Here is a 128,242-nt window from a genome sequence, read left to right as displayed (position 1 = left end):
AGGGGGTGCTCGGATGGGAGCGTGATGTGGAAGCAGAGGGGGGAATGTGGTGAGAGGGGTGGGAGACGCCCGCATTCTACCTACAGTCTTCTCATCCCATCCCCGCCCTGGACCTGGAGTTCTCCATCCTGTTTGGGCTAGGTGGGGTTGGCAGGGTTGCACGGCACCGTATACTACCTTCAATAACTGTAGTGAATGGGGCTGCAAGAGCTGCTCCGGATTAGCTCTGAGTCACCAAGAGGGTAAAGCACCCCGACCCGTTCTGGCGCACGGTGGGGGCTCAGCATGTGGGGGCCATCGCCACGATGACCTGGTGCCTAGGGTGCCAGCCTCCAGGTATTGTGACTCTGCAAGAGACCACCCATGGGTGCAAGGAGGAACCCAGCCTCGCCACTGACTCCTCCACCCGTTTACACCCTCTCTGAGGCCAGTTCCTTGTTGGAACAGACAGGTGAAAGTTGTGAGAAATTAATGAGAGCTTGTCAGTGAGAAGAGGTTGCAAACAGCTGTGCTTGGCACAGGTGAGCGCTGTGAGTCAGTGGGTGGAGGGCTGAGTCCAACCCCACGTTTGTTTCTTACTGCTGGGTGCCCCCCCCCTTTTTTTAAGATTTATTTATTTATCCGAGAGGGGGCGGGCAAAGGGGAGAGAGACAATCCCAAGCAGACAATCCCAAGCAGACTCCCTGTTGAACGTGAGTGATCTCTTGATGCCGGCTGGATCTCACCACGGATGAGATCATGACTCATGAGCTCACCGCCTGAGATGAAATCAAAAGCTGGAAGTTTCGCGGAGGCTTACGGACTGAGCCCCCCAGGCACCCCTGCTGGGAGCCTTTAGGCAGGTTTCCTTTCTGTCTTTCCAGTAGTCCCCAGGGGGAACTGTTTCCTCCTCCCTGGTCTCCTGGCTTCAGCCCCCTCCCTCCGAAGACAGATCCTGTTAGAATCCAAGTCAGATCCTGTAACTGAATCCTGCTCAGAACTCAGAGCAGAAGTGGCTCCACCTCAGAGCACAGCTCTGAGTCCTTACAAGGTCCTGTAAGGACCAGCAGGATCTGCCCCCTCCCACTTTCACCTCCCTAACCTCATGGCCCCCCACTCTCTGCCTCCCCAACTCTACTCCAGCCACACTCATCTCTTGTCCTTCCCCAAATATGCCAAACTCACTTCTACCTCAAGGCCTTCGCACTTGATATTCCCTCTGTCTAGAACGATCTTCTCTCAGAGACTTGCAGAGCTGGCTCTTTCCATCATATCCCTCATCCCTCTGTCCCTGTTCAACTGTCACCTCCTCCGAGAAGCTCTCCGTGACCACATGGTCTAAAGTGGTCACACCATCATTCTCTATTGCTTTAACCTGTTTGGTTGGTTTTTTTTTTCTTGACAATACTTAACATTCCTGCTACGATGTTAAAGATTCATGTGTTTGCCTGTTTAATGTTGGCTGTCAAGGCGGCTGGATGACCCTCATGTGTCCTCTGGATTCTAGAACATCAAGAGGGAAAAGGAGTTTCCTGAACCTCTTGTTTATTTATCCAGCTTATCCGCCTACAAAGCCAACAATCCCAAAAAGGCGACAGAACAAGCCTGTAGGGTTTTCTCCAAATTTGGGGAGCACGATGGGACGGCCTTCTGGCAGTGGGGTTCACAGCCCAGCCTGACCCATGCTAGACTGTGTGACTCTGAGCAGTCTGTTCCACCTCCCTGAGCCGTGGTGCCTCACCAGTGGAGTTGAGCAAATGGCCTAATCCCGGGGACACGCCTTGGATGCCGGATACACTGGGGAGCGTTAGTGAAAGTTACTGTTGTCAGCACTGTTTCGGTTCAGCCTCTCACCGTATATGTGGTCAGGGCTAGGTCTCAGTTTTTTCATCTGAAAAATGGGAAGAATAGTTCCTTCCTCACAGGTCCATTGAGAGGACTGGATTAAATGATGAGAGAATGAAATCACCCTGCATGGGGCCTGGTATACAGTTTGTGCTCAATAAATGTTAGTTCTCCCATCGCACATCCCAGGCTTGAGTGTAAACCAGCAGGACCCCAATTCAAATCACTCCCAAATAACATGTCTCTCCTCCCTGCTCAATCTAGGGACAACCGTCCCCCTGCAAGGAAGGAGACCAGCTGCTCCTACCTCAGTAAGAGAAGAATGCGTTGGGGCCCCTGGCCTCTACCCTCGCTAATGGAATCTGATTTTGTTCAGGAAGGGGGCACATGGTTAGGGAAGTGGCCCCGCCTTCTTCCCATTGGTCTGAGCCAACCAGGGATACCCCTCTTTGCTAGGCATTGGTCCTGGAGCGGCCATGTGGCTGCCTTCTGGACCTCTGCTGGGGGCTTCTTTGAGACTTTTTCCTCCCTGTTTGGCTCCTCTTCTCTGGGGGCCATTATGTGAGGACGTGATGGTGGGGTGTCATGAGGGGAGGCCAGGAAAATTGCAGAGCCCCAAGCCCGAGCTAAAGGATAACCACCCCAGGAACCACCTATCTCCAGCCTTTTGTTTAAGGATTAATCCAATGTCTGTGTTGCCAAGGACACCAGGAGTCAGATTTTTCTCTTACGTGCAGCCGAAAACATTTCTAGCTAAGACGACCTTCCAGTCATGGCTGCCATGAGGACCCTGTGAGCTGAATGCATCCCCAAAGCACCTCTCGCAGTACCGGCCCACGTGAGCTTTTGAGAGTGTCACTTCATCTTAGTTTTCTCACTTTTATTACAGGTCAGGCTTGCTAACTTGAGTTAGCTAATAGGGTATCCTCTCCACGGGGGGCCTAACTCTCTAGTTACAGCATCTTCCAGAACGGGCAGGCTCGGGCAAGAAGCAGAGATTCCAAACTCCTCTGACGCACGAGGCCTGACAGGGCCCTGCTGACGGCTGGTATGGCCTCAGGACTGAAGATGAGGGAAAACTTCCTCAATGGCCCCAGCTGCAGCCTGTGGCAGAAGGGCTGGGACGCACAAGGCTTGAGGGCTACGTGCAAATCCCAACACTGTCAATCGCTTGCCATACAACCCTAAGAAAACCACTTCATCTCTTTGAGCCTCAACTACTTTATCTGTATAATGGGCTGGTAGTAGTGATGGCAGGGAGTCACCCAGCACGGTTCCAACCCTAGCGTCCAAGCCTTCATCTGGGAAGTGAAGCCCACATGTCAGGTGGAGTCTCAGGAAATTCCCTTTCCCTCCACCTCTCCCAGGGGCTGCCACCCAGTGACAAGCATCCACATGTTCCCCTGTAGGAGTCTTGTTGTGTCCAGATGTCCACTGTCCAGTAGAGACAAGACATCTCGGCAACTCTCTGGTTCCACCCAACCTCCGCTCTCTTATCTGGCTCCAACAGGGTCATGAGGACAATGTCAAGACCCAACTCCAGAAAATGGGGGACTCTGCTGGGAAAGGACAGCTTTCCTCCCACACCCCTGCTTTCTTTCTAGAGACCAGATCCTGTTCATGTCTGCATCCCAAAGACCACAAACAAATTATGTTTGGAAAGGAAAATATTATGTGTGTTGCCTTCTTCAAAGCTAAAATCCAGCCTCATCAGAGAAGGCCAGTTTTAAATATTTTTGTAATTATGGCTCTAGCTTTAGTTGGTAATTTAGGGCATTCAAAATACTTTTTCATATTATCTTGTCTAATCCCCCACAAGACCCTGTAAAGTGGGTACTATTCGTATTCCCAGTTTGCAAATGGTGAAACCAAGCCCAGAGAGACTCAGTAAGTTACCCAAGGTCACACAGCACTTCTTTTGCTAGGCTATCGCATAGGGATTTGATGTCTTCTTAGGACAGGCTAATTTCCCCATGTGGTGTGAACACACCCTGGGTTTTGCTACCTCCACACCTTTATTCATGCTGTTTATCTGCCTGGAAGACCTCTCTCTTCCTTTTAGTTTATCCAAATCTGTTATGGGAAGGAGTGTTAGTCCAGGTCCTCTGAGATAGTCAAGATGGGATGAAATATCCAAGAGATTTATTGGAGGAAAATGCCAGGGTTGGGGGGAAGGGGTAGTGAGGAGGAAGCCAGAGGAGGATGGGAGAGAGGAAGGAAGGAAGATTGGGTGGTTGTAGACTGCAGTGCCATTCTAAGAAAGTTCTGTAAGTCTGACAAAAAGTCCTTGTGCCCCTGGAGGAGCCCTTGTCTCCTGGGAATGGGCCTGCCTCCCTGCCTCCCTCACTCATGAACTGGGAGCAGCCCCTGGGAAGTGTGGTCTTGGCTCAACTGTTAGGATGAATCCATGGTCCATCTGTCAGTTAGGCTCCACACAGGAGACCTGACAGGTGCATTTCATGGCTGCTGAGGTAAGGAAGTACATCTGCTCACTAAAACAAGAACCAAAAAAAAAAAAATTTTAATAATAATAATAAGCTGACTATATACGCTTCCATAGGCACGGATCATATCAGTGCGAGAATACATTCTTCCATTTTAGACACTGGGCCAGGTTGAGAGGTGGGGAGATGGGGGAAGGAGAGACCCAAGCTGCAAAGTTTCTGCTGTTTTCATGCTGCTAAAGAGAGGGTGGCAAAGTCAAGTCTGGAAGCGGGTCTGGTAAATGAATGAGGTGTGCTTGTCGTATCAGAGAGCGATAGGGAGGGGTGGAGGCAGGGGAAACGGGAGAGCCCTGCCCCATCCAGAAGGAAGCTGTCTCTACTCGGTTGAGCCCACCATAGCCATGTAGAACTACGTACCCAGTGTGGCCAGGTCTTCCGACTCAAGAGAAGCCAGAAATAACAACTTGCATTGTTTTAAAACACCACAGAGTCCAACAACACACGCCTGCCCCCTGATCCTGGCCCCGGAGCTCAGCTGTGCCGTCAAAGGCCAGGGGCTGAGCCATTTGGGGCATGCAAAATAGATCTGGAGTTGGGATGTGGAACTCAACTGCTCTGTAGAATCAAAGAAGGATCGTGGAGTGTTAGAGGGAAGCCCTGAGAGCAAGGAAGTGAAGGCCAGGCTGACATGAGGGCAGGCTGGGAAAATCTGCCAAGTGAAATTCCCTGTGGAATTCGGAGGGGCCACACATCACTGCAATTGGAGGTATGTCATGCTGAGTATTTATACGTTTGCTGTGTTGGGCTGAGGAATAGCAACACACACACACACATGCACACACACATACACACACATGTACATACACACACACACACATGCACACACACTCACTCGTCACCCCCAGTCACCCAAAACTGTTCAGGAATCATCTACGACACACACGGGGTGACCCAATTCATCCTGGTTTGTCCAGACTTCCCTGGTTTTTGTTCTGAGAGCACCGCATCCCAGGAAAGCCCTCAGTCCCGGACAGCCAGGAAGGTGGGTCACACCATCAACACACATCTGTAGTATGTGAGTGGGCGACACTGGTGGAGATGGGTTCAGAGCTGTGGCAGCCATCTTGGACCCTGAGGAGCGTCGTCGCTAAGCCCCACAGCTAACTGACCACCCTGGAACTGTCCTGTGCTAGGTTAGACCGTGGTGTCCAGTTCTTCCACTTTCCCTGTATTGGAATTAGACATTCGCACCACATGCCTGCAGTGCCTCCCGCTGTGGGCAGAGAATATCTCCCTGACCAGTGATGGTGACTCGGGCGTGTGACGTGCTCTTACCAGCAGGAGGTGAGGAAGTAATGGCGGCGTGCCGGATCCGAGTACAGATTTTAAGAGGAATTGTGTATTTCCATTGATCTTCTTGGTTTCTGCCATTAGTCGTGACACAGAGAAACCTAAGCTCAATCTGAAGCCTGAAGCAGAGATTTCTCAGCAGACCTATGAGTAAGAAAAATGAAGTTTGTTATTCTAAATCAGGGAGACTCTGAGGTTTTTGTTACCAGCAAAAACTGACGAATACATGCCTTATCTCTGAACTTTTCCGTGTCAATTTCGTTCCATGTCATTTGTATCAGTTGCATACAGAACAGGCTGTTCTTTTGTGCTTGAAATCCTGGTTTTCTCATCTGTGCGAGGGGATAATGACAGGGCCTCCTTCCCAGGGTGGATGGAAGGATTCAAGAACATCGTGTGTCTGGCACATACAGTAAGCACTTAATAATATTAAGGGATGAAGCGTAATTCTTTCGGCACACGCTTGCTGAGTATTTCTTTGCCAGCACTGTGTAAGCCTCTTTATCGAGAATTTTCGAGGAAGTAGGAAAGAAGGCAAACCTTCCGTATTTGGTCATTTCCGTACAGGAGTAGAAAAAACATGTCTGGGTAGGAGGCAGAGGAGGGCTGGAGGAAATGATCTGTTTTCTGACATCCAGGCCTTGCTGCTGATTGCTATATGATGGGGGCACATCTATGGGTTAGGAGATTGGAGGTTCTCTAATGAACAAGGTTTTCAGCTGCCATGAAGCTATTCTCCAGCATCCTCCCCCAGGAGAGCCAGGATTATGCAGGGAATGTAGTCGGCAAAGAGCCCAGAGGCTGGGGGCAGCTATCCGGACACTAGCAGGCTGAGCTGGGCGGCCTTCTGTGCAGCTTTCTCGGGCTCATTCCCAGGCTGGGATATGATGCTCAGGAGGGGTCTCGTCCTGCCCTCCGGGCTATCTGCCAGAGAGGAAAGGTGTTGGAGGAGAGGGGGCTACAGCAAGCCTCCCCTCCTTTGATTCCCCCTGGAGGGGGGTACAGGCAGCCCCATGGCTCCCAACCAGCTGCCTTGGCACTTTGGAGTGGAAAATCTGATGCCACCAGACCTCAGTCTCCTCCACTCCTCGCTGTCCTGCCTGAGTGCAAGCCTGATGTGGAGAACAAGGAGAAAAGAGACTCATGTGGATTCAATCTGCAGACAGACTCCAAGTGCTGGCCCTCCTGCCACCCTGCAGCACCCTGAGAGCCTTCCAGAACCTCTGCTTTCTCATGTAGAAACATGGGGACAGCAATCATCACTGTTTGGTTATGTCTCAGAGTAGCTGAAGAGGACCCACTAAGATACAGGGGGTAGGAAAAGTGGCCACATACGGCAACATTTTCCCTTTCTCCTTCTTGAAATTATACCAAAGCATCAGGGAGAGTTAAAAAAAAAAATGCCTCACAAACTCCATTTTTAGCAAAACCAGGAGAAGGATATAATCCATAAACTTCATAGTGTATGTGAAGTTTTCCAAAAGCAGCTTTAAAATAGGGCAGAAGCCACACAGGATGTAGTGAGTGGGCTCAGTGGAAGCAAATCTCAGAGAGCAAGAGCAAAAATACTTTCTGGGGATGAGCACTTTCCCCGAGGTAGAAAGCTACCCTCCTTACTCACAAAAATGAGCGTAGGACCCGGGGTGAGTCGCGTTGGCAGAATCTGGTCTGGTTCAGAGAAACAGGAGAACAGAGAATTACAGAGAGAAAGACGTTTACGGGAAGCAGCCTGTCTCTCTGGCGGGAGAGGGGAGAACCGTTCCGTTAGGAAGCCAGGCAGCAATTCTTCTTCCCCACACCCACGGGAACAAGCAGCAAACAGGGGACCCAGGAAAAGCAAGCCCTTCCAATATTAAAAAATAAATGGAGAAGCCTCGGTACAAAGATATTATAATAAACCCTGTAGAAAAGAGCATTAAACTCTACCAACAGATGGAAAAGGTTTACACAAAGAAGATGGAAATTGCATCCAAATAATTTTGACATGAATCAAAACTAACGGAGCAATTACGTCTATGAAGGATAACAATAAAGCAGAAATAATGGAAGAACTCAGAAGGAAGAAGAAGGTAATGACGAAGGTAATGATGATGAACCGACGGAGCTCAGGAAAGAAGTAGAAGGAAAAAAAATCGCAGAAAGTGAGACCAACTTGGAAGGAACATGAAGAACAGACCTTCTGGAAAATACAGTGAGGAACACAGACAATAGAAACGAGGAAAGAGGGGGAGAAAATGACATGGAAGAGAGCGGTAGAAAGAAAATGCTAGGAAAAGGAGACAAGATAGTGGAGTGCCGACGTGTGCATGATTGGAACCTACAAAGAAGAAATAGAAAATAATAGAGCAGAACAGACACTTACAGATATAATTCAAGAAAACTTGAAATGAAAGAAGGCTTGAATCTACACGATAGGAGGTGACATTCTGTGCCAGGGAAAAATGATCCAGAGTGAACGACACGAAGCCACGTGCCAGTAATTATTATACATTAAAGATAAAGAAAGAATCCTTTGGACAACTGGGCAAAAAAAACGAATGGTGTCATTTGCAATACCTGGGAGTCGGAGCGTACAATTCAAAACTGATCTATCAAGGGATTGAACAGTAAGTACAGAAGTAAACGATAAAAATTCTTGCCTAAAATCAGGGAATGGAGGGAAAAGGAGGAAGGAAGGAGAAAATGCAATTTAATAAAAGGGAACTAAGAGACACTGTCTAAAGAAATAAGGGACTGTGGCTAGCATATGTTATATGCACAAAGCGAGCCATTAGAAAAAGACTCCAAACTTCACTAAGTATTGGAAGAAGTACCTGTAAAAAACAAAACAAATTTTGGAGAAGCAGACTTCACAGTGAAAGACTTTTAATCCCTCCCCCCCAACAAAACTCTCCAAATGACAGAATTAAGGGACACCTGGCTGGCTCAGTCAGTGGAGCCTGAGACTCTTGATTTCCAGGATGTGAGTTCAAGCCCCATGCTGGGCATAGAGGTGACTTAAAAAATAAAATAAAACAAAAAGTTTAATGAAAAGGAATTACAGAAGAAAACAAACTGAAGGAAAGCAAAAGTAATTAATATGGATACAGCAGGAATCCATCTTTATCACATTGAAGAGGTAAATATCTATTTCTGTTTTAATGAGTAACGGGGAGAAAAGAAGAGTAATAAATAAATCCCCAAAGCTGGTTCTTTTAATGATGGCAGAGAGGGGGCATCAACAGTGAAACGGATAAACCGCTGGTTAACACAATCCAGAGAAAACGAAGACAGTGCGAGTGTGTCTAATACGAAACGAGAAGGGGAGAATTAGCCACAGAAAGAGAGAAAATTAGAAGGATCACAAGGGTCTACTTTGATGAAAACTGAAAATCTGGATGAAAAGAAGAATTCTCCAGGAAAATATAATTTACCATATTTGGCTTTGGAACAGAAGAAAACACAGACCGATTCCCATAGAAATGCTCTCAGGAACACACAGACCACATGAAGATCTCGTTAAAATTGACATTCTCGTCCTGGGGTTTTGCCTGAGACCCTCAATTCCGTAAAGCATCTCCCAGATGCTGCTGCTGTGTCTGGATGACCTTTCTAAAGGTCGTGGGAGAAATAGATCTGCAGCCCCGTCACCAAAAAAAACCTAACTTAGGTAGCCTCACAGGGAAATCGTCTGAAACTTTTAAAGAGTAAACCATTCTAAGGTGTTTAAGTTGTTTTGGAGCATAGGCAAAGAAAAAAAATTGAAATTATTTTTACAAAGCAAGTGTGAGGTTGGTATTGAAGCCTTGGCTGGCACAAAGAAAGTAACAACTTCCACTTGTAAGTGTCCATGCAAAAATTCTAAGTAACATGTTAGCAAACAGAACCGGAAGCACAATAAAAGAAGAATATATCATGTGGCACCTGGCTGGCTCAGTCAGGAGAGCATGTGACCCTTGATCTCAAGGTTGTGAGTTCAAGCCCCATGTGGGGTGCAGAGATTGCTTAAAAATAAAATCTAGGGGAAAAAAAAAAGAACACATCAGCACCAAGTGGGTTTTATTCTAGGAATACAAAGCTAGTTTAATATTGGGAAATCTGTTAACGTAATTTTTTAAAGATTTATTTATTTATGAGAGAAAGAGAGAGAGACAGAGCGCGCTCATGGGCTGGGGAGGGGTAGAGGGAAAGGAAGAGAGAGAATTCTCAAGCAGAGAGGGACACGGGGCTGGATCCCAGAACTCTGAGATCATGACCTGAGCCAAAGTCAAAAGTCAGCCACTTAACCAACTGAGCCACTCAAGCGCCCCTGTGAATGTAATTTATGGTATTTATAGATTTGAGGAGAATAGCCATGATTCTTTTTAGGTGCTAAAAAGGCATTTGGGAAAGTTCAACAACCATTCTTGCTGAAAACACACACACACACACACACACACACACACACACACACACGCGCGCGCATTCAATAAATAAGAATCCATAGGTACCCAGTAAAGTAGAAATAGGTATTTGCCTCTTTAACATGATAAAATATATCTAAGTACATCATGCTTATTGGAGAAATCCTAGGGGTGTGTCCACTAAAGGACCAAGACAAAAATGTCCATTTTCACTACTATAATTTAACATAGAACTGGATATTTAAGATAGCACCAGTCAGTGCCAAATTAGATGGCAAAGGCGTTACAGAGACATAAAAACTGAACAGGAGGAGGTAAAATTGCCAATATCATGCATATGAAATGATCCCGTCTGTAGGAAACCCAGGATGACGCAGGAGGATGGCAAGATACAAAATTAGACGCATCGATCAATAGCTTCCCTGTGTTCAAACGATCGAGTGCAAGGTCTATTGAAATAAAATTTCCCACTTATGGTAACAAAATCAAGATTGAATACCTAGGAATAAACGTAACAAAAGATACGTAAGACCTCCGCGAAGAAAACTTGAAATCACTACCAAAGGGCACACCAAAACACCTTGAACAAATGTATCGATTACACATTTCAAATACTTGAACAAAGGTAGACCATAATTTTGGATGGCAAGTTTCGTCCTTAAAGCAGTGTCTGTTTTCCTTAAATTAATTTATAATTTCAATGTTATCACAGTAAAATACCAACAGCTTTTTTAACCAGATGAGCTATTTTAAAAATTAATCATGCAAAAAATTAAACAAGCAAAAATATCCAAGAGATCTCTGGAAGAGAGGAGCAATAAGGGGGGAGGAGCTCTATCCAATATTAAACCATATTATAGTCTTAATAAATTAAAGCATTGTGGTACTGGTGCATATTAACAGACAGATTAATGGAACAAAACCAGAAATAGATCCAAATCCACTCAGGAATTTAGTATATGACAAAGTTAACGTGACAGGTTGTGTTTCCTAAAAACAGCCACGACGGTATTTCTGGTCACACAAACTCTTCTAGACCTTACCCCTCCCTTGAACCTGGGCAGACCCTCGTGACCGCCTTAATTAATAAAGTACAGTGCAAGTGATACTATTTAGCCCTGGATGCCAGGTCATAAAGACAATGCAGCCTCCGCCTGGCTTTCTCCCTCTATATGGAGATGCTTGCCCTTAGACCCCAGCCACCAGGTTGTGAGGAAGCCTGGGGCACCTGGAGAGGCACGTGCGGAGACGTATCAAGGTCCCCAAATCTCAGTCCCAGCTGAACTCTCAGCCAGCAACCAGCACCAACTTGCCAGCTGTGTCAGTGAGTCATCTTGGTGGACCCAGCCCAGTTGATATTAAGCAAAGCACAGTCTTCCCTACTGACCCCTACTCAAATTGAAGATCCATTAAAAAAATAATTTCCATTACCACTTTTGAGGTAATTTTTATGCAGCCATAGATAACCAGGACAGTTAACATCTCAAATCAGTGGTGAGTCATTCTATAAATGGTGTTGGGTAACTGAGTCGTGTTCAGGAATAAATTCATGAGAGATGCATACTTCACCCCTACCCTGAAATAAAAGGCAATTGCATCAAAACCTTTAACATACTAGGGTAAGACATGAAAGAACATCTTGTGTATCATGGGAAATGCCTTTCTAGCCAAAAGAGAAAAGATTGACAAATTTGGCCACACAAAGATAAAAAACGGTGTCTGACCGAAGTTATTGTAACAAATTACAAACTGGGAAAAAATATTCACAACAGACAAAAAAAAAAATCGATGCCCTGTAATATATACCATATTTTATAATATATAAAGAGCTCCCAGAAATCATTAAGAAGAAGACCAGTGTTTTGATCACATCTTGTTGGTTGATAAACCTCCTAAAGGTTTAGTGGCTTTAAATAACAGCTATTTCTCATAACTCACGACTCTCTGGGTTGGCTGGGGTTCCGCTGGATGGTTCCTCTGCTGGTCCTGCTTGGGGTCTGTCATACAATTTCAGTGATGTGGTGGCTGGCTTGCTAGGGCTGGATGGCCACCATATGGTCTCTTTCTTCATGTGGGTCCATCATAAGTGATGTGCAGAAATGAAATGAAAAGTGGTGACTATAGGGGCACCTGGGGGGCTCAGTCAGTTAAGCGTCTGCCTTCAGCTCAGGTCATGATCTTGGGGTCCTGGAATTAAGGGTCATGCTTAGCAGGGAATCTGCTTCTCCCTCTGCTCCTTCTCCCCACTCGTTCTCTCTCTCTCCCCCCCCCCATCAATAAATAAATGAAATCTAAAAAAAAGTGGTGCAGGTATAAACTATGAAATGCGAGGAGTATGTATGATATGATAGGAACTTATTTCCTCACAAAGAAATAGGTAGGCAAACCCATGTAGTTATACGCGTTCACTTCCAGACTTGTTGCGTAGACATGGTCTGGAAGAAAAGACCATCTATGTGCCCAATAGAAACTCTGAGTGAAAGATGAGTATTATTGTTGTTTTGTTTCCCCACATTTTTTATGTTTTCTGCAAGGAATTAGTACTATTAGTAAATAATAAAGGTTTTTAAAAATTGTTTTAAAATTTTAAAGAGTTAACTTCCGCACTTTGTGTATTATAAACTACTATGTACTTTCTGATTTTTGTATTATAATTATTTCTGGGTTTCTCAACTTTGGGCTCTAAAATGGGTTGGGAAATGAGATAGCCCCCCCCCCCACACACACACAGAAGTTTGTTAGGGGTAGATTTTCTTTCCAGAACCTTCAGAGAAGCTGTCTAATCATAACAAAGTCCTTAGAAATTGTGAAATCTTATAGTTTCCAAACTACTCCTTGGGGGCTTCTGGAACCTCTGGGGAGGGAGGGAGGGTTGGGCAGCTACACAGGTGGGGCAATGACTCGTCAGCCCCACTTCCGTAGGCATCAGCTCCTAGGTCTGTTCTACATTCACATAAGATCTCATCTGAAAAAAAAAAAAAATCCACCAATTTTTTAAAAATCAGGAAGCCTTTGGGTGGCTGTTCAGCCACACCTGGGGTCCACAGCTCCAAATTCTGATGCCTGGGCCATCACATAGCCTGATGTATATGGTTCTGCTTCCACAGAGGTTCTGTAAGTGTAAGCTTGAGCTCCAGAACCAGGCTGAGTAGACTCAAAGCCTGGGACCTCCACTTAAATGCTGTGTGGCCCCAGGCAATTTCTTTACCTCTCTGTGCTTCAGTTCCCCATGTATCAGATGGGGATGGTCATAGAACCTACATCACAGGGTGGTTGGGAGGATGAAAGAGTTAGTATCTGGAAGTATTGGAAACATTAGATAAATGTAGCCTGGTAAGCATACTTATCACAGCCTTCCGACCTTCCTCCATTAAAAAAAGAAAAAAAAAAAAAACACAGAAGAGGAATAAAGGGTGATCCATAGCTATTTCCCTCACTTTGGTGAAGGAAGATGTCTCCTTCCTTGGTGATCAGAAGGATTTCTGAGCTGGTGGGGTACTGGGGCCATGTGTTTTCTTCTCCTGAAAAAAGCCTGTCTGAGCATGAAATGAACACATAGGGAAGCAGAGCCAAGAGATGGGGAAAAACGGATTTCTTTAGGCATAATCTGAACCTCTGGATCAAGCCATGCCTGAAGCTGGGACACTCCTGCTACGGGAACAATTAAATTCTCTTTTTTGCTTATACCGTTCTGGGTTGGGTTTCTGTCACTTGCAATCACAAAAAACTCTCCATTCTGAGGACTGAATAAAATAAGAATAGCACCTGAAAGTATCTGTTCCATAGCTGGTGCTCAAGACAGGGTGTTAGAAACAGCCCAGGGTCACACAGCGAGGAAGAGGTAAAACCAGGAATCTCATTCTGACCCCAAGGCCCAAGAATAAAATCTATATGCCAGTGCCTCGACAATTCCTCGTGTTTTGGTGGCACTTTACAGTTTACTCTGGTGCATATGATGTGGCCGTCACACCAACTGTAGAAGTGACAGCTGTCACCCTGGCATCAGGCAGAGTTCTTGGGTGCCAAGCAGCAGAAGCCAACCTTGGCTAATTTAGGCAAAAAAGGAGAAAGGCGGGTAAGGGAAGGAGAAGTTGACCAGCTGGGATTTGGAAAGGACACTAACAGGTCAGCTCCAGGGACACAGGAAGCAGAAGCCAGGGTTGTGGGGGGTAGGAACCAAAGGGCCAGGTCTTCAGGGCACCAAATGTTCCCCATCTTAGCATTAGTTTCTCCTTTCCCCTTAGTGCCTCTTCTCCCAAGAGAGAATCTGATTGGCTGAGTTTGGGTCATGTGACATCCACGTGACCCTGATGGACAGCCAAAAAAGGTAGGAGGAGTAGATCCCCCAAAGAGGACCAAACAGTGGGGTGGGAAGGTGGGATGTTAGGCAGGGATGACTTCATGCCCACTTTACAGATGAGGAAAGGGAAGCCCAGAGAGGGACAGCAATGAGCAAGGCCACAGAGCCCTGGGATGCTGGGGTCTGGGCTCTGACCAGAGACCCTTTGCTTTCCTTCCCCTGCCCGGCTCCAGGCTGTCAGGGGAACAAAGGGGCATTGTGCTCCTGGCAGGAATGAATGGCTGGCTCCTGGGGCTGTGCCTGACCCAGACGAGGCCTCCTGGGCACAGGAAACCACCTCAGACTGAGCTGTATTCAGGGGGCTAAGCCTCCTTTGCTTTCTCCTGCAGTGAACAGACCCCTCTTCAAATCCAGCCTTGTCCCTCAGCTCTAGCCCTGTGTTTTTTAAGAGAAGCCAGGGAGGTGTGTGTGTGTGGGGGGGAGACTTATTTTTTCAAGATGCAAAATAGTTCATGGATCAGACAAAATTTGTGCAGGTTGGAGGCAGCCTAAGAATGGCCCACATGAAAGTTCTGGAATGTTCCTTTGTGCTCACAAAAATTAAGTCCCCACTAAGAGGGCTTACACTGCGAGGGTTACGCTAGGTTGCAAATGTCCTTACTTTGAATTTGGATATGCAAAGAAACTAGGCTTTTATACCCTCCTTAGAGGTTGTCTAGTGCAACGAGTAGGAGTGAGGGACAATACGGAGCCAGAGGACCCGGGTTCAAATCCCAGCTCTGCTACTTACTGTGTGACCTCAGAGTCACTTAACCTCTCTGGGCCTCAGTTTCCTTTCGGGGACACATGTAACCAGAGTCTGGCATAGAGTAAGTACCACAAAGGTTCTGCTTGGGTCCTTAGCCTGATCTTGTCATGAGTCTTCATGTGGGAAAAAATATAAAATCTTCAGCCAGGCCAATCATTTAAACCATTTGTCCAGGTAAGACAGGTTTCGCTTGGCTGCCTAGGGGCAAGTGTGGTTGTTTAGTTTTCTTTCCTCCCTGCTTCTCTCCACGATGGCATCTGCCTGCACCCTGCCGTGATCACAGGGAGACTGAACTCCCAGGAGAAAAGCGGAGGCTCCTGAGTGCCATTTAGTGAGGATCCCCTCGGCCTTAAGCAGGCATGGTGTGTGAGGTCCTCAAATCCTCATAACACCACCTCCCCCACCTCCCTCCGCCCCCAGCGGGAGGACTCAAGACTCTCTTAACCAGGGTTGGGAGCTTGCGAGCAATGGAGGTGGCGTGAGACTCCAGAATGTTGGACTCCAAAGCCCAGCTTTCCTCTGCTCCCATCAACTGTGTTCCCGTTCCAAGTAAGGGGACAAGATTCCAAAGCTCCTGTGCTCCCACTGGCCCATGTCACTTGATCCTGAAGGAAACCCTCTCTAGCTTACTGACAGAGTGTTCGGAGTGAGAGCCATTTGTCTACATATAATAGTCGACATGCTTTTGGTTGTAGCGGATAGAAACTCAACTCATACTGGCTTAAGCAAAATAGTAGTAGTAGTAGTAGTAGTAGTAGTAATAATAATAATAATAATAATAATAATAATAATAATAATTTCTTGGCCCAAGCAGGGGTGGGACCCTGGCTTTGGGGGTCTGGGGAAAAACAGCTTCAGGTACAGCACGATCCAAGTGCTCCAAGGAGGTTGTCAGAATTCCTTCCCCTCCGTCTCTCAGCTCGGCTTTTCTCTGTGCCGGCCTCCCCTCAGGCAGCCCCTCCCTGTGTGGTGTGAAGGTGGCCATTGGCGGCATGCCGGGCTGCTAGGGAATCCTAGCTGACAGCCCGGCGTCCTGCCCGCTCAGAAACCACAGGAGAAGGAGGGTCTTTTTGTCAGCAGTCCTGGTGAAAGTCTGGGGCTACCTCAGCCTGGACTTATTAGTCAGATGCAAATCCCCGTAGCCGGATGGGACGCTCAGGTTGGCCAGGCCTGGCTCTCCGGCCCACTTCCTGAGCTGGAGGTGGGGACTGGGGTAGTTTCACTGCCTTGATGCCCTAGTGAGTGGCCTCCCTAGACCTGAGCCCTTTGCAATGTGACCTAACTCCACATGCTTGAATCCGGGGTGACCGTGAGACTAGCTCAGGCGAGTGGAACAGAAATAAGGTGCTTCTAGGGGCGCCTGGGTGGCTCAGTCGTTAAGCGTCTGCCTTCGGCTCAGGGCGTGATCTCAGCGTTCTGGGATCGAGCCCCACATCGGGCTCCTCTGCTGGGAGCCTGCTTCTTCCTCTCCCACTCCCCCTGCTCGTGTTCCCTCTCTCGCTGGCTGTCAAATAAATAAATAAAATCTTAAAAAAAAAAAAGATATAAGGTGCTTCTAGAACGTTGAGCACTGGAAGGCGGCCAAGGTTTAAACGCTGGTTTGGCCACTTATTAGCTGTATTCGTTTCCTATGGCCGCTGTGAGAAATGACCACAAACTTGGTGACTTAGGACAACAGAAACTTACTGACTCGGTTGTGGAGGGCAGAGGGTCAACATCAGCTTCACCAGGGGAAACCAAGGCGCTCCCTCCAGAGGCTCTAGGGGAAATCATCCCTCGCACCTTCCGGCTGCTGGCGGCTGCTGGCATCCCCTTGCCTGTGAACACATCACCACAGTCTCTGCCTCTGTCTGCCCATCACCTTCTCCTCTGCTGTGTGTCTGTCGACGCTCCCCCTTCATGACCCCTGTGGTGGCACTGAGAGCCCAGCTGGATAACCAGGCTCATCTCCTTAATTTAGTCACATCTGCAACGACTTTACCATATACGGTAACACTCACGGGTGCCAGGGATTGTCACCCGATATCTTGGAGGTCCCCCATTTAGCTCACTCCACTAGCTGTGTGACCTCGGGCAAGTGTCTTAACCTCACTGTGCCTCAGTTTCCTACTGTCAAATGACAGCAGCTACCTCAGTGGGCTATAATGAGGATTAAATCAAGTCAGCACAGAAAGCGCTTGAAAGGGTGACCAGCACACGATAAGAGCTTTGTGTTAGCTTCTAATCCACTCGAGAGTCTTAGGCCGTGGCTAGAATTCCCTCAAGGACAGTTCCCTTCTCTGTCCTGTTCGCCACTGTCTTCCCAGCACCTGCCACAGAGATTTACACATAGTAGGTACTCAGAAAATATATAATGCATGCATGCTGCTGGCTGGCTGTGTGGCTTTAGGGAACTTGGTTTCCCTCTCTGGGCCTCAGATTGCTCCTTCTGCCATGAAGAGCTGCTGGCGGGGGAAAGTACTTTTCTCTGTCTGGAAGGGTGTGTCCCTGTTAGGGGCGAAGGGCTCCAGGATCAGGGGCTGGCCACAGCTGCTTTTTCTCTGAGTCACCAGATTTCTCAACTTAAGGCCAAATGTCTAAATATTATGAGCAAGTAGGTTGGAGATAAGGTGGGGAAACACTGATTTGGCCAAAGCAACTTCAGCCAAGGCTCTGGGGCCAGACTTCCCAGTAACATGACTTAGTGCTCAGCACCTGCCAGGAAAGCAGGCTGCCGACCTGCAACCGAGTGGGGCAGCCCGGATGTCTGCCTCTGGTGGTTAGAATCTGCTCTGGACCCACTGTTCCCACAGCCAGTATCTAGTCAAATCCTCGTGGCTTAAGCGGAGAAGCAGAGGCCCCCAACAAGTGAAGGTATGTCCAAAGTTACACTGTGTGACTGCTGCTGGATGGGGCTAAGCCCCAGAAGTCCCCTCTCCCAGCCCAGCACCTGCAGGAACCCCCCCAGGCACAGGGAGAGGGAAGGCGGCAGGCAGGGCTACAGCCTGTGCAAATGCCCAGGGGTGAGAGGCAGGGCACAAACTCAAAAACTCAGGTGAATGAGAAAAAGAGGGCCCAGAACTTGAGACTCAGTTCTGGGGGAAAACGGAATCACTGATGGTTTTAAGAAGAGTAACAACAGGATCCGAGAGTCTTTTTCCGAGCGTGGCGCAGAGACCGTCAGCATCAGAATCACCGAGAGCGGGGGTGGAGAGGAGATTGTCACAGTTCAGATCCCTAGCTCCACACTAGATGGGTTCACTATTCCAACAGACCAGGCCTCTCCCTGCGGTGACCCTGAAGCTCACCCGCTGTGCTTTCGTGAGTACAGAGAGGCTGGGTACCATCCCAGTGAAAAGAGCAGAACTCAGCCGAACCGGGTTTCAAATCCCAGCTCTGTCATTTACTTGTTGCGTGACCCTGGCCCAGTTATTACACTGAGCCTCAGTCTGCCCTCCTCTAAAATGGAGACAATCTTAGTATTGGCCTCCTAGTTGTTCTAAGAATGAAGTAACATAATGCACACAAGGGCTCAGTGCAGATCTAGAACATTTTTAGTGCTCAGAACACGCTGTTTCTGAGGGACTCGCAGCAGGGGGGTGTGGAGGAGGTGACAGAGTGAGGACAGGCATGGAGGCGGACAGCCCAGTGAGGAGCCAGCTGCGGGAGCCCGGGTGAGAGGCCTGTGGCTGGGATGTGGAAATGGGGCGGACAGGTGCCCTCTGCACTGTGAAAGGTGCCCCCAGGCGTGGTGCTAGGAGATGGTCTGAGGCTGGAGAGAGAAGGACGAGGTCAACAGAGAGGATAATAATATTAACTGCATTCACAGCCAGCCACTGGACGTTTAGCACGTGCCCGACCCTGTATCAGCAGCTCGGTGAACTTGATCCCATGGCAACCCTACGATGTGGAGATCACCTTATCCAAGGGTTTCTCAGCCTCAACACTGTTGACGTTGGCACTGGATAATTCTTTGTTGTGTGCGGCTGTCCTGCATGCCACAGTCAGCATCATCCCTGGCCTCTGCCCACTAGAGGCCAATAGCTACTCCCACCCCCCGACCCCCACCACCCCGCCGAGCTGCGACAACCAAAAACGTCTCCAGACTCTGCCCAATGTTTCCCAGGGGGCAAAATCACCCCAGTTAAAAAGCACTGGCTTTATCCTTATTTTATTTCATTTTTTTAAAAGATTTTATTTATTTACTTGAGAGAGCGTGAGAGCAAGAGAGAGCACAGAGGGAGAGGGAGAAGCAGACTCCCCGCTGAGCAGGGAACCCCACACGGGACTCGATCCCAGGACCCTGAGACCATGACCTGAGCCGAAGGCAAATACTTAACTGACTGAAAAACCGAGGCGCCCCTTTTATCCTCATTTTACAAGGAAGAAATGAGAGGCTCAAAGAACCAAAGTACCTTACCATCTCCCTTCTAGGAAGCAGTGCATTTCAAACTCAGGTCTGGCTCAGAGCCCCGGATGTTAACTTCTGCTGTGAACGAGGTCAGATCTTTCCATGGCAGGCCCGGATTGTCTGTACAAGGAGCTGGGGGCCAGCGGTCGAGCTGCCTTGACCTGGATTGTATGTTCATTGGGGTGGCTTTGGGAGGGGTGATGGACATTGTGGGGGAGCCAGACTCAAGCCCCCGCCCCCCCAGCTTCCTCTAGGTGCTGCCAGTCGCCTTGGATGGTGGGGCTGAGGGAGGTGCGTGTGGAGGGCAGGCAGGCAGGAGCAAAATGGGGCCGTGGGTTCAGCCGCGCCGGAACCCCACTGCCAGGAGCCTCCCCAGAACGTTCTCCAAGATCTTCAGGCTAAATATTTATGCTGCGAACTCTGTTTTCCTTCCTGTGTGGACAGATGGAGGCTCACAGATGGGTCCAGTTGATGTGGGGAGACAGAATGCAGAGAAACGGGAAAGGTTGAGGCTGGGGGCCAGAGGTCAGAGGTCAGGAGAGAGTCTTTGGAGGCCGGGAATAAACGTCTATCCCCTCAGCTTGACATCCAGAGCCTTCCAGGGCCGGGCCCAGAGCCAACACAGTCACCTCCCTCAGGGAGGAGTGGAATTTGAATGTGTTTTTGTTTTCTTAAGAGATGTGGGCTAAAATGATATGTTTCTTTTGCCCAGTCTTGATCTTTTTAAGCATGGGAGTTGGAGGTGAGGGGACAATTAAGTCAAAAAGTCTTGCCCAGAGAAGAAACCACTCTTCTAGACCCAAAAATACTTTTGTTTATACAGACAGCTGCTAGAAAAGGCCTGCCTCTGAGCCCGTAAAGAAGGTGGATTTACAATGAGGGGCCTCCGCGTGAGCCAAGCGTCAGAGCGAGGCCCTGACGGCCGCGTGGCTCGGCTCCCATCTGCAAGGACGGGCCCCGACGGGTTCTTCTCCCCGCGATGGACAACGATAAGGCCGTTGTGCTGTCACTCTTACTGCCGACTGCGGTTCAGGTGTCGAAGGGTCACCTCTGACCTCCGGGCTGGGATGACCCCCAGGGCCTGCAGATCTCAGTGGGAGGATTGCACACCGCGTGACCCGTGTCGGTAGGAAATGCCTTCGTGAGAGACGCACAGGCCTCTTAGCTACCCCCCGGAACGCCGAACGACACCGCCAGCATGTGTGGGCACGTACGCACGCGTGGCCCGCGGTGGCCTTCTCTTTCCTTCTTTGTTCTTCCATCACGGTGAAAACGTCCACAGGTGTCTGAGAGATGTGAAAGCGGAGAAGAGCAGCACTTCACCCCCCTCCCCTCTTGGAGGATAATAACGTCTCTCTGGATGTTTCTAGACGGACCAGTTCTTCATCTTCAATGTGCATCCAAAACACCTGGGTGTTTTGCTTGTGAAAAGCAAATTCTGACTCCGCAGATCTGGGGTGGGGCCCGAGGTTCTGCTTGTCCAAGACACTCCCGGGTGTAGGGATCGCCTTCAGAGCAGCCTGGCCTTAGCACGAAGCCGTTGCCGGAGGCGGCCCTCCTCGCCGTTGGCCAAGGCCACCATGCATGCCTCTGCCTCTGCACCTTTGCTCCTGCCGTCCCTGCCACCTGGCATGCCCTCCCCCTCCCCAAAGCCTCTCTGTGGGCTCCTTGCCTCCTCAGGCAGGGTACCTTCTCCAGCGGGGGTTTGCTCCACGTGCAGACTGAGGGACTGTCTGAGCCAGAAGGGTCTAGGGGATAATCTTGTTCATCTCCCTTCAGGGTTCCCAGGGGCTTTTGTCGCAAGAGCTAAAATCCCTGCTCAGTCTGGCTGAAGCAAATAATAATAATAATAACAATAACAACAACAATAATAATATTAATAGCTTGTGTAAATGAACACCCCAAACTATTTATTGAAGCAAAGTTTGTGATAATCAAAAATTGCAAGCAATCCACGTGCCACTACGGAGGGACTGGCCGGGTAAACTATCGCTGCCTCACACCCTGGAATGTCGTGTTGCTACTAAAAAGGATGGGGGAGGTTCGCCTACGCCGACCTGAAGAATCTCCAACACTTACTACTAAGAGAGAAAAGCAACCCCAGAAGGATACATACGATATGATACCACTCCTTTAAAAACACACCAGAAAGATCTCTGGATTTCCTACAAGCGCACCATTCCGTGGCTGCACAGACTGAGGCAGGGTCTCCCGGCCTCAGCACTGTTGACATTTGGGGCAGGATCAGCCTCTGCCGTGGGGACTGTTCTGTGCTTTGTAGAATGTGCTGGGGCGCCTGGGGGGCTCAGTCCGTGAAGCATCCCACTCTTGATTTCAGCTCACGTCATGATCTCAGGGTCGTGATCTCAGGGTCATGAGGTCAAGCCCCATGTTGGGCTCCGCATTCAGCAGAGATTCTCTCTCTCTCTCTCTCCCTCTGCCCCTCCCCCTGCTCTCTCTCTTTCTCAAATAAATAAATCTTAAAAAAAAAAAATAAGTTTAGCAGCGCCACCCCTGGCCTCTATCCGTTAGATGATGGTGGCCCCACTCTGCTGGTTGCAACAACAAAAATGTCACCAGACATTGCCGGCTGAGCCCTGGGGACAAAATCACCGTGTTTTAGAAGCAGTGGAATAAGATCTGGAGGAACCGTTTCCAAGAGAGAAGAGCTGTTACCTCTGGGACCGACTAAGGACGGGGATGGGGGCAGAGCATTTTCATTCGTTACGGATTCATTCATCCACCTGTTTCGTACATACTTGTTAACAACCTACTGTGTGCCAGAGAGTGTGCAAGGCACTAGGGATGCAGCAGGGAAGAGAGCAAAACAAAACAAAACAATGCCTGCCTTTGTGAGTCTGACATTCTTGTAGGAGAGACAGACAAGGAACAAATGAGTAAGACGTCCCTACAGAAGATGGTGCTAACGGCTTGGGAGACAAATTAGGCAGGGAAGGGGCAGGAGAGGGCCCAGGCCGAGGTGGGGACGTCACAGGCTCAGGATAATGTTTGAATTTCTCAGAAGAAGGATTTCCACGTCTTGAGTGGTTTAAAATTCTTGAAAGACTGGCCGGGCCTGGCTCCCTGCAGCTGTGACAGCCTGCAAGGGGTTGGACTCTGGTGCCTGGGAAGCAGCTGGCCCCAGCCCTTCCATCCTTCCCCAAATCCTCCCGACTTCTGACAGTAAACTCAACAGTACCCTAGCTGTATATAAAGGACAGCAGGCAGGCCGGCCGTACGCATGGAGCCCTCATGGGGCCATAAAGATAATATTAGTGGCTCCTGGAGCCCTGGATATCTGGTCCCTGTTACCCCCTCTGACTTCATCTCCCACTTTCCCCTCGACTCACTAGGATCCAGCCATGCTAACTTTCCTTGACTGTTCAAGCTCGGCCCTGCCTCTGGGCCTTTGCACTTGCTGTTCCTACTGCCTCAACTGCCTTCCCCGTGACCTCCCCACGACCTGCTGGTTCTTGTTCACCAGGTCTTGACTCCGCTGTCATCTCCCCAGAGAGGCCTTCTCTGACCCCCCCCCCAGCCAGAGGAGGCCCCTTTTCCAAATCTCTACACACGCCCCTCTTCCCAGGCTTGTTGCCTTCGTTGGACTTGTTACCTGATGACGTGATTCTGTTTGATTATTTGCTGGATTTTTATTGTTTGTATTTCCCACTAGAATGTCTGCCCCATAAGAAAAGAATCTTATATCTTGATAAGGCACACAGACAAGTACCTGGTACATAGTAGGTATCTAATAAATGCTCATCGAACATATGAGTGAATGAATGAATGAACCAATAAGAGTCATCGCAAGGATGACGACCGCCTACCAGAGGCTGAGTCAACCTCTCTCCATTAACTCCGGGTTCTTCTTGTTGCTGTTTTGCTGTTTTGCTGCACCTGTGTATTCTCCGTACCATTATTGCTGAGCATTGTTCTTTAGATCAATTTCTTTATTTAAAGAAACTTACAGAAAGGAATCTGTTTTGTTTTGTTTTTCTTTTTTTTAGATTTATTTATTTATTTGCAAGAGAGAGAGAGAGAGCATGTGAGCTGGGGGAGGGACAGAGAGGGAGAATCCCAAGCGTACCCTCCACTGAGCACGGAGCCTGACGTGGGGCTTGATCTCACGAGCCTGAGATCGTGACCCGAGCTGAAATCAAGCCGCCCAGGTGCCCCTGTGTAGAGGAATCTCGACGATAACACCATATAGGGAGACTCACCATATACTTTCTCTAAATAGCAGGAAAACTACACAAGTAAGTTCCATGGAGACGCAACAACATTATCTGATGGCGGACACTGATGCTGACGCAGGTGCTAAGCCCGGGGCTGCTCTGTTTTGTTACAAAGGAGATTGGCAGACACCAGACAGACATTGGAGACACGTTGGCTCTAACCTGACACATTCTCCCGGCCACAGTCAGCAGGATTAAAGGAGAACTGAAATCACGGTGACGCTCTCTTTGCACGACTTACCATCACGTAGAGTCAAATCCACAGATGGCCTAAAGTCAGCCCAGGTACCACTGTGGTGCTACCCGAACGTCAGGGCACATCGTGTTATTGCGCATAACTGACACTCACGCGGGCATGTCGCACAGCCAGCAGGTGGTAAAGCCAGGGTTCGAACCACTCGATTCACATCCCAAGTTCTTTCCCTATTCTATAGAAAACATGGCCTCTGATCTAAAATGGACTATTTGATTTCTGACCCCTGAGTTGGGCAGGTCCCCTCTCCCCTGGCATAGGACTAAGAAGGGCTGCCAACAGTAACTTCGAGGTGGTAAGAACTTAGGATCTGGAGGTGCCCAGCCCTGCTGTGAACCTGGTTCTTTCCCTTCCAGCTGCGGGGCCAAGAGCCAGGCCACTTCTGCTCCACAAGCCTCCACTTTCCCACCCCTACCTGGAAGCATGATCACTTCCCCCTGAAACCCTAGGATCCAGCCTTGCTAACTTTCCTTCTGCTCCTTGAATATTCAAGCTCAGGCCTGCCACCGGGCCTTTGCTCTTGCTGTTCCTATTGCCTCGAGTGCCATCCCCTCCACAAACCTCAGCTTTCCCACCCTACATGGAAGCATGATCAGTACCTGCCTCTAGGCTTCTTGGGAGTGGGACGTTCAGTTCTAGACTCGTGCCCAGTTCGTTAGTGAAACACGGGCACCGATGAGGGGGCTGCCACGAGGGTGTTTTGTCGATGTGATTGACATCTACAGTCCTGGACTACATGTAAAGGAGATTATGCCGGACCATCTGGGTGGCCCTGATCTCATCAGTTGAAAGACCTTAAGAGCAGAATGACGTTTCCTTAAGAAGGAAGAAATTCCACCTGTGGACAGGAGTATCTGTATCTGCTGCTGCCTAAATCTCTAGCTGGCTCTTCCTAGTGGTGTGCACAGATTTGGACTCGCCTAACCAGACTCCCACCATGTAAGCCAAGTCCTTACAATCAGTCTCTTTCCCCACCTCTCTCCTGGATCTGCTTCTTTGACGGAACCTTGACTGATTCGGGAAGCACGAATAAGATAATACTTAGAGGGTCTAACACATAGTAAATGTTCAAGAAATACTAGCATCGTTATGCTTGCTTATTCTGACCATCTTCCCTCATCTAAAAGAGCAGATCTCGTTGAGGCCATTCTGAGACCACGGGACATGGCTGAAAAGGCACTGACCTGGGAGTCAGAGGACATGGGCTCAGGCTTAGAGCCTCCCCCATCCCTTCCTGGCAGGGACCTCCTCTGAGCTTCAACGTCCTCCTCTTGCAGAATGACAAGAAGCTCACCTCCCACGGGCTTGCTGTGGTCTGATGCCGCCCCGACCGTATACGACCCGGAACACGAGACGTACTTGAGGAAGCCTCGTGGGCCTCCACACATGGTTATGAACTCCGCATCTCACAGGCACAAACGCATTGTGCTAGGCATCGTGGGGAATTATAATCCACATGGAAGCCAGGGCATCACATGGCCCATCTCTGAACACAGACACACCCTCTCCCTGGAGAAGCTTACATGTGAGGAGGCCAGCAGGGGGGAAGGTGGAGTTGACCTGGGTAACTCGGAGGTTTGGATCATGACCGAGTAATTTTCCTTCAAGATCAGGGTTCTCAGGATTACGTTCTAACCACCCAGCCAGCCACCCCCCCAGCCACCTGCCCATTCATCCAACATTCATCGAGGGCCCACTGCGTGCCTGCAAGTTGCAGATGAGGGATGGAATAGGGACTAGACAGGCCTCTCTTGGCCGCAAACTTCCCTCGTTCCTGCTTCTACCCTTTCCTTCCAGGGAAAATCCTTCTCCTGGGACACCCACAGACTAGGACATCCAGGGACTAGGAGGAGCTCAGAGGGCATCTTTCTGCAGAGCTCCAGGCCCCTCCCACCATGTGGAAAAAGTGAAAACCTGCGGTTTCCCTCCAGGGACTGAGGCCAGGCCTCCTGGGGCTGGGGCTGGGCCCCTGGAGCGTTCACAAATGGCTGGTGGTGAACACATTTCCCCTGAGAGCTTTCCAGTGGGAGCGGGGAGACGTGGGGGCGGGAGGGGTAGACAGGAGTCAGGCAGGGGCACTTGTGTCACCAGATTGGGGGTAGGGGAGATCGAGGCTGCCAGACACACAGAGAGAAAGAGATGGAGAGACAGAGAGAGAAAGACAGACTCAAAAGGATAGACAGACATTGAAACAGAGGTGGGAGAGGGGAGACAGAGGAGGGGAGAGGAAGGAGAGGTGAGCCTCTGTGGACTGTGGGGCGGGTGCACTGGATCCTGTCCCTCCTGGTCTCAGGACTCCCAGGACCCCCACGGCCCTCAGGGCAAGCCTGACCTCCCCTCACCCCAGCTTGTGCCTTGGCCCCTCCCAGACCCCCTCCCACCCCACTTCCTTCCCACTCCAGCAGCTCGCTGACCAGGCCACCATCTCTCCCTGGCCCCAGGACTTTGCCCAGGCTGTGCCCTCTGCCTGGACCTCCCCCTCCACCTCTCCCCCCTGCTTCTCTTCCTCCCCCAGGAAGCCCACCTTCAAGCTCTCTCCAGGGGCAGGTTCCTCCCCCCACCACTAGTTCCCACAGCCCCTGGGCTTTCTTCCCCCATCCCGACGTTGGCTTCTCTGCGTGGGGATTAGCTGTGCCCCTATTTATCTCCAGAGGACAGGCTCCACGTCCATGCTGTCCCCTGCTATGCCTCAGGGTGAGGCCCACCGCGGAGGTGTCCGGCCTGTGGTCAATATGCAATAAATTTTGGCCAACCGTCAATTGGTCAGTCCACTGGGGCTCAGAGGCAGCCCCCACCAGTGACTCCGCGACCCTGGCAAACCACGTCCCCCCCACTGAGCTTCCCCCCCCCCCCCAGCTGGAAACGGGCATTGTAAGGCTTAGCTCTTAGGTCCTACACGTGTTAACACTCACAGACTAGCTTTTGTTTTTTGGGTTTTGGTTTTTGTTTTTAGATTTGATTTATTTATTTGAGAGAGAGAAAGCACAAGCCGGGGGGCAGGGGGGAGAGGCAGGCTGAGGGAGAGGGAGAAGCAGGCTCCCTGCTGAGCAGAGAGCCCAGTGCTGGGCTCGATCCCAAGACCCCAGGCTCATGACTGAGCCAAAGGCAGACACTTCACCAACTGAGCCACCCAGGAGCCCCATGGACTAACTTTTGGATGAATGAATGAACTCAGAGCTGGAGGGGCCATGCGAGTCCAGGGCTGGGAACTCAGTCACCCCGACATCGCAGACGAAGAGTCAGAAATGGCCAAGCGGGCTGGGTGGGGACTGTGGTTGCCAGTACTCAGCTCCGATCGCCAGCTGCCAGACCTTCCAATTTCTCAAGAGCAGCCTTACAAATACAGCTTGACGAGAAGTTTCCCAACTTTTAAGTGGTGACGACGGATGTAAAACACTTAGACACATCTGCGAGCAGGATGGAGCAGCAGGCAGTGGGTTTGAGACTCAATAACTGACCACTGCGGCACAGATGTGGAGACTGAGGCCCAGGGAGGGGGAGCCGCCCACCCCAGGTCACGGAGTACAGGAATTGGAGGGAGCACAGCCATCTTTCTCCCCAGGCCTCAGCCCAGCTGCCCGAGCTCAGGGCACAGGCTGGCCTGCTCGGCCACCATCCCAAGGGAGGCAGTGCAGCCTTCTGTACCCAGGCCTGGCAGTTCCAGGACGAGAGGGAGGGTATAATAGCTCTGCCCACCCCACCTAGACTGGGCCGTATCAGGCACTGAGATCCAGAGAATAATGCTAAGCAACGGGCTGGCCTAAGTAGCAAGAGGTGGAGTGGGGTGGGGGTGGACACGTTCCTTCCTCACGTCAGCAGCCCGGGCAGAGCTGGGAAAGGGACGGATCTTGGTTCAATTCCTGCATGGAGAAGCATGCTCTGCTCCTGAGACTGGGACCCCCGGCCCAGCACCACCCTTACAGATCTTGTTGAGTGACTCTTGTGTGCCAGGCCCCTCTCACCGGAGCTCATTTGACCCCCACAACCTCCCTGACCTCCCTCTCTCCATCTCCCCCACCTCTGCCCCAGTCACAGTGGCTGTCCAGACACGCGCCCACCTCAGGGCCTTTGCACTTGCCTTTCCCTCCACGTGGTACACTTCCCCGCCATTATCCATATGGCTCAGGTCCTCACCTCCTTCAGGCCTCTGTTAAATGTGACCTTCTCAGTGAGGCCTTCCCAGCCTGTTCACCCTGTTTAAAATCACAAACCAAGCCAACATCCCCATCCCTCATCTGGCTTTATTTTCCCCACAGCACTTCTCACCACCTCATCTATTACATGTTACACTTGTTTATTTGTGTATTCGTTTCCTTACTGCCGCTGTAACAAATCCCTACCACTTGGCAGCTTACAGCAATGCAAGTTTCTTATCTCATAGTTGTGGAGATCGGAAGCTCAAGCTGGGTCTCATTAGGTGAAACTCAAGGGGCAGGGCTGAGTTTCTTCTGGAGACGCAAAGACAGAATCTGCTTCTGTTCCTTGTCAGCGGCTACAGGCCACCCGCCTTCCTTGGTTCCATCCTCCACCTTCAAGACCAGCAGCGGCCAGTCTGGTCTCTCTTGTGCTACGTCCCTCTGGCTCTGACCCTCCTGCCTCCCTCTTGCACTTAGAAGGACCCTTGGGATTCCACTGGGCCCACTGGACAGTCCAGGATCATCTCCCCGGCTCAAGGTCCGTCGATTTGCATCCTTGATTCTCCCCCCACCCCCCGCCATGTAACCTCGCATATTCGCAGGTTCTAGGGATTAGGATGTGGACATTGTGGGGCGGGGCTTCACATTATTCTGCCTATCACACACACACACACACACACGCACACACACACATACACACACAGCTCCAGGAATGCAGATTATCGTCCATCTGGTCTACTACTAAGCCCAGTGCCGGTGCTTAGTGGGTGCTCAGCAACTATTTAGCTGGCTGGGTGGGTGGGTGATACTCTGGTGCCTCCAAAGGAAAGGGAGGCACGAGGTGATCCGTGCCCCAAATCACCCCTATCTGACGCACATGGAGACCTTGACTCGGAAAGACCCAGCATGCCACAGGCTGGGGAGCTGTGACTTAGCCCCTGGCCTCGCTACAACAGCCAGAGTGTGCCCACGCCCTCACGCTGTGCCCATAAAGACAGGGTGGACGTGGGTGGCCTCACTGCCTTATCGCTTAGCTCTGCCCATTCCAGGAAGGAACTGAGATGCTTGTCCTCTGACAGCCCATGGGCTGTGTGTGAGAGCCCCAGGGAGAAGGCCTGAGGTCTGGACAGCTCAGAGAGGGGAGATTCCTGGCCCTGAGCCCACCCTCCAAGGGCCCCTACAACCCTCAAGCACTTTCCTCCCAAGGCTGTACGAGGCCACGCATGCAGGCCGCTGCCAGGGCCCGGCCTGCCCATCTGGGGGCTGCAGCAGCAGGTCGGGTGGGGTGGGGGCAGCAGGACCCAGCATTACTCATGCAGTGGGTGGACCTCGCTCCCTCCCAGCTCTGCGTATCTTTCCGACTCCAGAGGAGACAGGCTCAGGCCCAGATTTGCTCATGACTGAAAAATGTTCTGCCCCAAAGGATGTGAACAAATGGCCTGCTGGGAAACAAATCAGAAATAAACGTCTTTTCGGCACAGTGAGAGATGTTCAGCCGCGTACGGCAACACGCAGACATTGTGGAAGCAGAATGTTGAGTGAAAGAGGTAGGAAACAGAAGGAGAACCTGTCTGTAATTAAAAACACTTATGCATAAAACACTGCTACTTGTGGGGCGCCCGGCTGGCTCAGTTGGTTAAGGATCCGACTCTTGGTTTCGGCTCAGGTCATGATCTCAGGGTCGGGAGATCGAGCCCCACGTCTGGCTCTGTGCTGGGCGGGGGCGGGGGGGAGTCTGCTTGAGATTCTCCCTCTCCCTCTGCCCCTCCTCCTGCTTGTGTTCTCTCTCTCTCCCAAATAAATTAAAAAAAAAAAAATACAACTGCTTGTTTTACAAAAACACATATACAGCCAGGATCATGGGCCTGGGCATCAAGGATGAAGAGAAAAATAAACTAAAATTAAATTAAATTAAATAATTAAATTAAATTAAATTAAAAACAGTGGAGCACAGACCAATAATGGCAGGTTTAACTCAACAACTAAAAGGTGCCTGTTTCACTCTCAATTTAAAAACCAAGCTTTAGACTGAGATACCTGCTTTCCCCTGTAGAGTAACAAAAAATCCATTAGTTCATAACACACAGTGCCGCCAAGCTTCCGGGGAAACAGGCACCCTCACACGCTGGTGGGGGACTAACCTGGTCCAACCTCTCCGAAGTGCAATTTGATCCTATGGATCTAAAGGCAAAACGCAGGAATCCGTCGTAAGATCTGATTTCAGGGATTTTTCGCACAGATCTTCTCACACGCATGCACGACGGTATCAAGGAGAAGGACAAAGACTCTACCATTGCTTGGAAACAGCAAAAAGCTGGAAATAACATAACGGTCCAACAGCAAGGGAATGACTAAGTGGCACACAGGCCAGCCCGCGGTGGAGCACTACGCAGCTGGGAAAAGGGAGGACGGCAGCACAGACGTGCCAGATGAAGAAGATCGGGAAGACTCGTCCAGTGAGAACGAGCAAGATGTAAGACACCGGGTCTGCCATGCTTCTGTTTGCGGAACCGAAGAGCATCTGTGGTCATGTGGACCGGCATCGTACACTTTCTCTGCGAGAGCCCACAAGACCCCGGGCTCGGGGTTGCTGTGGGGGGGAGCCCGCAGAACCACGGGTCGGGGTGGGAAGACTTCATCCTCACTGCGTACCTTTTTGTGCCACCTGAATTGTTTACCACTTATGTGTCTTGCCAAGGTTTTGAGCAGAATTTAAAAAAATAGAAAAGCAAACTAAATTCTCCCCAAAACTTAATGAAATGCAAATAACATGAAACCAGTTATCTCTCACCCTATCCCGGAAACCACTACTATTAACAGCTTTCCAGATCTCGTAAATGATCTGAAATGTTGGCATGCATCTGTGCTGTTTGAACTTGAAGGACGGGCTGCATGACCCGAAATTATGCATAAAGCCTTTCTCTGGTTAAGTCAGAACGAGCAGGAAGGTTGTTGTAGCTGCAAAAGTGAGCGGAGACGGAGGCCTGGACAAAGAGGGGGCAGCTTTCGGGAGACAAGCATCAGGCACAGGCAGGTGCAGGCAGAAGGGAAGGTGTGCCACAGGCTCCCCGTCCAAGTCCACACTGGGTGTGTATGTCTGTGCTGGTCAGGGTGGGGCTGAGTGCAGGGGCCCTGGATAGGGGCCCAGACAGGGGAGACTGGAGTCCAGGTCAGAAACTCTGTAATGGGGGTCCTGGGGGCACCAGGAAGGGGTACAAGAGTCCTGGATATTAGAGTCTGGGACCCTCAAGGTTAGAGCAAGACTAATGCGTAACGTACTCAGTTACTCCAGACTGCTGTGAAGTCTGGAGGCAGACGGTGCTGATAGTAATATCACCAATAACAATAATAATAACAGTGGCCCACACTTTGTAGTGCTAACTAAAAGCCAAGTGCTTTAACACCCACAACCATTCCCTAGATAGGTGTTGTCATCCCCATTTCACAGATGAGAACACAGAGGCACAGAAAGGTAAAGCAATTCACCTAAGGTCACACAGCTTGGGCGACATGGACACCACTCAGGGCATACCACCAAGTAAAAAGGAGGTCCCCTTCCCCCCAGAGTCCCAAATCCAACCTTCCTCACTCCCTCTCCCTCTCCTGGCCACCACAGCACAGACAACTGCAACAGCCCCAGCCGAGGCCACCCTGCTTCTGCGCTCACCACCCCCTACAGTCCCTTCTCAACCCAGCAGCCAGAGAGATGGTTCTGAAGTTCACATCTCATCATCCCTTGGCCTGGTCTCTGGCAGGGCCAGGGAGGGATTCAGGTGAGGCAAATTTCAGGGCACATAATGTCAGGAGACCCTGGCTCTCAGGTGAGACCCTGAGCCTGCCTGGCCCTGATGGCGATGGCCCCTATAGTTCTCACCTGAGGCTTCTCACAGGCCCTGGGCCCGGACCTGCTGTGGCTCCCTATGGCCGTCTAGAAATGTCCAAAGTCCTGAGCAGGACCCCCAAACCTGCTGGCCGTCCATCTCTACTCCCCCGCTCCTCCCCTTCCCCAGCCCAGCCCGCTATGCCCAGATCGCCCACGTTCTTCCCACCTCTGGGCCTTTGCTCAGGCTGTCCCGCCCACCCAACTCCACCTTTCCCCTGACAAAATACTGTTCAGTGACCAAGTGTTCCTCACTTGACACCTCCCCCTGAAGCCCCACTGGCTTCCTCCGCTTTGATCCCAAACTTCTCAGGTGCATGGATCCTCCATGGCCCCCGTGGGGTCTGCTCCTTGGGGACCTTCCAAAGCATGAGTGCCATATCCCTCTGGACTCTCTCTGCCTCCCTCACCTGCACAGGGTCTGCTCGGAGCAGCTCAGTCACCGCAGCAGGAACAGACCCACAATTGACTCTCTCTCCCAGCAGAAGGGACTTCAATTCGGGCTGGGGATGGAGGTCAGGACAAAGTCGGGAGAGGTTTCTGTGTCCCTGCAGTCGTTGTCAGGCCGGTACGCCCCCTGCCTGTGCCCTCTCCCCTCCATCACTTGGCCCTGGGCTCTTTCTGAATCCTTCTCACTGACAGAAGCATCAGGAAGGAAGGAGCGGGCTTCCAAGGTTGGGCTGGGGAACCCCTGCATACCTTCTGCTGCTGGCATCCCTCCCCCAGGCTCCCTGAGAAGCTGCTGTGCTGGGTGGGGGATGGGGTAGAGAGAAGGTGGGGGGTGGCTCTCTGTACCTCACCTGGATTCATGGGCACTCCCCAGTGCGGAACACGCCCCAGTGTCCCCTGCTGTCTCTTGACCCAGGCATGAGGCCAGCAGCGCTCATAAACTCACGCAGCCTCTTCCTATTCACCTAAAAAAGTCCAGGAAAGATGCTCGTTTTGGCTTGGGTCCTTTTGCAGGTGTTGCCAATTGCTCCGGCGACAGGATGCGGAGTTCTGATTGGCCAGGCCTGGGTCACGTGCCCGTCTGTGGCCCTAGGGCTGGACGTCACCCATCAACCTGGATCCCCTTTCCTTGCCTTGTTGTAAATTAAAAGTCAAAGCAAATGAAGACAGGCCCCAGGCTGTATCAGGGGTGCTTTTCCCGATCTAGAGCTCAACGTCCCCAGTTGGACGTGCTTTTTCTTTCTAATTCCCCTTTCACTGAGACTGAGGCTCTTCAAGGTTCCCCGATCAGGATTCTTGGTTCCAATTCCCTAAAGCTCAGTCTCCCCTCTCTGCAGGGGATAGGACAATAAAGCCCCCAAGTTATGATTAATTACAAAGGGAAATAGTAAATTACAGGAACACTTCTGCTCAGCTTAGCAAGAGATCAATGTGAACATCACCGGTAAATGATAGTGATAATAAGCAGTAATTGTTAATAATCAGCAGTATCCTGTGCTTCCTGATAAGGTGTAGCTAGAAAGTACAACATCCCTTCTGTGGCTCTAACAAAAGAACCCAACTTGAGTCTGTACAACGGGAAACACCCGGCTGACCCCAAAAGGAGGGACATTCTACAAACTGACCTGTACTCCTCAGAATATCAGGTCAAGAACGGAATCTGTCCGATTCAGAGACTGGAGAGACTTGATGGCCGCATTCGATCCCGGATTGAGAAAAAAATTGCTATGAAAGACTTTACTGGGAAAATTGGCAAAACGTTTACAGATTTTAGATCGTATCTGTGTTAAAACTGAGCTCTGTGGTTGCACGAGAGAATGTCGTGACTCTCAGGAAATGCCCTCGGATATCATGACACCTCAGGAAGGAGAGAGAGAAGGAATGATTGAACGCACGAACACCTGGTAAATCCAGGTAGAGGGTTTTTAGCTTCATCGTCCTATCCTTGCAACTTACTTCAGACTTCAAAATCTCTTCAAAGGTTCCTAGGATCCCTCCCATGGCATTAGCTCGGGCTGCAGTTTTCCACTCTTCTTTGCTTGAACCCCTGAAGACTTCCCTTAAAATCTGTGTCGTCCCTTTATGGGGCTGCTTTATCCAGAACCCCTCGGTGCCCTGGCAGGAAGGTTTCCCAGCTCTCTGTCCTGTCCCAAGCTCAGCCTCTGGGCTCCCTGAAGGCCGGGCGTGTCTCTCTCTTGCTGCTGTAGCCGGGGGCGGGGGGGGGGGGGCACAGACTCCAGGCTCTGCAGATACCTGCTGAATGAATAAACAAGCCACGGGGATTATAGGCTGGGTTCAAGTTGTCCCTCTATGCTCAGCCACGGAAAACCTCTTTACTCAGATGAGCCTCCCCTTCTCCATCTGCACGGATGATATTTCTGAGCGTTTTTTTTTTTTATCTTTTTTCTTTTTAAAAATAAAACCCAGGTACAGAAAACCACGTGGCACTAAAAGATACCTTACTAACTTCGGTAAACAAACAAACAAACAAAGAAACAACAACAACCCCCCCCCCCACTTTCTTGAATAGAACTCAGCCAGCCCCGCAGCAGCCCCAGCAGGAACCCGGTCCCCAGCCCCTCCCCGCTCCCAGCATAAGCACTACCCGGACTTCCCGGGCCATCACTTCTGTTTCTTTCTTGTCTTCTCACCTCCACGGGGGTCTCTAGATAGGACACTTTGTCTTGCCCGTTTTTTCTAAAAACTCCATTTCTTTAAGGCTCTTTCCCTTTCTGTTTCCTGCTCTGTCTGTTGCTCGTTCTTGCCATCTGTCTGCTGCAGACCCTGCACCCTCTGACCTGCAGATTCCCCTGCAGCGAGCGGGGTGGGGGGGTGGGGGGGCTATGGCACGTGTGTGGGGGGGGGTGTTCCACATGGTCTAGCTTTGGCCTTTCCTGCAAAATGGCAGCAGCATCTGGAGGCCTGAGCCGGGTATTTGCCAGGAATGAGGATGTGTGGGGGAGTGCCTGGCTGGGATGGGCAGCCCCCAAACACAGGAGCCCAGACTATTTGGGCTGCTCACGTGGGCTGACCGCACCTCTGCCGGGGGGGAGGGCGGGGGGGCGGGAAGGCATCCATCTCAAGAGCCCCCACCGCAGTCCTGCCCACCCCACCTCACCAGGCCCATCCCAGTGGGAGCTGGTGGCGGAATGGCCCATAATTTCAGCTGTTTGTCTTCCCTAAAATTATTTCTCATCTGGAAATGGTTTCCAGACCCTTCCCAGGAAAGAGTTAGTGGTACAGGGAACATTTTTCTATTAAAAACAAAAAACAGCCTGACGACCGAATGCTGAGTCTCTGCAGCTCGGGCTCTGGAGAGGCCTGGCTGAGCACCAGCTGTATACCCTGCCTTGGGGGGCTCTGCCAGGGAGAAGCAGAAGGTGAGAGGGACAGTCAGGGCTCTGTTGCCAGGAATCCCTCCCACCCCAACCTGGGCATGAACACGGGGTCTGTGGATGCAGGGCCTTGAGCGCCAGAAAGAGCTGAGGAGAAGCAGCTGGCCTGGGGTGGAGTGGCTTGCTCAGGCTGCTGGGAGGCTCGAGGACTCTGGATTGTTCCAGGTAATATAAGGCACCAGGTCACGGAGAGGCAGTTTTCCTACAGGGATTCTCTCGCAGCTGCTCTGAGCATCTCAAGGGGAAAAGCACCCTTGCGGCTGGCATGTCCCTCGTCACCTGGCTAACTCTCTCTCTTGTGTCCCTTTTAACGAAGCCCCAACAGGGCTCTGCTTCCTGGCCGGGCCAGCAGGAGGATCTGGCAAGAATGTAATGGCATTGTTTAGCTCTTATTGTATTTATTTCCACCACTATCTTCGACTGGTGATAAATGACATAGGTTTTCCATGTCTGCTAATGATACATAGTGTCCTTTGTACAGAAACAAATTCAGCTTAAAAAAAAAAAAAAAGGTGGGTGGGGAGTCCATTTAAAATCTACATTAGGGAAGGCAGAGCGCAGTTAGCCCAAAGCTCAGAGTCCACCAGAGGTTGGGAGGCTCGGGTGCGGTGGTTGGGTGGGCAGACTCCAGAGCCCAAGGGCCTGGGCTTAAATCCTTGTCATCTGGGCAAGCTGCTCCCATCTCCCTGAGCCTCAGCTTCCCCATCTGTAGAAAGGGGGATGCTGCTCGTCCTTTGAGGTTCACGCAGGAGGGGGAGGGCCATTTTCAGGGACACCCCGCCTCCCCCAGCCCCCCACGTCCTGGGTCTGACCCCAGGCATCTGCCCCTGCCTCTCGGTCTCAGAGAACTCAGCCCCACTATCCCTCTAACCTCGTCTTGCCTTCCTCCCATCTTTTTATGCCATTTTTACAGACTCGGTTATTGGGGTTCCTGGAATCATTTTGTAGGCCCTGTCACCTCAGCCTGGAGTGTCCTACGACTTCCACACAGGGAAGGATGCCCAGAGGCTGGTTCCCAGCTCTCTGACATTTCCTGATTCCCTGATATGGAGGGTCCGTGAATGTTCTAAACAAATGATTGTGCTCTGCTGTACTCCACCCTCGTGGGCGCCTCCCTCCCCCCCTCCCTCCCTTCCGCCAGCCCCTCCTCCGAGGAGACCATGCAAACGTCTAACACAATCATGGCATATATCCAACCAGAGGCGGGAGATCTGCCTCCCTACACCCAACATGCAGCGTGGAAGAGCATTGCCTCTGGCGAGTGACCCCACGAGCCCAGCCTCAGTCGGCCCCTCTGAATAATGGGGCAATAACAGTACCCACCTCATTCCGGTTGTCCTGAAGACTAAGTGGGTTCATATAGGCAGGAAGCCCTTACCACAGCCCCTTGGAGAGCATAAGCGCTTGACGCAGAGCAGGAGAAATCTGCTGGTAGGACAGAGCCTTTGAGACCAGGGCCTGGACTAGCGTCAGGCAAGTGAAGTGCCAAGGGTGCAAAGGTTAAGGAGGCGCTCACTCCGGGTCAGTGCTGGTCCTGGGAGCCACAGTCGTCCCAGGTCGCCGCTCGCCCCCTGGCGGCCACTCTGCAGAATGACAGCCCTTCCTTCTGCTCCCAAGGGTCTCTGACCTTCAACCCCAGAGCTGGCTGGAAGGAGGGCACTCACCAGCTTGGAGGGACAGAGCCTGCCTCTGTCCTGTGGGAGCCTCGGTTTCTTCACCCAGAAACTAGGAGAGCCTGCCTCACAGTGCATGACAAATCTTCCCACAGCTCCAGTATTTAATGAGTACCTACTGTGTGCTGTGGAGTAAAGAGACATGAGTCTTTGGGCGCTTAGGGCGTGGAAGAGAAGGAGGAAGAAGTCCGGGAATGGTGACTGAAGTAAGGCACGGTCCTTGTTGAGCACGCACTCGGTGCCACACGCGGTTCTCAACACTTGTGGATACTCTCAGAAGACAATGAGATGGGGACTATTTTTATTCCTGTTCGGGAGCTGAGGCCCAGAGGGGTTAAGCAGCTTATCCAAGGTGGCACAGCCTCAGTGGTGGAAGCAAGACTAGAACCACAAATTTCTGTGCGAGGCTGGAGTGGGGGGTACGAGGATCCATCCATTCAGGACATGTTTGTTGAGCACCTGCTGTTGCCGGGGCCAGTGCTGGATGCTGCGGGGAGCGACCCCCGGATACCAGAACCCTGGAGGGATCTCACTTCTACTTCTTGGCTCCTCCCCAGGCTGCTGCATTGTCCCGTGAGACCACCAGGTGGCGCCAGCGCACAGCGGGCCGGCCCGTCCCTCCCAACTAGCCTCGTTTGTAGGGGATCCCTCTGTGGTGGGAGCTGTCCTGGGCGCTGTAGGTCCTATAGCAGCATCTCTGGCTTCCACTCAGTCGAGGTCAGCAGCATGTGCCCTTCTCCCCAGGGTGACAACCTAAACCGTCTTCAGACATTGCCAAGTATCCCCTGGAGGGAAAAGTGGCTCCGGACGGTCAGAGCCGCAGCCTTGGTCCCCGCTCCACTTCATTCACTTAGTGCGTGTCCTCCGCGTGGGACTCGAAGCCCAGAGGACCCACTGCTGGCAGAGGTCACGCCCAGACGGAGCTGGCCCCCAGGTGCGGGTTAAGCATTCAAGGCAGCGGAACACCAAGGGTCAAGTTCATGCCCCGTCCCCTCCATAGGGGAGAGGAGCCCTGGGTTCAGTCCAGGTGTTGCCAGTTATTAGCTGTGTGACTTTGGGCAAGTCATAGTAGGTCCCTGAATTTCCCCATAGGTAGAATGAAGTAGGAGTCCATTTTGGAGCCAGGCCCCATGCTGGGGTCTGGGATCCCGCCACAGGGAGCCCACCGTCCCCCTGCAGGAGCTCGCAGGCTTGGACGTGGCGCGGTGTCTGCAGCGTGCATGCTGCACGTGCCGACACGCTCCCCAACACTCCCGGACGCTTCCCTGCTCCATCACCTGCCATCCTATTATACTCCCTTCTCTGGTGTATCCTCGGCTTCCGTGTCAACACGTGAGTTCCCTGAGGGCAGAGGTTTTTTGGTGAAGTTGTTCACCTCTGTATTTCCGGGGCCAGGACTACAGTAGGGGCTCCATTTGGTTGGATGAATAAATTCCCTTCTTCCATTTTTGCCCCATCTAGTCCATTCTCAACAAGGCAGCTTAGGGGAGCCTGCGGAAACCCACCTCAGGTCATGTCCCTTGGAACTCTTCTCAGAGGAAAAGGCAATGTTCTCCCTATAGCCTGTACAGGCCCTGTCTGATCTACCCCTGCCCCTACCGATCTCATCTCCCTGACCTCATCTCCCACTACCCTCCTCTCAGTCACTCTGCACCAGACACGCTGGCCTCCTTACTGCACCTCACACACATCGGCATACTCCTGCCTCAGGACCTTTGCACTTGCTGTTCCTTCTGTCTGGAAGGAAGTTTCCCCCAGATATTGACATGGCTCCTTCCTTTCATCCAGGTCTCTGCTCAAATGTCACTGCCTCAGAGGGGTCCCCTGCCCAGATGCTTTCTAGCCATCATCTGATTATTTTTACAATACATATCATTAGCAGAAAGGATTTTGTTAGACTGATAACTTCTTTATTGTTAGTTCCCCTACACACACACACACACACACACACACACACACACACAAGACAAACCCCTTTCCTCTTGGGGCTCATAATAGTGAGCCAGATGGTCAGGAGGGGCCTCTTCAAAATGGTAGCATTTGAGTTGTGACTTGAAGGATGAGAAGGGATCGGTCATGGGAGAAACTGAGTGAAGGTCTTTTCTTTCTTTCTTTCTTTTTTTTTTTTTTTTTTAAGATTTTATTTATTTATTTGACAGAGAGTGAGACAGTGAGAGAGGGAACACAAGCAGGGGGAGTGGGAGAGGAAGAAGCAGGCTCCCAGCAGAGGAGCCTGATGTGGGGCTCGATCCCACGCCCTGAGCCGAAGGCAGATGCTTAACGACTGAGCCACCCAGGCACCCTGAGTGAAGGTCTTTTCTGACAGAGGGGCTAGCAAGTGCAAAGGTCCAGGGGCTGCTCAACTCTGCCTGTCTAGGCAAGCCCTGCTCATCTGGGTGGTGGTTTCCCAGGCCATGCCCAGCGGCTGGCTGAGAGCCCTGAAGTCATCAGGAAGCTGTAGAGTGTTGTTGGGGGCTGGGCCAGACCTGGCCACACAAAGGCCCATTGACAATCAGACAGGAAGGGACCGAGGTGGCCCAAGAAGTGGTTCCTTCTTGCCAGCTCCCAGGAAGCTCTGGCTGGAACAATTGAAAGCCTGGATCTTCTCAGTAGACTCCTGTTTCCCAGGGTAGGGGAGAGAGATGCGGGTACTTGGGCATGCAGGGCAGGTGTGCGAGGGCTCTGAGGTCCCACAGCTTCGTTCTAAACCCAGTCCCGCCCCTGACTAGCTGAGTTGTCCTTGGCCACATCATCTTACTCTCTGAGCTTCAGCTCACCCCTAAGACGGGGTGAAAAAACAGGACCAACCCTACAAGGAAGGTGGAGGCCATGTATGAGAGCAGCGTGAACCAGATGTGACCCGGCAGGTGCTTGATAGCAGGTGGCCGGCCGTGGTGCCTGCCGTGGTGGTCAGCTGCGGGGGCCGGCTATGATGTCAGTTTTGGGGAGGCTCTGGCAGTACTAAGCTTGAAGACCAGCAGGGGATCATGGTTTGGGTTTCTGGTTCAGACAAACCTGGGTTTGGCTCAGGTTTCCTGCTTTCTGGCTGGAGGCAGGTGGGATCTCCCCAGGCCATGCCTCAGTTTCCCCATCTGTAAGGCAGGGATAACAGGAGCCGTACAGGGGAAGATGACTGTAAAGTAGCCGGCTTGTCTGACAGGCTGGGGGCCCAGTCCGATGACCGAGAACGGAGAAGGTGTCAAGGCGCGCTAGAACCGGGAGGGGAAGGAGGATGTGAGCAGGGCCTCGAGGCAGGTGGGCGACCACTGCACATTCGTGTGAACACATTGACAAGCTCGACCACAGGTTAGGGTGGTTGAGCACGTCTCAGGCTGGGGGAGCGGCAAGAGCAGAGACCCTGGGAATGGAAAGCCACACGGGCAGAGACCGTGGCCACGGGCGCATCTTGAGAGATCCTGCTAGAAAAGCTGGCTGGCCCCAGGTTGGGGACAGCAGACCTGGAATGTGGACTTGGGTCTGGGGCGATAAGGAGGCTTGGAAGGCTTGGGAATCGAGGGTCACGCCATCGTGCCCTTGAGTGTTGGCACAGCGAGGACACTGCACCCACAGCTTCATCCCCAGCACCCAGCTCGGGCCTCCCGCACAGCTGGTGCTCGGGGAGCCAGTTCTGAATGAATGGGAGCGTGAGAAACCGGCCACAGACAGCTGGGCCTTCTCTGGCCCGTCTCCACCCACACAGCGCCGGGGGACTTAGAAAGAGCTAGATTCGAAGAGCCTTATGTATTTGCATCTACGATGTCTGAGGCACTGGCACGAGCCAGGAACGAAGCCAACGGAGCCCCAGCATTCGTAGAGCTCGCATTTCAGTGACGGGGAGGGACAGGGAAACCAACAAAGAGGATTCTTTCAGGTAGTGTTCTGTGCCACGGAGGAAGCGGGGTGGGGGTGTGAGGGAGCAAGGAGGGGGCTCTGAGGAATCACTGAGCGAAGGGCATACCAGGCAGCGGGACGGGCACAGGCCAAGGTCCTGAGGTGCGAATGGGCTCAGTGAGATGGAGGAGCAGTGAGGAGGCCAGGGAGGCCGGGGCAGAGAAAACCAGAGGAGAGGCGCCCAGGCCCTGCAAGGCCTGTGGGGTGAGGAGACAGGAGGGCACTTCTGGAGGGTTTTGAGAATGGCTTGATCTTATTTGCATTTAAAATCCTCCTTTCCAAGGCCTCAATCATTGTTATCCCCATTTTACAGATGAGAAAGCTGAGGCTCCAGGGTTTTATGAATGTATCTTAGGCGCCACAGCTACTAAGAGGCAGAGCTGGGGGCCAACTCCAGCCTGCCTCTGGGGTCTGAGGGCTGGAAGGGATTGAAAGCTGCCTGCTGGACCCAACACAGGTCTCCTGCGTCATCGGGCTGGGCCTGGAGCTCATCTCTAGCAGCCAGGAAGTGCTCTGCGGAGGTGCCCCTCACCATGCCCCCAGGGGCTGCCCCAGGCTGCATCCACACCCTTTTACTCTCTGGGCAGTTCCAGTCACCCAGCCACTGGGCTGAATGCCTTGCGGGAGTCTGAATACAGCTGCCATCTGATCTGCCCTCCTCCTTTTGCTGTGTGGCTTTGGGTAAGCGCCCCACCCTCTCTGGGCCTGCTACGCGGTGCCTGCTGCCTGGCCCTACCCCAGTGCACAGTGCCCCTCCCTTTGTCCTCGGAGTCCCGGCCCACAGCTGCTACCGGTACCAGGCTGAGGGCAGAAGAGCGGACGGATAAAGGCCCAAATGCCTGTGGGCGCAGCAGAGGCTCAGGCCCCAGCCAGATAACAGGACCCGAGAGGAGGGAGACCCTGTGCCACAAGCTGGCCTCCGCGTCCCTCCCGCCCCTCCCACGGCAGGTTTCTGGGTAGCGGTGTCCGCACTGCCTGACCCACTTCTCACTCTACCCCCTCCCCAGTGCCCTCCAACCAGGTTTCCACCCTCTGTGCCACCAAATGGCTCTTGATGTCACAATTCTTGCTGCCAAGTCCAAGTGTGGCACCCTGCGCATGGTCGCCTCTCAGCAACGTTCTTGCTGAGCTCTGTCTTTGCATGCTGCACCACTGCCGCCCCCCCCCCCCCCCCGTCGCCACCAGTCCCTGTCCTGGGTGACCTCCCCCATTCCCCTGCTTTAAATAAGTGTGTGTGTGTGTGTGTGTGTGTGTGTGTGTGTGTGTGTGTGTGTAATAATCTCAGATTCCCATCAGCATCCTGACCTCTCTCCTGGCTCTGGCCTTGAGACATCCTAAAAACACGTCTTGATTTCCCCAAACACATATCCCCCCAACCCCACCCAGAACCTCCAGTCTTTTCTTTTACTTCTGTCCAGCTCCAACACCCTGGTCCAAGCCACCACCATGCTCGCCTGTGGCCTCCGGGCTGGTTTCTCTGCTGCCACATTTGCTCCCAACGGAGCCAAACATGTCACTCCTCTACTGGAACTTTGCAGTGGCCTCTGGCTGCTCTCCCCAAAACTCCAAAGTTCTCACCATGGCCTACAAGACCCTACCTTGGCCTCCTCCCCGCCCTCCTATTTCCATCAGACTGGCTTCCTTTCACTTTCTCCAGCAAGCAAATTCTTTCCTGCCTCAGGGCCTTTGCATTTTGCCCTTCCTCATCCTGTAACTCTCTTCCCTGTTCTCTTCACACCTGCCTTGTTTCTTTTAAACGTAACCTTCCTAGAGGTCTCCTCGCTGGCCATCCAATAACCGAAGGAGCCTGACCCTGTCCCTGGTCACTCTCAACGCCATCACCCTGTTCACTTCCCTCATAGCTCTTAGCACATCTGGAACCCACTAACTTACTTTTGTATTATCTCCCTACCCCTCCTCCCCAGAATGTTGGCTCCATGACGGCAGGATTTAGTCTGTCTTGTTCACCGCCAGAGACGGAAACCAGGAATGCAGCTCGGCGTCTGGCCCCATAGTAGACGCTCAATAAATACGTTGGCCGCCAGGATGGCTGCATGGCTGGCTGGCTAGGCAACCAGATAAATGAACTTCAACTCTACCTTTCATCGTGCCACTCTCCCACTCAAGAACCTTCCTTGGCTCCCCACTGCCTATAGAATATTGTGCCTTCAAAGCTTTCTGAACTGGTCCCAAATAGGATGGTGACTGCACCCGCAGCAGATAAACTAATCATTCATGCTAAACCATTAGGAAGTGAGCCAATTAGCCGTCTGCCTCCCCTGACCCAGCCAGGGATCATTTGAGAGCAGGGTCTCGGTCATCTCCACCTCTGTGTCTCAGCACGGAGCCCCTGGTCAGCAACGTCAGAGAGGTCTGATGAATAAATACAGGAATTAGTGACTGGCTGAGTGAGCAAGCGAAAGCAGCCCCCCGTGACCCGAGTGGCCAGCAAGTGGGAAGACTCAGAAGCAGAAGCGTCAGACCCAGACAGCTGACCTTTTCAAATTTAGAAGATGGGAGTCATTTCGCTGTTTCAGGTGAGTGCTCCCGGTCAGGGTTTCAAAGTGTATCAAGCTGGAAAGTGTGCTGACAGGGAAACTTTGAAGCCGGCCAGAAATGAGGCTGTGTCTCTCGGGAGGGGATGATTTGAATAACGACCCGATCCTCCAATTAGAAGAGCCCTGTGGTGACAGTAAAAACTCACTCCCACGCGATTTCAGCGAAAGCCGCAAAGACCCACAGCATCAGGAGAGAAGGTTCTCGGGGCTTCTAGAAGGTCTTGCCGGACCACTTCTGGGCTTTGCGTCCCTCAGAGCCTTTCAGACTGGACTCTCTTGTTCCTCAGGTGGGATGGGAGCCTGGCGGTGATGGAGGTGAGGTGGGGCCCTCCTCTGAGTCACCAGCTCGGGAGCGTGGACCTGCCCCCACAGAGCGGCCCAGCCTATTTTTATGGCTTCTCGAATCAGTCCCTGTGTTTGACCGGGTTCACTGGAAAGCAGACTCAGCGATGGCTTTGCACGTAGGCCATTTGTCGGGGCTTCACCGGCGACAGAGTGAGGGCAGCGACATGGGGCCAAGGGAGACATTGGGCGGGCATGTGGCCACAACAGAGGCCGCAGCGGAGCTTTGAAGCGGGGACGGCTCTTCTGAGTTGCCCCTCATCAAGGCAAGGGGACAGGGTCTTCCGACTGCCGTGTCAACCAGACATTGGTTGTGGATGCCCCTGCGGAGGGGGCGTGGCTGCAGGCTGAGCGAGGCCTGGAGTCGGTGGACTTGGTCCTCCACTGGGAGCTGGGTGGCCTGCCACAGCGTCCACTGTGGTCCACTTCTCTGCACCTTCACCACCTGGAGCCAACCACCTGCCACCTGGACAGCTGTCGTAGGCTCCCCACTGGTGTCTTAGCCCCCGCTCTTGACCCTCCACCAACACCGAGCCCGTCACCAGTGACCTAAAGCCAGAGGAGCTCTCCCGGTGCACACATCAGACCGCTTCACTCTGGTACATCTAAATAAAGCCCTCCAGTGCCCTCCCTGGATACTCAGAGTAAAATCCCAATTCTTCCCCCGGGTCCACAAGACTCTGCCTGTGTGAGCCCCACCTCTGCCGGTGACCTCTCTCTCCCTCCTATACAGCGTGCCAACCCACGGCCTTCTCTTTTTCCGAAGGAAGCTGTTCTACCTCAGGGCCTTTGCACTTGCTGTTCCCTCTGCCGAACACTCCTTCCTTCAGCTCTCCCATGGCTGATTCTCTATCCTTCCCGTCTCATCTGAAATGTCCCCTCCCTGAGCCACCCCTGATGCTGCCACTGATCATCAGGAGAAGGAGCCCCCCTCAGGCCTGCTCCCTCCAAACCTGGTGCCCATAATACTATGGTAGACTGGGGCTGAGCTGTCCTCTAATGACCACGGTCGCTGAGTCATGATTCACACTTATCATCACATGCGAATTCGCTGTGAGGACAAACTGCTCAGGGTAATTTATGTCACTTATGCAATGCATTCTGCTTATTGTCGGGAGAAAACTTGCCAGGGAGGGTATGAGCCATGCAGCTCCCTTCTGAGCACACCCCTCCACCCTTCTCTGTCAGCCCCAAAGGCAGACCTTTCCTCTCTGCCACCTCACCCAGACTCCTCCGCACCTCACTACTGCTCGCCAGGGCGCGCACCACAGAAGCAGTGTGATTGATTTCCAGAACAATGGTGGGTGGCTTAGGGGAGTAGCCCAAAAGGAAAGGGGTCCCTGCTTTGTGGGGAGCCTGGGGGTAAGGAGTAGGGGACGTCGGGGAGTAAATCTGCTCTTAATTCTAGAAAGAGCAGGGCTGTGGGAAGATGCTCTATGCTGGACCCCACGTCGAGAACCAGAGCTCAGCAGCCTGGGGAAGTCACTTCCCTTCTCCGGCTTCCATTTCCTTAGCCGTCAGATAAAGAGAAATTAGATGAAACCAGGGGTGGCCCGTCGTTTTGTAAGGACAAACTGAAAAGCCTAGGAGTCTGGGTAGGAGCACCCTCCCTTCTCCACACACACCCCTCTGTCTCTCTCTCCATCTCTCTTTCATTCGACAAATCTCTTAACACCATCTCCTGCCACATGCGGCTGTGGATGGTGGAGAGCTGAGATTCTTTGCCTTCCAGAAGTTTACGGTGCTGGGGGGGAAGACCGCTCATAAACCAGGGAACAACCAAATGAACAGGAGTTTCACCTAGTGATGCGCGGTGAAGAAAAGTCGCACGGGACTGGGACAAGTCGGCTGCTTCGGACTGGTGTTCAGGGGAGACATCTACCATCTGAAATCAGAGCAGTGTCCCCAGTACCGGGAGAAGCAAGGGAAAATCCCCCGAAGCTTAGGTCCCCAGCATCAGCTTTAAATGCACTCCACTTACTGTCTTGCATACCAAGTGCCAAGGCTCAAAGACAAACTTTAACCTTCTGTACATGGAATGAATTAGTGAGGCAACAGACTGGCAAACATTTCCTGTCAAGGGCCAGAAGGTAAATAGCTTCGACCTGGAGGCCACACATAGTCTGTTGCGATCACTCAGCTCTGCCGTGGTCCATGCGTGAACAAACGGGCATGGCTGTGTTTCAGTGAAATTTTATTTGCAAAGACAGGCAGCTGGCCGGCCATAGCTTGCTAAGCCCGGAGTTAGGCTAAAAAATAAGAGAAATATGAATGGGGAAGGAGGGATCACAGAACAAGGAAGGAGTCCAGGAAAAATGAAACCAACGATGTGTACTGGCTGGTTCATCACTGTGTAACACGTACTAGCGGTGACATGGAAGGAAATCAAACTGCCCAACAAGAGAAGCAAAGACAATCAAGGCTCTGTTGACGCAAAGGCAAAGGGAGTGACAGTGAAGAGTGACAGATTACACGGAAACACAGAAGAGCTGGGCTGACGGGCGGAGGAAGGACATGCCACGGGAAGGACATGCCGATTACAACCCTGAACTGTGTTTTCTTTGATCCTTGTCCCGGCTGCAGACAGAGCTCCTGGCAATGGAGGGCAATGCGGGACATGCCATTTTTGCGTCCGTCATTCTGCCGGAACGGATGACCAAAAACAGCACATAGGCAAATCAGATTTTTTAAAAATTTACAAATTAATTTCAACAGATATTTAATAAGGGCCTACTATGTTAGGGGTACCAAGACTTCAAGTGGGATCACGGAAGTTTCTACTGGATGAGGTTAATAAGTAGAATTTGTTTTTTTTTTAAGATTTTATTTATTTGAGAGAGAGAGAGTGTGTGTGTGCATGGGTGCAAGGCGTGGGTAGGGGCAGAGAATCTCCAGCAGACTGCCCGCTGAGCACGGGGCCCACTGTGGGGCTCCATCTCATGAGCCTGAGATCATGACCTGAGCCAAAATCAAGAGCCACATGCTCCACCGACCAAGCCACCCAGGTGCCCCTCATAAGTAGAATTTTATCATTTTTAAGATTGTGGTAAAAATATGCATCCCATAAAAGTGAAATCTTAACCATTCTTACATGCCCAGCTCAGTATTGCCGGGTATATTCACATAGTTTCGTGACCAATCTCCGGAACTTCTGCATCTTGCAAAACTACAATCGTACTGTCGTTGACCACCACTCCGCTCCCCCTCCTTCTGAGACTCAGGGGGACCGCGTTACACCCGTGCCCAGATTTACACACAGCTGTGTTCACTGTGGGGCATATGATGGGACCGTGGAAAACTGAGAACAAGTTCCACGCCCCTCAGGGGGGAAGGAGCTAAATACATGTCATCTGTCCGTACAGGTAACCACAGGTGGCCGTTCGGAGGAGGAAGGCAGTTTCGTGCCACAGAGATTTCCTGCGAATCTACTGCGTGCTGGGGCCAGTTCTTCGCACCCAGGACAGAGCAAGAACAAAGCAGCCTCCACCTCCGTGGGGACGACATTTTAGTGCGGTTGACAGCCCATGAACAAAGAACCAATAAAAATAACGGGATTCAGAGTAAGAAATCCTGTGGACCAAAATAAAGGAGACCGGGGGACGTAGCATTTTAGCGCGGGGCTCCCGCAATGCCTCTCTGAGCAGGGGGCACGGAGCTTTCTTTGAGGAAGTTTTTCAATCACAGCGAAGACATCTCCATGAAATGTTAGGATAAAACACCACAGGTAGTTACAATTCATGTTGTTCTTTAAAGTAAGCGCGTCTTTATCTCCCCACACGTGCACGTAGGTAGACAGGCATCAGTACCGGCCGAACTCCTACCATTCGAGGGGCAGGGACCTAAAACTTTTTCAGTGAGCGTGTACTCGTGTGTGACGTTCATTAATAAAAATGTTTATGAACGGTCTGTAAACAAAAGGCATTTAAGAGCACATATACAAAAAAAAAAAAAAAATAGAAGTAGCTTAGGGTTCAGAGCATTACCTTGGGGTAAAGACGACCGGGTGTTCAAACCCCAGCTGTCTGTGCTGGTTTGGGGACGTCCAGTGAAAAGCGCCTTTGGTGGCTTTCGTTTCCCAGCTCTAGAGCCACGGCAGCCGCCAGGGAATTTTGCTCTCCCCAGGGTCATTTGGCCATGTCTGGTGACAATTTTGGTGTCACGGCTGGGGAGGGAGGGGTGTTGCTACTGGCCTGCAGAGGCTGAAGGCCAAGGGCACAGCTAAAGACAAAGAATGATCCGGCCCCGAATGTTAAGAGCCGAGGGTTGAGCACCCCTTGCTCTAGAAAGAGGGGCCACATCTGCCTCACAGGGCTGAAGACTAATTGGCACAGCCTCTGGCACAAAGTAAACATCAACAAATAGAACCACTATTTTTAGGACTGTACTTCCCCCAAATTAAAAAAAATTTTTTTCAGTGGGGAGGAAGTGGTAATGCCAGGAATCAATTCTGCCTAATACCAATTCTGGTGACTTATTACTGAAAGGGAGCCTTGATTTTTTTTTTTTTTCCCAACAGCCACACAGGTCTTCACAGGCTGTCTGCCGATGAGCGCTGACGTAGAAAGGGCTCCTAATTCCTCCCGGGTTTTGTTTAGTCTCATCCCTGCCAGTAGTTCAGGAACATTCCTGCTAAATTAGCCCGTCTCTTGGGTATTCAGCTCTCTCTCTCTGGTCCCCACCTCCCTATGGTTCAAAACCACTCAGGTTTGTCTTGTTGGAAAATCAAAATCAAAACCCTCCCTGCGCCTCACACGCTTCCCTCAGCTCCCAGCCTTCTTTTTTGCCCCTTCAGGTGGGGTTTGAGGCGGCTGTCCCCGCTGCTGCTTCAGCCTCCTTTCTCAGCCCCCTCCCCTGCGGCCTGCCCTGCTGGCGACCTCTCCCCCATGCCCGACAGTGAGCTGTCTTACTCACGTCTTCCCTGCACCCGACACTGTGGACCCCTCCCCTCGAACGGCTCTTCCCTTCCCTTCCCTGTCCTGCCCGCTGCTGCTCCCTCCACCTCTGCCTCTCAAATGTTACAAGGGAGCTCTTAGGGGCTGGGCCAAGGCCACCGGCTCCGTCCAGGCTCCTGCTCTACTCAGCACCAGAGCCACTGCAGCCGCTCCTCCACCTGCGCTCATCTCCCACACCGTCCTCCCGACCCACCCCGGTCCCCATCGCTCATCTCCCACACCGTCCTCCCGACCCACCCCGGTGCCCATCGCTCATCTCCCACACCAGCCTCCCGACCCACCCCGGTCCCCATCGCTCATCTCCCACACCGGCCTCACGACCCACCCCGGTCCCCATCGCTCATCTCCCACACCGGCCTCCCGACCCACCCCGGTCCCCATCGCTCATCTCCCACACCGTCCTCACGACCCACCCCGGTCCCCACTGCTCATCTCCCACACCGTCCTCACGACCCACCCCGGTCCCCATCGCTCATCTCCCACACCGTCCTCACGACCCACCCCGGTCCCCATCGCTCATCTCCCACACCGTCCTCACGACCCACCCCGGTCCCCACTGCTCATCTCCCACACCGGCCTCACGACCCACCCCGGTCCCCACTGCTCATCTCCCACACCGGCCTCACGACCCACCCCGGTCCCCACTGCTCATCTCCCACACCGGCCTCACGACCCACCCCGGTCCCCACTGCTCATCTCCCACACCGGCCTCACGACCCACCCCGGTCCCCACTGCTCATCTCCCACACCGGCCTCACGACCCACCCCGGTCCCCACTGCTCATCTCCCACACCGGCCTCACGACCCACCCCGGTCCCCACTGCTCATCTCCCACACCGGCCTCACGACCCACCCCGGTCCCCACTGCTCATCTCCCACACCGGCCTCACGACCCACCCCGGTCCCCATCGCTCATCTCCCACACCGGCCTCACGACCCACCCCGGTCCCCACTGCTCATCTCCCACACCGGCCTCACGACCCACCCCGGTCCCCACTGCTCATCTCCCACACCGGCCTCACGACCCACCCCGGTCCCCACTGCTCATCTCCCACACCGGCCTCACGACCCACCCCGGTCCCCATCGCTCATCTCCCACACCGGCCTCACGACCCACCCCGGTCCCCACTGCTCATCTCCCACACCGGCCTCACGACCCACCCCGGTCCCCATCGCTCATCTCCCACACCGGCCTCACGACCCACCCCGGTCCCCATCGCTCATCTCCCACACCGGCCTCACGACCCACCCCGGTCCCCATCGCTCATCTCCCACACCGTCCTCACGACCCACCCCGGTCCCCATCGCTCATCTCCCACACCGTCCTCACGACTCACTCCGGTCCCCACTGGTCCTTGCAGTCCCCAAACCAGAGAATGTCCAACTGCCTGTTTGCCTTATCTGCTTGGTGGCCTCAGAACCCCCGAACTCAACACGCTCCCAACTGGTCCTGTGGTCTTGCCCACAAACCTGGTCCAATTCCGGTGTCCTCGTCCCAGGAAATGGCCTTGCCATCCACCCACACGGGGAAGCCAGAAGCTAGGGGGATTCCTCCATCCCAACGGCAATCTGTTCCGCAGCATCCCCCTAGCCCCTCCTCCATGCCGTCCCTGCGTGACTGTGTACACTTCCCTGGTCCCCCTACTTTTCCTTGGCTTCTCTATAGCCCCCATTCTCCCTGCAGCCAGAGCCATCTATTATGTCTAATGACATCACTCACAGCCCCACCTGCTGGGAACTCTTGAGGTCACTGCTCTAAGGATAAAACCCAATCTCCTTACCTTGGCACACAAGGCCACACAAGGCCCCGCAAGGCACTCTGGCCTCATCCCCCTTGCGGCCTCGCAGTCCCCGGTCCAGCCCACTGTCCCCTGCACCAGCCCGACACTACTCTGTTCCCGCAGCTCACCAGGTAACCTGCTGGTCTCCCCTCAGCTCACCCACCTCCCACCAGGTGCCACTTCCACACAGTGCGCCTGTGGCCTGCAGCCATGTCCTTTGCAGCACTCCTTGTGGTTGTAATTTAAAAAAAAAAAAGATTTAATTTATCTATTCTGGGGGGGGGCAAGTAGACACCTCGCTGAGCATGCAGTCCAATGCGGAGGGCTCGATCCCAGAACCCCGAGACCATGATGTGAGCCAAAATCAAGAGCCAGGCACTTAACCAACTGAGCCACCCAGGTGCCCCGGGTATAATTTTAATCATACCCTCCACCTGGGGGCGTGGGGCAAGAGGACAGTTTTACGAGGCCACTGACCCTGTCCGTTTTGCTAATCATTATATTCCTAGCACCTGGACACAGAACTTTACACTCAATAACCATCAGCGAGTGGTAAACGTTCAACAAACAGAAGCTTTGATTACAATCTCCAAGTGAAACCAGGCAGAGAGCAAACTCTGGACTGACCCCAGAGAGCCTTCTGGATCCAAACTCCATCCACGCTCATCCTCTCCTTGCCCAAGTGTCTCGTTCCACTCAGTGGGCATCACGGGGCCCATCCTGGAAAGAAAACCCAAGTGTGGGAGGAAGTCTGGATCGCACAGTGGGGCTTAGTGCTTTTGCTCCCTCGGCTGAGTTTTTCCCTCAGCTGGTCTGGTGGCCGGGCTCAGGCGGGCAGTCCTTCTCGGGCGCACCCACGGGTCAGCCGAGCAACGTGGAAGCCAAGCTCCCGAAGGAGCACACAGGAGCGAAACTCCCACAAGAAAAAGAGAGGAAAGGCCTCCTAGAAGCCAAACTGTTTTAGGCAAAGACAGACGACCACCAAGGTTTGGTTCTTGAATATGTATTTTTTACTGAAAAAATCATTCATAAATTAACATACAAAAATGTACAAACACATGAGTAAATAATGTAATGACAAAGGACTATTTTTGTGAAAAGTGTTTTTAAAACATCTTTAGATTTCAGTGCAAAAATGTACCCCTGGCACTTCTTAAAACATAAGAGCAAGCTCAAAAAAACGTCGTGATGGAAGGAAGCTAGCCACGTTCAATGCCATCGTCAAGGGCGCGTGGACACAATGAGTACATGCGGCTGTTGCTCAGCGATTCGTGACTGTGGCAGAGGAGCTCCAACAAGAGTCCCCATCATGTCAAAAGGAGTATTTTTGCCATAACTCCTCGCCCAGAAAAACAGCGTGAAAGGAGAAACGTTTCCCTGCACGCAGCTGAGACGAGACTGATTTAAGGGGTCACCCATCAGTAGCCTTAAAAGAATTTCAGCTGCCAAAATACGCACAAGGTCACATTTGGTTCTTATTATTTTTTCTTTTTTTTAACATGAGAATCTCACACCATTAACAGCTCGCGGGCCTGGCTGTATGGTTTTAACGTCTATGTTTCCCACACGATACTCAGGTTGGCGGGTAAATGACTGAGTGGTGCGCCTAAGAGATTTCACACTAATAAAACAAACTCACACATGATAGCAAAATAATTTGTGACCTTACTTCAAGCAGTGAAAAGACACCTTTCCTTTTGTCCTCAAATCAGCACTTTTCTTTTTAAAATCGGCTGTTTAGCCTTTGCGAACATTTTGTTCTTGGTGGCAAATATGTTCGTGACAAGCTTCGAACGAGAGCATTTTACAACACGGCCGTGCACACACACGTCATCCTTAACCAAGGATCGGTCTGTTCTGGCATATTCTTCCAAATGACATCATGGCTGTGTGCCACTGAAAGCCGCTCACGGCCTTCAGGGATGAGAGAGGACAGGAGGAGGAGAAGGAGAGTCAAGGCCAGCACGCAGGCCTGAGGGGAGGCGGGAGAAAAAGGGAAAGAAATCTTTATTGCTCCGTGCACCAGACTTCAAAGGAAAACCAAGTGAGCTCCTGTGTGTAATGTTCCCTCGTGAAGGTCTTTTAAAGCATGAGATGCTCAACATTCTTTTAAAACATATGATACAACTTACCAGCATTTTCAAGGGCAGCAGTCTGCTCTCTCATATGAGCCGATAAGAGCTTTGTAACGCGGTTGGTTTCCTACAATACCGCTCTATTCTTCAAAAGAACGAAAGCATGAACAAAAAACAAGGCCTGGCCAATCACTCCCACAGCTTGTGGGGATCATATGTCCATGGAACCAACACATGCAACGGAGAAAATCCCCACCCACACGTATATACACAAATATACCCCCTACACACACATCCATGTAAACCATGAAAATTAAGGAAGTTGAAGGCAAACAAGGCAATTAAAAAAAATATGAAGTACTTTTCAGAAAGTACTCCTAATCACAATATATAAATATGCTTTATGGAAAAGGAGAGGAAAAGACTGGCATTTTTCAGAATCCTGCAGAAGCCAAGAGGGACTACGAATTGAGGGATTTGGCTCAGGGAAAAACAGAGAGGCACAACTTCAAGGGCAATTTAGAATCTTAACTTCAAGAAGTGCATGGGGTGTGAACCCAGCACTCGGGCTTGGGTCCTGGCATCCGGGAGCTCTGTCCGTCTACCCGCAAAGCTCTGACTGGGTTCGCCCTGGCCCCCAACTGACCCACAGCACACAAGTGTCACCTGATCCCCGGCTGACTTCTTCAGTCCATCGCTCATTAGGTCTATGAACTAGTTCATAGTGTTGACAAAGAATCTTTCCAGAAACCAGAAAGGGAAATATTCAGAGGAATCACTGAAGCTAGTTGATAATTTAGGCACAGATTTCAGGAATTGTGGCCAAGTTCCACAAGAGCAAAAAAAGAAAAATGGGAAAAAGAAGAGGCAGAAAACCCACCCACCCCACCCCTCGGTGACGAAAGGACAAAAACTAAAGTCCAGAGATCCAGGAGCGTGTGCAGGGGGAGGCCCCCCAAAGGGGTCCGCTTTGAGCAGGGAGGGCTCCTGTTTAGCAGAAGACTGGGATGATAGTACGTGCCCAACACGGAAGAGAGAGTCCACAGCAAAAGTCAAGAGCAAGACTTCTGGAAGGGAAGGATGGGAGGGGGCAGGAGTTAGCTACCAGTGATAGACTGGACTGTCCTGATCTGTTTGGGACATGCCCTGTATCCACTCCTTTCCAAGGTGATAGCAATTCGGGAGGTGATACCCTTCCACTGCATTTTAACTGAGTTCCTGCATTTGCCAACCAAATAAGTGATCTAATATATAAATCCTCGGTTTGAATTGGAGCCAGCTATAAAATTAAATTTAAAAAAGGCATTTTACATGGCTTATTTACAATTATACTTCTTCAAGAAGTGATTGTTATAGGTCTATTTATCTTCCCCAATCCCTCCCCCCACCCTCAATCCCCACCCAAAGCAGGTAATTAAAAAAAAAAAAAAAATTAAACCAAAGAGAACACCGGAGATGGAGAAGAATGGTGTGTGGAGTTTCATTTGCCCTTCCTAAAACGCAGCTGCCCTGTGGTGGGGTTGCCTCTTTGCTCTGAAGGCCGAGAAGCTCCAAAGGCCATTCGGAGGAACGGGCTCGGCGCCAGTACCACGGCAGACGTCAGCTCCTGTTCTGGAGACCCCGGTTGGGACGGAACGCTGGGGTTCGAGACCAGGAGAGAAGAGCAGCAGGACCGACGTCTGTCTTGTGAAACAGAAAGCCAGTCCTGATGAAGGAAGTTCCCGAGCCACAGTGAAGGCGTTTTGTGCGTGTACTCTGTTCACATTTTCTCCTCGAACCCTGTGATCCTTCATCAGACACCGTATTTCTGTTCTCTTCCTGTGTGGAGCCCCAAGACCTCTCCCCAGGCTGCTTTCTTGGTGGCGGTGGGTAAAGCAAACAGAGGTTCTCTCCTCATCTCAGTACTCGGTCACCTGAGCCAGCTCGGGTGTCAAGTTGACAGTAATGTTTTTATACAAGGCGTCGTATGTGATGTTTGCAAAGTAGTTCAAGTTGTTGAGGCCGTCCAGCCCTTGCCGTTCTTTGGACTTACGCAGCAGAGCGTACCTGTTTGAGCAGAGAACAGAGGGGTGGCTCTGAGTGAGGGCCCAACCTCCCCACCGCGGCGGACAGAGCAGGGCAGCCCACAGCAGGGGCCACAACCCAGGGCAGCTCTCCTGCCATCACACGGCGGGGCGACCGGCCCACCCCGTCCAGCTGCTCCCTGCTGACAGTTGTTATTACCAGGAACACCTCCTACTTCATGCCAGGGGCTTTACTTATGACACCATTTCATTTAATGCACCGCTCCTTAAGCAAATGAGGAAACCAAGGCTCCCGGTGTTCAATGACTTGCCCGAGGTGAGGTCATGGAATGGGGAAGTGGGAGGTAAGATATTAAAAATACATCAGATGAGCGAGGTCGGGGTCTGCACTCGGTGCCTTTTCACTCCCCTGACAACAGAGTTCATGCAATCAGAACTGGTGGTCCAGAGAACAGTCCTCCTCCCAGTTAACAAGACAAAAAGGCACTCTTGAAAACACAGAGCTGTCACTCCATCCACATGCCCCCATTACTACAGTACGGAACTTCCTTATCACGCACGAACAGAAGCTCGGGGGCACCCTTCCAGAACCAGAGCTCGCAGAAAGAGGGCCAGCTCTGCTTTGTCCTGTCAGTGTAAGTTACCCAGGAACCTCTGGCCGAGTGGATTTGTCTCCAGCTCCCTGAAGACTACACAGGAGACCATGAAGCTTAAGATGCTAAATGAGTGACTTCCTTCCAAGATTTATGATCAAATTTTTCACCGATAATCTGATTTCACACAAACGCCTGCCTCACGGGTAAATGAAAATCTATCTAGGACTGCAAGGCAGCCAGAACAGGACCGTGGCGAGGAGGCGGGGAGTAAAACGAGGGGCTGCAACATGATATGCTCTGGGACATCTGGAAACGCAAAGTACAGAGGATATTTGTAAGAAGAATAAATAAATTGTACCAACCTTCCGAGAAATTGGACTTCTCCTCGATGGTGATGAGGAATAGACTTGTACTTCCCTGTGTCACCTTCCGGCCGGCTCACAGAGTAGCCCGCATTCTGTACTCTGCCCGAGACAAAGAGACTGGGCTTTCAGATGAAATGCTCAAGTACCATAGATGACCACACCTACGCCAAGCTTGAGAAACCCCACGCCGAACAACAGAATTGCTTCTGCATCTAAATATTCAATTGCCCGTCCCTCTGGGTAAGTTCATGGCTTTAGAAAAGAGGTCTACAATACCAAACAGTTTTGAAAAAGAAAAGGAATTCAAAATTCTTGAGAGTAAGGTGTGCCATAGGTTCTCAGGGACAGGTACAACAGTGAGCATTCGCCAGGAGAGGAGAGGAGTGCACACGTCCTCTCTTTGGGTCCTATCAAAAATGTTTTTCTCACTGGCGGACGGCACCGTTCCTGTCCAAAACCTACCATAAAGCAAGCTGGTAAAGCCAGAGTTGCACTGTGTTTTCTCTGCTTATGAACTTAATTACTCTGCCCACCGCCCCCATCACCAGGGAGATAATTTTTATCACGTCCTCCGATCTCCGTGTAAAACTTCCCAACTCCAGGAGGAAAGCAGAACTTAAGGAGGTGTTTGGTTATTTATCCTTAATGTGATAAAGACAGGATTTCACAAGCCGGATTTACTACTGGAAACCTGACAGGGCTGTAAGAAATAATTAATACACGGAGACAGACGCTGGATATCTATGTGAAATCTATGGTCGACTTCGTATTTTAAAACCTGGGAGAATATTACTTCAACATCTTCCTCTTTACTCCAAATTACACTCTCCTTTTGATATTTGGGACATGCGTCCTTGCTCTGATTTGATAAATATACAGAGAACGCCTACTGTGCGCCTGGGAATTGTGCAGGGCACTGCCTGGAGGAGCTGGGAAGAGCACAAGCTGAGAATTAGGACAGATGTCCTGGGAGAGCTCAAGTGGATTCAAGGACCAGTCATACCAGTTACGTTTATGGAAAAGCTGTTCATCCTCACCAGGTTCCTAAGAAACCCACATTACAAGGATGACAAGCCATTTTTACCTCTCAGATTGAGGAAGAACTGGCTAGAGCTCCTTTGTCCAGAACAGCAGCCCCGAGTCACACGTGGCTGCTGAACGGCTGAAATGTGGCAAAACGCAAAAGGTTGTCTATAACACAATGTTGGCAGTGATGTGAGAAAGTGGGAATGTAGCCACACCACTGCTTGGAATCTTTCTGCGATCGCTTTTGGGGGGAAATCCTGATAACTATCCAAATTTAAAAGAGCATTTACTTGACTTTGCAGTTCCACAACTAGGAATTTAACCTGAAGAAGTATTTGCACACGTGAACAAGGATATTCAAAATTGTAAACAATGTTCATTGACAGGAGAGGATTAAAATAAAATATCATGAATCTCCATTAAGAACTACCATGCAACTGTTAAAGATAACGAAGCGGCTCTCTCTGTATTAACATGGTTGGGAGGGGTGAAGGGACGGGTCTGGGTTGTTCATGTACGAATACAAAGAAGTAGAGAAAGAAACAGCCCTGTTGAAACGGCTACTTCCGGGGAACGAGATAGGACAGCAATGGGGATTAAGAATGACACCCTTTGGTTATGCACCTTTATTATCAGCAAGTATTACTTTGTAATTAAAAAGCAACATGTAACTTTCTTTTAAAGTCCATCTAGAAAGGAAACAGATACAAGGTGGAGATGCTTTTGCTTATTTGTTCCTTACTAGGTTACTGTTTACTTACTCTGTAAGAAGATTAATTTACACTACGCAAATATAGCATCATTCTCGCAAACTTGTATAATACAAGCCTTATCCAATAGTAGAGATAAATCTGTGTACACCTATCACTAATACCTGACCTCTGGTTTGGGGAGGTTTCAGTGAAATGTTCTACAAATGTAAAATATATACCAGATTTTAAGGTATAGTAAAAGAAAAATAAATGTGAGTATCTCATTAACATTTCATTCTGATTATATGTTGGAAGGATATTATTTTTATATACTGTGATAAATATACTGTTGGCATGTTTTATTAATACATTAAAATGAATTTCATCTCAAAATTCTTTTCTGAACCTTCTTAAATGTGGCTACTAGAACGTTTCACATTACCTACATGGCTTGCACCCTATCCCTCCTGTGTGGCGCTGGTCTGGGGAGCCTAAGGTAGTTACTTCTAGAAGGCCCCAGAACCCGGAAGAGGGGATTACCTGTTCCACAGGTCGTCATCTTCTCCACCCCAACCCCAGAAGGCGTTCGGAAAGCCATTGATCTTCCGAAACTGTTCCACTGTTAAGCCACTCACTCCACCAAAGAACTCGGTGTAAGGAAGCCTAGAAGGAGACGTACAGCTTGAATCATCTGGGAATCAAAGGATGGTTTCTTCCCCTGGGGCCACCATCGCACTGGAGAACTACAGCCTACGTGACACAGCGCCTACTGCCCTCACCACCCGCCATCATTTCCTCGGACTGAGACGCACTGTTTGTGGCGAACTGCGTCTTTCTCTAATTGATTTGTTTCATAACAGCTTTACTGAAACATAATTGACATTCCAAATGATTCACCCGTTTCCAAAGTGTGCAATTCCATAGTTTTTAGGATCTTCGTGAGTTGTGCAACCATGAACCCCAATCCATTTTAATACCTTTCATCACCCCAAAAAGAAGCCCTGTACCCACTAGCAGTCACTGCTCATTCCCCCCTCCTCTCCGCAACCCGATGCAACCGCTGTTCTTTCTCTCTATGGATTTGCCTATTCTGGACAAGACACGGGAGCACGACCATGCAACATGTGGCCTTTGGTAACTAGCTTCTTTCACACGGCAGTGTGTCCAAGGTTCATCCCTCCAGTCACATGTAGCAGGACTCCATTCCTTTCTACTGCCTAACAGTGTGCCGTGCCTGCGCCCCATTTTGTTTCTCCATTCGTCCGCCGATGCAAACCGGGATGGGGCTAACTGGCTTTTGCCATCTTTGCATCTCTCAGCATCCTTTAGATTTAAACTCTTCCAGAGGAAATGATACTCACAGATACATATACTTGTCCAACTTAGTTGCAAAGTGCCTTGGCATCTGCCCACATCCATAGTAGTTCCGATCGCTTTCCGGTATATGGTCCACATCATGAAAAATGAGACAGTCCCAGTCCAGATCCTTCATTGCTTCTTGAAAACCGACGTTGAAAAGCATGGCTCGATTAAAGGGTTGGGTGCCAACCTAAAAGAAGCAGAGCTTTATTTTTAAAAGGACTGTGGAGCAAAATCTTCGCTGCCTCAGCCCCGCCTAAAGGAGAGCTAACGAACCCGATGGCTTGGCCGGCACGCTCATCACCGCGTCGCAAGCCACTTGACATCTGGCCTCGATTTCTTTAGAAATAAGAAGGGTAACAAGCCCAAGCCCCTCTCTCCCAAGACTGTCATAAAAGCAGGCATTCGACCTAGGGCAGCATTTCGAGGAGTACTCAGCCCCACAACGGGAAGAAAGAACAATACGGCCATTTCTACCCATGGCTCCTTATCTTAAGGGGAATTTCCTGGGTCTGGAGACCAAAGACACCACCCAAAGCACGACTGGCTGAACCACCAGACAAGGGGCCTTTGTTCAAGGGTAAACAAAGTTCCATCCTGGACTCACGCAAGTCTGCCGGTGTCGAGTAACATCTCAACCCAGCAGCACAGAACTGCTCTCTGCGCCCCCTTTCACCTCTGGGTGGCTCAGTCCTAAGATTTCAGTTTCACTGGCTCTGTACCCCAAAGGTGGATCGGCTGAAAGCACGCTGAACTGCTGTCTCAGAACAGAACGAACAGAAAAGGACGGGCCACTCACTTGCTCAACCACGTAAAACGCAAACCGCAGGCGCTGGCGCTGAAGCATGGGGATCAGGTGTCTGAGCAGGACCGGGAGGTGCTCGTGCCGGTTCCGGAAGGGGATGAGGATCGCCACCTGGACAGGGCACAGCAAAAGAAGCCGCCCCGTGAACCCCCTCAGCTTCTGCTTTGCAGCAGGACACTGCCAAAGAACCGGTGACCAGCTGGCCCCTGGGGCATTCTGAAGCGCTGCCCTGTCCTCGACCTCCACTAAAGGAAGAGCTACGCTGGCAGGTGGACCCCTGGGAGTAAGTGGACTTTGTTCTGATACACACCACCCTGTGTACATGGTCGGCCCCCTGACTGAATTCACTCTAGACCACAACCCAGAGGAAGAGACTCATTCTACACCACGACCCGCACACAAACACGTCCACAGATACAAGCACACAACGACAATGCACTCCACAAAACACTGCTCCCCTTACAACATGCGGTGCATTTTGACATGTATCTATCTTTTATATATATTCAAATGCTGGTCATTAAATTGATATTATATCCCAATAACGGGCTGGAAATGCCCGTCAATTTGAGATCTGCCTTGCTCTTTGTAGGACGGGCACAGAAGAAGCACCTGGACAAATACTCACTGAGAGAATGGACTTAAGCCAGTGTCATGAGGCAGACCCCCACACTGATGGCTTCTGACTACAGTCATGCAGAAAACCACTAAGCAATTCTCAGTGTCAGGCTGGATGGCTCCGCTCTTTGTTGCACTAAACTCCTAGTAACAATGCCAAACAAGGCACGAAGCAGTGAATTTGTGAAGACGGCTTTTACAAATGTGGCACAAGAGACCGACCAACCCTCCCATGTGCTTAGCCAGTATCCCTATAAAGAAGACAAAAGGGTCCTGCTCAGTCATAGAACAATGCACGTTTCTGGAGCTACAGAGTGTGCTTAGGGAAACTCAAGCCTCCGAAGTGTTTCCATCAAATGTAGATACTTTGCATTGGGTCATAGCATGCAAATTACGAATTATCACAGTCCGTGAATCCCACGTTGGCCTGGAAGGATGGCAAGGCCAGGTGGGCCTCCCAGCACCTCAGGCCTGACTCCACACCCTACCTTCCATCGAGGCACGCAATCTGAAGGCTTCCAGTGCCCTCCGAGCTTGATGGCTGGGTCTTTAGAGAAGATTTCATGGATGTCATCCATTGCGATTTCACTCATGTTTATGTCTATTGGGCCCTCTGAATAGAGAATGGGGGGAAGAAAAAGAATTAAGAGGCCAGAAAGTGACAGAATGCTTTCCCCCTGTGATCAGGGTTTCACTCTCTAGGGAGGTTCAATGCTTTTTTTCAGCTGTGTTTTTCACAGAGATGGGAGGCCCTTCCCCTGCTTTGCAACTCCCTGCACTTCAGCTCATGACTAGTACTGGGTAAAGCAGCAAGTCAAGAAATTAAGACTGAGCGGAACGTCAGGTGAACTTCTCAAAGAGGAAGGAGGAAAGAGTGAGGCTGAGCTTGGAGCCTCTCTGCGTGCTCTGGAGGCAAGACGACACAGGGCCCAATTCACTCATCAGTGATCCTGAGTGATGCCGCCCAAACCCCAAACGCTCGTCCTCACTGACTTAAGTGAAGAAGGGGCCCTGTCCGAGAAGCCCGAAGGCACGGAAAAGGTAGAAGGGCTTATTGCCATCGCTTTATATCACACATGAGACACCGAGAGCGAAGAGAGAAAAAGACCCCAGAATTCTTCTGAACCAGCACTTGGAGGGGGTCACATTCATCCTGTGATCGAACAAGGTATAATCAATGTGGGATTTATATAAAGATAAAGCTGGTCGCCTGTACTTTCTCTAGGACATCCTAACAGGCCCCAAATCACCAAGAAGGGGGTACGTGCAAAGGAATGAGTGAAAAATACGGCAGAAAACCCCACCAGGAACACAGGCAACCTTGCAGAAGGGCTAAAGAAGGGTCAGGACACGCATAGCTCTTGTAATCCATTTCCAGTGGCAGGGAGGCGTTTCTATTCCCTACATAGGGGAGGCATCCTGAGAGATCGAGAACACTCTCCCTTTCCTTTTAATCAAAAGAACAGACAAGTCAGTTTGAAAAGCAGGAGATGCTCTACTCACTCATGGAAGGGAGCCTCTCAGGGCAGGTATGGTTTGCGAAGTACGTGAAGTCTTCGGGAAGAAACGTTGTGGTTTGTAGGAAGGTTTCACTGTGGTTCAAGTCAAGAGGATAATCTAGAGAGAGAAGAAAAAAGGCAGCTCAGACCGGCACAGGTCATCAACTCTGCAATTCTCAGAGGCCTACCAAAGCATTTTTCTTGGGTATCATCTTTTGCAGAACCAGGACTCTGGACTAGCTCTTCACTGCAGCTAAAAATTTGAACCCATCAATAAAAAGGTTAACCAGATGATACTATTTTAACCAGTGTCTCTATTCTTACTGTTATTACAGCTTTATATGCACTTAATGTCCAGTCGAATAACTCTACAACGTATTTAAAAACAAACAAAAAACCACCAGGACCCCTTTCCACCCATGTCTTACTCTCTACAGGAGCTGGTTTCATTTCTTTTAGCCAACTACTTTAGTATCTACTTCCGATACAACTGTTCCAGATGCTTCTGTTGTCAGTCTTACCCACTGACTTCCCATTGTGGAGCCTGTGGATTTTGCTCCCTTCCCTCCCCTGCCCCCACCACACACACCCTTTCACCGTCCTGTCTCCCACCATCTATGGTCGCTGTGGTTCAGCCCATCTATAGTATTTACACTGAAGTATTTACTCTGTAGATACTATTCATAGCTGAGAAATGTGCAAAGTTATGATGCCTTTTCTTTTCCCATATAATTTGGGTTGGTTTTTTTCTTCCCGAAGTGACTGTTTTGTTTCTCTGTTTGCTTAGTTTGATATGGAATCATGACTAACTCAACACCATGCCCTCTGCCACCACGGTCCCTTAGGATGTCTGCCAGCATCAGGCATTCTCTCAACTTTGTCTTCCCAGACAGTCCTGCAGCTTCCAACCGCCTCCAACCCCGGCTGGCTCTCCCCTGTGCCTGCTGCGCAGACGCCATCCTGTGGTTTCCCCTCCTCGGAGTTCTAGAGACTCCCTTCACTTCTCACCAGTGTGCAACCTCACTTTGCCTGGCTTCAATTTCTCCCTTTTTCTCGCTGGAACACATCTGCCAAGTGGCTTCCTAAGCAGGGGCGAATGGGAAGTGGTTTTGAAACCTTGTACACCTGACTGGTTCTGCTCTTTCTCACTTGATTCATAGGTCGGCTGGGTTTACAGAATACGCTCGGCTGGAGACAATGCCCCCTGAGGACTGTGCAAGTGCTACCCACTGCCTTCTAGCTCCCACCTACACCCGTTAGATCCGAAGCCACTCCAATTCCGGCTCTTTGTGAAGGTGACTGGGAACTTCCTTTTAAAAGTGTGATGAACTTTCTCTTGGTTCAGGAAATGTCACATTTCTACTTTGAGTTCTATTCTCACCCACTGTGTTGACCATTTGACCTTTACAGTCTAGAAATTCATGTCCTCCTGTTCTAGAATTTGGGGACAGCACTAGAGGTATCACTGTGGTGATGACTCCCTCCCTTCTGTATTCTGCACTCTCTTTCTGGAGAACAGAAAACATGAGTTAGATGTTGGACCTCTTGGTCCTCTGATTTTCTCATTTTTTCAATCTTAAAGATTTTATTTACTTATCTGAGAGAGAAAGCATGAACAGGAGGAAGGGCAGAGGGGGAAGGAGAAGCAGACTCACCACTGAGCAGGGAGCCCGACATGGGGCTCCATTGTGGGACCCCAGGATCATGACTTGAGTCGAAAGCAGATGCTTAACCAACTGAGCCACCCAGGCGTCCCCCCAGCCCTTCGTTTAATTTTCATTTCTGCTATTTTTAATTTTAAAAAGTCCTTTTTATTTTCTGAACGTTCATTTCTTACCATACACTCTTTCTTCATGTTTGCAATCCTTCTCCCCTCACCCGCGAGAACGTATGTGATAACTGTTTTGCGTTCTCTTCTCCCAGCATAGCCTGTTTCTCTCAATTTGCTGCTGCTTGTTGGTTTTGATCCCGAGCACAGTGCTCCACAGCACCTAGTATTTCAGAGTGGGGCACTACCCAGCTAACTGGATGGACTCGGACTGAGGTTCTCCACTGTAGAGTGTTCTGGCCAGAAGTCTGGTTTTAGAAGCCTCCAGAGTCAATATCTTAGGGTCTGTCTTCTTGGTCCAATCAGACTCCCTAGAGAACGCTAATTTTTTTTTTTTTTAAAGTAACGTCTACCCCCAATATGGGGCTCTAACTCACAACGCTTACATCAAGTGTCGTATGCTCTCTAGCTGAGCCAGCCAGGTGTCCCCAGGGCATTCTATTCTAACCTCCTCCCAGAAGAGGAAAAAGGAGCTGAGGGCCACCTTAGGTGCCCCCAGGTTGAGGGGCCCTTGTTTCACCATCCCTGAGGGTAACCAAGTCTCTAGTCCTCTGCCAGGATGGGTAAAGGACCTGGATATCCAACTGCTTTTTAAGTAGCTTTCAACCAATTTTTATATCTTAGCTGCCACTTTTTTCTTATCTGTAAAAGTACTTGATAACTGCTAATTCCTGAGCTTCTGGGGGATTCTGGGGTGGCAGTGGCTTTCCCTGTGGCCACATCAAGCAGTCCGTTTTCTTGGGTCTGTTGAACCCTGCATCAGTGGTCTGCTTTCCGACTTTCAACTTCTTGTTCTCTTCATTCTTTGGTGTTTATGCCACTGAACCCACACAGATATGTGTGTGCACGTGCACACACACACACACACACACACACACACACCCTCTTTACTGTCACTTTAGTGGGGCTTTAAGAATGTGAAGCTGAGGGCGACTGGGTAGTGCAGTCGTTAAAGGGTCTGCCTTCGGCTCAGGGCGTGATCCCGGCGTACCGGGATCGAGTCCCACATCGGGCTCCTCTGCTGGGAGCCTGCTTCTTCCTCTCCCACTCACCCTGCTGTGTTCCCTCTCTCGCTGGCTGTCTCTCTGTCACATAAATAAATAAAATATTAAAAAAAAAAAAAAAAAAGAATGTGAAGCTGATGCCTTTTTTTCTAGGGAATCTGCACGAAGGGGGCCCTCCAACTTCCTTTTTTTTTTTTTTTTTTTTTACAGATAAAGAAACCAAGGCACCATATACACAACTGGTACAAGGAGACTTGGCTAGTGTATGACAGAGACCTGACTAAACTCTGGGTTAGTGATCTTTCCAGTACACTGTACTATTTTTTCAGAGGATTAAAATCTCTCTCACCAATACCCTTTGGGATTCATGCGGATTCCATGAAAATAAAAACATCCGATTCAAACTTGCTTTTGCACTGGAGAATTCTACAATCTTCAACTCAGATATTTTTTAAGCAACAATGTGAGAGGGTTTCCAAAAATCCACGGCCAATAAATGCAGTGAATCCTTTTGAACAGGCACACGCTGTCTGCTGTCCAAGTGCCCATGGGACACAACCCAGTGAGAGTCGACTGGAAGAGAATTAAGTCTCTTAACGGGGGAGGAGAGGAACAGAATGCTTTCTGTCCTTTTCAGTAGTAGCTTTCCTGAAAAACACCAAGCCTGCATTTTATAGACATAAACAGAGCTGGCACGAACCCTAAAGGCAAAATTACATTTACACAGAAATTAGCCCCAAAGTCCTCAGTTCGTACATGCAAACCTGTCCTAAACTGATCCTTTCTGAAGGTATTAACACTTCAAAAACCTATGTCAAGAACTTCCAATACTAACCATTACTCTGGATAATTCTGATTTTGCTTCTTAATTATATATGTGTATATGTGTGCATATAAATATATAAATGATTCTCTTTAAGAAAAGTTTTCATGTGTACTAGAAAATGTGTATTTTGTGATATGCACATGTGTGGAGGGAGAAGCTGATCCAAAACAGTATCACAGTAATTACATTTGCCTCTGAAGGAGAAGAAATTCCCAGAGGCATTATAATAACATTTTCATAAGCAAATTAAAAAAAAAAACACAGAAGAGAAGAATAATAATTCCGGGCAATGACAGAACCAAGCCTAAGAACTACAACCTAAACAGGAAATAAGAAGTAAAAACAAAAACAAAAAACTAACGTGTAGAAGAGACAAGACACTTTCTAGCCTTAATGATCCCACCTTTGGGGGTTTGCATGAAGACACACATAGAGCCCTTTCTACTCCCTTCAAACACTAATAAGCCTAGGAGCAACCAGCATGGAACAAAGCAAGACAAAATCAGCACCACTCATTTTTCTTCTGATCACTAAATTAATGAAATCATTTTTTAAAGACCCCACAAGCACACGCCTTCTAAGTGGCAGGAGCCTTGGTCTACACCTTGAGGGGGAAACCCCCCCCAAAAAACCTTCACTTCCTCTTTTCTAATTTTAAATTCTTTACATAAAAATGTAATTGAAATCTGTCTTCCCACCAGTAGAAAGCGTTCAAAGGAGTGGAAGAGGCAGAGGAAACTGACTGCTCGTGACCTGGTGAAGTTGCTTGCTGACTGTGCGGTGCCCGCTCTCTTCACCAGCTGCCCAGAAATGGGCACATCCAAACGACAGCTTCTTCCTCTTCCTTTTTTTTTTAGATTTTATTTTTAAAGTAATCCCTACACCCAGCATGCGGCTTGAACTCACAACCCAGAGATCAAGAGTCGCACGCTCCTCCCACTGAGCTGGCCAGGGGCCCCTTCCTCTTCCTCGACATGTCCCTACTGAATGAGGGAGCGGCTGCAAGGATAGAGCGAGCCCGTTGAATTTCCATGGCCACGGCTCTATTTTTTAATTTACCTGTAATCTATTTTAAATCAGGACATGTTCTCCCAGCAAGGGAGGCAGAAGGGCAAAGGAGGCACTGCTTCTACATTTATAAAATGAAAAAACAACAGACATCCCTCCTACCTACAAATTCAGAGATGGCCTGATGATTCAACCTTGCTTTACACCAGTGGTTCGGCAGCCACGCCTGCACATTAGATCATCTACGAGGCTTTTAAAAAATCCTAATAACACCCAGGCTACTTCCCAGACTAATTAATCAGAGCCTCTGGGGGTGGGGTGCAGGCACTGGTATTTTTTAAAGCCCCACCTTGGGGGGGTTTCCATATGCACAGGATTGACATGGCCACCCCAATACACAGGGGTGGCAAAAATCTGCCTTTTCCCTTATCTTATTAAATCCAGTTGAGCAGGGACTCGAAAATGCTGACCAACAGATTCCAGGAAGAACCACCACCTTCCCCTTCCATTTGAGAAAAGACCAAACACTTGCCTCTCTGCTTGAAAAATGTGGACACTTACATATACTAGAAAGATGTCATCCGAACAAATATCCGTAAAATAGAATTTGCATTTTTCACAAGTTAGCACGCCTAAGGATGGCCTGCACCTGCTGGGTGAGTAGACATAAGGAAGACTACGGACTAAGCATCTAAAAACCAGGAAGAGGATAAGAATATCTAGCTCAGTGACTATATTACAAAGTGCCCTAGCAATGACTTTATTCACTTTATTTGCCTATGGCAACAGTCCTGTCTCCAAGGATGTGGGCAACAGAATATTTTTCTGAGTATGTGACTACAAGAGGGCTGGGGTCAGAGTTGTGGGAAGGCTTGTGTGCGTGCAGACGTAAGAAATCTCCTTCTGGGTGAAAGTTACAGGTAGATGCGCACCTGCAAACTCCTATTTAAGGATGAGAAAGGACAGGTCACCCAACTACTTGCCTCATCTATAAAACTAAGTGGCTGGGGGTGGGGGCGCCTGGCTCGCTCAGTCAGAGGATTGGGTGACTCTTGATCTCAGGGTGGTGGGTTTGAGTCCCACTGTCGGGGTAGAGATTACTAAAAAACATAAACGACCTTAAAAAAAACCCCAAAAAACCCTAAGTGGGAATTTTCTTCTGATGCCAATGTTCTTTTAAGCATCTCCCCCACTGCTCACAGGAAGTTCTGCAGGATTCCCGATCTCAAACACACGTGGCTTTCAGTGACAAGAAGCAGCTTCTTCTCCAGGTTATCACATCAGGTGTATTTCTGGCTCACAGTCCTCATCCCCTACAGTGCATTCCTGTTAGACAATCGCCACTTTAGCTTTCAAGAAGAAAGAAAGTTATAGCATTACTCAAATGTCACACGAAGCTCTTCAGCTACCCTTGGCCTCATGAAGGCCACTGAATGTGGGCGTGTGCCCCCGGCGCTGTGTCCAGGGTGGGGCAGCAGAGCTCACAGACCACCTCAGTCCTGCTACCCCTGTCAAGCCCCTGGTGGCCCCTGGCGGGAGTGGTCGGGTCAGAAATGACAGACACTCGACTATCTCAGCAAGCTTCAGGTCCAGGGTGCCCTCTCTGATGGTGCCAGGCAGAGAACTGCTTTGAAACGAATAAAAATGGTGGGTTTTCACTGGATACACTGCCAGTGGAATATCTCCTCTTTAATACCCACTCCCCAAGGATGTGCCAACAACATAGAAGCCAAGTAAGATGGTAATCTCAGAATTAGGTTACAACACTTAAAATGTTCTCTTGTTAAATCTATTCACTCACGCACTCAAACACCACTTCCTGAGGGCCTATGTGCTAGGTAGTGTACAACACGCTGGGGCTACACAGACGGGAGAGGCCATGAAGACACTGCAGGATCCAGAGGTCAGCAGGCCCAACCCCACAGCCACACCAAGTCCTGTAACTCCTGGGTGCTTCCACCCTCTCGTCCCTGAAGTGGGGACACATCAGTTACCCTACTGAGTTCCTGTGACAAGTCCATGAAGTAATGCAAGTTAAGTGTCTAGCACATAGTAAGACGACCCCTGATAGCAAAGACTTCTAATTTATGAGAGATATAGACATCGTGAATACAAAATGGATGATTATTCCAACCAGAGGGATGCTGGGAAGAATTATTTCAGTGTATGATAATTTGAAAATAAACACATGCTAAATCAAATAACAATGGGTCCCTGGATATGCCTTCCAAGGGCACAACTCACTTGGTGCTTGGTTTTCAAGGACAACCACCCCTGGGGGAGTTAGTGAGATCCTGTGCTTGTGGCGGGACAGATCCTACTTGTGCCCCTCTAACTTCTGAAAGAGAACAGACGACTTTGCCAAATGCCCAGATGGAAGTCCTAGCATCACGTGACCTTGGAGAGGCACGAACACTTGGACAGGATAAAAGTCATGGCAGCACAAACGTTCCTTTTTCCTGATTCATCCGGGGAAAGAGCTCTGGAGAAGCAGTCGAAGGACTCCCTAGTTTCATCACACGATGACAAGCAGGTTTGGCAGGGCCCAGGGAGTCACATGACCAAGTCACTACAACACCCCCAATATTATTTGTACTACACAGAAGAAATGGAAGTCACATAAAATCCTGCCTACCTGACAGGGCCAGGCTGGGGTCAAGGGAGACAAGGTGTGAGGGGATTATCTGCAAAACCTAATGCCACACACGACCAAGGAGGAAACAAAAGTGTGCTCAGCCTTCTCCCATGACTTCAGGCTCTCTACCGGTTCCTCTTCCAGATCAGAGCTGAGGTGTTTGTCCCCTGAAACCACAATTTGGCTGAAAAGCTCTGAAAAGTCAATCACTTGCTCTTTGCAAACAAGAAGAAAGGAAGTATTAAAGCTTCAGTTTGCTAACTATACTCCTTTGTTGCTAAGTTGGCCAGCAGGGCAGCCTGAAGATAGAGGAGGATGTGGTCAATTCTTTTAAGGATTTCACTTCCCTTTGAGAGGCAATGCTTTCTCCTGAGATCCCAAGCACCACAGAATTCTCACTTGCAATGTTTGCAAAGCAATTTCACACTCTAGAGTGAGCTCTGGACAACTGCAGAACTTACTACAGAAGGAAAGAGGGCTGATTTGGAGGAAAGAATATTTCTTAAACTGTACTCATTTTATAACACTGCACAAGGCTTGAGTGAAATCAGTGAGGAGCCACAGGAAAGCACACAGGTTCTCAGTTAAAGAAATCAAAGGCAAATCATAAATGCTTAGCAAAATAAAATCTCAGAATCTGTTTTTTAAATAAAAATCATCCCTGGCCAGACAGGAGAAACCTCACGACCGTCCCATTTAACCATCTGGAAATACTTTCTATGTTCAATTTTTGGAAGAGTTAAAAAGAGAGACAAAAAAGACAGCTTTCAAAGGTGAAGAACTTGCCTTGTTTAGCCTTTATAAAAATAGGAACCATGATTCAGGAACAAGTTCCTTTAATATAATGTTAGGCAAGCCATCTAACCTCTGTGTTCTTTTTTCCTCTTTATATAATTAGTGCTTATAAGATACTAAAAGCCACAGGTAAAAGTTCCAAAGGCTGAGAAGGCAGAAATGTTCACTCTTGTGTCTGTCATTGCTATCTTTAGCTAAATAGTTTGAAAAGCTTTCTGCGAAGCTGAATGATTCCGACCACCAAACTCAGTCACGTAGCTGGAATTAAACCACAGGATGAAAACCACACCTGACTAGGGAAGGTAAACCAGGTAAACGATTAAACTTGTCTTCAAGAAATCGCTTTTTTAATGTGAGGAGACTGTCCCAGATTACGTGATTACTACGAAATGGAAATCTGTTAAGTCTCAAAGCATTCGTGTAAACAAGGAGGTAAACAAGTCCTCCTGGACTGACCAATTCTGAGTAGAGTCCAACAGGAAGAACAGAGCGGGAGCAACTCTTCCAGTGCGGCAACCAGAGCCAGGTTTGCTTTGAAAACACTACGGACCACCACTACCACCAGCAACCAAACCAAACAAAACGAACCAACCCCAAGGTGCCGAACCGTAAAGTAAGTGGAAGGAAGTCTGGTTGTGTGGAACAGTTTTTGAAATCAAAGTATTTCCAGAAACAGCTTTTGGTGCTCCTGTATGGCTTCTGTCCTAAATACAGGCTTAATTTTGGTACCCTCTTGGGGGCTAGTGCACTGAAAAAAGGGGTCTTTAAAGATATTCCTTACCTCCCCCACCCCGAAAAGTCTTAGGAGCAAAACTGGAGCCATCCAGCCACTCTGAATACATACTGTTGGCAAAACGGACAAAGATTCATTTTGCAAGAGTCTCTTTTTTTTAGTAATAAGGTAAGACAGCCAAACCTCTCTTTTACACTGTACTTTTCCCCATCAAAAATAATTATTCGAACCAAATTTACCTCTGTGGGGAAGAGACCTTCTAATCAGACCACCTCCTTACTAATAATATACCTGAGTCGTTCATGCTGCTATTCCTCCTGGCGTAGGCGCTCCGGACCACCTGCTCGTACACCTGAGCGCCGATCGTCCTCATGTTGTCCCGGATCAGAATGCCTTGCGCTTGCATCATGAAGAGGTAGGTGTTCACTGCGGAAAACGGAACGGAAGGGGAAAGTGGTGAATTCAAAAACAGTCATTAAAACAAAACAAAAAACCCATACATACTTGGGGTTTCTTTCTTTCTCTCTCTCTTTTTTAAAAACCTTCTTTTCTAAAACCCCAAAATGCCTTAACTCTGTTTCCCATCCTGGGCTCTATGCTTCCAGGATACCAACATTTCGTGAGTAGCTCAGTAGGACTAAGGGGAATTTCTGTTAATATTCAGCAGTTTTCGAAAACAAAACAAAACCCATAAATTTAAAAAGTTATATCCCACCTGCACTGTGATGATCACAAAACCTTTATAGATTGGATTAAAACATTTAAAAAAGATCTCAATTTAAGTTCACCTTCTCAACACTCACTGGCTATACTCAGAAAAAGGAAACCACTGCCCGCTCTGCCTACTAGAAACATTTAGGTCCAGATCTGGTCTTGGCAACCTTTGAAAGTGGTGGACTAAGGCTCCAGCTACTTTCTTTGGGGGATTTGGAGACAAGAAGATAAAAAGACTGTCATCAGTCTGACTACCCACCCACCTCAGCCCAGAAGCCCAAAGCAATGGGAAAAGATCACACAACTTGATCCAAGTGTCAACTGAAACATTCCCTTCATAATATATACAAATATTGAACTATTACACTGCACACCTGTGACAAATATGTCAATTACAATAAGAGCAAAACAAAACAAAAACTTTATTCTTAACAAATAATTATTCAGATTAACTATTCAATCATCGTCATCTCTGGGGAATAATCTCCACTCGCATTTTTTTTTTGAAGTGTCTCTGAGATGTGAAACTCGGGAGTCACAAGGATGAGCGAGTACGGTTCCTGTATTCCCCCCCTTGCAATCTCAAACACCATGCCACCCATTTTCAAGAAATTATAAGGTTTTAAAACACAACTTCTTCACCAGCCATTCTAATCTACCCACTTTTCTCTTCATCATCACTGTAGAAGGGGGGGTGTCCTACAGGGCTGGCACATTTACAAATGCAAACTCCGGTGTGTGCTGGAGATCATCTGAACACTTGGCTGCCCTCCAACCAGGCCCCAGGCAGGTACGCTACCAACCGCGGGGGGGGGGGGGGGGGGGTTCTGCCAGACTCAACACACGAGGCCTCGGGCTGTCCTGGCTCTTCCATGAGGCGTATTTTATTGACACCACTTCATCATTATCATCCACAGTGTCCTGCACACAATGGGCAGTAAATAATGACTAAATGGATGAAGCGTAGACGTCAATTTACTTTATTTCAAGCTACTCTGTTTGGTGCTTGTCCTGGTGACGGGGGTGGGGATGGGGACAGACCAACTGGCACAATTCTCCATGAAAACCCCACGTGGCCCACATTAAACAGGGACAGAAAATCTTGCGAAGGATTTATATGATCTCTAAGGTATATCCTGAGCCATAAAATACTACACAAAAAAGAAGTCAATGTTTATAATGCTTTCAGAAATGAGGCGGTGTCAAAGCAGGCCTTGTACCGACTGGAAGACAACCACACTGTCACCTTCTGACGGCTGCAAAGAAGAGATCAGATAGAATATTTCTCGGTGGCCAGAAAAGTTACAGGAAAAATGGCTTCAAATCCTTAAAAAGTATAATTCTGTGAAGCCTCTGAAAGCAAGAGTCACATCTCAGTTTTTATCGACCGCAGATAGATAGCACAGTGCCTGGTCACAGGAGGCAGGCAGTCTAGAAATACCCCTAAACAGAAGATTTAAACTCCACCCAACATCAAATTTCTAATGTGGTTTCGCGGTATTTTTTTTTTTTTTTATCACCTGGGCTATAGAATGTGTACATTATACACATGATACATTAACTGCCCTGAAATCTTCCTTCCATCCCCAACATAATACTAAACCAGCTGTCTTCAATAATATGAAAACAAATATTTATTGAACATTGCATGTAAGGCTGTTAGCTGGGCACTGCAAAAAACATACTACTTCCCTTCCCCGAAATTTCAGTCTTCTGGGTACTTTTATCTTCTGTACTGCAAAGGACACTGTTGTTAGCCCCTCTTTTAAATTCTCCTTTTTTTTTTTTTTTAAAGATTCATTTATTTATTTTAGAGAGAAAGAGAGCAGGAGGAAGGGCAGAGAGAGAGGGGGAGAAGCAGACGCTCCAATGAACAGGGAGACCGACACGGGGCTCGATCCCAGGACCCCAAGAGCTGGATGCTCAACCGAGACACCCAGGCGCCCCTCCCCCTTTCTTTGTTCTGGAATCCCAAGTGGGGCCCATGAATTTGCACTTGCAGCAAGCTCACAAGTGATGCCAATGTGGGGGGTCTGAGGACATTTCCAGAACCATGGCTCTAGAGAACGTCAGCTATGTCATAGTGAGTAACATTCATTGAGCACTTAATGATATAATTCCTTATCTCATTTAATGCTCATAATTATCCTAAGAGGCAAGTAATACTATTCAATTCATAGACAATTTCTAGGCTTCAGGTTCTCCATGCAGCTTCACCCGGTCAGCTGAGCAACAGACCTGCACCAGGGGTACCTGTGCTGGAGGACTAAGCTTTAAGATCTTACTCGTCCACGCTCTAGCCGCAGACTCTCCCTCAAAGATTTCAGGTACCCACATGGCTTACACGATTACTGCTAAGGAGCCAGCTCTCCAATCTTTATCTCCTCCACAAAGCTGCCAGATGGATTTTCCTTAATTACAGATTTATCCACACTGCTCCTGCTCAAAAGCCTTCCATCCAGGGGCTTCTGCTCTCCTGTCTGCCATGCAAATCCCATCAATCCTTCAACTCCCAGTTTACATGCTTCTTCAGTCCTCCTCTTCTGGAATTTCTGCAGTACTGTTACAGATTATCAAAAATTTGCTTCTTGTTTATATTTGTCTTAGTTGGCTAACAACTGTCTCACATGTTGGTCTTGCCATTCAACTAACAAATGTACACAAACCACCTATTAGTGCTTTTTCTGATTATTGACAAGAATTAGCACAATGCTGAAAAAAATAAAAGGCCGAAGAAATAAATTTTGCCAAACAAAAGAAAATAATCACAAATTCACAGACTCTGGACTGGATGAGATTTTGAAGGATACTTTTCATCACCATTTAATGCTTCCACACCAACCCCAAAACTGTGCCTTCCAAGAAGACTGAGTCAGTATATAAAACACAGCCATCTTCGAAGAAAATCCTACTTTGGATTCAGTCCAAAATGTTTCCCAATCACTTTTACGCACTGGTTCTCATTCCACCTCTTGACAGAACAGTCAAATCCCTTTCCCCCACCTGGGATAGCCAGGGACAGCATTTTCAATTTCCCTCCACCCTCACCTCGGTCCACCTAACCTTCTCCCACCCCCAACGGCAGGCAGCCCCACGTCCTTTGTGTGCCCCTCTGCATCCTGGCTGCTGGCCTCTGGATATGGGCCCAGGAGTCTGCACTTGACAAAGGGTGATGCCATGCTGACAGAGTAGTCCGGGTGCAGTGTGATGGGCCCAGAAACAAGCAGGACCACCAGCAACCCTGTTGCATCTGTTACAAAGTGGTCCACTTGACCCCCTCTCGGAGATTCACAATGCAGGATACCACAAGGGCAAAGAAATTCTACAACAGAGATGTTCAATTATCTAAACCCGGCCACTTCCCAAACCAGCCCCATTTCCTCCAGATGATAACCAGCAACATCAAGTGATTCTCTGCAGAACTTTGGGAAATTCTGTTTTAGACATTTCTATTAATAGAATTTAGAATTTTCCATTACCTGTAGGTAATCAACTGATAATTGCTGAATGTCATTGATAAACAGCAGTCACACCCCATTATTGATTCATATGAAGCTTGCTGGAGTCAAAACCCCTCAATCTTTCTAGATAGAGGCTGCTAAAGCTACCCCTTTCCTCTTCTGTGCTCACACAGCTGTTATATAGATCAAACTGTAGGACCTTACAAATGTCCCCATTAAAAGTCCTGTTACTAAATTTAGCATGTGGCTCTGGCCTAACATAGGAAGAGCATATGCACACACACACTGCTTTCTATCTAAATTATCTCATTTAAAATTCACATCTTTGTGAGGTAGATATCATCTGGATTTTTAAATTTTAGATAAGGAAGTCAAGTCTTCCAAAAGTCATTTACCCAAGGTCACATGGGTCCAAAGTCAAAAACCAGAGAGAGGTGAGATCAGGTGTTCCCTAACATCTTGATGAGCTTTTGGGAAAACAGTTACTTTCCAATAATATGGTCTTGATCAATGGTGGCTGAATCACAGCTAATAAAACCTAATTTAAATTGGCACACAGTTGTTAAGTCCTCCATCACGTCAACAAGTATCTACGGAGCACCTGCTTTCCTGGGTACTTTTTATAGGCAGGACTAGGCTACTGGGAGCCAAGGATGAGTAGGACAACACACAGTAGAGACACAAACAAGAAATTATAATGCGGGGTCATAAATGCTAAAATAACATTTACTACAAACTCAGGCTTACTAATGACTTTTTTACACTTTCACAAGAAACCATATTATCCAGCCCCAGTATCTAGGTTGAGGGATCTCTCACGACCATAATGCAGTGGAGAAAAGTAAGCCCCACTCAGGTTTGCATAATTGGAAATTTCCATCCAGGTGCCAACGTAAGCAGCCTTGGGCCACAGCTTTAACTGGAGCGTTTCTGGGAGCAAAGCGCTTGGTCTCCTAACCAGAAAACATACTCTGCCCTCTCCATTAGAATTCCGGTCAGCCCCCATATCCATATGAATGGGGTAAATGATTTTCACTTGAACTCACACATCAATAAAGGACTCTGACTCACAGAAATCCCTCACAAGATAATGAAATCTGACATTCCAGATTAGGAGCAAAATAATTTGAGGAAAAGACAAAATGACAAGATCCTATGTACTTAAAGAGCTCACAATTTTTTATCCTAAACATGTGTATTCTTCATGAAGGTTTGTTACATCTGGCTTGGTAAGCTAAAAGTAGAAAAAAGAAAGCCATTCTTTTCCTGACCACTCTTGAAGATCTGTGTCTTACCCCCCAATGTGCAAACACCCCAAACACACACACACACACACACACACACACACACACACACACACACACGTACACGCACAGCCCAATCTGCCTTCCCTGCTTTATTTTCCCATTTGACGTACTACCCATTTTCTTACTTGTCTTGTCCTCTGTTACCTCCCTCACTAGAATGTGAGCTCCCCGAGGGCAAGGAGCTATATATACCCCTGGTGGCTAGAACAGTGTGTCTGGCACGCAGAAGATGCACAACCGATATGTGAGTAAGTCAGGACACTAAACAATGGAGTCTTCTGAACTAGGCTGTGCCCAAGGCGACAGAGATACGGGATTCCAAGCCTTTCTCTTACATTAGTTTCCCCCGCCCTTCACGAGAGAAATCCCAAATGTTGTTCCCTGAACTAACCTGTTCCCAGGAAAAGTTCAGCAATTCCTTTTTACTAATTGAGCAGAACTCCCAAACAGATTCGTTTTTTCCCCTCAAAAATGTTCTCTGGTACTTTCCCTCCTCACGAAGTTGTTTGGTTTTTTCATGTTCCTTAATATAATGCACCAGTTTATTCAAAATCTTATACAAAAGGGGTGCTTGGGTGGCTCAGTCAGTTAAGCATCCGACTCTTGGTTTCAGCTCAGGTCATGATCTCATGAGATCCAGCCCCGCATCAGGCTCCCTGCTCAGCCGGGGAGTCTGGATTCTTCCTCTCCATCTGCCCCTCTCCCCACTTGCATGCATGCTCTCTCAAATAAATCAATAAATCTTCAAAAGAAAAAAAAAAACACCTTGTACAATATTACTTGTAACAGAAAACACTGGGAAGAATCTAAATGTCCACCCAAAAAAGACTGGCTGAATAAATTACTGTACATCCACATGGATGAGTACTATGAGGCCATAAAGAAGAGGGAGGAACCAGTAAAAATAGCCCCCAACTGGAAAGAACCCGAAAGTCCATCTACAGTAGAACAGATTAAAAATTTGTAGCTTATCTGAATCTTGAAATACTATACAGCGACCAGAATGAACAAATTTTAACTATATGCAACCACACAAATGGATCTCTTGTGTGGAACAGAGACACCAAAGAGCACATGGTATCATTCCGTGTACATAAAGTCTAAAACAGGCACAATAAGTCTACAGTGTAAGAAGTCAGGAGAATACCTTGGAGTGGGCAGGGGGTTCAAAGGGGGCTTCTGGTAATTCTTTTATTTCTTGGGCACACAAAGGTATATTCATTTTGTGAAAATTCACCAAGCTGTTCACTTATTTGTGAATACTTTAATAAGTATGTTATATTTCCATAGAATTTACCCCCCCCAAAAGAATAAAGAAAATCTATGAACTGAATTCCAGGATATCTTGTTAAATGAAAAGAAAGCAAAGAGCCTTAACAGGGTGCCTGTGCTAGTTCAGCAATGAGATGAAATTCATACACTCACACATTTTTATAAAAAGAAACATACAAAAGGCAAACTAGGTAAAACACTCATTATACACCTATTATGTGCCAAGAACTGCCCTCTGCTCTGTGGATAAAAAGTTAACTATAAATAAGATACAGTCCTTGCGATTATCTGCAGTGCAGGACTCAGACAAGGAAACCTGTAACTAGTCATGTTTCCAAGGGACAGGCGAGTGGTCCCTAAATCATACTGTGAGGGCGGGGCTGGGAAAATACTCTCAAGAAGAGATTGAGTCTAGGGGCTCCTGGGTGGCTCAGTTGGTTAAGCGTCTGCCTTCAGCTCAGGTCATGATCCCGGGGTCCCGGGACTGAGTCCCATTTTGGGCTCTCTGTTCAACAGGGAGCCTGCTTTTCCCTCTCCCTCTGCCTGCCACTCCCTGTTTGTGCTCTCCTTCTGTAAAATAAATAAATAAAATCTTAAAGAAAGAAAGAAAGAAAGAAAGAAAGAAAGAAAGAAAGGGAAAGAAAGAAAGAAAGAAAGAAAGAAAGAAAGAAAGAAAGAGAAAGAAAGAAAGAAAGAAAGAAAGAAAGAAAGAAAGAAAGAAAGAAAGAAAGAAAGAAAGAAAGAAAGAAAAAGAGGTTGAGTCCAGGGTTAGGTCTCGAAGGAAGAGCGTGGAATAGGCTGGGGAAGAGCACCCATGAGAATGAACCGGCATCAAAGGAGAAAACATGTTTGAGGATCGAAAAGCAGTTCAGTATGGCTGGACTGAAGGGTATGAATGGCAAAAACAAGAGAGGAAGCTTGAAAAACAGGGGGTGAGATCACAAAGGACTTTATGTGCTATATTTAGGGGCTTGACATTGAAGAAATAGTCCAGGATCAGATTTCCGGTGGGCCAACTAAGTAGGTATTAATCAAAACAAGTAAATTCACCCCTACTTACATTCATGGCTCCAGATAAAGGGCTGATATTTTTAGTATCTAGACCTAAGTTGCTTAAGCAAAGGAAGGAAGTTCTTTGGATGAACTGACTGGGGCTCTGTGTGCAGAATCCCACTTGGTTATTAAAAGTTGGGAGTCCATATCTTACCAAAGGCCGTATTTTTGCTCGACGTGAAGCAGCAGGAGGAGTAGCCTGTCTGCCAAATCTTAGAGCCAGCAGATGGAGTGAAGATGTCAAGACAGAAAGCTGGGGACTACTCATACTAACTACAGCCAGGGAGGGAGGGGGTGGGGGGCGGGCTTTTGACAGTCAGCAAACGGTGCTGCTTCGCATTCGAGTGGGCTGCCAGACTCCGTGTTCTTCTCCTCGATGTATTCACACCAGGCATCTCTGATCCGTCCACCCCTACAGACCACGCAATGTGTGATTTATAACAGTGTCAAATACATTCCAGGAGAATGCTGCAACAAATCTATGAACCAGGGTTATACCCCATTCGGATGCCCACGCTCTCAAAATAAAATAAAGGATGGGGAAAGAGAGAGAATGTAAAGAGAACAGAAGCAGAAAAGGAGTAACTAGAGGAAAACAGGAAGGCTGCTCACTTTCTCTCCCTTCCTCCACCTACAAGATACGATACAAATGAAGGGGAAACAAAGAACAGAGATGTGTCACAGGAGTTTTGGGCTTGAGTTTTGCCATACAAGAGTATCTGCAAAACCTACACTACCTTTTATGACCAATATTTTTTGAGAAAAACAAGAACCAGCAAAAATAACTGATCTCAGCCACCAAAAACAGAGATTACCAGTGTTCACTGCTCTGCACAGAGGTGTTCTGTAAAGAATTATTCTGCTTATAAAGAGGTGGGATTCCTGGGAGAAGTAACACATTTACTGAGCCTCTGTGTGCCAGCACTTTCCCAAATACCTGTGTCACCTCATTCCCTCCTTACACTAAATCAAGGTAGGTTACCACCCTCATTTTATAGATGAGGGGACTCAGGTCAGGAAAAGTAACTTGACTGTGTGCAGCAAGATTTGTCTCCGGAGTCCAAGTTTTTAACAAATACTATGTTCCATCATCTTCCCAGGTTCTCAAATGCCTAGAAATCCCTTGAACACACAGCTTTTGTTCCCACACTTTGCTTACGGGTCCTTTTATCTGGATCCTCAGTGTCAGTATCTTATACCTGACTGGCTCCCAATATCACACTTCACTAGTGGGTGCCAATGCTCATGATATATAGTTCGGAGCATCCCTAAATTTTATTAAGTTTTATAAAAATGTAGTAAGTTTGAAGCTCTAATGTGAATCCTGAATTTGTGCATTTCAAATCTACTTAAAATGTTGGAGGCTCATACCATACACTGAGAGATATTAAGATAGAAGGCTGTGGGTGCACAGTGACACATATTTAAGAAAGAAAATAAACCTGTTTTGTTTTTGTTTTTTTTTTTTTAAGATGCAGGGAATTTTTTCAGGGCTACCTGGCTGGCTTACTCGGTTAAGCCTCCGACTCTTGATTTTTGCTCAGGTCACAATCTCAGGGTTGTGAGATGGAGCCTGGCGAGGGCCTCTGCAATGGGTGTGGAGCCTGCTTAATTAAGATTCTCCCTTTCTCTCCCTCTGCCGCACACCCCCCCGCCCCGTGCAAGCTCTCTCTTTAAAAAAAAAAAAAAAAAAAAAAAGATGCAAGGAATTTTTTGACAACAAATTTACAGCCTTTGGCACATCTATTTTAATGTTCAAGAGCAACTGTGTGGCAATTTTCACACAAAAAGTATTTAAAGAAAACTGGGTGTTGGCGGGGGAGACATTATGAGAGTAAGGAACCCCCAAAATTATTTTCAGGGAAAAATTTCACTCGACAAGTCTTTTGCTTTCCTAGTTCTTCCCATCTGAAGCAGAAAAACTGCCAAGTCAATCACAGGTTCTGTTTTCCACCTTCCCTAGTTATTCCCAGCTATTAAAAAAAAAAACCAAAACCCAACAACCCAAGTGGTAAAAATTAACAACTATGAAATACTCTGTAAACATTTCCACCGACCTGTTAGTCTATTATCTGTTAAATTATTAAACTATACATGAGATTAGAAATGAAAATTCTGCCTCAACAGATATTAACGAGCTGAGCAGCCTAAGGCAGTCACTGCGGCTTTAGCTTTGTTTTCCCCCCCAATTTTTTTTTTTTAATGTTTTTTTATTACATTATGTTAGTCACCATACAGTACATCCCTGGTTTCTGATGTAAAGTTCGATGATTCATTAGTTGCGTATAACACCCAGTGCACCATGCAATATGTGCCCTCCTTACTACCCAGCACCGGTCTATCCCATTCCCCCACCCCCATCCCCTCTGAGGCCCTCAGTTTGTTTCTCAGAGTCCATAGTCTCCCATGCTTCACTCCCCCTTCTGATTACCCCTTTCTTTATCCCTTTCTTCCCCTACCAATCTTCCTAGCTCTTATGTTCCATAGATGAGAGAAATCATATAATTGTCTTTCTCTGCTTGACTTATTTCACTTAGCATTATCTCCTCCAGTGCCGTCCATGTTGCAGCAAATGTTGAGAAATCGTTCTTTCTGATAGCTGAGTAATATTCCATTGTATATATGGACCACAGCTTCTTAATCCAGTCATCTGTTGAAGGGCATCTCGGTTCCTTCCACAATTTAGCTATTGTGGATAATGCTGCTATGAACATTGGGGTGCATATGGCCCTTCTCTTCACTACGTATCTTTGGGGTAAATACCCAGTAGCGCAATGGCTTCCCCCAAAATTCTTAACCATGAGTAAGCATGATTACCAACCTCCACAAGTACATACCCACAAGAGGGGCTCAGCTAACAAGGATGCCCCAATCTTGCACTGTGCAACCTGCATGGAACCCCGGGTCAGAGAAAACTAGAAATTACCTTTCCGGCACTGTTCTCACTGAATACCTGCAGCTATGCGGGCCCTGCCCTGGGGGGTAAAAGTCTCAGAGAGGGTGGGGATGTCACTGTTGGGACCAACAGAGCAGGTGACTCCAGACAAAGGCTCTGCCCACCTCTTGGGCCTGCCTAACCTCCCCACCGCCAGGCAGAACCACTCCTCCCTCTGAATGTGCTCGGGTGATACTTGCTCCTACTAAGCTTTCATGGCCCCTTTCATAGCTTTTCCTGATATCATCCCACCCCCCCAGGATGGCTCTTTTCCAACTGATACATAAACTCTTATCCATGACCCCACACATCTGAGCACAGCTCTTCCAGCAGGCTGTAAGCATCTTATGAGTACAGACTGTCTTATTTTTTTTTCCATCTATGATGTCTGATAAATAGAAGACACTTAGCTATTTATTAAATTAATGAATTACAGCTCAGCACACAGCATGCTGTTATGGCCATTTGGTGGAGGTGACCTGTTTTCGAAAGCTAGAAGTATATTGGCTTTTCTGCAATCACACCGCAAAGATTGAGACAGAAAAGGGCAGAGTGAAACTTACACTTGACTAACTCCGCTGGTGTTAAGTGTAAACTGGTATAACCCTTTGGAAAAACTGTTTGCAAATTTAACAAAGAGCCATAAAAATGCTCATATCCTCTGATCTAGCAATTCCAAGGAAACTATTCCAAATATGCAGACATTCTTTGCACAAAGTCTTTTATTAAATGATTTCTAAAACCAAAAACTTGGAAAACAACTCAAAAGCAACAGTAAGAAAACAGATAGTTAACTGTGATACATACACTTGACAGAATCTTATTTTAAAAAGCTATGAAACCTCATAAACACGACAAATGTAGAAGACCTAGCACAGACTACCACACGTGACATGAAAAAAGTTGTTACATTACGGTAATTAGTGCAGAAGAAAAAGCACATGCATGAGGCAAAAGAAGACTAGAAGCAAGGTGACCCATGTGTTTAGGTGTGAGCTGACTTGCTTCTGTTTCTACAACTTTTCTCTACAACAGTTAAAAAAAAAATGTGTGTGTGTGTGTGTGTGTGTGTGTGTGTGTATAGAAAAAAAATAAAGGATTCCTCCAGCCAGACTGTATTTTTCTGACAACAGACATTAATAAAATATTCGCAATTTCATTCTTTAGCAGTCAGGCTGGGGGTGGGGAGAGGAGCAAGTATGTAAAGTATGCAGCAGTCATACTTGAATTATCTCATCAACATTCTGTTCTAGAAAGGTTGTCAATAACGGCCACTCCTCAACTCCTCCCTACCTTGAAGCCCAAGAGAGCTGCTCAGAACCAGAAATGTCTACGGAATTCAGGTATTTATGTATTGACAAGGAGTTCCAGTTTTCTGTCTTTGGGGAGTGGAGCGTATGTATACCGCACAAATGACAGGTATGATGGGAAGAACAAGAAACCCCTTATAAAGATCTTCCTTCTGAGGAAGATGGTGGAGAGGAAACGCCTCAACTGGGGAGGTCGACGACACTGGTTTTGAGTCCTGTCCCTGGCTGGCTCTGTGGTCTCTGAACCCCGGCCGCCCCATCTATACAACATTCGTGTTGAACTGCATGTGGTTTTCTCCATCTTTCCAACCAAGCCTCAATCCCCATCACTGATAGTCAGGAGATCTGCAGATAAAATTACACTACATGCATTCAAAATATAATACTGAAACATTCTGATTCTTCTCCCTTCCCTTTGGACCTTGAGGATCACTGAACTGCCAAGCTCCTTACATTAAAAATCTCACAATTCTAAGTGTATTTTCTCCTTCCTTCACTTTGGAGACACCGGCCTACATACAACCTCAGATTTACGTTTGTCTGCCTTCTCTCCTCTCTCTTTCCATAGCTGGTTGGGGTTTGACTGTCTTACATCGTTGGTCTTCACTTCTAGAACAACGGTGCATCAGACCCCTTCATGATAAAGCTGGAGGGCGCCATGGGAAAGCACATTCCCAAGCTACCTCCTTCTCCAAACAAGCCGGTCAGGACATGATACTGGCGCTACCTACAGTGAACAAGGGTCATAAAAGGGCTTCTAATTCTCTGTATTTCCTCTCTTGTTTATGCTGAAAATATAATTTAATGATGATTTAAAAGAATGCAATTCTATAGCAAAGAGTTGAATCTCTTTATCTCTGAAATGCTATCTGCCTACAGTTAAGATTCTTCTATCCTTTTGCAAATATGAAACGTAAGATTTTAGGATGAAGCTAGAAGTTGCTTGCATTTTCAAAAGACTGATAATAATGGGGGTGTCTGGGTAGTTCAGTCAGTTAGGCTTCCAACTCCCCATTCCAGCTCAGGTTTCGATCTCAGGGTCGAGAGTTCAAGCTCCACATTGGGCTCCAGACTGGGCACGGAGCCTACTTAATAAAACATAAAACAGGGACTGATAATAATGAATGTTGGTGAGGATGTGGGGGAAATAGGTATCTCATGCCTGCTGAAAGGAACATAAATTGGGAGAACCAATCCTTAGAGGGCAACCTGGCAATGTCTATCAAAATGAAATGCTCACACTCTAACCCAACAGTTACCACTTCCAGATACTCATCCTAAAGAAATAACTGGGGGCACCCGGGTGGCTCAGTCATTAAGCTTCTGCCTTCAGCTCAGGGTGTGATGCCAAGGTCCTGGGATCGAGCCCCGCATCGGGCCCCGCTCTGCTGGGAGCCTGCTTCTTCCTCTCCCACTCCCCTGCTTGTGTAGGGAATCCCTCTCTTGCTGGCTGTCTCTCTCTCTGTCAAATAAATAAATAAAATCTTAAAAAAAAAAAATAATTAGCTGGATAGATTAAGTGTGTTTAAGGATGTTTATCTCAGTACTATTTATAAAAGCAAAACCACAAACCTACCTAAATGTGCAACAAAATGGACTAAGGGCAAAAATTATGGCAAAGTCACACCATGGAAATCTAAGCAATTATTACTTCATCTAAAAAAATCATCCCGTAAAAGAATGTGTATAGTATACCACACCTGAATTCAAAGAAAAAGACACTGAGGAAAATACATGCATAAAACAATTTTTTAAATTTGTACATCAAATGTTCAGTGCCATCTCTGCTTAAAATTATGGGGTCATCTGTACTTTCTTTTCTTTGTTACCATGCAGCATTTCCATGGCCCTCAGAGAAATCCTCGTATAATAAAGTTCTCTGTTCCAACAGTCAAAGTTCTTTCAGTAACCAAATCTGTTTGAATTGACCCCAAATTTTGAAGTGTCCAGAGTTACTGAGAATGCCTTTTTCACATAGCACCCACTGAATATCTATGAACACACTCTAGGAATGCTGCCTTCAAACATGGTCTTTTTCTTTTTTCCATTTTTTTAAAAGATTATTTGAGAGAGAGAGAAAGAGAGCGAGAGAGGGAACACGTGCTCGAGGGGTGGGGGTAGAGCAGGAGGGAATCTCAAGCAGGCTCTGTGCTGAGCGCCAGCTGAAGCAGGGCTCTATTTCTGACCCTGAGATCATGACCTGAGCCGAAACCAACAGTCACATGCTTAACCGACTGAACCACCCAGGCACCCCTCCTTCTTTTCATTTTTTAAAACAATCATACATTTTAATGGGGGGGGGGGCAGGCGGTACAAAACCACAACCGAACTTTTGCCTTATTAGCTCCTCACTCTTAATTGCTCCAGACCAAAATAATTTCCCCGATCCTAAACCATTATTCCATCTTCACCTACACCCAAATGATTCATAATTATCCTAAAACTTCTGATTCTTCTAGTTCAAACCTCACCAAGCAAGTTTCCTCTACCTAGCCCATAATCCTGAAGTATTCGTCCAGACAGTTCTCTGGCCTCTCTCCTGATCCTCTTTTGGAAAGGAGATTATTCTCCATGTCTTATGGGGATAATATAATATAATCATATTACTGTTAGCCTGGAAGACTGAAAGAGACTAATAGGGTTATCTACTCTTTAGGAATTTAAGTGCTTCCAAAAGGCATCATTCTAGCTGACATTAACACTTACATTGTAAGACACATGGAATCAGAGCCATCATTTCCATAGAAAGGCAAAAATTACCAGAAAAGGCACTTGAAAATGTCTTGACTCTCGGCATAAACACTTAGCAAAGAAAGATCTTCCCTTGACACCCTATGGGCATGAACCTTTCCTCCAGAACAGAAGGTTTGTCCTTAGCAGACATGAAATTGTAGTCCTAGAAAGGGGTCCTCTGAGCCACACAAAACGCTGGACTCATTTCTCTCATCTATTGCATTGCTTTGTCTTTCACTTGATCCAGAATGATCAGACATTAGCATTTCTGGGACACCTGGGTGGCTCAGTTGGTTAAGCATCTGCCTTCGGCTCAGGTCATGATCCTAGGGTCCTGGGATCGAGTCCCACATCGGGCTCCTTGCTCAGCGGGGAGCCTGCTTCTCCCTCTCCCCCTGTCTGCTGCTCCCCCTGCTTGTGCGCGCTCTCTGACAAATAAATAAATAAAAATCTTTAAAAAAAAAAAGACATTAGCATTTCTTCCTTTAGCTAAGTGATGTTCACATGTTTAAGCAAAGCAAGACCTACCAAGTCCACAGAAACGGGCACCCCTTGACCAAGGGATCAAGCTGGGCATGCCTAACATTGGAACAAGCTAACATTACACCCTCAGAATATTCTTGCCAGAAACGTGTAACCTCAAACTAATCAAGCTTTCAGAACTGTCTCCCAGTTTACAAAAATTCAGGGGATTAAAAAACACATCAAACTGACACCAAGCAATTCCAGAATGTAGAACATTCTATAAACAACTGGCCTGGTCTCTTCGTAAAGTTACTATAATGAGGGGTATGGGGAGGGGCGGGAAGGCGGCTACAGACTGAGACCAAAGAGACATAATCAAATATAGTATGTGATCTGAGGAGAGGGTGCCTATAAATAACACTTTGAACACCACTTGGGAATTCTGGATATGGTCTGGATATCAGAAGATACTTTCAAAGTACTGTTACTTTTCTTAATTTCAATAACAGTATTGTGGTTATGCAGAAAAATATCTTTTATAATTTTTTTAAAAGATTTCATGTTTCAGTAATCTCTACACCCAACGTGTGGCCTGAACTCACAACCCCAAGATTAAGAGTTGCATGTTCCACCGACTGGGCCAACCAGGCACCCCATCCTTACCATTTTTAAGAGATGTGTGCTGATGCATTTAGAGGTTAAATGTCTTGCTGTATGTACAGTTTAATTTCAGATGGCGGGGGGGGGGGGCAGAAAATAGCCAGAGTTGAAATAAATAAAGCAAAATGGTAATAACTGTTGACCCTAGATGAAGGGTAATGTGTATACTGTGTTATTAACTTTTTCTGTAGGTTTAAATTTTTTCATAATAAAAAGATGGGGCAAAAGTTTGATTCTGGATGCTTCTAAATTGCCAACTAAATCTAAATCACACTATATTAATACCATACTAAGAATCCTGTAAATGGATCAAAAATTATAATACGGGGAGTAAATACCTAAGTAATATTCACATAAGAAGTTAAAGCATTCGGTGGCTATTTTATGCCAACAAAAAATTATATTGTTTCTGAAGCCAAGAATCGCATTTACTCTTTTCATACAATTTCATAAGAGAACTGAAGAGAAATTACAAATAAATTTTCCTGTTGCTCCCTCAATTTATATTTGAATAGCTTTCTACTGCCATCAAGGTCAAGTTCAAATTCCTCTTGCATAGCACCACTTACAAGAGTCCCTGAAACCTGGCCTGTCTCTGCAATTTCTTATCTTGCCACTCCCCAATTCCACCCTCGATGGACATCAGCAACTCTGCAACAAGCCAGGATCTCAGACAACACCGCTCCTCTTGCCTGGAACTTAAAGACAAAAAACCCAAGAGACAAGGAAAAAGTTCCAGGATCAACCATCACAACAAAAGCATGTGCTCAGGATGAAAAGGGAGGGGGAATGGAGAAGATACCAGTGAGCGCCAAACCCAGCTGTGCTTCCCTCTCTCTTTAGTAGCATTCCTAGCTTGGCTTGTTTGCCTTTCAAAATTACACTTGCAGGTTTACCAAAAGAAGAGTGACTAAAAATTCCTGAGGTTGACCTCACTCTCAGACAAAAATTCCTAGGACTGCACACCCCACAATCAAAAAACAAAAACAAAAAAAACCTTGTATAGGTTAAGAGTTAAAACTCAGCATGCCTGAAGACTTTATGAAAACGACCCTTTGCTGACAAGCACAGAGCACTGAAATGCCACAAAAATTAAATTACGGTGCTTTGTAATAGATTTAGCACTTTATTTTTAAATATTAACAAGACTGCCGGAGGGAGTAAGTTTATCAAGGGATAAGAATCCTAGCAGTACTCCTAGTTCACTCAGAGGCCAATTAACATTTCCCACCACGCCCAACACCTAGACTCTCCAGGCTTCCAAGTTGAGGTAGGACCCTGTGGGTTTGTCGGCAGAGGCCCCTGACCAATAAGCTACTGCGATCAATGCTCTGGGGACTCAGGTGCACAGGGAGGCCGAACTTGAACTAGTATAACCATGCGAGCCAATTTCCTACGCCTGTACTCTGTTTTGCTTCTTTTGCTCTATGAAGACCCCAACACCCAATAATGTAGCTATATGATTTTTAGTTTCTTTCTTTTTTTTTTTTTTAAGATTTTATTTATTTATTTGACAGAGAGACGGCCAGCGAGAGAGGGAACACAAGCAGGGGGAGTGGGAGAGGAAGAAGCAGGCTCCCAGCAGAAGAGCCTGATGTGGGGCTCGATCCCAGGACCCTGGGATCACGCCCTGAGCTCAAGGCAGACGCTGAACGACTGAGCCACCCAGGCGCCCCTGATTTTTAGTTTCTCTTCTTACCTTGGATTTTCCTTTCCCACAGTTAATTTTGAATATCAGCAAATGCCTAACGTTCATAAACTGTCAGTAGCCATCTGTGATTTTCACAATTAGATCACTGTTAAAACGGAGCAAAATTTTTAGCTCTAGACTTTATTTCAACAATCTGGCAAATCATTACGGGGACGAGTAATTTTCTCTTTAGAGCAGGGTCATTGTACTATGAGGTCACCCTTAAAAAACACAATTCTTTTTTTTTTTTTTTTAAGATTTTATGTACTTATTTGACCGAGACAGCCAGCGAGAGAGGGAACACAAGCAGGGGGAGTGGGAGAGGAAGAAGCAGGTTCCCAGCAGAGGAGCCCGATGTGGGGCTCGATCCCAGAACGCCAGGACCACGCCCTGAGCCAAAGGCAGACGCTGAACGACTATGCCACCCAAGCGCCCCTAAAAAAAACCAATTCTTAAACGACTACAGGCCCAGAGACTTCTGGTTAGAGAAGACTCCCCTCTCCTCCAAATCCAGCCCCCCAAACAAAGCCTGGCACTTTCTGGATCCCTGCTCATAAAATGACCAGGCCACTGATGGGGTAACTGAGAAATTTTTGAGGGATTATTATCAGGTAAAAAGTTAAACTAAAAAAACAAAAAACCATGTTTCAGGAAAGCTGTGAACTATATAAGAATAAAAGTAGGAGCTCCTGGGTGGCTCAGTCGGTGAGGCATCTGACTCTTGATCTCAGCTAGTTCTTGATCTCAGGGTTACGAGTTCAAGCCCTGTGCTGGGCTCCACGCTGGGTGTGGAGCCTACTTAAAAAAAAGGGGGGGGGGAATAAAAGGAAAAATGAAAAAAAAAAATCAGGTTACACCAACTACAACCCCTCTCAATGGATCCACAGAAAGATTTTCCTGAAGTGTCTCTTGCTAATTGGCAGTTAGAGCACAACACGCTCAAGAAAACGATGCTCACGGCAGGACACTAACACCAAGTAATTTTATAAGATTATGTCTGCATTTGTGCTAAATAATTTATGCTGGGAGCAATAATAAAAGCAGAGATGAAGTTAAGCTATTGACTGAAGATACTAACCTTGTCAAACAGAGAGAGAGAGAGAAGGATGAATGGGTACCTTCCAGACCCAGCAGATGTACCTGCCAAATGATCTTGTTGAAAACGTCCCGTTGCTCTGATGGGCAACACTGTCTGCACGTGGCCGATGGGCACTGACTGCAAAGTGTGCAAAGGCCCCGTGGTGCCAGGGCTCGAGCAGCACATAGCAGAACTACTAAGAAGCTGGCTGAAGGGAGGCGAGGCACAACCGGATACAAGACAGCAAACAGCTGTCCCGGCCCATGCTGGGGGAGGAAAAGGAAGCACTACACAGAGAGTGTTCACAGTCTTTTAGAGGAGCGAGGTTAAATGGCACTCATCCTCTGTGTTTACGATGACTAGTACCTGCTGCCTTCTGGTGAGTCATCATGAAGGGGAGTCATTCTGAGAAGCAGAGAATTACTTCTGTATTCCTCTACCTACATAAAGGCATAATCATCCCCAAATTATGGCACCGGGGCATTCGAATCCCACCTGATGAGGTGTGTGTGCCTATCTTTTAAGAGGCGCTATAGTTTTGCTGACTTCTTTGTCTGCATGCAGCCTTTTCAGAAGAAGCTTCGAGTGTTTAGCCAGAGAGCACTACAGCTTTCTGATGTCATGTGGTGAGCATGGGCTAGAAAGGAACCACAGGGCTTCAAAGGTGGTCATAACCACACGAGCTGTTGTGCACAGATGACCCACAGTCAACTAAAATACAAGTTCCTCCTGAGTACGAGAAGTCAATCTCCCTCCCCAGAGCCCGGCCCTAAGATAACACCACACACACTAAGTCTGGTAGAACAGGTATCAGCAGCCCCCGCCCCAGCACCGCACCGAAAAGCAGTTTCCCAAAGAGGCACTTTCAGGACAGCACTGCTCTTTAATTCACGGACAACTCGGGCTAATAGGTACTGTTATTTCATTTTTTAATCCCCTTGCGTACCACTTAGACTGTGAACACTGATTTCTGATTCCTAATGCTAGGTGCACATACTTCTTGGCAACGACGTTAAAGGAAGGCTTCCTTGGTTCTTATTCGATCTATTTTCTGATTTCTGAAGTGGAACTGTCTCTGTAAGGAAAGGGGGGAGACTGCTTTTTTATTACGCAGCTGAATGGATAAAACAAAATATAAATATAACCAGAATGCAATACAAAGTAAGTGTCACGTCCTGCAGAAGTACATATAGATCTGGCTAACATGATAGGTGAAATATCTTTTAAGTCATGTGTCAGCATGTGTTCTAAAAGGTATTTTCCATCTTGGGGTGCCTGGCTGGCTCAGTTGGAAAAGCGTGCGATTCTTACTGTTGGGGTTGTGAGTTCCAGCCCCACATTGGGCATAGAGAGTACTTAAAAATAAATAAATTTTAAAAACGATTTTTTAAAAAAGAGCTATTTTCCACCTTAAGACACAGAGCAAATAAATTTTATTTCTTCAGAATACAGGAAAATGGCAAGGTAGAGAATCAGATGACATTGGAAGGGAGCCTAGACCTCACCCCTCCTCATATACCAATCAGATACAGCCTAGGGCTCCTGAGCTAAATTAAAAGATGAAGGTCAACTTGGTTACTAATTTCCCAGAGGCAGCCCAAGGGAATCAAGATAGAAAAGCAGAACCAACCCCGGAACTCGAATAGGATTAAATGCATGTCACAGCATTATTTATAGTCCAGAACAAGTAGATAATAATTTGGCTGGATAAGAGTTTAGGCCCTTTCCTGAGCTGATTCACCTACTGTTCAAAGAATGTAGGTGCCTTCTTATGGTAGCTACGAGCTAGGCACCAGCCACGAACCCTTAAGCAGACACACCCAACGGTGTGGACACCGCCTCTGCAGGGCAAGACTTACGATCGGTTGTCCAGGAGGTCTTGAAAAAAGCCTAGCAATGCACACGTGATAAGATACACAATCACTGAGCCCTGGAAGCCATCTGGGCAGGGGCTCATGGGGGCTATGGCAGGTCAAAGTGAGGCAGACAGGTAACAAGGGCACATTCTTTTCAAACTTCTTCCTTGCACAAGCCTTAATCGAGAAGAAAATTAAGAGTTAAGCAGTTTCATTTAATTTTGATGAGGTACCAATATATCCATTTTATAGAAAAACAAGCTGAGAGTCAAATATTGCTCTGATGTGGCCTATGAGCGCTCACCGAGCTTGCTACTGAGACCTTGGCGATCCTTGGCCTCCGGAAGTACTTCAGTAAAGGCTGCCCTTGCTCTTACAGCTAAGGGGCAAAAACGAACAGTTCTCAGCGTTCATGGAGCCCAAAGCAAAGTCCCCTCCAATCTCCCAGATATATTAATTTCATCCCTTGCCTACTAGACGGTTACATAAAAGGAGAAAAAAGAAAAATCTAAAAACCTAGGGCCAGACCCAAAACTAACCACAGTTCAAAAGGAGAGAACAATGGATACTTTGAAGTTCCTTTTCAACTCCGTAGAGTGGACGGTTTTCAGCACTGCTGGGATGACTCAATGAGCTCTGGGAAGTGACCTGAAAGCTCTACCGGAAACGACTACACCAGGGCTGCGTCCTGAAAACAACCTCTTGCCTCTAATTTTCTCCTCGAAAATAAAAAATAAAAGAAAATAAGATTTTTTAACAGATTTTTTTTTTTGCAATTGCCAGTCCTCAAGTGAAACTAAAAATTAATTTTTGTTCTACTCTTCATTATTCTCTGCCACCACAGTAAAGAACATTACTGAGCCTTGCCTAGAAGACTGAATGTTGGTTCAACAGACAACACCTTGTTCACTTGTCAACTGAGCTTTCAGCAGACTTAACTTCTGAACCCCAAAGGAGGGCCAGGTTTCCCTCAATGCGCTCCCTGCCAGAAACACTACTGTTATCTAGCACAGAGTCAGGAGCTTATGTAGGAGACACGGCGAGTAACACCACAAATGCCTTGAAGCAACAGGCAAACATTACAGGACTTGCCCCAATCAGCAATTTGTCAAATGAGCGAGCTGTAAAATTATGCTCTCCAGAAATACCTCTCATCCCATTTCCAGAAGGATCTATTCTGACACAACTACTACCTATAAGCTGTCAGTTTTTAAAGGTTTTCTATCGATTTCAAATGAGACCAGCTTATCCTCTGATTAAAAATGCCATATAATATCAGAAAATGCTTCAGATCACATTAGAGAGTCAACCTTCCAGCTACTCATTATCACTGTCACTATTTCACTAGTTGCACAAATAAGAAGAAGGTGGCTGTGTGGGCTGAAGGAGCACTTCCTCAAGGTCTTGTGGCTTCCCAGATCTACAGACCAGGAATGTTCTAGAACACAAGGCTGAGTCATTGAGACCTCTCAGAAGCAAGGAACTCCTCTTGGAAACAGGACTCAATATAAGAGGTTTGTATTAATTATTCAAGAAGTTTAAAAAAAGTAATGAAAGCAATGACAGGCTACAACATGGATGAACCTTGAGGATATTATGCTAAGTCAAATAAGCCAGACACAAAAGCACAAATAGTGCATGATTCCATTTATACGAGGGACCTATAACAGGCACATTCACAGAGACAGAAAGTAGAAATGTGATTAACAAGGACCAGGAAAAAGCAGGACTGGGGAGTTGTTGTTTAACAGGTGCAGAGTTTTTGTCTGGGACGAGCAAAAGTTCCAGGAATGCACAGGGGTGATGGTTAGACAATATTCACAGTGAACTTAAAGCCGCCTGACTGCACACTTAAAATGGGCACAATTATCAATTGTACGTCATGTATATTTTACCACAATTTTTTAAAAGCTGCACATAAGAACTAGAATTAGTAAGATTAGAGGTGGTAAATAATAAGCCTAACCAAGGGGCACGAAGGTTCTGTACTTCAAATCCATTTAAGAGTGAAAAGAATCAGGGCGCCTGGGTGGCAGTCAGTTAAGCATCTGACTCTTGATTTCAGCTCAGGTCATGATCTCAGGGTCAGGAGATGGAACCCGGAGTCCGGCTCCATGCTGGGCGTGGAACCTGCTTAAGATTCTTTCTCCCTTTCTCCCTCTGCCCCTCCCCCACTTAAAAAAAAAAAAAGAATGAAAAGAATCAACACTCCCAAAGTGTAGAAACAGTCCAGATAAAGCTATAGCCGCTCCCACTCTTCTCCATCCTGTCTGATGACCTTCAATGTCACATGCATGCTGAAGGCTCCCAACTGAGTCTGCCTTGACTTCTCCTACGCACTGGTCCGCAGGCCAACTGCATCCTTGATGTCCCCACTTGGACGTCTAACAGTCTCCCCAAACTTAAGTTGTGTAAACCAAATCACCGTCCTCACCCACGACCGCCCTGCCTACAGCCTTCCTGTCTTGGTTTAAGTACAACCCTACCCTGCCACCTCACCCCTAACAGCCATTCTCAACCAGGAACTATGAGGCATCCTTTTAAACAGAAGTCAGATGATCTCAGTCCTCTCTCGTCAAAACTTCCAGTGAATTCTCATTTCTCTCGGAGTAAAAGTCAAACTCTGTCTCCCAAACCCTGAAAGTATTCAGCTGTCACTTCAGTGAGATCTTCACTAATCACACTATATTTAAAATTGCAACCCTCGCCCAGCAAAAAAAAAACACATACCGGCACCTTCCTTTTTCCTGTTTATCTTTCTCCACAGTGCTAATCACTTAATATGATACATAATTTTCTTTTTTTGTCTCACTTGACCCCTACACACTAGAATATTAGCTCCAGAGGAGAGATTTTTGTGATTTCTATTTGCTTATCTCAGTGCCCAGCGTATAGTAGCTAGCATACAGTAGCAGCCCAATAAATAAATAAATAAATGTTACCTAGAGCTCGAAGAGTATGTGTGGTACAGCTAGCGAGCCTAAGGCAAAAATTCAAGATTTCTATTTTAATGGTGGGGGAGGGGGTCAAATGATTAACAGAAGAGATGGAAAAAATTAGGATCCATAGTTAAAAAGAAACTGAAAATACAATTTTGGCTTATGACACATTCCAAATATAGACAAATACCTCTAAAATTAAAGACAAATTTTTCAATTAAAAAAATCAAACATGGGTCTAGAGTTGCAATTAAGTAATAAATACCATCTGTGCTCATAACTTGAAGCCTGTTTCAAGCTCTAGCTTCACAATTTATTCATATCCTACTGAACTTTATTTTAATCTTCAAAATCAACATCTTAATTTATATATATCCTATCGTTCCAGTCCAGTTCCCACTAATACTGCTTTTCATTGCACCTTCTTAGCTGAAATGATCAGAACTAGGGGGTAAATAAAAGCCCTCCTGTTTTGATGAAAGTTAAAGAAAAGGTATGTTAGCAAAAAAAAACACATCAACCCAGAGCTGAGAAAATGGATAACTCTAGTTGTTGTTGTTGTTTTTTCTTTTTTTCAAAATTTTATTTATCTCTGAGACAGAGCACACGTGAGCACAAGCAGGGGGAGGGGCAGAGGGAGAAGCAGACTCCCAGCTGAGCAGGGAGCCCAGTGTGGGGCTCAACCCCAAGACTGGGATCATGACCTGACCAAAGGCAGACACTTAACTGACTGAGCCACCCAGGCACCCGATAACTCTAGTTTCTATAAGGAATATTTAAAAGAAGAAAAATGTACCATTCAAGAAAAGTCAAAGATGGAAGAATGGTAGTAAATTCTTTGCCCCACAATCAAGAACATCAAGGAAATTTGTAACAAATTGGCCTTAAGGGGCGACAGCGTAATAAATACAACTCTGACATTAAACAAGAATAATATACCTGAAATGAACTCAAAAACTATTATTAATGTTTAGAAAAAAGCTTAGAAAAATATATACCAGGCTGCTTAATAGCAGTTACTTGGAGGAATAGTGGGGTTATGCAGGGCTTTTAACCTTCTAAGAGTGTACATTTCTGTAACGTTTTAATCTTCTGTAACTCCATATTCCTTTGTAAAAGAAAAATATAGAGAGAAATGATATAGAAGAGTGAAACGAGCTTAAATACAGCAGATAAAAATTCCCAACAATGATTAATGAAGCAGTTATGTTATAAATAAACTGTTTTGATCTCACAAATAGTTAAATGTTCAGATGAGAAGCTGCAAAGTTATCTACACACAAAGGTTGTTTTGTTGGGCCTATAAGGTGTCTTCTGGTTTCCTTTTATCTTTAAACTGTGACTTAACTACCAGGTAAATAGTTTGGTGGTTAAAAGCATCAACTCTGGGTGCACCTGGGTGGCTCAGTCAGTTAAGTGGTTAAGCATCTGCCTTCGGCTCGGGTCATGAACACAGGGTCCTGGGATGGAGCCCACAGTCAAGCTCCCTGCTCAGGGGGGAGTCTGCTTCTCCCTCTCCCTCTCTCCCCCACCACTCATGCTCCATGCTTTCTCTCTCTCTCTGTCTCTCTCTCTCTCAAATAAAAATTTAACAATCTTAAAAAAAAAAAGTATCAACTTTGGAAGTAAACTACCTGGGGTTAAATCATAGTTGGCTGAATGACCTTAGGCAAATTACTTAACCACTCTGTGCCTCAGTTTCTTCATCCATAGGGACAATATCTGTACTTCCTTTAGGATTAAATGAGTTAATATTTGTAAAACACTAAGAAGAAAGCCTAGAACATAATAAGGACTACATTTATTTACATGCTTGTTACTATCATTCATATAAAAATCCAGATTTTTAGAGTCTCTCGAAATACTGAAAGATCTAGCAAAAACAAGCATAAGATTCCCAACCTTGCCACCTTGATGCAATCATCAGGTGCTGAGTAGCCCAGTGGCTGTCTCCCTTTAACAGAATACAATCTTTTTAGTTGACCCTAATCCCCCATTTATGCTGATCTAAACTGAAAAAGGAAAATATTTTATAAAATCAGAATTTCATTGTTTCTACCCTCCAAGAAGTTATATTATTAATCTAACTACAGAGTCCCCTTTTAGGCAACATCCTTGAGCAATGGAAACATGATCAACCCAGAAGGGCCCCACATAGACCACTGAGCTGAATACAAACCAGCTCATTAGATGACCCACCTCAAAATACCCACAGGCCCTAACTGACCGATGGGGCTACTTACAACCAGGTACAGTTGCCAAAAAAGGGAAAATACCCTATGTCCCCATATCTCCTCATCCTCCCCCTTTAAATATGGCCCCCACCCACTGCCTGCTTGCAGACAGCTGCTCCCTTGCTTTGTGTTCGATAAACTTCCATCTGCCTCGGGTGAATCCCTTCACTGCCTGTGCCACTGGCTTCCAGCCGATCGAGTCAGCCTACATTTGGGGGCCCCCACCCAATCGGAGAGGCACCCCACTAACCATCCTTCCACATGTGAGCGTCTACTATGAAACAATGAGGATCCAAAGATCCAAAGTCCAAAACTGGACTACAGCTTAGTGGTTAAGAGGTGGCCTCCAGAGCAAACCCCCCGGACTTGAGCGCAAGCTTTGTCACATGTTAACTGTGTAGACTCGGTCATGTTACTTAGCCTCTATGAACCTCATTTTCCTCACCTACAAAATGAAACAAATATCAACACCTATCTCACTGGGCTAGGAAGACAAGCTGCACATCCAAAGTTCAAAGGCCAGGGCCTTGTAGACGGTTAGCACTCATGTGTTTGTTCAAAATTTATTGAAAGAAATCACTAAACTGTACCCCTGAAACTAATACTACAGGTATGTTAACTGGAATTTAAATGAAAACTTCTAAAAATTAATGAAAAAAAAAAAAGAAAGTTGATCCCTGAACTGACAGAGGCCACACGGCCAGAACACAAGCATACAAATCAGTAAGTGCCACACACTATTATGGGTGCTAAAACAGAAAGAAATCGAGGCATACGTGTGGGCACACGCTGAAGAGCCACTTGTTCAAATGCTTCTGTCCCCACTCCCCAGCAGACCGAGAGGAAGCTAAATGGGGTGCGTTTCATCTTTCCTTCAGCTCAGATGAAGGTGTGAGTCAGGATCCTGTGGTCCTGAGCTCATGACTGAACTGTTCACAGTCCTGTGAAGGCTTAGAAATTACAAATGTCAGACCCCTGAGGTAGTGATTAGAATAGGGCCTTCAGGAAGTCACAGTTATTACTTTTTCTATATGCCTTCTATTTTAGAATAATTTTAGATTTACAGAAAAATGGTGCATATATTACAAAGTGTTCCCATACAATTATGACTTCTATCCACATTGTTATTCCGATTATAAAGACAGAGAAATGATTTCTAAGCTACTTTTAAAACCCTGACAACAGTGAAGACGGTCACTCTGGGAAAATCCTGCTTGAAGCACTTAAACGCACCAGACCACATCAGTGGACCGATTTAACGGGTCTGTTTAGAGGTGTGGTAAGATACGTTTAAAGGCAGACGTTGAGTAAGAGGCTACGATGCTCGTCACAGACGCAGCAACACCTTCTCTAAGGTACCATCTCCGACAGGAGATTCAGCACGCGCGGGGGTAGCTCCTCGAGTCACACCACAAACCCAGAGGCTTCAAAAACGCCTTTTATTCCCTGCAAGGCCCATCACAACACAGTACTTCCTAACCAACCAGAAAATGAAACACTCTATGGCCCAGAGAGGCCTGCATTTGAAAGCAGCAGGGATAGCAGCTGCTGGGCTCTCGAAGGTCAGACTCCGAGTGGCCACCCAGAATGCTGTGGGCTGGCAAAGGTAGGGAAAAAAATGTTGGATGTGAGCCTGGATCCGAGCACGCACTGAACAATTAATTACCAGTCCCATTCCTTCATATCTGTTTGACTCCTAGCAGCTGCCTATCATAAAGGTAATGCGAAAATATCATTCTACATTTTACAAAACAGAAATCAGCGACTCAGAAGAGACATGTCCAGACGACAGCTAGAAAAGCGGGAAAAAAACAGCTATTGTCCCAGAAATTGAGTAAGATTCACACTAACATTTGAACCAACTTTTTTCTTGTTTCAGGCTCACTTTGAAGAGCTCTCAAAAGGCTCCTGTCATAGACATTTCTGGATAGTTTTTAAAGCCTCATTCTTTGTAAGGTAATCTCTTTTTTTGATTAATTTATTTGAGAGAGAGACGACAAGAGGGCGAGCAGGGGGAGGGGCAGAGGGCGAGAGAGAATCTTAACCAGACTCCGGACTGAGCACAGAGTCCAATGTGGGGCTCGATCTCACAATCCTGAGATCACAACCTGAGCCGAAATCAAGAGTCAGATGTTCCACCCACTGAGCCACCCAGGCGCCTCTAAAGCCTCATTTTTTAAGAGTCAGAAGAAAGCATCGTCTGAATTGGGGCATTACAGTAATTCGTGTGCAACGCTTGGTACAAGATGTATGTGCAAGAAAATGGGAGCGTTTGGCACCGCAGAGGGATTTCTCCTCCTCGCCGGTGCTGGGATGCCGCCCTGCCATCTTCTCTGACTCAGCACCTAGAAGGCACGATGGGAAGGGAGGACCATAAACAAGCCATGCATTATTGATAAGAGCCTTGGCATCAAAGCAGAATGATCTGGAAAACAGGAAAATGTCTGCAGAGTAAGAAAAAGAGTAGCAAGCAGCTTAAATCCTTTTGGCAGCATCATACCATTCAGAAATGTCCACTCCAAAGTCATTTCTCTTCTTCAGCAGTCTTTTCCTCTTTTAACTCTTAGTTCTAGCCCTAATTTGGGTCTCTTTATGTCCTTCCTACCTTAAATTCCAAGTGGTTACTTAGACTCTCTGAGCGGATTTCTGTGTTAATTTGCTCCTGTCAGCTTAAAGGCTGTACGTGCGTCAGATCACAGCGAGAACAGGCTGCAAAGATACTGTTCTGCAGAAGCCCCAGGAGATACCACACACAGGCTGCAACAGTCCCTGTCGCCTAGAAATCAAGAATCTGTCCTCTCAACTCTAGGACAAGTGAACAGGGGACTTCAACTCCCCATTCACAGCAGCAAGTGAATAGGGAACGAATCCACATACTCTTAAGACCATTTTAGCACCCCAGTATCCACCATCAAATGATCAGGCAAGAATGAAGCTGGAAAGCCACCCAGTGATGGAGGGTAATGACCTGCGTAACGCAGAGTTCACTCCACGTCTCTGGCACTAGACCAGATTAGGAAAACTAATCCTACCTCTTAGACCAGTGGTTCTCAACCAGGGGTGATTTTGCTCCCCAGGGGACATGTTGCAATACCTGGAGGCATTTTTGGTTGCCGTAGCTCAGGGAGAGGGGTGTCCTGGATCTAGTGGGTAAAAGGCCAGGGACGCCGCTAGAATTTTACAGCGCGCAGGACAGCCTCCAACAGCAAAGCATTATCCGGCCCGAAACATCACTAGTGCTGGGATTGAGAAACTCCGCATTTAACTTCTTTGTGTTAAAACTTCCTTTGAAGTTAACTGTTGATATCGTTACACAAAAAGCATAGCAGTATGTACAAATGAGTTTAAAATGGCGGTTCATTTTAGATTAATGAACAGGTATTTCTTTCAATTCCCTTTGAACTGAACGTGTCCTCTTTAATAAATGCAGCACAGACTAGTATCTTTTCTACAACATAAGGAACAAAACACATGAACAAGAATTATATAAAATAGCTTCTGCTTCTGACTATGACTGAGTAGCTTGCTATAGATCAGGGATCCCTCAGAGAACTAGAAAAGCCAGATTAAAAAAAAAAAAAAAGGTATGAAGACTCTGGAGAGCTGAGGCAACTAGGACTTCAGGGGACAAGCTCCTAGAAAAGGGTGAACCCCTCCGAAGCGAGCCAGCTTACTGCAGTGGGTTCATTATTCAGGGCACTTGCCAATTACAGGTACCAAGAATAAGGCTGAGGGAGCAGGCGGTCTGGGCACAGGACAGAAGCCACTACTAAGAGGCAGAGAAACCAGCAGAACTTTGGCAATACCTCCTTGTCAGAAGAAACAAAAATAGAGAGTTAATGGGCCAGAATCCTAGTGAAAAGAATTGAGCCAGTTTTCCCCTTAAGAGACTTGCAGAATCTCATAGCTGCAGAGGTTAGGAGGCTACAACACCAAGCAAAATCCTCTGAAGAGCACAGCAGAGTTCATCCATTCCGTGTGCTAAGGAGACAGACTGAAGTCCAGGACACACTGTGGTGAACACCCCAGGTTCTCAGAACTCACACAGGGCTACTCCCTAAGAGTACAGGCAAACCAGAGGTCAGGGGAGCCTTACCATAGCCACACCCTACCTTTGGTGGCTCATTCCCTAACAGGATGAATGGGATCAGTTCCCACCCTATTTGCCTGGCAAATGGACTGAGCGCACTCCAGAGAAGGACGAAATCACAGAGGTCCCCTGTAATGTTTTATACACAACATCCAGTTTTCAAGCAAAATTACCAAGCATGCCAAAAGACAGGACCAAATGACTGAACAGCAAAAGAAGAACCAGACAACAGGAAAAGATCCACAGTAATACATTAATGTAATACATTAATACACTGCAATACATTAATATTGCTGTGTACTAGCGAGTCAAAATTTGCTTCATTTCTAAGATGCACTGTGAAGAAACTCCAAGAAAGCGTGCCTTCTAAAATCTGTTTACTGATTAAAAAAAAAAAAAGAATAAAAATGAGGAGAAAGTGGAGAATTTCATCTTGAAATTGGAAACTATAAAAACCTACCAAGTAAACACTGCAGAACTAAGAAATACAGTAACTGAAATTAAGAAGTTAATAGATGGGTTTAACACTGGATTAGATACAGCAAAAAAGGAGAATTAGTGAACTAGATGTCAGGGCAATGAAAAATACCCAGATTGAAGTCCAGAGAGAAGAACAGAAAAATACAGATTTGTATTGAGCATTAGCCTTAGAAGGTGTCTTGGCAAATAGTGTTTATGTGTCCACTGGATATTGTATATGGAAATGAACACAGGTGCTACCTCTCTGACAATTATACAGGGTTTATGTTAGTTGGTTATTTCTGGAACAGTAAGATAATAGAACAATAATCTTGGGACTCAGTGAGAAAGACACTGAGAGATTCTTTCCTTTTTTTTTTTTAAGATTTATTTATTTGAGAGAGAGAGAGAGGACACACACGTGCAGAGTCAGGGCGGGGGGACAGAGAGAGACGGAGACAGAAACTCAAACAGACTCTGTGCTGAGCCCCTGAGCTTGGAGCGCAACACGGGGCGGGCTCAATCTCATGACCCTGAGATCAGACCTGAGCTGTAACCAAGAGTTGGACACTTAACTGACTATACTACCCAGGTGCCCCAATAGTAAAGATCAAGAATTCAACAATTCTTAGTTCTCTATCAATCTCAAAGTTTAAATGATCAAGGCAGTGGTCAGATTCAAATGGCTCCATTTCTGCCCCATGGTGACAGAATCTTAGAGATACTAATTTACATTATTTAAGCCAACATTTTATTATGAAAAATTTCAAACATAAAGCAAAGTTGAAAGAATTTTACAGGGAAAACCCATATACCCACCATCCTGATTCTATTCTTAACTTTCTTATCACAAATATATCCATCTAGCCATCCATCCATTCATCTTATTTTTTTCATACATTTCCAAGTAAATTGCAGAGATCAGTAAACTGCTCTCTAAATACTTCAGCGTATCATTAGTAAGAGCTCAATATTTGCCTGATTTTCCCCTTTGGATATAAAGTTTCATAAAATGAAAGTGTGCATTTGCTGAGTTTCAATAATGGCACACCTGTGTAACCCAAATCCCTATCAAGATATGAAACACACCATCACTCTAAAAGTTTCCTCAGTGACTATTTGTGGTCAATCCCAATGCTCATTTCCCCCTCCCAGAGCAAGTGTCATTTCTAACCCACTCTTTTTCAGAAATGCATTTTGAACAATCTTCAAGTCTATGATGTGAGGAATCAATCTTAGAATAGCAATGCTTGAAAAGATCACTTGAATTATGAAATATTAAATTAAAGCACATTTCTAAAGTTAAATTTATATACTTATATATGTAAAGCTGGGGAAAAGTGACATCTTTAAATTCCTATAATTCCTTTAAATTCCACCTTAAGTGATATTAATCCAACAATTAATTTGCTGCCAGTACCTTTTAATGTAATATTTAGCCCCAAAGAAGGCACACTGATTGGTATGCCCAACATATGAATCCTTTACTTAACGACTATTCTTGCTTGCTGAAATTCTGTTTTTATTAATTCATGGAAGCATAAAATATTCTACAGAAGAATCCTCAGCCACGATTTCAATTTTATCCATAATTTTACATTCCTTGAATACATGGATTTCCTTTCTGTGTATGACCAAACCGAATCTTTCTTGGCAAGAATGAATTGTTCTCTCTGCTGTGAACTATAGTTACCTCGCTTTATCTGGCAACCGGTTAATTTAACATTAAATTAGCAGCCTGCCTGAGCTCTGGTCCTAGAATATTATTTAACAACCGATAAGAGCTATAAGAGATCAAAACAGCGCTTGTTGAGTCAGGCAAAACTTCCTTGAGGATTAATTTATTATTTTAATTTCTGAGACTGCCTGCAGATGGGGAAATATGAGTCATTCTGATAAAAGCAAAGGTGCAGCACTATCAGCCTGACTTAGACATTACTACTATATAAAACACATACCAAAGAATGTGCTTCTATGGCATATGATAAAGTCCACATTTTCAGAGAACTGAAAACCTGACACTTTGCCTCTAGATTATACTTCAACATTTGAAGTGAATATAGAAAACCATACATAAAATATGAGCTCAATTATGTTTCTGAAAAATTACACACATACTAAAACAAAAACAAAAAACAAAACCCAAAATGTTAATAGTAAATTATCATTGGGTAATGAGATTTTATGCTGTCTTTATTTTCTTTATGCTTGGCTATATTTTCTAAATTTTATACTTACAGTGTATTACTTTTATAATCCAAAATAAATACTAACTACTGGGGGAAAAAACCAAAATCCTAGCAGTAACTGACCTGTAATGATCCCCATCCCACTCTGACTATGGAGCTACAATGCCCTTTGTACCTGTTTTATCTCTGCTGCTCACCCCAAAGATGCATATAACCTGGTTTTCCCAACAGCAAAACATCCTTACATCCCACTCACCCCATGTCTATAAGGACAGCAGACAGTACTTGAACTGTTTTAAACCTATGCCCCCACAACCATGCTTTCTCACTATCTTCAGTATACTCCCATCTGCGAGTTTTTTTTAACTTATTCACTGTAGTCTGCATTATAAAAACAATAGGTATGTTGAGTGTGCTTTTTCTATTTATACACAAGCCTCTCTCTGCCTCACCCCCAACAACATCAACAAAAAAATCTTGGTATCATCCTATCATCATCATCATCATCCGATGCCAACTCTATGAAAATCCCTGGTTTAACAACTAGACTGGGAATGAGCTCTAGTCTTGGTACTGCCCAGAAGACTGAGTAAATCCTCCAGCATCTCTAAAATTCCATTTCCCCATCTGTAAAATACAGAGGTTGTTCCAGTCATCTTGAATATCCTCTCCCACTCTTTTATGTTGTAATTCTTCGAGCCTGCTCTATTCTGTATATGTAACCTAGTCCCCAAAACACATCTAAGATTCTAATCTCCCAGAAGGCAGAATATCAATCACAGTAGCAGCTAACACTTATTGAGTATGCTGCCTGTTGCCAGGAACCTCGCTAAGCACTTCCCTATGAGGTAGGAACTATTCTCACCCCATGAGAAAGCTGAAGTAGGAACGGAATGCTTCAGTAATTTGCCCCAAATCACAAAACCCGCAAACTGAAGAGCTGGGACAGGAGCTCAGAAGGTGTGGCTCCAGAGCCCAATGCAGTTTTTTATCTCCTATGTGAAGGCACATTCCCTCTGTCCTGAACAAAACAGCAAACACAGTACATGTATAACCTGGTGTTTCTAAAGGTCTGTAAAGTAAATGACTGACAGATGGGAAGTGTAAAGACAGAGAAAGCGAGCTAGCTAGCTTTCTACACCTCTGTTTCAAGGAGTCTAGGGATCGAGTACAAATATCCTTAATATTCTCATGGTTATACCTCATTAAGAACAAGCTTACTTTCCTCAGCCACTTCCCAAAAGCCTGGCTGACAGTCTGTTTATTCTCAGACATGATTAGCTCAGCTCCATGGTTAGAGAGCAGTGCAAATGAGGTTAGGGTGCCAGTTCGACTCCAGGGCAGGCCTGCAACTTTGCATAAAGAACAGCTCTTTGCATAAGGAGCAGCCTGGGGGAAGCTCCCCAGTCCCACAGGGCTGCCTCACAGAAGCCTGATACCAGTCACAAGGGAGAGCTGTCGTGAAGGGGGGGGAGAGGCACAAAACAATTCACCTCTGCACCTGGAAAATAACTCAAAACCACATGACGGACACCCACTTTCAACACAATTAGCCACATCACTCCATTCAGAGAAATAACAAGACTGAGATGGGCTGAAAAACTGAGTCAACTTGAAGCTACTCTTCCTTATGGAACATGAGACAGCTTAAACATACTTTATGAAAGACCTTAATAGTCACATTAGCTCCCAAACAGAAGTTAGAAAAGTTTTGATCCTTGCACTTCAAAGTGCCCTTTCTGTATGAGGAGTGGAATTGTGCCCAGATCACAGGAGAAATGGGTTTATCCAGCCTCCACACCGACCACTCCTGTGAGCCCATTCCAGGAATACCTAAGCCGGCACTGTTTCCAGGCAGCTAACAGCAGCTAGTCTTCTTCCAACTATAACTTTCGAGAGCTTACGCTTCCTCTTCCTAAATCAAAAGGAAGTAAAAACTGTGACTAAAAAACTCAGTATCATCAAATTTATCCTAATCATACAGAGGCAGCATAGACATAGTCAAGAGCACAGGCTCTAGGAAAAAAAAGCAGGCTTGGATTCAAATTATACCTCTAACCACTTACAAGTTATGTGACCTTAAACGTATTAACCCCTCCCAGGCTTGGCTTCCTCATCCGTAAAACACCTGCATCTCACAGAGGTAGGGTGTTTTAATCCAATAATACACGCAAAAACACCTACAGAACAGTCTCAGCTAATGGAAGCAGCACCTGCTGCCACTGTCATGTTGGGACACAGGAAGATGGGCCACCGAGCCACAAGGGGAGACACAGAAATGCAAACTTCTAACCAAGACAGTCACTTCTGGAAGCAGGCTTTCTCAGACACTACAGTCCCTATCTATGCCACAGGAAAGACTGGAGGGGGGTTAAAAGACTCATCAGAATTATGTGGGTTAAATGCTTCACTTTGTCACCCTCTGGTTAGCTAAAAATGTGCAGCCTATAGGAAGAAATCAAGAATATCCTGTGTATCGAGAAACACAGAAAATAACCCAAAAAGAATTTCAGACAGGTATGGTGACTCTATTTTCAGAACACAAAACTAGGTGACATGGCCCAGGCAAACCCCCCGCCCCAGCAAAATGTGAATTTACTTATCAAAAGAAGTTTCATATGGTCCCTTTCCCCTTTTCCAAAACAATGCAGTCCTAAAGCCATTGGGTAGGGCCAAGCTAGGGAGGTATCTGTGCGGAACGGTCCAGGGAAGACACAGTGGGCCACAGAGGGATGCCTGCACAGCAGGATGAGGGCTGCCCTGCATGCAGTGTCAGAACTGGAAGGGTGAGGAGGGCATCCAGCAGGGAAGACGAGGATGCAGGGTGGAGTGCCACACCCCAAGCAGGGGTGAGGAGTGTCTGCCTGGGGCGGAGGGGCAGCCTGGTCCAGGGTGTCAGAGCCCAAGTGGGGTACGGAGGACACCCATGCTGGCAGATGGGCTGGTGAGGAGCTCAAGGGGGATGAGGAGAGAGAAAAGCCCCGCAAAGGGAATTGAACTGTTTCGCGTGAAAAGGATGTCCAAACAGGGATTGGGTTTAGCATCATTGTACATACAAGGGATTGATCAACTAAGTAAATATATTAAGAAAAATGGGAGCTAGGATTCTGCTGCCAATGAATGAAGCTACAAATATGGAAAGGGAGAAAACCAGAATGAACCCTGAACTGTTAGATTCAAATTGCAGGTATTGATGGGAACTCCACAATTTCCCATTTATATACATGTAGAAATATAGATGTCAATGTGCGTGTATGTGTACACATACATATATATTCCACAGCTTTATACATGGAGGCAAGAAGCCTTAACACTCCAATAGCAACGAGTGCCCCGAGCATGCAGATTTTGGCTTCTAAATATCTATTCTCCACTAAAAAGACTCAGAGTTCTTTGGAGAAATAGCTAATTCTAGGTCCGGGATAAGGAAGACCCAAAATGCCTAGAACATTGTTATGCCAGAAAGTAAAAAGGTGATTCTGAACTGAATTCTTTTTGATATAAAAGACATTACTGGAGCAACTGGCAACAGTCTGATGGGGGTTGAAGGATTAGATGACCATAAAATACCAATGTTAATTTCTTAACTTTAATGGTTGGGTGGTCCTTTGCTGGAATATCCTTGTTTGTTAAAAAACATAGTCTAGTATTTTGGGGTGATAGGAAATCATGTCACCAAATGGTTCAAGAAAAAGTCAACGTACTGTAATTGCACCTTTCCCTTAAGTTTGTGATTTCAAAACTTTTAAAAAATCATTTTTAAATAGCGTCACACACTTATCCAAATTACCTCACATTTAGTCTTATAGACAGTTCTGCTATCATGCTTATTTTGAAAATGTACATTTGTTCCAAGACTACTGATATATTTGACAACAAAGAGCAAAACTAGAATTTCACATTATGTGCAAATTTCACCCACAAGGAACACCCAGAAAACTACACCCGGCTGTACACACACGCGCATGTACATACCCCAAACGTCCAACAGCTACCTCACTTCACCAAACGGATGTCCTATACAAGTCTGACATTACAACATTTGTAATCCTCCTTCCATCGCTACACAGAAACTCACGAGTTGGCCGTCCTGATGCTCACGTCCAGTCCACGAGCAAACTTCTGGTCTTTTCAAAGTAAAGTGCCCTATTTATGGTTTTTCTTAACCATTTAATAGGTGTAAATCTGTGCTCTGTTTCATTAGTTTCCTTTTTCATTAGATTCCTTTTTTTTTTTTCAAATGAGTCACTAATAAAGTTCTTAAGGGTTGTATACCTAAACTCATTTTTTCCATAAATTCTATGGCTTTTATTCAACAATTTTGTGGAGCATGCTGATTTTTAGGAATGCTTAAGTCATGCTATAGCAGAACTAACTGTAGTTAATATAACCACCTTTACAAAGAATAACTTGCACGACATCAATGGTGTCCCTATTCTGTACGTATTACATATTACAAAAAAAAAAAAGAAGTAGGAAAAGAAAATATGACATCTAGTTGCAAACTAAATTTCCAGCAACTCAGAAGCAAAGGAATATCCTCAATTTTCATTCTGTCTGATGGTTCCAGATGGGATCTTCCAAAGGACTAGAAAAGCCAGAAAGCCTAGAGCAGGCCACATGAATTAACTACATATTTAATTCCTTTAACTACAGATTTAGAGGGCACACTGTGTCACACAGCTACACTTGAGAACACAAGGGAAATAACGACAGCAATGTGTGTGGTTCCTGTAGCCAGAGCAGCCCAACCAACCCCCTTTGTTTTGATCCGCTCCGACTTACCCTTGAGTAACTTTTCCGTTATTCCAAATTTTAGTTACTTCTGACAAACTAGAGTAAAAATACCAGACTGGAGAAAAATAATCACCAAGTACAAGATTTCTGAGAAAGCCTTTATCTCTACTTTGCTGAATCCAATCAAAGGAGGTACTAGATCAAATATTACACTTTCACATTAAATTAGCCACACTGGTGTACGATTCCATGAAATTTTAAATTCTTCCACTTAATTTCACTAATAATATTTAGGAATGAGATTAAATCACCTTGACATCAAAGGGGCTACAATTTCCTATCAGGTTTTTCCCATATCGGTCAACAGAGCAAGTATGTTTTCTTTACAGCTTTCCTTTCAAGAATTCCCTTGCCAGAAATAATCTCCTAGCAAGACATTATGTTTAGTTATAGTAAGGGAAACACAGAACTAACCAGGAAAAGACGTTATAGCAGAGGAACTGCAAAAGGTTATTCCAGCACAAAAATGGCATTGACTACGTTGCTACCACTCTTCTAAAATCAACTCTCTCAGACTAACAACTTCTAAGGTGCAAAATTTTCAAATATCTGAGTGTGTATAAAGATGAGAAGGAAACCAAGAAATGAAAACATTTGTGATGAAAAACATGATTATGAATAAATTATTGTAATTTTATCATTGTTAAAGTTGATTTAATAGTTAAATAATATCGTTCAACAGAATAAGGGTGGTAACATTGGTGAGATTCTAAGTAAACATAATTCATTCCGGAATGTTCCTGATGACACAAACTTACATAAATAATCTACTGGTAAGTTTATTCAAATATCACAATGAAAAGAGTCAGTTTTAACACATACAATACAAACCAAGACTATAGCTTCAATCTATGCAGACTGTTTTACTATTTTAATGATAGAACTATTAAATTAACCAAATAATACTAAAATTAAATCAGTGGTGGTAATGTTTAATTTGTGGATCCTGGGGAATGTTACTAAACACAAATCACAAAAATCTATGCCAAAATAAGGCCTAAAAGAGGTATTTTTTCCACTTTCCTTTGCAAGCTTTGTACTTGGCTTTGGTCAAAGCCGACACAAATAGCTACAGAAATTAGCAATATATTCTCCAAAAAAAGGCCATGGAAACTGAAAGAACACAGGTGGTAGACACACTAGCAGTAATGGTCTGCTCCCAAGGGCACCCCAGGGCTTCAGCATCCTCAGTCACAGCACCTGCTCCTCAAGCTCAGCAGAACCTTCCAGGTAACACCACAGCATGAAAGATTTATCCTCCACAAACATGCTGACCCTCGTTCTTCTAGCCGTAACTTCGGAGGGTTCAAATGAAGAACGGGGTAACGGAAAAAATTAAGTCCTCCGGAAACTTCGCTGCAATCAACTTCTTCTGCTCTGGTCTACTATGCACCCGTTCGGGGGGAGCTGGTAACCCTAGCAGGGAGTTTCCCACTTTCCCTTCCTGTCCCTACTCCAACTGAGCACTGCGATCAAGGGGCTGGGGAGGGGGGAGGAGACAGTGATCTGGTGAATACCTAACTAGTACCAAGACTTGCAAACAAGTGATGATCTCTCTCCTTTATCGATCGTTGCAATAAGCCTGCATTTATATACTGCCCATCTTCTGAACAAAAATGAAATCGAATTATCTAAAAGCTTTAGAAATCCGGTTACTAATTAGCCTAAACCTATCCTCACGGTTTTTTGTGGGTTTTTTTCTTTTGGAGGCGGGAGTCTTTGGGCCCTTTCACCTTTATATTTTTCATAAATACAAAGGTCACATCAAAAAATTACCTTTGTTTATGAGGATCCACTATACTAGTCACTCTGCTTTTGTACAGGTTTGAAATTTTCTGTAATAAAATAAAATATGATAATTCAGGAAAAAAATTATCTCAAATATAAAGCTAACCAAAAAATTAGCTCTTACCTAAAGTTAATTTTCAATGGAGTTCAAATAAATCCAAATCTTCTAATTCACACAAATCTTAAGATTTCTTGATACTTAAAACCAGAATGAAAAAGCCAGACAAACCAAGTCAACAACGAAACAATCAAGCCAACAGCAAAACATGTCACTTCCCCCTCTCTTCTCTCCTCTCTCTCTCACACACACACACACACAGAGCACAATGGAGGATTCTAGTTGTCCCTTCCAGACAGAGCAACTGATGGGTGTTGGCCTAGCATTAATCAGCTCAAGCTTTTATTGAAAACATAATCTTAGTGATAGAGGCAATGTCATTTCCACCTTCCACCCAGTAGCATGAAGCACCAGAGACTATTTGTGAACAATAAGCTTACTTTCCATACCAACCACATGGACTTCCAATTTCAGAAAGTGTTTTATCTTCATCTCTCCCTGGATGAAGTAAAATATAAAATAATTTCTCAGGTCCTAGGCAAAAACTACCTCTCAAATTAAAGATTGGCAAGCATATTCACAGTATAAAGGTATAATTTTTACAAATTTGAAAACAACAAAGCCATTAACCTAAATACTTTTCTCATTAAAAATTAGAAACAATGTTCCCAGCAATATATGAGAATTATTGTAGCTGCCCCATCGCAAATCAGGACTGACTGTTCTCCTATGTTTATCCTCTTTTTCATCTAAATGTCAAGTTTAGGTACAAGACAAACCATTAATAAATTTATCTGTGGCTTCCAGTTTCAAAGCATTATCACACACATAGTATGTACGATAAAAGCGCTTAGAAGGGTTAAAATCCTTGTTGAATACAAAACAGGCAAAACTTAAAACTCCTACTTGTCATCTGCCTGCAAACCAGGCCCGCACATAACCAAACGTCTGACTGCGCTGGACATAATTAATCTAAAACTACGCTATGAATCATATTTTCAATTATAACGAACATATTTACAAATCCATTGTGTTTTTATTTGATCCTTTTAGTTCCTCGCCTTGAAATCTTAATGGTTAGCACAGCAACCTTTAACATACCCAAAGGAGCAGAGAACTGGCTGGTTGGACTTTTCAGCACCTGAGATCTGTCCACCTCTGCTTCACTTCCCTGACTTAAGTAAATATTGACTGAGCACCTACTGTGTGCCAAAACAGTGTTCTAGGCAGGAATACAACAATGATCAAGAAAGAGAAGTCCCACTCATTAAACACTGAATTCGAGGTCCGAGGATGGGCAGGAGTATAGGAGTTAGCCAGTGCAAAGGAAAAGGAAAGAGCCTAGTCCGTGCTGGAGGGACAGGAGAAGAGTGGCATAAATGAAGCTGGAGAGGGAGGCTGAAGCCAGATCACGGAAGGCCTTACAAGTTACAACAAGGAGTCTGAACTCTATCCCAAGAGTAATGAAAGTCACTGAAGAACAGGAGACAAATTCATCATGTCTGACAAATGCCTCCTGAGCTCCTACTCAGTACCAGACTTGTATTCTAAAACCAACACTCTTCAAGGTAGAAGGGAAGAGGTGTTGGCATGTAAATGCGTGCCTCCTCCATTGGTCCAGAGAGCACTGGGGTTATAAAAAAACTTCAGGTCACTGCTTACCACCATCACCATGACTCCATTCAGGAAATAAACAGCAGACACATTCCTTGCAAATATGACCACCACCAAAACCAGGCACAATCAATGAGTCAATGGGGTAGGAAATTAAATGTGTTCTCAAGAATTTCTTAAAAGCTTTTTTGCTGTCGTAAACACCAACAGTTAAATTATATTCACTATTATTTCTAGCAATTACTGAATGTTAACACAAACTGAACAGCAGTTGAACTGATTGAACTGACCTTCAATGAAACACACCCATCCAGGAGTATAAAATCACTCAAAACTGAAAATTTCTTACTATGAGGAAGCTGTACTCCCTAGCTGAATACTTAAAATGTAAACAGAGCTATAGTGCCTGCTTCATTCATGACTGAACCCCCAACCCCAGCACACCGTAGGGGTGCAATACATAGAGATTAAGTTAATGAAATTAGCTCTAATAGCCAAATCAGGCCAATGAAGAGCCAAGTTTATATATTTTTTCTTTTATCACAGACCTCAGAACATAAACATTTTCTAAGTACCCACCTGTCTTTAATCGCTACCATTATCACTCACATTTAGATAAATACATTTGCGATCCAGCTGGTACCCAGGACAAAAAAAATAAAATTGCTCTATTTTACCTTGAATTATAGATAGGAGTTCAGCAGGTTTTACAAATTAGATTTTTCTATACTCCTCATTCTTTAGCACTCGGTTCATTATCTGACACTGTTACTTATGAAGGAAACGGGGGTGGAAAATCCTGTGTTTGCCTCACACACTTCCCCGTCACGCAGGGCCTGCCCTGCCAGCCTGTTCCTCACCTCCACCTGCCACCCCGTGCCTGTGCCGCTGACTGGGAGGCATGGGGAAACAATACTCTGGTGAATAAGGAATTACCAAATTTCACCGAATCAGAAGACAGAAAACAAACAAACAAAAGCCCACACTTCATACAAAACTGAAAGTCATGCTTCCATGTCTACATTCTAAATAACAAAATACAAAAGGTGCTGGTTAATGGAGATTTGGGGTCAAAAAAAAAAAAGCCAAGTAGGGGCGCCTGGGTGGCACAGCGGTTAAGCGTCTGCCTTCGGCTCAGGGCGTGATCCCGGCGTTATGGGATCGAGCCCCACATCAGGCTCCTCCGCTATGAGCCTGCTTCTTCCTCTCCCACTCCCCCTGCTTGTGTTCCCTCTCTCGCTGGCTGTTTCTATCTCTGTCAAATAAATAAATAAAATCTTAAAAAAAAAAAAAACAAGTAAAACTTCTCCCTATCTTAAAAGCCCCTTTCGTTTCTGTATGGAATATAATTGAGTCCAGTGTTTCATTAACTATGTTCACCAATCTTTAGTATTTTCCACATTTCTCTTCTTTAGCATATATTTAATCAACAAACTATTGTCCCCAACACCAAAAATTTGGTGTCTCAGCATCTAGCCTTGCCTTACATGGGCTTTCAGAGAACTGCAACTAGAAGCAGGAAACATTTAAGTTATATCTCAGTCCTATTAAACAAAATAATTAACAAACAAAAAACATCAAATAAGATATGGACAGTCCCGCTTCCATCGAAAAAGTCCCAAGACCCCTTCTAAAGATCTGAAATAGTTAACACAAGCCACAGAGCACGTAAAGTGTGACAAAAAGAGTAACCATTTTAAAGATTTTCTTTATTTGAGAGAGAGAGGGCATAAACAGGGGGAGGAACAGAGGGTGAGAACCTCAGGTGGACCTCACACAGACCCCCAACTCGGGGCTCGATCTCACAACCCTGAGATCACTTCCTGAGCTGAAAACAAGAGTAGGAGGCTTAACCAACTGAGCCACCGAGGCGCCCCAAAGAGTAACCATTTTAAAGAGTCAGAAATCAAGCAATCAGCATCAAACTTAAAGAGGTTAAGAGCAAGATAAACCAAAAACCCTTAACTCCTGCTTCCTCAATAATCAGATCAGTAGTAGCTTGTGCAGGAAATGCCTTTTGGTAACTTAAAGCATTTAGAAGTGCCTATCAGACCTTCACAGGCAGAAGAAGTAGTGGGCAGGGAGCAAAAGTTAAGTTATACTTAGAGAGTAGTACATTTTTTAAAGCACAAACAAAAGAAAAAGAGAGATAAAGACCCTCATTAAAATTAAAAACTTTTGCACATCAAAGGACACTATTGAAAGAGTGAAAAGACAACCCACAGAACGGGAGGAGATATGTGCAAACCATACATCTGATAATGGTTGAATATTCAGAAAATATAGAGAGCTTCTCACAACTCAACAACAATCCAATTTAAAAAATGGGCAAAGGACCAGAACAGACATTTCTCCAAACAAGATACACAAATGGCCAATAAACACATGAAAAGATGCTGATCATTCGTCATTAACCAAATGCAAAGCAAAACCACAATAAGCTATCATTTCACACCTACTAAGATGCCTGTGCTTTAAAAACAAAACAAAAGAAAAACCAAAACAAAAAAAGGTAAAATAAGTGTTGGCCAGGATGTGGGAAACTGGAACCCACATCCACCACTGGTGGGAATGTAAAACGGTGTGCAGCCACTGTGGAAAAGTCAAGCAGTTCCTCAAAAAAATTAACTAGAACTACCATATTACCCAGCAATTCTAATCCTAAACATATACCCAAAAGAATGAAAAACAGAGACTCAAAACAGATACTTGTACACCAAAAGTTCAGAGCAGAAATTACTCATATACCCAAAAGGTGGAAACAATTCAAGTGCTCATCAGCAGACCAATAAACAACATGTAGTGGCAGATACATACAATGGAATAGTACGCAGCCATAAAAAGAACCGAGTTCTGAAACATGCTATCACACCAATAAGCCTTGAAAACACCATGGGAAGTGAAACAAGCCTGATACAAAAGGACAATAAGATGATTCCGCTTATGTGAAGCACCTAGAAAAGGCAAAATCATATTGACAGAAATTAGATCAGATGGTAACAGGGGCTGAGGAAAGGGGGGATAAGGAATTATTGCTTAATGGGAACAGAGTTTCTGCTCGGGGTGATGAAATTTTTGGAAACAGCGGTGATGGTTGCACAACATTGTGAATGTAATTAAAGCACAGAATTACACATTTAGGTTACCAAAATACAGAGCAAAGGTCATGTTATATGTATTTACCCCAAAGAAACAGCAAGGAAAACAAGTCCAAAGTAGTGTGGGGCAAAACGAATTTAACGTCGCCTCAAAATCAGGATGACAAGAAGAAGCGATCCTTCCCCCAGAGTAAATGCAATCCCAACAATGAAGAGGCTGGTTGACCCAGACAATAGTTACCTTCATTCATTTCACTAAATGGTTAAGTGCGTACAATGTGCTAGGCACTCTCATAGGCACAAGAAAATCACAATCCAGAAAACTTTCCTATCACTACTCTATAGGTTATGAGGATATGGATAAGTTTTTCTTAATAAGTTAAAAAATTAAATGCTTTCATTTAAAGTACACAGTTTCACAATAAGTACATCAAAAATCCTAAAGCCAGTCTACTACCATCTTTGGTCCACATGGTTTAACTTCCTTAAGTTGCTCATTTGTCATTTTCTAAACTGGAATAAAGGATTTTTTTTTTTTAAATACCAAACATGACCACAGCACAGCAATTAGGAAAGTACTATTTTCTGACCTTCACAAGACAATGGTCTACCAATCAGAAAATACAGGGGCACGTGGGTGGCTCAGTCGGCTGGGCATCCGACTCTTGGTTTCGGCCCAGGTCATGATCTCAGGGTCCTGGGATCGAGCCCCTGCATCAGGCTGGATGCTCAGCGGGCTGTCAGTTTGGGATTGTCTCTCCCTCTCCTTCTGCCCCTCCTCCAGCACACACTCTCACTCTCTCTCAAATACATACATAAACAAAATATTTTTTTTTAAAAAAAGAAAATGCATACATCACAAGCCTGAGTATAATTTAGGCATGGTGCCTAAAAGCAGAACTCCTCAAAATGGGATAATTAGCAGTTTTCCGCGGAAAAAAATACTCCTGTTTTCCCATCTTTCCGAGTGCATGGTTGTTAAACAGTAAGAATTGAGCAAAAGGTTTAAATGTCTATTAATCATAGCTTAGGGACCACCTGGAGGGTGAAAAAAACAGTTCCCTCTTTATAAGTTTTACAGCTCTTTAATAAAAATAATAAACAGTCGTGCTCACTAGCATAGTCTGGATTAATTTAAGTTTTAAAACACAACACCGAGGTTCCCTACACTCCAGCCTGCCTGTACCTGACGTTCCCCAGCATTTTTATCCCCATAATTAGGTCACGAATTGCCTCAGAGAACTGTTCATAATTGATGACAGTAACTAAGGTAACTCAGAAACAATGACCAGGTTCCCTTCCAGTCGCTGCAAAGTACATGGGTATCTGTAACCTGGGAAGGAGGAGGAACAATACCTAGAGTCCAGTAATTGCTGACTCAAACTAACGAAAGGAGGGGGGCCGGGGCACTGCAGAAGACAGTACTTTAAATGATCCAGTGGGACTCCTGTGCCTAGGAAAACACTGCATTCAGGGGATCAGCAGGAGGCATGAGTGTTCTTCAGGATAAAGTCACAATATAAAAAACAATTTACTGGGTCAAAATGTAATATTCATTTTCACTTAACATCCAATTACGTAGAGGACGGAGGATGGGGCAGGAGCTAAAGAGTCCAGGGCTCGCTCTCATGCTTAAAAGCAAAAGTGTGAAACCAGGGAAAGGACCGATTTAGCAGATTAAAACCTAAAAGAATTTCCCCAAGGACAAAAAAAAAAAGGCCGGGGGGGGGGGGGGGGGAGGGGAGGGGACGGTCTTAATATCCTGAAGATATTCCCATAAAATTCTTTTTAGTTTTTTCCCTTGACCAAGACAACACTATTTATTTATTTGTTTGTTTGTTTGTTTTTGTCATAGTGATTTCAAACATAGACTTCAGTGCACAAATTCTTTTTAGGGTAAGTGCCTGAAAACAACAGACTGCACAGTGTGAAGCTCTCCATCAGCCCAAAGGGTGAAACCGGGCGTGTGCCTATTCACGCAAACACTTCACCACTCCAGCAGCGCAGCACTTCACCAAAGGTGGGGAACCAAGTGAGGGGGAATCTGTATTTTAAAAAATGGAGTGCTTTTACTTAAGTTGTCATTCCTTCTTCCACTTCAAGGTTCAACCCACACTTGCTTAGATTCACGTAACCTCAGATCTGAAAGGGATCCTAGAACATGTACTATCATCCATGTCCCCCGTTTACAGAGGAGAAAAACTGAGGGAACACTTCATAGCTAGTTATTGGTAAAGTCGGACTGGAGCCCACTCCCAGGTCTGTGCCGCACTAGCATGAGACCGGAGAGGACATCTCCCATTTATTTACAACTAGTCATTGCAACATGGAGTTTGGTGCCAAGTTCTGTCTGTGTCAGCCCTTTTACATGTCTACGCTACTTAATTCTCACAACAACCGTGTGGAAGGTAGTATCTTCTACTTGGTAGGTAAGAAAATTGAAAATAATTTGCCCGAGGGACCTGGCTGCCTCAGTTGGTAGAGCAGGGTGGTGAGTTCTAGCCCCACAATGGGTGTAGAGCCTACTTAAAAACAAATAAATATTAAAAAAAAAAAAAAACCTGCCCATTCAGTGGGTTGATTCAAACCTAGGTCCGCTGATTTCAAAGCTAATGTTCACTGCTCTCCTACGGTCCTTACAATGGCTCCAGGGTCCTACACGGCCTGAGCCCTCCCACCTTTCTGAATTCATCTCCTACCATTCTTCGGTCACTGAAAAAAATCCAATCAACGTTCACTCAAACTCATCCTTGCCTCTGGGCTTTTACATGTGCTGGGCGCCCCCCCCAACCTACCCTGCCCACCACCCCAAAACCTGTGAGTGACCCACTCCATGCCTTCAAGGCAAGTATTACCTCTTCAACAAGGCTTTCCCTAACCACTCAATCTAGAACAGATACTCAGTTGCTCCTACCACTATCTGAAGTTATCCTCTGTATTGGCTGTGCCCCCATTAGGATAAAAGCACCAAAAGGGCAAAAACGTCTGCTGAAATGAAAGCCACCAGGACGGCAGAAACGCTCTGCCTTATTCATTTCTACCCTGCTCAGTACCCTAGAGTGTCAGACGAGCGGAGGCACGAGAAAGAACTACTGGTTGAATAAAGAAATAAATGCCTGTCTGAACTGCCGTCTCATTAAGAACGGATATCATATAATGTAGCAACTCACTACAAGCTATCTTCTATTTTTCCCTAGTTGTTTCTTGTGATTAATCTTGTCTTTTCAACCACATTGTGTGTGCCTCAGGGACATCTTATCATTCTCAACTTTGGGCGAGTTTATGACTCAACGTGGGCTTATACCATCATCTATAAAACGAAAGCAGTCAGAAGCCTAGAATTCAAATATCTCCCAAAGCTGGTAATATAATAGGCAGACACTCAAATACTAATTATTGACCCATAGATCTCAAATTCATTGTCTCACAACTTTCTACAGAAATACACCTATGGTGCAAAGGCAGGCCCACATTTACTTAGCTAGTATTATTAGAAACGAAAAGAACAACGGCCCTCACGCTAGTAGTATGCAGGCCTGCCTCTCCTTTCAAGACCTCTCCATTAACCTCTTTCAAGCCACACCCAATCTGTTTGCTTCTGATTAGCCTTTATCTTGACCAGCGTTAACCTCCAGTTTTCTCTATTTGACAGGTCTCAGCAACATCACACTCCTTATTTCTCACTTGCTCAAGTTCTGTTTGCTTTATATGGTTGGATGTGTCCAAAGCTCTGCCGTGATCAAAAAAGCTGCATAATTAGGAAAGTCAACAGCTTTTTGGCTTCTATAGCTTTGGAATTTCTACTCTTCCGAAGAGTTCTAAAGAGTCACAGCGACACAGAGATCCTTCTTCCTGGTAATTTAATATATGCTGCTGCCACTGGCCTGTCAAGCGGGAGCGGGGGGGGGGGGGGGATGGCAGAATTAGAGCAGAATCATCTACTGGCTACACTACTGATGGCCTGGAACAGTAACTGATACTGTTTGAACACTGCTTCTAAAGATTGCCCAAGATTCGCATATTTTCACTGTTAAAGACATTTCGACTCCAAACCTAGACCTTCTTTCCAACATACCAAAATTCTGCAGGGAAGACAGAAAACATCACTGAAGTCCCGGTCAAAAGTGTGCTGTTTGGTTTTTAAACTTCAACCTGTTCCCTAAATATGGTTTCCTTCTAAGAAGAATGACACGACTCAGGAAATATTTGAGCGAGCGAGTGCTCACGAGCATGTGGGAGGTGGGGGTCTTTAACAGGATGAGCTTTTTTACTTTTTTACAATAAAATAACACACATTCCACCACATGTATAACCTTCCACAAAAGCTCAAGAACTATGTGCACTGAGGCATTCAGGGGGCATTTTCACGTGAGGAAAAAAAAAAGAGGCCGTTCTCATACTGAACTGTGGAGAATCCGAAACTTCCCTATGGTTATTAGAAAAAGTTGCATTTGGAGGTGCCTGGGTGGCTCAGTTGGTTAAGTGTCTGCCTTCAGCTGGGGTCATGTCCCAGGGCCCTGGGATGGAGCCCTGCATCAGCGGGGAGCCTGCTTCTTCCTCTCCTCCCTCCTTGTGCTCTTCCTAACAGTCTCTGTCTCTCTCAAATAAATAAATAAAGTCTTAAAAGAAAAGAAAAGAAAAAATTGCATTTGATTACATAAAACATGTATCTTATCTAAAATCTTAGGTCCAATATTTACACAGAATGTGAATGAATTATCAACTTTCTGTATGCAAAAATATCTCATTAAAAGTTTGGTTAAGGGGCACCTGGGTGGCTTAGTTGGTTAAGCATCTGCTCTGGGATCAAGCCCCACATCAGGCTCCCTGCTCAGTGGATAGCCTGCTCTCCCTCTCCCTCTGCCCTCCGCGCCCCCCCCCCCCCCCATGCGCGCATGCACTCTTGCTCTCTCTCTCAAATAAATAAAATCTTTTAAAAAGAAGTTTGGTTAAGATGCAGGATGCAGTTCTAGTTTTTCAAACAGCTTTGGGTTTTTGCCAAGTGTAAGATCAGAGAATCAAGTGACTTGCTCAAGGTCATTTGGGCAAAGCAGGTGGGATGAGAATTACTGGTTCCTGCCTTCCAAAAGCCAGCCATAAATCAAACTTTTCTTGGAACTAAGCAGACCAAAAGGGAAAAATCGTTCCCTATTTCCTTTCCTCAATAATCAAAGGGCAAAAGAAAACTCAGTTTAAGTAGTAGAACTTCAATTAATAAAGTTTCATCAATACATAGACTTCTAACCTCTAACCATGCACAGGCACCTCTCTCAAAATCGGTAACTGTTTTACCAATTTGCAAAGGTCAGTAACCTCTCTACAACCTTCCCATCTGAGGGCACCATAAGCTTACTAAGATGTTTTCCAATCAGCACTTCACACGTGTATCTATAAATAGTTGACTTATCTTCTAAAAGACCTGGTCAGACGGGAATATAGATGTACTCTTGAGTGGTTAGATTTTTTTTTTTTTTTAAGTTAAAGCGTCATAAATAAGTTCAAAGTTTTCTTCAGAACTCTGAAAGGAATAGGGATAGTTCACCAGGACAGGTGAAACAGCGATGAAGAAAATGAGAATCAGTCAGGCTGTGGCTGGGAAAGGGGGGGGGAGGGGGGGTTAGAGAGAGAGGGGCATCTTCATCCCCACACCAGCTTCCTCTTCCACCAAATCCACCATCTCCATCACTTTTTCTTTTTCTTTTTTTTTTTTTAAGTGGGTGTGGAGCCCAATGCAGGGCTTGAACTCACCACCCTGAGATCAAGCCCTGAACTGAGCTCGAAAGTCACATGCTTAACTGACTGAGCCACCCAGGCACCCTCACATCACATTTCTGCCCCACCCTTTTCATTTCTACTTTCAAACTGCTGATATAAGACACTACTTTTGAATGAACAAAAAAAAAGGTAATGGCCAGTGAAGCCATACTTTGAAATCACTAAGTGGATTGGGATTTAAAGTTAGCTGAGAGCACTCTGTATTTGTTACAAACACACTATAGTCATATTTAGTTAACACTCCTCGCATCCAATTTTCTAAGTCAAATGGCACCATTAGCCCCGTTTCGGATGACCCTCAAGTCCAGGAGAATTTCCCTTTGCTCTCAGACTACAGGTCACCAATATTAAGAGCTGGCATTAGATCTGAAAAATACTAAGTTAATGGGTAGGCTGACATTGAGGCTGAATTATATCCTATATGAACAACTTTAAAACATTTATAACTAACATGATTTTTCTCCTATCTCAAATTCAATTCAAGTCTACCCAGTTCTGAATACAGTTGTAACACACCCTTTGGACTGATTTCTTTTTAGGCCCTTGAGCAAAACATGGTCATAAGGTATACAAAGCAAATCAAAAGCAGGACTGGAAAAAATTAAACCCGGAAGGAAATGTAAGTCTAACACTTTCCATTATGCCAGAAGTCACAATTGTCATTATTTGGAAATGAATTAGGTTGAGCTACTATCACACTGCCACTACATAACTGTTTTTGACCTGCAAAAATGGAAATTTCATATGGTTCAACCTAATATTATTTTCTAAGCTCATTTTAATAATTGTCTCAAATTAAGGTCTTTACAACCCAAGGCCCATAAAACCTTATATTTCTCTTGATTGCCTTAACCTTTAGAAAGATTTGCCACCCTACTGTCCAAAACTGGTCATTTGAAAAATTAAGTCTAACAGCAAGAAAGCCAAGATTAAAAAGAAAAGAAAAGAAAAGAAAAGAAGAAGGAAGGAAGGAAGGAAGGAAGGAAGGAAGGAAGGAAGGAAGAAAGAAAGAAAGAAAGAAAGAAAGAAAATTCTCAATGTAACTGTGCTTGCAGGAACCCTAAAGCCATTCCACATCTTTTTTATGGCTCACCTTTCCCACTAACAGAATTTGAATCCTAAGTAGATCCGTCCTTTAGAAGACTTCCATTTAAGGAGAAACCAGTGAAAATTTAAGTGCTTTGCATCTTTTTCACTTATCAGTGATACAAGAATCTAAGCACAGTAGATGCCCATCACTTTACACTGGGGCTCCACTGACCTAAAAATCTATCCTTGAGGAATTTTAACGAAGTTGATCAGTTTCATCACTGCTGGAGAATCTGGCTTCTAACCTTTCTAATCTGAAGGGTGATCACATGCCAGGGGGATTATTCTGACATGTGGATATGGCTGATTTATGTACAAACAACAGAAATAACCCTGATCACTGGAAGTGGTTATGGCTCCAAGACTGTATCTAGGTCCAAATCTATCATTTCACACCTATTGTTATTAAGTCTGATATCCAATATGGTAATGACCTCTTTTCTCAATTAGTTCCACTAATTACACACCTGTTCTTATTCTGCCAAAATTCCTATCTCCTCATCTGATCCATCAGGCCACACACTGTACTCTCCTAGAGGGATGCTTTTTCCTTAGATACTTCATAAACTGTTAGGACAATCTGATGTTGTCTGTTCTACCTTCCCAGATCTAGTTTATAGTACAAATCATCAATATTCACCACCAAATGAAATATGCTCTTAAAAAAAAAAATCAGGAGAGAATCTCCTGCTCTATCTGGAAATTTCTCTATTCAGCTAGTTCAGTGTTGACAGGTCAACAGAGAATGGCACTAGTCATTACTACAATCCTAAAGGGCATTCCCCTATAGTTAAACCATCAACCCTTTTCTAACACCCAAATGACCCAGACTTTTTATAGCAGAATTTACTCTCCTTGCCCCAGCTCCAACAGCATCTTCTGGTCATTTTTCACCCTGAACTGAAGTTTTCTCTAGAGCCCGTGGTGATGACATGTCAGGCAAATACATTCTTTAAACCCTCCATCTACTCCCTTCCTTCTCAAAAATTACATATAATAACTGCTTTAAAAAAAAAAACTCCCTATGCATCATAAGTGCTTTAAAAGGGAATTTATGTACTTCCTTAAAACCCTATGAGGTTAGGATTAGTATTCCCATTTTACAGAGGAGAAAAGCTGAGGCTTAGTCACTTGCCCAAGGTCATAAGGGGCAGGGATTTGAATCCAAGTCTGACCTCAGTGTCCTCTGACCTTAACCCTCATGCTGTATTTCCTTCCAATCTCTTTCTTCATGTCCTAAATGCAGCTCAGTGGTCTTACGAAGTCTATGGGCAGTGTTCAGTTTCCCCAGAAACTGTCTTGCCTTTAAAGGACATGCCTTTGAGAAGAATGAGTACCCATTCCTTTTTTTCTCCACGCTCCTCCTTCCCACCTGGCACCATTTCCCCAAGGCTCTTATCACAAATCCTCCTCTAGGGCCAATTTACATGTCCTCTTGGTCCCTGAGCAGGAACCACAAGATACTAAAGGGCCACCTTCTACCTCAAGACTAGGAGAGGGCAGCTGTGAAAGCGTTTAAAGGTCCAGACAGCACCCTTTCCCCAAGTCTTCATTCAAGGAGGAAACTGTGGCCGAGGACCAGAGGGGGTGGGCGGGCAGAATTTGGGGAAGGAAAAGAGGTACCGGGGCGGAGGTAACAACAAGGGTGTGCCCTTGGGGGAGGGGGGAGGGGATGGGGAGGTGCCGTGGGACGTTCAGTGGTTAGTAGATTGAATGAGGGGTGGACCTCCATAAGGAGGGGTGTCACCCGGTGAGGAAAGGGGCCACTAGGAGGAGGAGAATGTGTATGCTGGGGAGGAGAACCTGGAGGTGGATGTAACAGGAAAGTGGAGGGAAGAAAGGGTAGGGAGGGGGAGCAGGAAACGGTGAACTGAACCGCGAGGAAAGAGGGGAAGGATGGATGCGAACCGGAGAGGTGGGGCGCCTCGAGACCCGAGCCCCTGGGCTCGGTGAGAAGCAGGCAGGCCGAGGGGGTTCGGGGTCCGCGGAATGCCGGGAACCTGAGCCTCGGGAGACCCCGGGGGGAGGAGGAGCGGGAGTTCTCGAGCCGAACAGCGGGAAGGGGGGCTCGAGGGAGGCAAGGGCGGGAAAGGGGGCGTCCCGGCACGGGGGTGGGGGTGGAGGTATCCCTTGGGTTCCCCAGGGGATGGGGTTAGGAAGGCCGGGGGGTGCGTGGGAGGCTGGCGGGGGGTGTGGGTTTCGGGGCCCGTCGGGGTGCAGAGGGCGGGAATGTCCTGGCGTCCCCCGAGGGCCGGGCGTGGGGTCTCCCAAGGGTCGGGCCGGGGTCCCCGCAGTCTTCGGAAAGCCAGGCTCGGGGTGGCCTCGGGCCGGGGTCGTCTGAGGGCCGGAGTCCCGTCAGGGTGGGGCGGGGGGGGTTCCCGGGATCCCCCCCGAGGCCGGAGCGGTAGCCCCTCAGGACACCAGGCCCCCTTCCTACCTATGCCGGGCGCCACATAGACGAAGTAGAGCAGCGAGGACGAGAGCGAGAAGAAGAAGAGCGCGGCGAGCAGCGAGCGGCGCGGCAGCCGCAGCAGCCCCCGGCGGACGCGCATGCTGCAGCCGGGCGGCCGCTGGAGAGCCGGGCCGGGCCTGCTCTCGCCGCTCCCCGTCCGCCGCCTCCTGGGCTGCCGCCGCTGCCTGGGCCTCGGCCACCACCTCCCGGGCCTCTTGGGCCGCCGCTCCCAGCCGCCGCCTCGCCGCTCCCAGCCGCCGGCCGCCGCGGGCCGGGCCACATGAAGCGGGCGGGGGCCTGAGCGGCCCGGAGCTAGCGCAGCGGCAAAGACGGGGCGGGGCGGACGGCGCGGGAGGCGGGGCGGAGGCGGGGCCAGCGCCGCCGGGCACCGTCGCAAAAGACCGGCGCGCGCGCTCTCCCAGCCCGACCCCCTGGTCCGGCTCCCGCGGAGGAGCAGCGGCCCGCAGGGAACGTCGCTAAATGGCGACAGCCCCTCTTCTGGCGCAGCCACCGCCCAGGCTTTCGGGGAGCGTCGCTCAAGTGCCAGTCGGCTCCGCGCTAGGGCGCCCCCAGCCCCCGAGCCAAGGGGCCGTCTGCAATGTCGGACGCGGCTGGTTGCCCACTGCGACAGTGAAGCGGAGACTGTAGGTCCAAGGGCTCCGCATACACCTTCACTTATTCATTCATTCATTCAATTCACCATTTATTGAAGGCCAGACATAGACCAGACACTGTTCTTGGTGCTGGGGATGCTACAAAGAACAAAACAGACAAAATCTGTCTTCATGAACTCACACTCAAATGGGAGGAGAAAAGGAGACAAATCAATTTATAGTATCAGGTACTGATAAATGATATGAACACAGTAAAACGGGAGAATGTACTGGAGGCAGGCTACTGTGGCCAAGGAAGGCCTCGTTGAGCCAGTGACATGAGATGAGACATGAAAGGGTGAACAGCAGGCACAAAGGCCCTGAGGTTAAAAAGCCTCCTCTGTCCCCAGGTTATCCAAGGCCAGCACAGATAAAATCTAGTGAGGCAAGGAGAGATCTCCAGGCAAGGCAAGGTCAACATCCCACAGAACCATAAGGAGTGTAATGATAAATAACCCTTATCAACGTGAAGCCATGAGTTGAGAGACACGGTCTTTACTTATCGCGTTAAACTGCCCCAGCAGCCCTAAAATGCGCGCTCTTATTATTCTTATCCTATAAACGAGGAAGCTGAGGCTCCCAGATGGAGAAGCAGTTCGCCCAAGCCTTGCAATAAGGGCTCACATCAAAACTGACCTGTGTCCCAAGGCCAGCCTGCGACACTAGGTGGTAACTTACCTCAGCATTCCCTCCCGCTCCTAATTCTCATCCTGCAGGCAAATTGGTATCCTACTCCATAATAGTGTGCGACCACAACCAAAACAACGCTTTACGATCAGCCCCAGGCCAGGAGACCACCAGAGACAGTAGGCAGTCACTCTAGACTCACTATGGGGGCCAGAAGAACCAGCCCCAGCTTCAAGAAGCTGCCAGCTAGCTGAATTGGGGAGGAAAGTGTTCCCTGTGTAGACACATCTCAACCTGAAGAGGCTGCCTTGGAATGGCAGAAGCAGTCAGGAGGAGAGAGGACTTTGCAGGATTCTTTGAGAACCAACAATAATCCTGCTTTCTATTCCTAAAGTGATTTCTACTTTTTGCGGTGTTTGACCCTTCAAGTGAGTGCCCTAGAGCCAGACTGTCTAGGTTCCCTGACTCCTATCTCTTCCATTCTTAGCCGAGTGACTTTAGGCAAGGTATTTAACCTCTCTGTGCCTCTCAGTAAAATGGGGGATATTACTAGTGATAACTGCATGGGGTTGTTGTGAGGATTTGAGTAATACATGCAAACCCAGGCACATGGTAAATGCGCCGAGCTCTCACCTGACGAACACCCTTAGGAAACGGGATGGGGCAGAAGAAGCATAAACAACGAAAAAGAAAAGCAGAGAATTTTAACTCAGATTCGGGTTCAAATCTTGCCTTGGTCTCAGCTGGCTGTGTGACCTCAGGCTAAGTCACTTACCCCTCAGATTCTATTCATTGTCTGTAAAATGGACCGAGTGTTGCCCACCGCCCATAAGCACAGGATTCAGAGTGAGCTAGCTGAGCTGAGGCCCTAGGCTGGGATAATCTGGCCTGCAACTACTTTTTGGTGGGCCCACACCATTGGCACCTCCCCCACCATGTCTCTAATAAACATTTTCAAACATACAGAAAAGTGGAAAGAAGAGTACAAGGAGTGCCTACATACTCTCCACCTGGATTCAGCGATTGTTATCATTTTTCCAGATTCATCTTTCTACATTCATAAGTCCAGTTTCCCACCCCTGCCCCGAATTACTTAAAAGTAAGTTGCTGCCTTACTGGTGGTCTTCATGTGGAAATCCTTCCGCAAAAACCCTAAGAAACATTACATTCTGCTACATAACCACAATAATAATATCATCCCTGAGAAAATGAACGCTCACACTGTAATAGGCTGTAATAGCCAGTGCATTCCCAAATTTCCCCAGTAGCTTAAAGGATGTCTTTTATAGCCGTTTTTCTCAACAGTATCAAATCAAGGCTTATACATGGCATTTGGAATTATTTCCATAGTATTTTTACCTACAACAGCATCTGTATCTTTTTTTTTTCATCATTTCTCCCAACATTTTATATTAAAGCATTTTTAAACCCTGTAGGGAAGCTGAGAGAACGATACAGTGAACAGCCGATACCACCCCGAATGTTTGGTCTAACTGAACCAGCGCTGATGGAGTGGATGTCCTCGTGGGGGGGAAAAAGACTCCTCACTCCTGCCTTACACCACCCACAAAATCAGTTCAAGATGGATTGTAAGTCTGAATGTGAACGATCACGAAAAAGCTTTCAGATGAAAACAGAGGAGAACCTCTTCATGTCCTTGGGATGGGCAGAGCTTTGTCAGAGGACCCAAACACCAAACAGAGGGGGAAATTTTGATAAAATGGGCTGCCTTAGGGGCGCCTGGGTGGCGCAGTGGTTAAGTGTCTGCCTTCGGCTCAGGGCGTGATCCCGGCGTTACGGGATCGAGCCCCACGTCAGGCTCCTCTGCTGGGAGCCTGCTTCTTCCTCTCCCACTCCCCCTGCTTGTGTTCCCTCTCTCGCTGGCTGTCTCTCTCTCTCTGTCAAATAAATAAAAATCTTTAAAAAAAAAATGGGCTGCCTTAAAATGAGAATTTCTCTTCATCAAAAGACACCAGTAAGGAAAATGACAGGCAGCACAGTAAAAAAAAAAAAAAAAAGAAAGAAAAAGAAAAAAGAAATAGAAATACAGAGCTTATAAAGAACTCAGAATTTTTTAAAAACCCACCAACTTACAGAGATAAGACTGATACCTAAATAAGGAAGAAAAAAAAAAAAAGACTTGACCAGGCATTTCATAAAAGAAGGTATCTAAATGGCCAATAAGCATATGAAAAGGTGCTTAAGTCTTCTGAAAAATGCAAAGGAAAACCACACCTCGATACTATGTGTGGGCCGCTGGCTCTGAGGAAGAGAGGGAGAGCCCGCAGCCAAGGCCTGAGGAAGTCCAGCCTGGGACACAGAGTGGTAGGAAAGTGTGACACACGGAGAGGCAGGAGGCAAAGCCAGGAGGCTGAGTGCTCTGGAACCAAGGGAAGAGGTGCCTCTGTCCTTGTGAGTAGGCTGACCCGGCTTTGAATGCCTCTTTTGGAATCCAGCACTCTGTCGTTCCCCATCTGTAAAATGGCACTCCTAGGACTGACTTCCTCAGCGTGTGGGGGGCAAGGGGGGTGTGAAATTTTCTCCAGGACTTGTGCACTTCTGCCCATGCTGAGGCGGGGAGCAAGAGGGTCTGGGCCGTCTGGAGGACACAAAATGGGCTTCAGTTAGGAAGGCGGTGGTAGAGATGCAGCCGTCTCAAAACAGATGGCCTCTACAATCGGATTCCCTCACCGTCCACCCCCACCCAAGCCCGGGCAGGCAAGGAATTCTGCTGTAGAGACAGAGAAGCCTTCCTACATCTGGACTAGGTACTGATGACCAATCTCTACTCCTGTCCCATCTGAAATAACACGGTATTGAAGAAGATTGGGGTTTTGGGTTTTTTTTTTCAACCCTTTTGTCTCCTGTTAGGTTTCCAACTCTCAAACACGCCTCCATTCATTCATCCTTCACTCACTATTCAGCCCCTCAGTCAAACAAGCTCACTGCATTCCGATCTCTGCTCAGATGGTACTTCCTCTAAGAGATCTTTCCTCTAATATACCTTTCTCTCCGCCCCCCCCCCCCCGCCCCTGAAATCTCTCTCCCCTTACCTGGCTTTTTTCTTTTTTTCTTTTTTTTTTAGTCTTCATAGTACTTTTCATCCCTGTCATATTATACATGTATGTGTTTCTTTGTTTTCTATCTCCCATATCAGAATATAAGCTCTATGATGTCGGGGATTTTGTTTCATTTTCTGTCGTATCCTTGCATCTAGCACAGTTCCTGGCACCGAGCAGGTGCTCAATAATTGTTGGAGGAATGATGAAGAACTAGCAGGTGTGCACTGAGAATGCTGGGCATGGCGGTTACACAGGTGCCTAAGACGAGGTTCTCGGAGTGCAGTGGCAGCACCGACAGGAGAGTGGGTAACCGTGGTACAAGGTGATAGGGACAGGACCCTTGCACCCCAGTC

General features: G+C 47.0%; 1 protein-coding gene and 1 long non-coding RNA gene across 2 annotated transcripts; both read right to left on the bottom strand.

Moving 5' to 3' along the window:
• Positions 1–16,760: 16,760 nt before the first annotated feature.
• LOC125283111 (uncharacterized) lies at positions 16,761–34,151 on the bottom strand. Its single transcript, XR_007190663.2, has 3 exons — positions 33,908–34,151; positions 32,803–32,916; positions 16,761–16,925 (listed from the first exon to the last, which is right to left on the bottom strand). It is a non-coding gene; the product is annotated as an uncharacterized LOC125283111 (long non-coding RNA).
• A 17,379-nt stretch (positions 34,152–51,530) lies between these two features.
• B4GALT5 (beta-1,4-galactosyltransferase 5) lies at positions 51,531–123,842 on the bottom strand. The gene is made up of 9 exons (XM_026503706.4): positions 123,533–123,842; positions 70,723–70,857; positions 61,607–61,720; positions 60,592–60,716; positions 59,480–59,596; positions 58,683–58,870; positions 57,862–57,984; positions 55,601–55,702; positions 51,531–54,664 (listed from the first exon to the last, which is right to left on the bottom strand). Exons 1-9 carry the CDS (start codon positions 123,645–123,647, stop codon positions 54,517–54,519), a joined length of 1,167 nt encoding a protein of 388 aa, XP_026359491.2. The 5' UTR covers positions 123,648–123,842; the 3' UTR covers positions 51,531–54,516.
• Positions 123,843–128,242: the final 4,400 nt, after the last annotated feature.

The sequence above is a fragment of the Ursus arctos genome, unplaced genomic scaffold (genome assembly GCF_023065955.2).
Source record: "Ursus arctos isolate Adak ecotype North America unplaced genomic scaffold, UrsArc2.0 scaffold_16, whole genome shotgun sequence".
Taxonomy (NCBI): Eukaryota; Metazoa; Chordata; class Mammalia; order Carnivora; family Ursidae; genus Ursus; species Ursus arctos.
The sequence above is the reverse complement of the archived record's forward strand: the minus strand, read 5'-3'. Positions and strand labels throughout refer to the sequence as shown.

Coding starts and splice junctions, on each gene's coding strand:
- B4GALT5 (XM_026503706.4), bottom strand. CDS start 123,647: ATGCGCGTCCGCCGGGGGCTGCTGCGGCTGCCGCGCCGCTCGCTGCTC. Junction 59,597..60,591: donor ATTGCGTGCCTCGATGGAAG/GTAGGGTGTGGA, acceptor TGCCCTGTCCAG/GTGGCGATCCTCATCCCCTT. Junction 55,703..57,861: donor GATGACGACCTGTGGAACAG/GTAATCCCCTCT, acceptor TGTCTCGGGCAG/AGTACAGAATGCGGGCTACT.